This window comes from Sceloporus occidentalis, unplaced genomic scaffold, assembly GCF_023333645.1.
Source record: "Sceloporus occidentalis isolate IW3139 unplaced genomic scaffold, rSceOcc1.0.p SCAF_1, whole genome shotgun sequence".
NCBI lineage: Eukaryota > Metazoa > Chordata > Lepidosauria > Squamata > Phrynosomatidae > Sceloporus > Sceloporus occidentalis.
In genome coordinates this window covers 178,541,762-178,658,581 of record NW_028316981.1, presented here as the reverse complement: position 1 = coordinate 178,658,581, position 116,820 = coordinate 178,541,762, and the positions used below count along the sequence as shown (strand labels likewise).

General features: G+C 42.3%; 5 protein-coding genes across 6 annotated transcripts; 3 read left to right on the top strand and 2 right to left on the bottom strand.

Annotated features, from left to right (window-relative positions):
• Nucleotides 1-8,214: 8,214 nt before the first annotated feature.
• LOC149322869 (sperm acrosome membrane-associated protein 3-like) lies at nucleotides 8,215-18,204 on the top strand. 2 transcript variants are annotated; one of them, XM_089484018.1, is made up of 5 exons: nucleotides 8,215-8,229; nucleotides 9,855-9,981; nucleotides 13,342-13,500; nucleotides 16,019-16,097; nucleotides 18,119-18,204. In XM_089484018.1, the coding sequence occupies exons 1-5, from the start codon at nucleotides 8,215-8,217 to the stop codon at nucleotides 18,183-18,185; spliced, it is 447 nt and encodes a 148-aa protein (XP_089340144.1). In that variant the 3' UTR covers nucleotides 18,186-18,204. The 2 variants fall into 2 exon arrangements, with proteins under 2 accessions (XP_089340144.1, XP_089340136.1); XM_089484010.1 differs by lacking the exon at nucleotides 8,215-8,229 and having other exon boundaries at nucleotides 9,840-9,981.
• Nucleotides 18,205-27,756: 9,552 nt separating this feature from the next.
• LOC149322868 (lysozyme C, milk isozyme-like) lies at nucleotides 27,757-34,994 on the top strand. The gene is made up of 4 exons (XM_089484027.1): nucleotides 27,757-27,895; nucleotides 29,532-29,696; nucleotides 33,008-33,086; nucleotides 34,928-34,994. The coding sequence occupies exons 1-4, from the start codon at nucleotides 27,757-27,759 to the stop codon at nucleotides 34,992-34,994; spliced, it is 450 nt and encodes a 149-aa protein (XP_089340153.1).
• Nucleotides 34,995-36,086: 1,092 nt separating this feature from the next.
• LOC149322867 (immunoglobulin lambda-1 light chain-like) lies at nucleotides 36,087-46,378 on the bottom strand. Its single transcript, XM_089483913.1, has 3 exons — nucleotides 46,268-46,378; nucleotides 40,319-40,681; nucleotides 36,087-36,416 (listed from the first exon to the last, which is right to left on the bottom strand). The coding sequence occupies exons 1-3, from the start codon at nucleotides 46,317-46,319 to the stop codon at nucleotides 36,097-36,099; spliced, it is 735 nt and encodes a 244-aa protein (XP_089340039.1). The 5' UTR covers nucleotides 46,320-46,378; the 3' UTR covers nucleotides 36,087-36,096.
• Nucleotides 46,379-53,039: 6,661 nt separating this feature from the next.
• LOC149322866 (lysozyme C, milk isozyme-like) lies at nucleotides 53,040-56,840 on the bottom strand. Its single transcript, XM_089483964.1, has 4 exons — nucleotides 56,672-56,840; nucleotides 55,214-55,372; nucleotides 54,503-54,584; nucleotides 53,040-53,201 (listed from the first exon to the last, which is right to left on the bottom strand). Exons 1-4 carry the CDS (start codon nucleotides 56,811-56,813, stop codon nucleotides 53,135-53,137), a joined length of 450 nt encoding a protein of 149 aa, XP_089340090.1. The 5' UTR covers nucleotides 56,814-56,840; the 3' UTR covers nucleotides 53,040-53,134.
• Nucleotides 56,841-68,035: 11,195 nt separating this feature from the next.
• On the top strand, nucleotides 68,036-79,923 carry LOC149322865 (sperm acrosome membrane-associated protein 3-like). Its single transcript, XM_089484040.1, has 4 exons — nucleotides 68,036-68,174; nucleotides 71,605-71,763; nucleotides 74,367-74,445; nucleotides 79,683-79,923. The coding sequence occupies exons 1-4, from the start codon at nucleotides 68,036-68,038 to the stop codon at nucleotides 79,747-79,749; spliced, it is 444 nt and encodes a 147-aa protein (XP_089340166.1). The 3' UTR covers nucleotides 79,750-79,923.
• The last annotated feature ends 36,897 nt before the right edge of the window (nucleotides 79,924-116,820 follow it).

The following is a 116,820-nucleotide window of genomic DNA, read 5'->3' as shown; positions in this document are numbered from 1 at the left end:
TCTGCTCTTTTTAGCACAGAGGGCAATCTCTTCCAAACCTTGACTGCTCCATTTCTACCCATCTTCTCTTGGGTTCAGACACCCTCCTAGTGCTCCACCTGTTTGTAGGTCAGGTGTCTACAACTCACCAGCTGTGGAGCTGACCGTCTCAGGGAAGGTGTCGGTGAACCTGGAGGTCTTCCTCTTGCCTGTCTGTCCACCCTCCATCTCCTTTGATCCCTGCTATGTCCACCCTCCACAAACTTTTAAGCCAATTCTGATGTCATTATTTTCTTTTGGGTATGGGCTTGTAGGGGTGTGGCTTTACCAATCACCTCCCACCTCTTGGCCTAGAGCCCACCTTCCCAAGGCTGGAGATGGCCAGCAAGAAAGAAGGAGGGAGGGAGGGAAGAGGAAGCAGACAAGAGTGGGGAGTGGGGAATAGGAGGACATTCCAGCCCTGTGTACGTTTGCATTCTGGTGTGAGAATCTCTCCCTCTTTTCCACTGCTTTCCTAGATGCATGTCAATGACCATGCATGAGACTACATTGAGCATCTCTGTATCTGAAAGTAACAGTGGTGCACAGGCAGGACTCTGAGCAGATGTATTGTTTTGTTGGTGGAGTCTGCTTCCAAGTGTGAGAGTGTTTCTTATGGCTTTGTGACTCCCTTAGACTGGTATGTGAGCACTGAGTTCCTGAGGCATGTCAATCGCTTTTGTGAACGTGCTGGATGCCTGTCTGCCTGACTGGGCTCTGGAGGCTCTTGCTGTGTGGTGGAGGCCCAGAGTAGACCTTGGTGTTCCAGGAATCAATAAGGTTCCAGGAATCAATAGTCATCTCTATTGCCAAACCAAACCCCCCAAATAGTAGAAACCAAGAGGCCGAGAGGGAGACATTAGCCAAACTTACTGTTTTCCACTGCCCCAGTTCCTACCCCCTGCAAGCCTCATCAGCTTTCCCATTCACCTTCCACACTCAGATCCAGACCTACTTAATGAGCTTGGAAAATGTTATTGTTATGGTCTGCAACACCCATAATCCTCCAGCTAGCATAGACACTGGCTGGTCTGGTCAGCTATTCTACTTGGAGCTGGAGGGGGTTCCATCTTTCCATTGCCTCAGACAACAAGATGACTGTCAAAGTGTGTTAGTAATCCATGAACATATATCCTCAAAATGCCCAAAATGGCAGGGATAATCTTGGTTAATCTTCTGTCATCCCACTTTTTCAATTGCTTTTAAAATGTCCATTTTCTCTCTTATCCTTCCCCTTCCTCTTTCTTCCTGGCTTACCCTAGTTGCTGCAAACTGAGTTCAAAGCACAAAAATAGTTTGCACTCAGTTAACTTTGGGATTGGGAGGAGAGGAGGAGACTGAGTGTTCCCTTTCCAGCAGGCTCAAGCAAAAGCAAACTGTTGCAGCCTTTCCTCATTGGTGTGTTCCCCCTCATGAATAACCTTTGCCATCTTGACCACATTCCGATGTTGCTTGGCTTCACATATCCAGGTTTTCATATATGAAATTCTATACTTTTGCTGATCTTACAGAAAAAGCGAAGAGAGACACATTTTCTCCTTCTTTTGTAATACCAGGACTTGTGGGCCCCTCTTTGTGTGTATCACACAGGGCAGTAAGCCTGTGGCTGACCCAAGGAGAGTACACACATTGCTTAATTCAATTACAGAATGGAATCCTCCAGCATTGCTATCTGTAGCTGTTCAGATGCCCTAATGCAGGGGTAGGCAACCTGCGGCCCGCAGGCCGAATGCGGCCTGGCGAGGCCTTGGGACCGGCCCCAGCCTGGTCCTGCCGCCGATTGCCGCCGGGGCCTTTGGCCTTGCGCGCAGGGGCAAGGGGGGCAATTGTCTATAGACGCCTCAGAAACATGCATTTATATTAACATTTTTTTAAAAAATCAACAAAATTTTTTGCATGTCCTCCACTTTTTTAAAAAAAGTGTCCACCATTTGAAAATGTTGTCCTACATTTGTCCCGTTTTATTTATTTATTTAATTTTTTTAAAAATTATTTAATTATTTATTTTTTGGCTTCGGCCCCCCAGTTGTCTGAGGGACAGCAACCCGGCCCCCGGCTCAAAAAGGTTGCCTACTCCTGCCCTAACGCATGCCCTGTCCAACTAGCATGTAGCTGTTCAGATGCCCTAAAACAATTTGGTGGTGGTGGTGTGGGGGGCTGAAAATTCATAGGGTACTTGCACAGCTTCAAAAAGTTACTTTATAGACTACAATTCCCAGAATTCCCTGGCTATCCATTCATCCTATTTCTGAGTGTCAAGTGCTGGGAAATCCTAATGCTGGATTAGATGGTCTGATCCATCAGTGTAACTCTTAATATTCCTATTTATCAGTTTATTGTTTTTGTTTTGCCTTCCTTTCAGTGAGCGCTACCTCAGTGTCACCGTCTTCATTTTTATCCTGACAATGATGCCGTGTGGTCGGTTAGGCTGAGAAAGAGTGACAGACCCAACCTGTGAGTTTCATGACTCAACAAGGCTGTTGAACATGGAGCTCCCTAGTCTGAGTCCAACATATTTCTTCTATACCACAATGGCTCTCACTTTGCATCCTGTGTAACTCCCTGCTACTCCCAGTTTCTGGGAAGTTAACGGAAGCAGAATGAGCAGAATGCCCTGAAACTGTACATTGACTGGGACTTTGTACTGATTGCTTTTCGATTGTGGTTAATACAATTAGGTCCCTGTGATTGCTAAGAACTCCTTTGGGTCTTGTGGGGGGTACCTTTCTCATCATTGCTAATTGGGAATGCTACATGTAGAAGGGAGGTTGTGCCTTCAGGACATGGCACAGGTGGCAGTAAAGAATAATCTCTAGATCTCCCATTGGGCTATCTGTCAATAAGCTTTTACAGCTCATAGTTAAATCTTGGCCACATTGGTGATTCACTGAATCCAATGAAATATTCTAATTGAAGATGCCTCCAGCCAATCTTGTAGTGAAGAGAAGCTCCCAAGTATCTTGAATGCTGACTGTTTTCTCCTTCATTTGCAGTAGTAAGGGTGCAAGCCAGGTTGTCGTTTCAGCATTTAGCAGAAGAGTGTGAAGGGCAGATTTTAGTATGTATAGTCCTCTTCATGTGTTGGGCTGCGGTTCCCAGAACCTCTCAGATAGTTTGGGGATTCTGAGAATTGTAGTCTCAAAACAATTTCCCCAAGTTCTTTGTGCAGTGATGACGGACATGGCAGTGCCAGGTTCTCTTCTGGACTGATCCTGTGTTTGTTAGTGTTTCTGAAGGAATGTTTCAACCTGCTACCCTTCCCAAAATGTTAAGACATGTTCCTTGAGCCTTACTTAATGTTCTAAGAAAGCGACAGTGGAATCTGAAATTCCTTGGCAGTCTTCCACCCAAATACTAATAAATATATGCCAGTTTAATTACACAGGATTTCCCAATTGTGTAACTGCCTGCACAGTGGGCAAGATGCCAGGGCCTAGAACTCACCTGCTGTCAAATGGCCAAAGAACTTCTCATCTACCAAGCATATGCTTGTAGCCATTTGAGGGACTGGCCACCCTGCTGTACATGCAGCCCTCCAGATGTTGTTCAATTGCAACTTCCAGCATTCCTCATCACTGGCTGTGTGAGCTGGGCCTGATGGGAGTGGTAGCCCAACAAGACCTATGGGGCTACACTTCGCCCACACTTTGTGTATGTACTCACTGCCAGATTCACAGGCAGACTGAAAATACAGAGATGGATGGGATTGCCCTTTGCCTTTGCCCCTACATATACATTAGCCTTGCTATTGACTGGAGTTTGACAATGTTCCTTTTTTTGGACTACAACTGGCCAGGCTGGATGGGGGATTCTGGGAGCTACTTTGCAAAAGTAACATTTCCAATCTCTGCTTCTAATTCTCTTTGCAATATAGAATAGAAAGTTAAAACAAGTTCTAGATACATACTGTTTTGCATAGATGTAGTAAATATAGGGCAAATGAGGGCACATACCCTTGAAAATAAGAACTCTTTTATCCCAATGAAATTTTACTTCAGTTCTCAGGTTTCTAGCATTGCAGCTAAGCATTTAGAAATACAGTGTAGGCATCCAAAGAAAAGGATGTAGTGGAATCCTGCAAAACCCCAACACTTCACAATCATACTAAAACAATGTACATATATTCAAGGAAACCTTTCTAGGCATGCACTCTTTGTGTGCCACAACAAGACTCACTTTTGGTGCATAAACATTCTCAAATGTGCTAACAAACATGCTGACACCATACAGACATTCTGTGTTTCGGCAGAGAAAGGTAATTTAGTAATCTTGGCTTTTGAAAGTCATCCATAATACCTTTGCAAGTTTGCAGAGAAATCATGGCTCATTAAAGTCTATTAATAGTTTAGATCCTTATAGCACAGATGCCTTTTACAATATGCATTCACATCCTAATCATGGTCATTTAATTTACACAGCTGTTTTGCGTGTAGAAAATAAGAGTCCCCCTCTCCTGCCTGCTTTTGCTTTACATGAGAGTAGGAAGTTGAAAATAGAATTATAGATTTGATGGCTTTAGCATCACTTAGAATAGTGAAGCATAGTGGAGCAGAGGAACTCAGAAACTAATGCATATCATCCACCATTTCACAGATGAAAACTGGGACAAGCAACATCATAGAATCATAGTTGCAAGAGACTTCAAGGGCCAACTAGTCCAACCTCCTGCCAGGCAAAAAGACATAAATCAAAGTGCCCCTGGCAGATGGCCATGCAGCCTCTGTTTTAAAAAAGGAGACAACAACACTCCAAGGGAGTGTGTTTCACAGTTCAACAGCTCTTACTTTCAGGAAGTTCTTCCCGAAATTTAGGTGGAATCTCTTTTTCTGTAGTTTGATCTGTAGTTTGAATCCACTGCTCTGGGTCCTAGTCTCTGGAGCTTCAGAAAACAGAAAACTTTCTCCATTTTCAGTATGACAACCCTTGAGATATTTAAACAAGGCTATTATATCACCTCTTAACCTTCTCTTCTCCAGACTAAGAATACCCAGCTTCCTTAGTCCTTCCTCATAGGGCATGGTTTCCAGACCCTTCGCCATTTGGACATGCTCCTTCTTGAATTGTGGTGCCCAGAACTGGACTCAGTATTTCAAGTGAGGCCTGACCAAAGCAGAATAGAGTGGCATTATTACTTCCCTTGATCTAGACACTATACTTCTATTGATGCAGCCTAGAATCATGACAGTGATCAAGATGACAGCGGTTATTAATGTGGTGTAGTGGTTTGAGCATTGGACGAGGACACTGGGAGATCAGAGTTCGAATCCTGACTTGGCCATGTAAACCCACTAGATGACCTTGGACAAGTCACACTCTCTCAACCTCGGAGGATGGCAATGGCAGCCCTCCTCTGAAAAAACTTGCCAAGAAAACCCCATGATATAGAGTAACCTTATAGTCACCGTAAGTTGGAGATGAATTGAAGGCATGCAAGAACAACAACAAGAATACACAAGCCAGCAAAGGCTGCAGCAGTTTGCTTTTGCCTGAACTAATGGGAATGGCAAGACACTGTCATCACCTCTCCTCTCCCCTTTCACTCAAGTTAAAATCAAATGAAAACTATTTTTGCACTTTGAACTCAGTTTGCAGCAACTAGAGTAAGCCAAGAGGAAAGGGAAAGGGGGAAGAAGAGTGAGAAACTGGTCATTTTAAAAGCAGCTTAAAAAGTGGGACAGCAGAGGATTAATTAGGAATGTCTCTGCCAAATTAGGCCAGTATCCTAGTGTTTGAATAGTGCCCTAGCTTTGGGGGCAGGTAGTTATAGTTGTCATGCCCTGCCTTCAGGATCCTGGCATGTCCTTTGAGTCTGAAGGCTCTGATGGAGAGCCTGAGAGCTTAGGGGACATGCCAGGACTGTAGCAACTCCAGCAGTCCCAGGAGGTGAGTCTGCAGCCATTACAGGGGCTGAGTTCCAAATTCATTACAGCCACAAGCTTCAGATGAAGAGACAGACTTACCAGTGCCTATGCCTTCAGAGAGATGCCAGGAAAGAAAACAGTGCTGACATTCCCAGCATTTAAATAAGATAATGCTAACAGGGAGCAGCTGCGAGACCTGGACCTGAATATCCCAACACCTGTCTTGGTCCAGTATGGCTTACAACCATCCATCTTCTTTGGGAGAAATGCCACATTCCTAGATTGATTGCCTGTTCCTAATAGCCTGGACTCTGATGATTCTTTTGGACTTTAGACTACTTTCCTGAATTGACTACTGACTCGTGAAGGACCTGGACTGGATTAGATGACCACTGCTTCTCTATAGATGCCTTGGTGAGCCTGAACTCTCTCATGCCCTGCTTGAGATATTGAGGCTTCAGACTGGGAGTTTGGCTAGCTTCCCGAGGGTAAAACAGGACAAAAGTGAGTGTCATTGAGTCTCTGCTTCAGATAGCTGGATGTCTTGGGTTAGCTGTGAGACACAAGGCCTGATCCTCTTGTGGTAGTCACAGGCTATGACATCACAGGACGACCTTATTGCTGAAGTTCTAGAAGCTAGATATAGAGTCACCTTTGGATGGGATGTGTTGGCAGGTAAGTCTTGCTGAGCTGATTTAAAAAATTGTTTTGGTCCTGGGATTCAGGTAGGAGTTAAGGACAATGTGGGATCCTCTGTTCCACCCATAAGACCTCTGGAACTCTAGACTTGGCATACCTAAAGTAAAACCTTTGGTGTTACTTCCCAGTTATGGTGTGAATCTACCAGGTTAAGATGTAATGTATTTGAGTCTTATTTACATAAGGCAAATAATGATTGTTGTTATTAGCATTTCTTTCCTGCCTTTTCCTCAGTTTTGGTCTCAAAGTGACTTACAACAAATTGCAAAGGCATCATTACAAATTCACAAGATAAATAAAAATGAAAACAAGATTAAACAATAAAAAACAGTTTAGAACATACATCACGCACACAAACACACACCAGCACAACAATTAGTAGCACATTATTTGGGTGAGACAGACCTTATATAGGACCTGAACAGACAGGTCAAAGTAAAGCTGCTTCAGATCACTTTGGAGATATGCTGTTTAAATGACACATACATCTTAAGAGTCCAGAAGCTGTGCCAAAGCTGCACACTAGTCCTTAGGACTAGAGCGTGGCTTTGGGCTGGCTTCTGGCCTCTTAGGTCACATATAGCATTTAAACAGCATCCCTCCAAAGTGACCCGAAGCAGCTTTATTTTGGCCTTTCTGTTTGGGCCCATAGTCACTCATCAACTGTCTGTTGAGGCAGAAAAATCTGCGAAAAGAAAATAGAGAGGGTGCCAGTCTCATTTCTTTGGGAAGAGAGTTCCAGAGCGTTAAGGCCAGTCATTTCCAATCTTTGATCTGAAGTAAATGAATTTACTACAAGAGATAAACTGGTAAAATAAGAAAAGGTTCCTGCAACTCATACGCTGCAGGTGGTAATTATTTGACTGTGGTCTCTTTCACCATACACAATTATATCAGTATGATTCTATTTTAACTGTATTTTCATGAGATATTTAGAATTTGCTGCTACATAGCTGCAACAAAATACTTTTGTTGTTGTTATGTATCTTCAAGTGACCCTATGGTGACTCTATCACAGGATTTTCTGGAGCTGAGGATGTGTGACTTGCCCAAAGTCACCTAGTGGTTCTCTCTGAAATGTGGAAGATAATTTCTTAAGCAGGTGTACAATTGTGTATGGAAGAAAACTTTATATATCTGTATGCAACTGCTATGCAGCCAGCCATTCACATATCTGTAAGTACAGACATGTAGAATGGCCACAAGCACAAGTAAATCCACTATTTGTTGACCATTAGCTGATGAGAGCCAGCATGAAGGACTAGGATTCTGGTGATCAGGGTTCAATTCCCCACTTGGCCATGAAAACCCACGGGGTGACCTTGGACAAGTCACACCTTCTCAACCACAGAAAATCCCATGATAGGTTCACCTCAGGTTTACCATAAGTTAGAAATGACTTGAAGGTACACAACAACAACAACATTACTTTTGGGGGCTATAATTCCCTGAATGTCCCAGTCATTGTTGGCATTGCCTTTATTGGCTCAGAGATTCTAGGAACTGTAGTCCACAAAAGTAACATTTCCAAGCTCTTGGATCTGATATGCTCTCTCTGCCATTTTACTGACTGGGATACCATTTGAGGATTTACTTTTATCAATCATGATGATGTACTGAAAAAGTAAGTGAGTTAATGAAGTGCCTTTGTGTATGCTGGAGAGTGACAGTCATCTGACATGTGTACAGGTCAACAAACATGAGAAAACTATGTGCATAATGTAGACATTGAACAGGGCCCATATTAGGCTTAGTGGTTGCTCTCCCAGGTGCTGAAACACTTGAGTCTAGCCCTATTTCAGTTAGTACTATGCTCAGAAAGTTGTTGTTGTGCCCATGGCAACCCTGTGGATGAGACATCTCCAAGGTCCCTGTCCTCCACTGGTCTGCTTAGTTCCTGTAAATCCATGCCTGTGACTTCCTTAATAGAGTCCATCCACCTAGCATGTGGCCTTCCTCTCTTTCTACTTCTCTCCACCTTTTCTAGCATTATTGTTTTTTTCCCAATGAGTTGTATCTTCTCATGGTATATCTAAGTACAACTGCCTCTTGGCTTGTCATCTTGGCTTCCAGGGAGATTTCTGGCTTGATCTGCTCTAGGACTCATTTGTTTGTCTTTTTGGCTGTCCACAGAATCCTCAGCACTCTTCTTCAGCACCATATCACAAACAAATTAATTATCTTCATATCTTCTTTCTGCAATATTACCTGGAAATGCCATTGAGCTATTCTAGGTGAAGGTCAGTGCCTGCTACAGATCAGTCTTACTGAGATTCATTGGGTCATAGTTTGGCTGGAGAAAAGGACCTAGCTACGATGCTGGGAAGATCTGCTCTGGTTCCATATGAAGGAATAGTTGATGGCTAGCCTTTTCCAACCTGGTGCCTTCTGGATGTTTTGGACTAGAACTCTCAAAATGCCTCCCCATTGGCCATGCTTGCTAGGGCTTATGGGAGCTGTAGTCCAAAACTCTGAAAGGCCACCAGGTTAGGGAGGACTGAGTCATTTAAGTCATTTAAGTCTTTAAGTCATTTCCAATTTATGGCAGTCCTAAGGTAAATCTATATTGGGGTTTTCTGGGGCTGAAAGTGTGTGACTTGCTGACAGTCACCTGATGGGTCTCCAAGGCTGAGCGAGAAATTGAACCCTCATCTCCAAATTTGCAGCAAACTACTACACCATGCTGGCTCTTTGTTGGAGTACTAGCCTTTATTAAAAGAGAACCCCATTCTCCAGTATCTTTGCAAATATCCTCAGCAACCACATTAGGCATTTCCCACCCCAAATAACCATTCATATGAGTGTTTTGAAAAGTGAGGAAGGCAAAGTGGAATACTGATGGATGGCTGAAGGTGACACGGAGATCCTCTGTTCTCCAATAGTCTGCCTTTCCAAATAGGAAGGCAAGGGGAGCAAAGTTGAATCTAATGTTTTCTCCAACCAGGGAAAAATGGGTTTCCTCCCCACCACTGTTTGCCTTTCCAGCTGCAAAGGCTATCAGTGGTCTGGGGAATTTCCCCCACCCCAAGAATCATAATGAAGGGAGAGGCTTCAGAATGGGGGAAAGGTGTCCGTTGGATACACTGTATGACAGATTCTACCTATCTGTCAGCTAGGGTAGGCCCCTAGTTGGCCCATGGGCATTCCCCTCCCTTGCTCTTAAGAGTTTCCTTTCCTCTATGCAGACCTGGTCAGCCTGAGCAAGTGCCTTCTCCCTCCTATTTGGGACGAGGGACAGCAGGACGAAGCCACTGTGGATAGATGAAGCCGTTTCAGGTGCTGTTACCTGTGGTGGCCTGCCTGGTGGGAAAAGTCTCTGGCAAGATCTTCAGCCGTTGTGAGCTGGCATCGATACTGAAACGTTGGGGAATGGACGGGCACCAGGGCTACAGCTTGGCTGACTGTGAGTACCTCACTCATGAGTGGTATTCAGTTGGCTTGCTTCATTTTGCAGGAAATAATAAAGCTATTTGGCTATTTGGACTGGCCCACTTCTATTAGGAGAGGTTTGTTGAAAGCTCTAAGCAGGCATGTGGGTAGAAACTGAAGTGCCTCCCAGTGACCAGTCTCCTACTTTCAATTGTTGTTCTAGGCTGCGGAAAGAGATTTTCATGTATAAAGATTGTATGCAAGGCAGGTGAAACAGGACACGGTCTAAGATAGTGATTTATAAGTAGGCAAGGCTCCAATTCAGATCTTGCCTCTGTCCTGATCTCACAGAGTACCAGGGGCATAACTAGGAGGGGGTTGCAAGCCACACTATGTGACACCCTAAAGGGGAGTGATACCACTGCTCCCCAAACATCTACATTTGGGCAGAAACAGGCTGTTGCATTTATCTGCATTCCTTTAAAATGTTGGAGTGCACCAGAAGAGATAGTGTGAGGGGGATAAAGCTCAGTGGGAGCCTCCATTTTTTAAAAATACATTTAAAATTATGTATAATTATTTTTTTAATTCTTTTAAAATGTTCTTTAAAAACATCACATCTTACCAAATGTTCACTTTAGCCACATAAAACTTTGTACATGTAAATGCATTTAGGCTGTGCATATGATATTGTAACTGAATGGTATAATCTTAAGTTTCATACCATCTTAATTGTCCTGCTCCATGCTATGAAATCTTGGGATCTGTGGTTTTGTGAGACAACTTAAAATTCTCTGCCAGAGAGCCATAATGCTGGAGTTCAAGGGACTGCACTACAGAATTTTAGATTCCTCACCAGACAATAAATCTCAGGATTCCATAGGATTGAACCATGGCAATTAAGGTGGATCAAAGCACTCTAATTGTGTAAAGTCGATGAACCCTTAGTGAAGCGGGACACTTTCCTCCTCTTTCTTCTTTCTTTGCCTCTCACCTTCATCTCCTGGAATCACTAGAATCCAGGTTCATCCAATGAAGTTAAAAAGTGGGAGATGCAGTATACAAAAGCCAAGTACTTATACAATGCCCGTAAATGATCTTTAAAATTCACTGCTACAAAGTGTGGTGAAACCATTAGCTTAGATGACTTTACAAAGGGATTGGACAAATTTCTGCAGGATCTCAGTGGCTAATAGTCTTGATATGGCTATAAGCAGCTTACTCCTAAATACTAGTTACTGGAAAATGACAGCAAGAAGCAGATATTGCTCAGTGATATCCTGCCTGTGAGTTTCCTGGGTGCATTTCATTTGTGAAAAATTGATGCAGACCTAGATAAGTCTGGGTCAGATTCAGCAGAGCTGTCCTTGCATTCTTATCTGTCTTTCCAACCATCCTTTAATGGCTCCATACATTCAAGAAATACACACACACACACACACACACACACACACACACACACACACTACCAGTCATCAAAATGATTCCAGGGTAGGTTTGGATAAAAACATATAAAATGCAAAAAGCACACAGATGCATCAACCCCAAACACACAATAATTTAAAACAGCACCATGGGATCTAAAACAGCTAAAAATGAGGCCAGCTCAAAATGTTGTGCTGTCTTGAGGTGAAGTGACAAATGTTACCCAATTCTAGATATACAGTTCCTGAAGCCAGCCAAGTTGTTCAACCACATGAACAAGAAAACCCCGCAAACTCCTCTTCCCACACCTGACAGTAAAAAGAAACAACAACCAAGAAGTAGTTTTGCTGTCTTTTCATGACATGCCACCAGAAGAAGCTGCCTCACTTTGCCAAATGGTAGTGTGGCCCTACTTGAGAACCCTACAAAGCTATGAAAAAATATTTGCTAGAAAAGAAAAATAGCAGAGATCATTTCTGAGTAGGAAGATCCACAATCAAAGTGTCAGAGTTGAAAATGCCCTCCACCTGAAGAAAAGGAGATGGGTTTGACCTTCAGGAGGATTAATATCAGAATAGTTTTTTGCTTGGGTACTTGAAGATTGAAGCAATTATAGTTTTATAGATGTGTGCCAGTACTTTGAACTGGCCTATCTGCAATAGGGGGCAAATAATATTAAATGGATATACAGTATGGTTCTAAAGGTATGATTGTTGTATTACTATCATCATCATCATCATCATCATCATCATCATCATCATCATCATCATCATCCCACCTTTCCCCTCAAACCAGGGATACATTTACACTTAGAAGTAATGCTGTTTGACACCATTTTAAATGTGGTAGCTTCAGCCTATGGAATCGTGGGAGCTGTAGTTTTACAAAGTCTTTAGCTTTCCCTGCCAAACAATGTTAGTGCCTCACTAAACCACAAATCCAAGGATTCTGTAGGATGGAGCCATGGCAGTTCAAGTGGTGTCAAACTGCATTATTTCTACAGTGTAGATGTACCCCAGGACTACTGTAGATTTGAAGATGATGGCACACTTTGAATACACTAAACATGACACAGATACTCTCTCACTGCCATGCAAATGCTGGTAGCATAAAAATGCTTGCTGGGCTTTGGATGTTGAACAAGTGACTCAGAGTAGAGACAGATGGATTTGTTAGGTGTTTCCTGGACAGCTGGAATGCACAATTAAATACCGCATTGCAGGAAAATGTACAAAGTTATCTCAGAACACAGAAAAAAGCTCAATTCAGTCTTTGACAACAGCAGTGTAGCATGTAAGCCAGTCAGCACACTCCAAATTTTGAGGGTAGGGGAAAAGTGGAAGTTGGTGGCAGGGTGTCCTAGGCCAGATCTTCTGTTAGGTGCAGGGTGAGACTCCTTACTCAGTTCCTGTCCTCTATCCAGAAACACCTATTTTCTGTCTATGCATTTACCCCTTTGCTACTATCCATGTGCTCTGTCTCCAGGAAAAGGAAATTTGAGAGAAGCATTTAAAAAAAAATTAAGATGGTAAACTCATGAGGACTAGAAACTTTATATCCGAGAGAAGCTAAGAATAACAGGATGTCTTTTTCCCCCTCCTCTGTGAGAATCTGTGCTTGAATAGTGAACTTGTGGATGTGTAGAAGACATCCCACTAATGCCCTATTCCCTCTTGAAGTACAGATTCCTGTTCTAACTCCATATAGGATACATGCACACACACACACACACACACACCACTTCTTCCTGGTTTGCCCACTGAAAAGCCTCATCAATCGCAAATCTAGTCTTGGCCAAAGAGACTTCAATCTCTATTTTTGCTTCTTCCAGAACAGCAGATATTACAGAGGAGATCCACTAATGTTTCTGCAAGATGACTCTCATATGACAAGATTTTCTGTCCCTTGAGCTTCTTTCTGAAGTAAACCATCACATGCGCTTAACCTGTGGATCAATTTCTCCCCTTAGGGGTCTGCTTGGCATACTTTGCAAGTGGGTTCGACTCAGCCACTGTGACCAACAATTCAGACGGCAGCTCCGAATATGGCATCTTCCAGATCAACAGTCGCTCCTGGTGTGCTGACCAACACAGTCAAACAAAGAACCTATGCAGCATGGCTTGCCTTGGTAAGAGAGGTGCAAAGACCTAGGCTATGAGATGCAACCTCGGGGCTGGGTGTAACAAACCTGTAGGTTGCTTTGTTCTGGTAAACCCCGTGATGGAGAGACAGTGGCCAAAGAAAACATCCTACTCCAAAGTAAGGAATACTGTTGATATAAAATGCTAGTGGTTTCACTTTGTCTAGGCTTGTACAGTGGTGGTGAGGAAAGATACTCCTGTGTAAACTACAGCGCTATATAAATAAAGTATAATAATAATAATAATAATAATAATAATAATACTCCAACAAAACAGGACCATCAATAAAAAAGAAAAAAAAACAATAAATAAAATAAAAGAGAATCTGAGCCTAATAAAATAGAAAAACATCAAAATAAAGAATGTGTCAATAACCAATTATACCCGAAGAAAGAAAACCCTATGCAGAACCTAGCAAGGCTTACATGAAAAGAAAGGGGAAAGAAGTCACAGAATATATTGTACCAGGAACTGATGCAGAAATAGACATTACAAAAATGCAGTAGAACACAGTTCCTGGTTTTTTTAAAAAAACAATGATAAGTGCTTAAAGCATAAATTCAGGTTGTGGGATGGAATCTGTAATCCACACTGATGTATCAACTGCCATGCAAACTGGCTGTAATCCACATAAAAAAGGCAAATGTTAATTCTAGTCTTTGAGTAGGTTTGTTACAGAAATAGGATTCTACTGACAAGTACTCCTGGTAACTATAAAGCTGTTTCGAAAGATCTTCATCAGCAGTGTAAACATTCCCATCATCCTGTCTCCTTAAATCCTGTAGTATAGAATCACACGGAAGGCAAAGTGCCCAAATCCCATGGATAAACCAGGTTTAACTCCTGTGAATATCCCGCAAAAGCGGGATTGTTTTCAGTCATGTTGGGCGATTTTGATATTAACCCAGCTGTAAAATCACGCTGCTTTTTAACTTTGGGATTTTCCCCAAGTTAAAAAGTGGCGTGATTTTGAGGCTTTCTGCCCAGGTTAATGCTGGGATAATTGCAAATTTGTGTGACATCTGAAAACAGGGGTCTTGTTAGATATTCACAGGTTTAAATCCCGTTTATCTACGGGATTTGGGTGCTTCTCTCCCATGTGATAAGGTCCATAGAATCATGGAGTTGGAAGGTCCCACAAGGGTACTCCAGTGCAATCCCCTGATATGGAGGAATACACAATGAAAGCAGTCCTGACAGATGGCCATCCAGCTTCCATTTAAAAACCTCCAAAGGAGGAGACTTCACCACACTCCAAGGAAACATGTTTCACTGTTGAACTGATCTTACTGTCAAGAAGTTTATCTAAAGCTAAAGCCACTGGGAGTTACAGTCCAACAACATGTGGAGGGCACTGTACTACTGTAGGACCAGGTAGGATTTGCTCTGGATAGACCCAATTTTGAGTTTACAGGGATGGGGGTTCTTTCAAAATGGAGAATGAAAGATGATTGTCTTTTATTACTTTTCCTGTTCCTAGCAAGCCTATGAGCCAATAAGTTCATTGTTGTTAACTGCCTTTGACTCGACTTTGACTCATGGCGAGCCTGTGAATGAGATACCTCCAAGCCCCTCTGTCCTCAGTTGCTTTACTGAGGTCCTGCAGACTCAAGGCCATGATTTCTTTGATTGAATCTATTCATATCTCATGTAGTCTTCCTCTCTTTCTGTTGCTCTTCACCTTTCCTAGCATTATTACCTTTCCTAGTGAGCAATCCTTTCTCATGATGTGTCCAAAGTATGACAGCCTCACTTTAGTCATCTTGGCTTCCAAAGAGAGTTCAGGCTTGATCTGTTTGTCTTTTTCGGTCCATCCACAATATCCTCAACACACTTCTCTAGCACCACCTCTCAAATGTGTTTGTTGATTTTCTTTCTATAAGGTTTTTTCACTGTCCAGCTCTCACATCTGCACATAGTAATGGGAAGTATGATGTCTTGAATGATCCTAAATTTTGGCTAATAAGAATGAATCCTAATCCCTGTTGAACCCATTTTGAGAGTCTGAAATCCCTTCCTTACCTTAACCTAACATGAAGGCATGTTACACCTTTCACCTCAACTTTCCTAAAGGTATTGAAAAACTTAGTCAGATTTTTGCACTCTTTTGGCTGGCTTAACAAAGGTATCACCGCAATATAGGTATTGGATTCTTTCTCATACTCTAATTCTGGGATGGGAAACAGGTGGCCCTTCAGGTGTTTTTTTTGACTATGACTGCCATCATCCCTCATTATTGGTGATGTTGGTTATGAATATTGGCTGCTGCAGTCCAACAACTTCTGCTTCCAAATGTCTGGAGTGTTGCACCTACTCTGACTTATCTGGTTTGCTTTCTTTTGAACCACCACACTCAACTCTTTGCAGTCTGGCTTCTGTTCTTTGCATTCTTCGGAAACTGCTGTATGTTGACAAATGACTCTGTGGATTGTTAGAAATAAGAATGTTAATACATAGAATTGTACACTGTTTTACATTGCTATTGCTTTCTTCCTTCCTCACTAGATTTGCTGACTGATGAAATTATTGATGACATAATCTGTCTCAAGAGAGCTTCTGCAGGCTCAAGCGGCTTGGAAACCTGGTAAGGAGCTGGGCTTGCCTTTCATTGACTTTGTCTATCTGTTTCATCAATCCACTTACCAACCAGCCATCTACTTGTCCGATATAATCTTTCTTTCCTGATATCAGCCTATCTAACAACCTGTTTATCATCTTCTCTGAAGTAAGAGCTGAGCCAGTTCCATCTTCCAGTGATTTCAGCCCATGTGGGTGCTTGAAATTCCAGATGGGAAGTCTGAGTTCATGACAGTGATTGCTGTTTCCCAGTAATAATGTTTTGCTTCAATGAACACGATATTTCAAATGGTATACAACTGGTGATCTTTTGAGCACACTCTTCTGTATATGTACTTGTGTGAAAAGCATGTGCACACAAACTATGATCATTGGCTTGCACAAACACCTCATTTAACAAAGCCTCATACAATGAAATTCCTTTTTACACAGTCTTTTAAAATCCCACTCAGTCCTGTTTTCTCTTCATCCTATGTCTAGTTACAGGTTTATTAGCAGCATCAGCATTGGTATGATGGGGAAGGAGGGCTGGAGAAACACAGACTTTCAGTGTCATGTTTCAGCAGCTTATTTGCTGTAACACAATGAACTATAAATCCCAGTATTTTATAGGGTGGAGCCATGATAGTTAAAGTGGTGTCAGACTGCATTAATTTTTCAGTGTGGCAACAGCCTGAATCTGCTCTTGGTTTTAGTATGCCTTTAAAAGAGTTTTTCAGGGTCTTGAATGCATTTGGGGCATGAAGATCAGCACCTTGGAGACTTCCTTTAGTTCAGATTAGCAAGACACAGGCCCGTTACAAACGGGCCGTTTTGTGTGTGTGGAGCGCACACTAGGGTTAGAAAGGGGCGGTGCTTCCGCACCCCCTAACCCTAGTGTGCGCTCCGCACGCACAAAATGGCGGCGGCCATTCCACATGGCCACCGCCATGAGGACGTCACGACCGTGCCGCCTCTATATGGGGTGGCGCGGAAGTGACGTCCTCACTCCGCGCCAGGGCGCTTAGTGCGCCCTTAGCACGGAGCAGGAAGGAGCTCTGTTTTGGAGCTCCTTCCTGGTTTGGTCCAGGCGCAGCCGCGGGGTGTCCTTGGGGCTTGAAGCCTCAGGGACACCCCTTTTCAGGCTGCGGGGAAGCGGCGTTTTGCCGCTTCCCCACAGCCTGAAAAGCGGCGGATCGGGGCCTCAGCAGCTGCCATTCTAGCCACTGAGGCCCCGAAAGGGGCGGGTAAAGCCCGCTCCAAATGGGCGGTCTGTAACTCGCCATAGTATATACAGTAGGCCCTCCACATTCACTGGGGTTAAGGACATCTCTGAAGATGCCAGCCACAGATGCTGGCAAAACGTCAGGAATAAACTCTTCTAGAACATGGCCACAGAGTCTGAAAAACTCATACAAAAACTATGGATACTGGCCATGAAAGCCTTCGACTTCACATTAAAAACACATCATTTTTTTTAAACCTGAGAGGACACTTATCTAGGAATCTGTAGCTCTTCCAGCACAACTCTGTGGACCACATCTGCTGGAAACTGACCACAGAACTGTGTTGGAGAACCTAAAAATGCCTAGAGAAGTGTTTTCTCTGGGAATCTCTATGTCCTCCAGTGTGGCTAGTATCTGGCAGAGGCATACTGGAGAACATAGAGGTTCCAAGAGAGAGCATATTAATCAAAGCCACAAATATGGCGGGTCAACCGTAGTATATGTAAACATTGCACTATGCATTTCCTCACCAACATCAGTCCCCTTGGTGAAGTATCATATATTGCCCCCATGGTATACAGGTGACATCCGAGAACATTACTTCAGCTCAGAAACAACTTGATGGCACACAACAAGAAGAATAGCTTCTGCAGGCAAAACATATTCTACATTAGCAAGGGGAAGGAAGCAAAGAAACATGGAGAGATGTCATCTCTCTTTTAATTTCTAATTCTTATTTCTGCCTGTAGCTTGAATTGCTTAAAAATATCCATATGGTATGTCATGTGCTGTCTTTCTTCCTCTACCCTGTCTCTCACCTTAGGGATGGCTGGAGAAATCATTGCCATGGTCGGGATCTGAGTTACTGGGTTGCAACCTGCAATCTTTGAGTTCATAGCACCAGCAGTGGAACCTATCTCCATTCTTTTCTAGAGTTGCCTGCCATCTTTGAACATGATCTTGTAGTCTACTTGGACTAAAGTGCACAATGTAAATAAATAAATACACGAACCAGACAGTCCAGTTTCCTGGAAAAGAGTGTGAATGTGCTGTTAACATGAGGTGGAGGTAAACTGCAATAGCCTCTGAATGAACAGAAGGAAAGAATGGGAACTAGCTGCATGCGCTGAGCCCTGGAGTGGGCTGTGAAGTGCTTGGAAGGAATGCACTATAAATAGTGCTACTTTCAGCACTGTTACTGTCTGGGTAAAGAGGAGCTAATGATAACACTTCCAACATGTAACATAATGTCATTTATTACTTATTTTCACATGTTACTGGTGGGCACTTTTCAGGTATCGTATGAAAACAGAAGGTTATCTTGTCAAATTTTAAAAGCAGATTCAAAAGTAATGTATAGTTGGCTCTCTTTATCCACGGATTCAACCATCCCCAGATTCAACCATCCATGGCTTCAATTTAAAAAAAAAAAAATCCAGAAAGCAAATCTTGATTTTGCCATTTTATACAAGGGAGACCATGTTATTATGCCATTATATGTAATGGGACTTGGGCATCCATGGATTTTGGTATCCACAGGGGGGTGAGGGTGGTCCTGGAACCAAACTCCAGTGGATACCAAGAGCCCACTGTAAAAGTTTGTATGTAATTACTAACCACCCAAAACTGGTGGAGTAAGTAATAGCCATGAAGTAATTTTTAAATGTTATATGCAATGAATTACTTTTTTTTTAAAAAAAATAATGCTACAAGCTTTGGGGCTGTGCTGGATTTGTTCACATATAAGGAAATAAGTGGTATAATTTTTGAAGACTTCATTATGTTTTTGGATGACTGGCAGCATCCTTTGGAATATGGAGGTGAAGGCCCCTGATACATTAGCCACACTTTTCTAAAAGTGTGCTCAACTGGGCCACTTTTATTTGAAGGGGAAAAGAGGCATAAAACTTTGATCTGGACTGAAGCCCACATCACTCTCCTAACTAAAATTGCTGCTTTGAAAGCCTTGTCTCAGAATGGGTTCCCAATGCATATCAGAGTCTTCAGAGCCTGAAATGTTACTTTTCAAAAGTAATGTGTGGATGTTACTTCTTGCTTACTCAAAGTAATACCTTCATGGTTACTTGTGTGATGCAATACTTTATGAGGTAGTAAAATAATACCAGACAAACATGTTTTGGAATAATACATTTATTTTTAAACACACACACACAGAGAGAGAGCAGAAAATAGACCCAAATCCCAAAACAATCACTCTGTTTTAAAAGTAATCAAAATAGTTACTCATTTAAATAATGCTTCTAGTGACCATTATGTTTTTTCAAAACATTTATTATTCATTTATTAAAATATTTACAACAAAAATATTTATACTTACATAAGTTAAAGCATGTATATGTATTTATTTAAATGATATTATGTCCCCATCACTTCCAAAAGTAATACCTTGCAGATACCATTATATTTAACTTGCTTCATTCTAAAAGGAGTGTTCCAGCAAAAATCTCTCACTGTGTGCTATTTGCCTCTGAAGGTGTTATTTACTGCAAACTACACCTTTTGTAGGCACACAGCAGTGACAGGGCCCAATCTGGATCAGGAGTGCATACCAGATCGCAGCACGATTTTTCTTTCAAAGGACCAAACTTGCTTTTGTTTGCTTGTGCAAAGCAAGGGTGAAGAATGTGTGGGTTATAATATGGCCCAACTCCATTATTTCTACCCCCAAATCCTCCAGGTCACCCTCAAAATTCCCAAACCAAGCTCTCATCTTAAAGCATGCTTTTATGGATGGGAAAATTACCCCCAAATTGCCTAAGCTAGTGCTTTCCATGCCATTTGATGTGGGGTGGGGGACGAGAATTTCCACCTCTGCAATGTACCAGGGACTGGAAGCACCACTTTTGTGCCCATTGGCTTTCTTTCTTTCTTTCTTTCTTTCTTTCTTTCTTTCTTTCTCACTGTGGACCAGCAGCCCACAGGACCAGTTTATGAAGTGGCACTGCTCCACAAACCACCACTTTGAGTAGCACTGGCCTAAGCTACCCTAACACTGCTGGAAAACACAGCAGTTTGAGAAGCTCCTGCACCAATGACTCCTCAAATCTTGGAAAAAGCAGAGGAGATGATAATTTATTTAGTTATTTTAGCCAAACAGTTTGAACAAAAGTGATGCCACTTGACTTTTGCTCACCCAGGGAGCCACAGGGATGAAAAATCACACACACCTGCATTAGATACCGCCTGCCCTGGTTTCATTCCTGAATAATGGATTATGTAGTTTGGCCTTGTAAATTACCTATTTTTTTTGCTAACATGAGTCCAAGATAAATTATTGGATTTCTTTGAGAAAGCAGAGGTTTTCTTCCCAGCACTTTAATGACTATTCTTCATGTGGTCAGGGAAGTGGTAGTGGTCTGAAGCATCAGCCCTTTGACTGTGGTTCTGAATAACCTTGATCTGTCTGGGAAAAATTATGCTTCAAGTCCCATCTCTTGCAGATAATCACAATGGCCAGGGTTGCTCTCTGTGAGTGCCAATTCAATGGCAAGGACCATTATATCTCCTCTTTCCACCCTGGCTATATTTTCTTGTTCATTTTTTGCTAGCATTCCATTAATGTAATCTGCAGTTTGGAAGCACAGAAGTTTTGCAAGCTGATGTGCATTAAACGGTGTACAACTGGGAAGAAATGCATTAAAAGGATAACAAAACTATGCCAAAAAAAAAAAATGTCCTAGGGACCAGAACAGCTATCAGGGTTGCGATGGATGCCACAATCAGTAGTAGCAACAGAGATGCAGAGGAGCACTAGTGGAAGTTTTGCTGACAAAGCAAACAGTAGTTTCAGAGAAACACCATCACTATAACAAAGGAGGAAATATTTTCTGGCAGGAAATATCATCATCATCATCATTATCATCATCATCATTATTATTATTATTAAAAAAACTCAGCAGGTATTGCTATTTGTGCTTTTAAATCCTTGCATACTAAATAACCATACATGGAGCCCTGGTGGCGCAGTGGTTAAATGCCTGTACTGCAGCCATTCACTCGAAACCACAAGGTTGCAAGTTCAAGACCAGCAAAAGGGCCCAAGCTCGACTCAGGCTTGCATCCTTCCGTGGTTGCTAAAATGAGTACCCAGACTGTTGGGGGCAAATTAGCTTAATTAGATTACTTGCTAATTAGCTTACTTGCTGTTCACCGCTATGATCTTTGGAATAGCGGTATATAAATAAAACAAATTAATTAATTAGAGAGATTAACTCAGAGGTCCAAGCGGCGTTCAAGAGAGGAAGAGGAGCCAGACCACACTGCAAACATACAAAAGCTAATGGAATTCCAAAAGACTATCAGCATGTGCTATATAGACTATAGCAACCGCATAGACCATGACAGGCATAGCCAAGGGGGTGCCACTACATTTGATAGTCCTGATGTGAAATCTGTACCTAGGACACGAGGCTACTCTTAGGACAGAACATGGAGAAACAGAATGGTTCCCAGTTGTCAAAGGGGCCAGGCAATTTTGCATCCTTTCACTCTATCTTTTCAACTTGTATGCAGACCATATTATAAGAAAAGCAGGCTTGGGCACAGAATCAGGAGGAGTGAAATTAGGAGGAAGCAACATCAACAATCTGAGGTAAGCAGATGACACCATACTATTAGCAGAAAACATCACAGGCCTAGAGCAACTACTGAGGAAGTGCAAAGGCAGGCTTTCTGTTGAAGATAAAGAATCAAAATAGAATGACCTCAGAGGATCTTCAAAAGCTTAGCCTATATAAAAATAGCAAAAGTGTTCCTATACCTTGGAAATCAAAAGAAGAATAATAAGTTTATTGCATCGGACTTGGAGAACGGGAACAGAGAGGAACGGAAGGGAATAGGAAGGGAACGGAACAGAACATGAAAAAACCCATGTTATTTCACAGGAGACTGCTACCGATGCTGCTGGGAGTCCCCAATCCATTCCCCCATCTGTCCCACAGCAGCCGATTTTGAAGAAGTGTTCAGAATCATTCTTCAAAATCAGCTGCTGTGGGATGGATGGGGAACAGATTGGGGACTCCCGGTGGCATTGTCGATGTTCTCCTGTGCGATAACGTGTTTCCCCCCGTTCCGCTCCACTCCCATTCTCCAAGTTCTGTGCGATAAACTTATAGGAATGGGGAGGGCAGCTGTGAAAGAACTAGAGAAGGTCCTAAAGAGCAACTAAGCATGCAAGTTAGAATTGTACAAGTAATTGTATTCTCCATTACCATGTATGGAATCAAGAGTTGGACAGTTAAGAAAATGGTCAAAAAGAGAATAAATTCATTTGAGATGTGGTTCTGGAGAAGAGTGCTGAGATATCATGGGCAGCAAAGAAGAATAAATAAATGGATCCTGGAACAGATCAAACCTGAAGTTTCCTTTGAGGCAAAGATGATTAAATTGAGGCTGCCTTACTTTAGCCACATTATGAGAAGCATGTCTCATTGGAAAAGACAATAATGCTAGAAAAAGTGAAGGGAATTAGAATGAGAGGAAGATTACATGCTAGATGGATAGACTCAAGGAGGTCACGGGTATGAATCTGCAGGAACTTAGAATAATAGTGGAAGATAAAGAGTTTGGAGATGTTTCATCCAAGGGTCACCATGAGTTGAGATTGACTTGAGAGAGGTTAACAACAACAACAACAATAACAACAACAAGAAATGCTAAATAAGGATGCATTTGATTTACTTTGATCCATAGAGCAATTTTTTGATGAGATTAGAATAACAGGACCTTTCACTACATAAAATCATGGAAGCACTGTGAATCTTAGACGATTACTACACATGGATTTTAAACCACAAATTTCAGTCAGAAAATAGCACCTTTGGTGATAGTTATCACACAATGTTGCCTCCAGCCCATAGCTGTTCTGTCTCCAAAGTATGGTTAGGGAGTCTCTTTTCATTGATGGGGGAAACCTGTCAGTAAGCTCCCAATAGTACTGCAGTCCCATTAGTTCTCACTAAAGATTACCCTCCAACATTTCACAGATCAAAGCTGGGATGTGTGTGGCCAAGATGGCAAAAGTTATTCATGAGGAAGAATACACAAGCTAAAGAAGCTGTAGCAGTTTGCTTTGGCATGAGCCTCCTGGGAAGGACAAGACTTCTTCTCCTTTCCTCTCCCTCTCCTGAATCAATTGAGTGCAAAGTACTTTTTCAATTTGAACTCAGTTTGCCACAATGGAAGTAAGTCCAGGACAAAGAGAGAAAGTGGGAAGAGGAGTGAGAAACTGGGACATTTTAAAAGCAACTGAAAAATGTCCCAGTTTCTCAGAACTGTCCCTGCTAATCCAGGGCAACTGGAGGGTATGCTACTACTTTTTAAGGAAATATTGATCTGCTAGAGGCTAAGTGTGTATATCAGGAATACACAATTAAGTTTGAATAGCTGTCCAATATTTGCAGGACAGATGGCTTTTCTGCCCCTAGACCAGGTTTGGCCAAAATGTGGTCCATGGGCAAGTTTTTGTGGCTCCCAGACCTCAGTTCTATTTTTTTACCCCCAAATGAACCCTGTGGCTGTGGAAGAATTTCTGCCACATTTTTGCCTTCTTGGGGCCATTTTAGGAGAGGGCTTTGTCCAAATTAAAATGTGAATAGGGAGTAACTTCCAATCAATGCTGGTAGCTATAAAAAAGCTACCAGAAACGGCCTGGCAGGGTCCCCCAAAAGTGGTGGAAATGTCCCTACACCTCCTAGAGGGCCTTTGGCAGGGGCAAAAAATGAATTGTGTTGAATTGTTGTATGCAGCCTTCCAAGATGTCCAGGGGCAGCGGCGGGCTAATGTGGCCACCTGGTCTCCCACAGTTGCCCACTCATGCCCTAGACAGACCAGGAATGACACAGAAAGAGAACAGGCTGTCCCTGGTTGTAGCTGGCATGAAGTTAGTGTTGATCCTTGTCCTTTCATGGGATCTGTGTGGGAGAAAAGTTAATGTAATCTATAGGAGCCTACCAGGGAAAGTTTAAAAGCCATCAGATGAGTCACCAAGAAGGAAAGAAGAGCAAACCCCTGGAAGCTTTTCTACAGCCTTCCTTAGTTCTTTCTTAGCCTATTTGCAGAACTGATGTTCTATCAAGATTGTTGAGTGGCTTTTCCACAGAGCTTTCAGGGGCTTGTCTGAAGCATTCCTGGGATCTCCCTGGGATTTTCCCACAGTGTTCCTGACAGAATTTCTGTCCATGCAGATCAAGGCTGCAGCTTCAGCATCCTTTGGGGAGATGAAGTCACAGTTCAGCGCAGGTTCTAGAATTTCATGGAGTTTCTGAAAGGAAGGAGAAGAGGGCTGGAACCTCATGGCAGCAGTAGCCTCCATGGAAAAGCAACGGTGACCTTGGGCCCTCCAGCTCTGCTTTCCCTATTGAAACACAACCTGCTGCCCCTTGTGACCAGCCAGGCCAGATTTCGTCCTTTCCTTTTTTATAGACGGTGAGTTCACTGGAGTGATCAGGATACCCAGATGGTACTGGGTCACATCATCCACAAACTGCCATGCGCTATCTGTGCTTTTTTAAATATATATATATATTCATTATAAAAACAGGAAAAAACATATTACTCATAACATCCATAATACAAAAATCATAATATTCATAATCAAGTCTTCTAATATATATCATAGAACACATAGCACATACATAACTACTGTAATTTATTTACGGTCTTTGACCAAAATATCTCAGTTATATCTCATAGCACATATCACATCTTTTGAAAGACATACTACATACTGTAGTTTCACACTCTACAACTTAAAACTTACAAAGATTCTCATTTAATTGCTATAATCATCTCTCTTCTTTCTTTATTCCCATTTTCCTACTCCCTCTAAATCTTCCCTTTTTACCCTTTCTCTTCCTTTCTTTCCCTCCTTCTCTGTTCCCCTTTCCCTCTCTATTTCCCTTCCACTCTTCTTCTTTCATCTCCCTCTCCATCCTCTTCCTCCACACCATTTCTCCTTATTCCTTAGTCATTCATGTACTCACTCTTCCTCATTTACTCTTACCTTCATACACCTCCTTAGATTAATTTGTTCACCTGTGCTGGTTAAATTAAGGATAATTTTAAAATTTTGTAATTAAAAGTATTTTACCTCCCCCCCCCCTTTCCATGCAAATAAATTATCAAGGCAGCCTACCATCTAAACAATTCTGTATCAACAATAAAATACAAGATAGAATTCAGAGATGTTGCTGTGTTAGTCTGGAATATCCGTATGTAAAGGGATCTTGCAACACCTTTGAGAGTAACTGTGTGAAAGAAGTTATAGCATTCATTAGCTTTTGTAGACTGGGGCCCAAAGCATACTGCAGAAATAATAGAGTTTGAGACAGCTTTAACTGCCCTGGCTCAGTGCTAGGCAATCTTAGGAACTGTAGTTTATTGTCACACTAGATCTTTCTGACAGAGGAGGCTGAATCTCTCAGAAAACTACAGTTCCCAGAATTCCCAAGGATTGAGCCAGGGCAGTCTCAGACTGGTGATTTCTGCAGCATGTAATGGACCTCAGTCTCTGACCTATTCGTTCAAGACCAAATGAATGTCTGTGTTGGATGTGGGAATGTGGCTTGCCATCTAACATGTGCAAAGCAACCTGGGGAAGAATGTGATTTATACAACCCTACACAGGTGAACGGCAATTTAACTGCTAACAATAAACTCTAAAAACACTTTGTGGAAACAAAAAAAGGCACATAGCAAGTATAAGACCACAATAAACTATTTATGCACATGTAAAATATACATCAGGGATGCTGAAACAATTGATTCATGAAAAAAACTGCATACACAAACAACCAATCCATAAATTAAATTACACTGTATCTATTAATTCATAAGTAAATACATTCATAAATAATTACATGGAAGGCATCCAAAGGTGGGAGGAGAATGAAAATGCCAACAATAATTAGAGGCTTCAAAACTACATTATAGAAATAAAACCTTTATATACTTTGTCGCTGTGTGCCTTCAAGTCGTATCTGATTTATGGCAACCCTAAGGCAAACTGATCATGAGCTATTCTGGGGCTGAGAAGGTGTGACTTGCCCTAGGTCACCCAGAAGGGTTCCATGGCTGAGCAGGGAAGAGAAGCCTACTCTCCAGTATCCTAGTTCTATGTTCAAACTACTATGTCACACTGGTTCTTGCTGGATGGTTTTCTGGTTGTTGCTGGCCAATATCCTAGTGTTTACAAGAGCTTTGTTCTGTCCCCTCCATAGACATGGATTCTTTATCCACTGATTCAACTATCTATGGTTTGAAAATGTTCCAAAAATATATAAATTCCAGAAAGCAACCCCTGATTTTGCTATTTTATATAAGAGAAACCTAATATGCTAGATGCAGTTATCACATAGAGTATGTATATATAACTGTACAGTGGACCCTTGTTATACGCTGGGGTTTGGTTCCAAGATCCCCCGTGTATAACAAAATCCATGTATGCTCAAGTCCCATTAAATATAATGACATAGCAAAATGGTGTCCCTTATAAAAAATGGAAAATCAAGGTAAATTTATACTTTTTTGGAACATTTTCAAACCGTGTATGCTTGAATCCGCGTATAAAAAATCCGTGTATAAGAAGGGCCGACTGTAGTAATAGTGGTGGTAGTGGTAGTAATGTTACTACTCTTCTCAAGGCACTGAGTGTGTGTGCATCGCTTCTTTCCCGGTCTGGGATTTAATTATAGTTACAGTAACCATAGTTAAAAATTCATAGCATACAAAATTTAAAAAGGAATTTAAACTATCATAAAATTAAAACTGGTTAAACACATAAAACAAAAGCAACAAATAAAGTCCAGCACATTATACAAGGCATGTTTACCCTAAAAATTTAATCCTCAAAGGCCTAGCAGAATAAAAAGGGCTTTACCTGGCTGTGGAAATACAGTGAGGAGGAGGCCAGCCTAACCTATCTGGGAAAGAAGTTCAAGAGCTGAAAAGGCCTTCTCCTGTGTTCCCACCAAATATCTGTGAAGGTGGTGGAACTCAGAAGATCTCAAAACATAGGCAAGTAACCTGAATGAGCCACATAGGGCTTTATAGAGCATCAACAGCATTTGAATTGCACCTTGAGTAGACAGCTGGAGCTGTTGCAACAAGGGTCCCTAGAACCAGTTCACTTCTAGTTAACAATTTGGCTACAGTTCTTTGGACCAGCTGATGTTTCCAAACACTCTTCAAAGGAAGCCCCACAGGTTGAAAAGCTCTCTAGAGCTGAACCAGGAGATGATAATGTACTACTTCGACAGAGCAGAGAACCTGCTTTCAGTCCCTCCCTGACTCTTCAAAATGGCAATCGCTTTCTTAGCCCCTGGGTGAGCAAGCAGCCCACCTGTTTCTCCCATTGTCCACAAAGGAAGTTAAATGTGGCAGCCACAGATTCTCATATCGATGTGTGATTTCTTTCTCCTCCCCTGCCAGGTGGCCGAGAACATGGCTCCTTTGCTCCAGACCTTCCTCTTTGCCTGCTTTGTGGACATGACCCAAGCCAAGATCTTTGGTCGCTGTGAGCTGGCCCATGTGCTGCAGGACAATGGGCTGGATGGATATGAGGGTTATAGCTTGGCCAATTGTGAGTGCTGCTCCTCAGTGGAGAACAAAACTGAAGTGCATAGAGTATGAGAAGAGTACATGCTGGGGGTCTTTTCAAAATACAATTCTAATAGCTGTAGTAATAGTATTACGGATGGACAAAGCACCCACCTACCCACTTCGCTTCAAGTCAGGGGTGGGGAGAGTGGAGTATAGCCCCATATTCACCCCAAAGAGCATTTTTCAGGAAACAAGGCTCCATCCCACTTTTAGAAGGAAAAAAGAAAACCTTTTTGAAAAATGTTTTGTCCCAAAGGACTCCAAACCTCAGAATGCTCCCACCCTATTTTAGATCCAGGAGTGGTGTTTTTTTCCTTCTTTACATAGGAAATGTAGCGGACATTTATTGGGAGAGGAGGCTGGGTGGGCTATGTGGCCTTCCTGGATCCACTCCGAAACCAGTGTGACTCCTCAGCCCCTGAGGGTTACCCATTCTTGTTTTAGGTAAGATGATTCCTTTTGGATTTTTGGGAGGTATAGCTAGTACATGCTTAGTATGTACAATGGTTGGTCATATGAAAAAAACAGGAGGTTGGTCAGAAATTCAAGTGCTTTCGAAGAATATGCTCATGGACTGGAAAACTTCTCCCTCTGGCGTCCCAAGTGGATTTTGCAGGGGACTTGTGATTTATACTCAGAAACTAAGCAGGGCCAGCCCTAGTTAGTACCTTAGTGGGAGTCCACCAATAAATACCAGTGCTGTAGGCTATATTTCAGAGGACAGAACTGGCAGAACCACCTCCAAGTATTCCTTGCCTAGGAAAACCTAATGCAATTCATGGAATCACCATAAGTCAACAGGCAACTTGGGCTGCATTCACACTGGAGAAATAATCTAGTTTGACAAGACTTTAACTGCCATGGTTCAATGTTAAGGCTAAATGTCTCACAAAACTACAGTTCCCATTGAGCCACAGAAGTTAAAATGGTGTCAAACTGGAATATTTATGCAGTGTGGATACAGCCTCCAAAGCACATACACACAATCAGGGGTTATGCAAACATAACTACTTTTCATGACAAGGAAGTAGCTATCCAGTACCTCTTTACATAGTGCTTTATCTAGACCAGACAACAGCAGTGGTCTGGCATTGTGACACAGGTCCATCCCTTCCAATCCAAACAATTACTTTTGTGATCCGCTTTGATTCCATGTGAAAAAGCGGAATATTAATAATAATAATAATAATAATAATAATAATAATCCAGACAAATGCCAGAAGATCATCCTTGCTCTATCACCTTCCCTTATTATGCCACTGCTGGTTGTACAGGGTACCTAGGGCCTATATAGTACTGAATCTCACAAAACATATTGTCACAAAAGTGAGGCTTGGGGATGCACGTGGACTAGTCTACATCCCACATTTGCTCCATTTCTGTATTAGAGACTGTGGCTGCTGCCACACAGCGGAATTAATGCACTTTAACACCAGGATTCCATAGCATTGAACCAATAAAGCAGTGTCACGGTGCATTAATTTTGCAACGGAGATGCAGCCCATGCTTCTACCAGCTTCATAATGTGTTGTCCTTACTTAATACACTGGGGGTGGCTGGCACCATTATTAGATGGTGCACTTAATACATTGGTTCTTCCCTTCCCCTCTCTGCAGGGATCTGCATGGCATTTTATGAGACTGGTTTTGACACAGAGGCTATCGATCGGCACCGGGATGGCACCAAAGACTATGGTATCTTCCACATCAACAGTGGCTGGTGGTGCAGAGATACCTCTCGTACTATTGTGTCGCAGAACCTTTGCTCCATATCCTGCAAAGGTCAGTGTCCCCTATCACTGGTCAGCATCCTATTAGGACATACACAAGTGCCATTTGCCCTATGCATGCATGGTGATTTTGCACAACACTCCTATACTGTTGACAGTGCTGTAAGTTGCATATGTGGGGCAGTGGTTTATTTATTTATATCACACCTTTCCCCCAGTTTGGGGCTCAAAGCTGTTTACAACAGTTAAGAGACATTGCCAAAAATATATATACCAAATGCAAAAGTTAAAGATATCATTACACTATCCACAGGATTATATCCAGTTAAAACAACTGTAACCATGAGAAATGACAAATAAAACAGATAGACAGTGCAGCACAATTCATAAAGGTCCAGTTCCCTTGAGCAGCCAGTCTTCAAAGACGTCCAGAAATAATAATAACAACAAAAAAGGATTCGCCCATTTACAGAAAGAGAGTAGGGAAGGTGCCAGTTTTACCTTTCTGGAAAGGGCGTTGCAGACATTGAGAAGGACCTCTCCTAAGTTTCCTCCAAAGGTATTATTTCTTTATTTATTGCACTTACATCCCACCTTTCTCCCAAAATGGAATCCAAAGGATTTCATAATAATTTTTTAAAAGGTCCAACAAAAAACATTAATCTACAAAAGTTAAAAAAGTGTATTTAAATCAATATTATTTAAAAGACGATTAACAACAGCAAAATTATCATTATTATTATTATTACATTTATTTGTATAGCGCCATAGGCTTTACATAGCGCTTTACAGAGGAAAGAAAACAACAATCCAAAATAGAAACAAAAGCCTGCCTACAGCGCACAATCTAACACCACAAACAAGATTATAACATTAATAAAACGTTATTATAACAAAGTTAAGACGATACTATAAAAGTGTAGATTAATGCAATTTTAATACAAATAATATCTCATAATATATCAACAGTACTCAAGACACTTAAAATATATTAAAAACACAGTTTCAATAAAATATTGAAACACACACACACACACACAAAGAGCACACCACTTCACACGCTGCAACTCCATAATTAAAATTCAAAAGCCTGCCGAAACATACCAACAAACAAACAGTCTTCACCTGCCAGCAGAAAGACAGGAGGAAATGGGATCCGACCCGACCTCTTGTGGAAGGGAGTTCCACAGCCTGGGAGAAGCTGGAGAGGCACCACACATGGCTGCTGCAAGAAAGATGTCTTCTGTTGCTCTCAACACACACCCTCCTGTTTTCTATAAGGAGAGACAGAGGACCTTCTTGCATGGGGTTAAAAGAGTGGCTTACCTTTCCTGAATTCAGTGTTAATTCAGGAGGCAGCCGGTTCCTATCACACATACCACCAAATCGCTGCCAGGTCCATGCTGGATGCAGCCCGGGTCGTCTAAACCATTTTGGAAACTTCCATTTTTGAAAAGAGGCAGCAGCAGAAGCAGCTTAAACGACCGGGGCTGCATCCGGGATGGACCTGGGCACCAATTCAGTGGCAATTTATTTGTGATAGGAACCGACTACCTCCCGAATTAGCACTGAATTTGTGAAAGGTAAGCTGCTCTTTTAACCGCATGCGATAGAGTCCAAAGTCCCTTCCCCTTTTGACTGCATATCCAAGAATTTCCCAGCTGGCTTTGCCATTTAGGGGATTATTGGAAGTGCAGTCCAAAAAATAAAATAAAATAAAATGAGGAAGGAACTTTTCCAAACAGTGAGTAATGAAAACCATAAATATTCAAAGGGCTGGAAGCTGGTCTTACATAATTCTAAAGCAAGTGTTGGGCATCTTGTGCTTGCATTCCACCTCCCAAGAAACATCCCAATGTTTTTGGTTATGACAGATCTTTTTGAAACAATTGCCTGCAAGGTACCATGTGCCTTTTTAAAATAACCTCCCTTGCATCCCTGATCAGGAATGTTGCCATTCAGATGAAGAAAGTATGCTACACCAGCCCCATCTGCTGGCCATTTACATTAGTGCTCACTATCTCCTTGGTCCAAAACACACTGCAGAAATAATCCAGTTTGAGGTCGCTTTAACTACCATGGTTCAGTGTTAGGGAATTCTGGGACTTCTAGTTTATTGTGTCACTAGAACTCTCTGACAGAGAAGGATAAATGCCTCACAAACCTGCAGAATTCCCTAGCACTGAGCCAGGGCAGTTAAAGCGACCTCAAACTGGATGATTTCTGCAGTGTGTTTTGGACCCCTAAGTGGGTGACAGTCAGATTCTTCAAAGGCTTTGATCCAGACTAACACAGATATGCCTTTGCGTTCATTCCCACAGAAGCAAAGGCAATGGTTTTCTTAACCATAAATACTTTCCAAATGATCCCCCCTTCTCTACAAGGATGAGTAGTTTGTGAAGTTTTGTTATACTATTTTGGCTCATGGTCTTCTATCCTGCTCCACCTGTTTCTCCATGCGGGAGCAATAGTGGCCCCGAAACAGGCCATTACTTTCTGCTGCAGCCCAGCAGAGCCGGTCCTGAGACAATGGACTGGGGACTGGTCTCTTTTTGCCCCACTGGAAAATATAATGAACTCTATCTGGTGTTTGCTCAGTCTCCCAAAGGGGTGAAAGAAAAACCAGTCATGGCTCTTTCTACCTGTTCCTTCCCCAATCCTTACAAGATTTTATGGTGACCCTAAAGGCTATCCTATGTTTTCTTCTTGGCATCCTAATCATGTTTTTTTCTCTGCAAGATTTGTTCAGAGGAGGTTTGCCACTGCCCTCTCCTGAGGCTGAGACAGTGTGACTTATCCAAGGTCACCCAATGGGTTTTATGATTGAGATGGGAATTGAACCCTGGTCTCCAGAGTCACAGTCCAACAATCAAACACAATGCTATATCACACCAGTTCATGGATGCTGTAGGCTACCAGAGGAAGGAATTGATAACCCCCCTCAAGTATTTTGTGCCAGGAAAATCCTATGAAATTTATGGGGTTTTCATAAGTTGGCAGGTGGCCTGAAGGCATGTTTGCACACAATATAGCACGGTGCCTAAACATCCTAAAGGGACCAGATCCTATCTGACCTTATGAAGCTAAGCACAGTCTGCCCTGGAGAGGAATTAGATGGGAGAGCGCCAACAAATATCAGGTGCTGTAGGCTCTGTTTCAAAGGAAGGAACTGACAAAAAAAATTCTGACTGTTCCTTGCCTAAGAAAATCCTAGGAAATTCATGGAGTCGGCATAAAGTTGACAGGCAACTTGAAGGCACAGACAGAACCTTTGAATTCTCCCTTCCAAACAATGTTCATATTATTTATTCAGCAGGGACTAAGCCCAACATTCATATCTTGCTTTTTCCTTATTTTTTCTAGATTTTCTGGATCCAGATCTTGTGGATGATATCCGTTGTGTCAAGAGGATTGTGAAAGATCCCGAAGGCATGAGGACCTGGTATGAGAACAACCTATGTTAGCCACCCACAGATGAGTAGATTCTCATGTGCTGACCACCAAGCACCTCTTGCCCTGGATTAGCATAGCCTTCATTAGCCCATTGGGATCCCTATTCTCTTCTATGTTTTTAAAAAAGATTGTCAGTTTTTCTCTAGCCCTGTTCCTGTGTCTCTTGCAGCAGCCTGACATGTTGGTATTAAACTGCTAAAGCTGTTGCTGCTGTAAGGTCCAGACTTTGCCAAAATGCTACACCAGGACCCCTTCCACACCACACAGAGTGCTATGATTCCACTTTAACTGCCATGGCAACATCCTATGGAATCGTGGGACTTGCAGTTGAGGGAGTGGCATTTGGACTCCTCAGCCAGAGCATGCCTCTGGTGCCTCTGTCCAAACTATAAATCCCAGGATTCCATACAGTGGAGCCACGGCAGTTCAAATGGGATTATATCAGTTTGTGAAGGAAAAAACATCTGTACAAAACCCAACCCAATCCAACCAAACCCAAGCCTACTCCATGTTTTCTTCTGCAGAATAATTCACTTGGAAACTTTGGGATATTCAAACCCTGGGAGAAAACCATACAGAATCTTGCTGCTCTATTTTTCTTCACAACAGGGCCTCCCAACTATTGGGAAACTCGTTTTCTGAATGGGAAATTAGCCATCATCATCATTTTATATCATATAAAATATATATTAAACAGTTAACGAATAAAAAGGCAGATTAGGTTAAAATAATTTGAAATGCATTGAAACCATGTGTGTGGGAGGATTTTTAAAAATAAATCAATTAGACCCCCCCAAAAGTTTTCATAAGCAGCCATGTTTTTTACTTGATGCAACGTTGGTGCTAATCAGGCTTCCAAAGGGAGGATGTTCCATACCTAAGCAAGAATATTCTTTCTATCTGTGCATGCACAAAGTAGCAGCATGGGTTCCAGCATAGTGGTCAGTAGGAAGCCTGTCCATGTATGCAAAGGAGAGTGGAATTTATGGACTCTATTTAATCCATATTTAATAGCTGTGTCAAATAAATTTCCCCAGTGCATAAGGTTCCAGATCCCACCCGATCTAGGTGGCTAAGCAGGGTCATCCCCGGTTAGTACTTAGATGGGAAATCACCAATGAATCCCAGGTGCTGTAGGTTATATTTGAGAGAAAGGAATGGGCAAAACCACCTCTAAGTCTTCCTTGCCTAAGAAAACCCTATGAAATTCATGGGGTCACAGTAAGTTGACAGATGACTTGGTGTATCTGGCGACACCATTAATTTCATAGGGTTTTCTTAGGCAAGGAAGACTCAGAGGCGGTTTTTGCCAGTTCATTCTGCTGAAATATAGTCTACTGCACTTCGGATTCATTGGTGGTGATCAGAGAAACAGAATTTGCTGAAATTATCAGGTCTTCACCATTTGTAAAAGCCCATGACCCTACCTGTCAAATCTGTACCTGAAGCCAGAGGTTAGAAAGGCAACACTCATAAACTGAGCTAGGGAATGCAAATGCAAACCTGTCTGGGGCAATTCAGATCTATTATGGAAAGTACTCCACTCCAAGACAAGATCCATGTGCCATCTGATCTTGTGTGTGCTTATTCAGAAAGAACTCCCATTCATTCATTGGTACTTACTCTCTAGTAAGGATGTATTAGAAGAACTGTTTCTCTGTTCCTATTGATTTCAGTAGAGTGTGTGTCATTCCTGCTTGGATTATGGCAAATCGTTTTGTTCTATATATGGTCCTTAGAGTAGCAAAATCCCTGCATAATGTATACATTTGTCTTTGGGGAAAATGAATTGTACTGAGTCATTTTCTCTTTTTGATCTCCTTCCTGCAGGGATGAGTGGAAAAAGCACTGTGAAGATCAAGACTTATCGCACTGGGTGAAGGGGTGTAAGGTGTGAAAACGCACGTGGCTACAATCCCTCTGCCCTCTGAAATTATAAATGATTTTTTAAAAATTATTTCCAAGTGCATTTTATATTGGTTGTTATCCCTGATTATTTATTCAGTTCCATAGATTGAAGAGAAATATTCCCATTCTTCTGTATCCCCTGTGGTGCATGTTGGACCTCTGTCTACATGGCAGATTGGGTTGATAGGTGCCAATGGTGGTGGGACACTCCTTAACACAAATAGAAGCTCTGTGTGTGTGCTGGAATTTTCTTCAGGCAAAAAATCCCAGCATTTACCTTCAAATTAACTTGCCCTGCCTGTGTTTAGTAGGTGAGTCTTTCCTCAACATTGATGTGGTGGTTGTGGTGTGCCTTCAGGTCATTTCTGATTTATGGCAACCCAGAGGATGGTAATGGCAAACCCCTCTGAAGAAACTTGTCAAGAAAATGCCATGATACACTGTAGGGTCGCCATAAGTCAGAAATGACTTGAAGCCACACAATAACAAACAACAAGATGACCCTATCATGGTGTTTTCTTGGCAAGATTTGTTCAGAAGGGGGTTGCCATTGCCCTCCTCTAGAGCTGAGAGTGTGTGATTTACCCAACATGACCCAGTGGATTTCCATGGCCAAATGGAGATTTGATCCCTCGTTTCCAAGAGTCCTAGTCCAACACCCAAAGGAGTACACCATACTGGCTTTGGACTAGAGCAACATGATCATATACTGGGTAATCACAACTACTAGGTGGGCTCAAGCAGCACAGGGGTAGGAAATAATTATCCCTCCTAGAAATCTGTACATCAGCTGCTATAATCCCTTTCTGACACAGGGATTATGGGCCTTGTGGTTGAACAGCATTTAGAGGGCCAAAGATTCCCCACCATTCCCCAATATGGTAATTAGTCACTGACAAGATAGATTCTGATTGATAGAAACTGACTAGCTTCCATTCATGTCAGTGCAGAATTTGTCACCCAACAAACAACAGAGGTCAAACACAGCAGTGATATGAAGGCAACTTTATTGTGCATTACCAAAAATATGTGAGGGTATACTGTTCTGTATACGAAAAAGAAAGGTACAGGAGAGGCTCCCTTTACTCTCCTTAGCATGGGTTCAGGCTCTGCTCAGCTACAGCTCCTGAGGACTCATGGTGTATGGAGCACTTGACAGGCATTTTGGAACTGAGGAGGTCTCGAGAGATGCTCAGGACACTGCTGGTGCTGTAGGAGCCATCCTTGTTCATGATCACTTGGCCAGGTGTCACTCCCTCGGTTATATCATTTCCAGCCATGTTCCATTTGATCTCCAGAATCCCTGGGTAGAATTGTTCAACTATGCACAAGGCATGGACTGCAGAAGTGCTGGTAGTTTGGGAAATGTCAGACAAGAGAGTGACTGATGAGGGTGCCCTTACTGAATTTCCTGGGGAAATGAAAGCAAGTCAGAGTGAGTGGATCAGACAGGATCCAGGAATCTTGCCATTCTCTTCATGGGACCATAACTTGATGGCTTCCTGAGTCGTACTACTCCCAGGATTTAGTGCTGGGACCAGATTTTTTGTGTTGAGACAAATGAGGAAAGTTGACTGGTGTGGGTGATTATCCCCAATACTCATAAGTGGCTCACTGCCAATACTTCTTGACAAAGCCTCCCTCCCTCAATCACTCACACACACACACACACACACACACTATTGTTGTTATGTTCCTTTGACTACTCCAACTTATGGCAACCGTCTCCTAGGACTTTCTTGGCAAGAGTTATTTAGAGGGGCTTTGCTATTGCCTTCCTCTGATGCTGAGAGCATGTGATGTGTCCAGGATTACTCAGTAGGTTTCTATGGCTGAGCAGGTATTTGAATTCTAGTCTCCTGGCATCCTGGTACAACACTTCAATGACTATATCTTGCTGTCTGTGTACAAATACTTACCCCACTCCCCATTATTCATAGAAACACAGGGCCCGTACAGACAGGCCAAAGACTAAGGACCACAGCTTTGGCTCAGCTTCTGGCCTCTTAGGACACATGCATCATTTAAACAGCATACCTCCAAAGTGTTCCAAAGCAGCTTTATTTTGGCCTGTCTGTACGGGACCACAGCCACCCTTACAAATACATATGTGTAAAGCCACCCCACCCCCACCTCTTTCTTCATCTCCAGCAATCCCCTCTAGCCAACCCACCATCTTTGTACACCCTGCAATACTCTTTTTGCAGGTTCCACTATCCTCTAGTCCTTAGACATTTACCTACACACACACACACTGCCATTTCCAAGACAATTTTTTATCTCCACACTTTCTCTTTAACTGCAACACTAATGGGCCCCACACCCAATATCCCTCTACACCAGGATTGTTTGTTCAGTATTGCCCCAGACCCGGAGTTTTTTGGGGCCAAAACCTGAGACATAAGGACAGCCCTGGTGAAGTTAATATGCATTTAGCACTTGCCAGAGTTGCTCATAGTTTGTCATTAAAACACACACACACACACACACACACACAGAGAGAGAGAGAACAGTTGGGAAATGAAGGAATTTTGTCTCTAGTTGAAGAGGCTGTTTCCAGATTAAGGTGAATTGAAGGGATTATCGCCTATGTAAAGAGGTGGGATAAGTAACCTTTGATTTTTTTTAGGAGATTACTGCACAGTTTTAAAAAACAATTTACCGCTGCTGAATTCAATTCAAATTCGGGATATATCCAGATTTTATCACACACATTTTTGCCACCGATGCTGCTGGTGGCTCCCATCTTTGAAAAGAAGCCGGCTGAACTTGGATTTTAGCCAGATGTTACCCAGGATGCACCCATCTGGTGGTGCTGGCTGCAAGAACACATGTGATAAAATCCAGATGTATCCTGAATTCAAATTGAATTTGGCAGCAGTAAGTTGGTTTTTTAAACTGTGTGATTTTGCTTCTAGCCAGAAGGTTGATGCAGAATAGAGCTGAGAGTGACCCCTGATGCCGCTATAACTGAGGAGGAAGGAGGAAGCTATTTAAGCAAATATATAGATTATGCTGACTATTTGCCATAACAAATGAAATCAAAATGAAAATATATAGAACCCCTGGAAAGGCTTTGTACACAGCTGCAAGACATCAATTATGTTTTGCAAACCGTAGCAAGTTGCTGCTTTCCTAAACTGAGTTGGAGATTTGCACATGGGTTTTTCCTCTTGCCCAAACTAGGAAATTTCCACCCTCATCACTTATGTGGCAATGACTCAGGAAAACTGGAGATTTTGGGCCAGACCCAGGAACTGGTAATCCTACTCTACACCAAAGAAACCTTTTTACCACTCAGATTATTCTCTAGTTCCCAAGTCTCTTTCTTATTCCCCTCCAACTCTGTCCTCTATCCAGCCTCCATCTATGCCCATACGATTCTCCAGCTCCCATGTCTGCTATCCCCAACTAAAAATCAAATGTAACATTTTCTCTAGATGTAGGTATCACTGCTCCCTTCTGTTCTTGTGTTAGGAACCCTCTGCTGGCAGGAAAATAAAAAATCACTGGAAAGCAGCTTTCAACATTTTCTAAAGGTCTACACCGTTCAAGCTTCAGGTTGTTGTTGTTGTTGTTAATGATTGTAACTGGTTTAATAAATCTCTAGTAATAAATGTCTCAGACAGCCAGTGTGATATAGTGGTTTGAGCATTGGATTCTGGAAAACCAGGGTTCAAATTCCTGCTCAGTCATGGAAACCTACTGGGGCATTGCTACTCAAAGTGGTGGTCCGTGGATGGATGCCAGATGACAGGACCTCAGCTGCTAGTCTCTGTAGAGTTTCCAGTAAATGAAGAACCAAATGTAGTCAATTGTCATAAATCTGGTACCAGTCCCTGGCATCATATGAGCTGAAAATTTCTGCATCAGATAACTAAATACCCCATTAACTATATACTCTAGGATTTGATAGTATGGAGTTGTGCAGGGTTAAAGCTATGAGGGGAACTGAAACCATTGTCCCTCCCAAACAAGAATCCTCCCCCCATTAAGTTTTCTTCAGTCCCCAAATTTCTAGCACTGCAGATAGTGAAACACACATACAAAATGGTTCATACCTATTACATTTGCTGTTATTCACATTCTCTTACTAATTTTGCCTACCCCTGTTTTCTGGAAACCTAAACTGTATTTCTAAATATGCAAGTGAAGTGTTAGCATTATCATACAAGACTTTAAAACTGCAATTAAAGTTGCAGAATAGCATTTTTCCCCCAAAATACTTATTGTACGGTTTTGTCTCTGTCTTATCACTGCTGTGCCAGCGAAGGTTTTTTGAGCATTCCTTTTCATTGATGGGGAAAACCTATCAATAAGCTCCCAATTATGCTGTTTTTCCATTATTCCACAGGGGCTCTAATTTTGCCATGTAAAAATTGCCTTAGAAAAGACCAAAGAATTGAATGCTCAAGAGATAACCATGAGACAGATTTAAACGTCCCTTTTCTGAGTGTTCAGGCTTTTATGAGTTTTGTATTCAAATTTCATTGTGCCTTTGGGAAAGAGGGTGGGGAGAGAACTTAGATCAGCACAAGTGCACATGTTGCCTGTGTACAATCTCATGTTCCGCCTCAACTGAGCTCTCAATGCTAGTTTGACAAAGCATAAATAGAACATGGTATATACTAGTACAGTCGGCCCTCCACATTTGCAGCTTTGACTTTTGCGGCTTTGATTCATCACAGATTTAATATGCTCTCCCTAGGAATCTTGAGGTCCTCCAGTGTGACTATATGGCCAACTTTCACTAGACTTTGCACTGGAGGGCCTAGAGATTCCTAGGGAGAACACTTGTTAAGGCATTTGTAGGTTCTCTAGCACAGTTTTATGGTCAACATCTGGCAGATGTTGACCACAGAGTTGTGCTGAAGGACCAGAGAGGTAAAAATAACAGTGTTTTTGCAATAGCCCTAGCAAATATGGATAGCCCATTGTAATTCTTCCTGCATTCTGCTATTTCAAGGGTGCAAGCTAGCATCACCCTTGATAACTGAAATATCCCTCTCCATGGAAAGCTCTTCTCTTAGCAAGGTCATCTTGACAATAACCCTGAAAGGGTTGCAGTGCAGTTGATCGCTGCCATCATCCCCATGCTGTAGACATGGGTGAGGCTGGAGCATGGCATCTTTCTAAAGCTAACAAGCTGACCCATTGCAGACGTAAAACTGGAAATTTTTTGGGAGCAGCACTAGGATGCCATGTTGCATGAGCTCCTTGACTCCTTCCCCAAATGGATTTGGTTTTCTTTGCCACAATGCTCCAATGTTAAACCCAGGCTGTCTTATTTTGTTACATGGTATTGTTACTCACCTCCTTTGATGCTGAGCTGCGTCCCACTCCCTGAGACAGCAATGCTGAAATAGTTTGCTTCTGCCATGCACCAGTAGGTTGCACTGTCTTCTGTGCGCACCCCCTGGATCTGAAGCACATAGGCATTGGCACCAGCATCTCGGATGGGCACAAAGCGAGCATCAGACTGAGAGCTTTGTTCTATCTGACCATTGATGGCATGCTTCAGCACAAAATCTGGCCGGGCAGCTGGCTTTTGCTGGAACCAGAAGACATGGTAGTCTTGGATCTTTCCTTTTTCCAGAGAGCACTTCAGAATGGCAGTGGCTCCCTCAGCAAATGAGGCCTGTGGCGGCTGGGTGGGTACAGGTTGGAAAACTCCACCTGAGGATAAAGATGTCAGCATTTAGAGGTCATATACAAGAGGTCTTACAAGAATTGCACTGGCTCCCAATATCCTTCTGAATTCAATTCAAGGTGCTAGTTTTGATCTGCAAAAGCCAAAACAGCTTAGGTAGGGCACCCAAATGTCATAACCACAAAGGAGGACAAGACAAAATATAGAACATTCAAGAAAAATAAATGACTTAACTGACTGACTTTAAGTCAGTTATATACAGAACAAAAAGTGCAAATTGTGGTAAACGGTCAAAAAACAGAACAAATATCAGTAGAAAAAGGGACAAAACAGGGGTGCCCACTATCTCCATTACTTTTTATAATCGTACTTGAGGTTCTATGCAATGCAATCAGAAATAATGAAAAAATAAGGGGTGTTAGAGTAAAAGGGTGTGAGTATAAACTCCGCGCGTATGCGGATGATATGGTCTTGATCTTGGATGACCCCATAAAGAGTATAGGGGATACCCTAATTGAATTGAAGGAATTTGGAAAATGGTCTGGTATTAAAGTAAATAAAGAAAAAACATTAATGATTACGAAAAATATTAAAAAAGAAAGAGAAACAGAATTAACACTGAAAGCAGAAATTAAGATAGTGAGAAAAGCGAAATATTTGGGTGTTTGGTTAACAAATAAAAATATTGAACTGTTTGAAAACCACTACAAAAGATCATGGACCCAAATTAAAAAAGATTTACAGACATGGAATAACAAGGAAATTTCTTTATTGGGGAGGGTTGCAACTTTTAAAATGAATATACTCCCAAGAATAATTTTCTTATATCAAAATCTGCCAATAATTATGAAAGAAAAAGTCTTTATAGAATGGAATATGGAAATTAAAAAATTCCTGTGGAAAGGAAAAACAGCAAGGATTACGTTTCAAATATTAAAAAAGGTAATGACAAAGGTGGTTGTGCTTTACCAGACTTGAAAGTGTATTTTTGGGCCTGTGGGCTTTTGTGGATTCAGGACTGGATTAAGATAGACAATCATAAAATGTTGAATATAGAGTCGGTTAACACAAGATATGGGTTCCATGCCTATTTATGGTACCAGAAACAACAAGTTAACATAGACTTTATACATCATGAGATACGCAAACCTTTGTTGATGATATGGAATACAATTAAAAAAAGATATTATAGTAAAATCCCATTATGGGTATCCACTCAAGAGGCCTTTTTTGGCAGGTGGGAGAAAGACAGAGAATGGTTAAAATATAAAGACTTGTTAAAAGTAAATAAAAAAGGAGACTGGGAAATAAAAACTAAAGAAGAGTTGGAGGCGGAAGGAAAAGAAATACAGTGGTTTGGATACTTGCAAGTAAAAGAAAAATTTAAACAAGATTTTAAGACAGAGGGTTTTGAGAAAAAGGAGAACGAGATAGATAAAATAATTTGGAGTGAGGATAAAGGAAAAATTTCTAAATTTTATAAAGTGTTAATGAAATATGAGATAGAAAATGAGAATGTGACTGAAAATATGATTAAGTGGGCACAGGAATTGGGATGTACAATATCATTGAATAATTGGGAAAACTCATGGGAAAAGACTGCTAAATTCACTGTGGCACAAGATTTAAAAGAAAACTATTTAAAGGTATATAACAGGTGGTATTTTACCCCTGTCAGAATTGCGAAAATATATAAAGTAAGCCCTAACCAATGTTGGAAGTGCCAGAATGAAACAGGCACATATTATCACATGTGGTGGGGATGCCCAAAAATAAAAAGCTTTTGGAAAAAAATTCATGAGAGCATACAAAGAATATTCAAAATTAAATATCCGATGATTCCTGAAGTGTACCTCTTAAATATGACTTCCTTTATGGGTCATGAGAACGAGAAAAATATTGGAGAGTAGCTCTTAATTTAATAACTGCTGCTAGAATTTTACTGGCAAAAAATTGGAAAAATAAAAGGATACCAGACATGGAAGAGTGGATACAAAAAGTGTTGGACTTAAAGGAAATGGACAGATTAACTATGATAATTAAAAATAAAGAAAAAGAATATAAAGAGTGGGAAACTGTGGACAATTTCCTGAAATTAAATTGGATTACATAGAAATAGAATAGAGATAAATCATTCATGGTCATAATAAGTATGTAAAAGGATGAAGAATAAGATCATAAGAAGAAAAAGAAGAAATGTTTATTAATGAATGGAAACGTGATTTAAGCAGGAAAGCAAGGATGTATTGCATATGTGTTATAAAACACTGTAGTTACATGGAACAACAAATAATAAGATGTATATAGAATATATTGTAGATATTGCAGAATTGTAAATATGTATGTACATTAGTGTTTGTCGTAGTATGTTATTGTATGTCCTATATGTTATATGTTATTGTTATTGTTAGATAATAAAATATTAAAAAAAGAACATTCAAGAAAAATGTAGGACATTACCAAATAAAAGCTGAAAACACAAACATAAGTAGAAATTCATGTCACATGGTTTATTTACAGCTATATTGCATAAACTATATTTTATCATGTACTCAACCATATTTTTCTGCTGAACATATCTTTGTTAAACTGCCTTGTTGGCTTGTGATATACTTAATTACGAAACTCTGAGCAAAACAATACTTAACATTTAGGACTGCTTTTTAAAAGATTGCTTTTAGAAATTTTTAGAGAGCATTTTAATGTTTTTTTCAAATGTTTCCATCTTTGTATTGTTTTAATCACCTTTATTTGTTCATCACCTTGGAAGCTTCTTTGTGCTAGGAGGTGATAAACAAACAAACAAACAAATAAATAAGGAGCCCTAGTGTTCAATGGTACTGCGGCCAAAGCGTTGTGAGTTCGAACCTGCAGGGCTCCAGGATGACTCAGCCTTCCATCCATTTGTAGGTTGGCAAAAGGGGTACCCAGCTTGTTGGGGGCAACTGGCTAACTCATTGTAAACCACTTAGAGTGTGCTTAGCCCTATAAAGTGGTATAGAAATGTAAGTGCTATTGCTATTATTTATTATTATTCAATGCTATGTAGCATTATTTAGACTAAGTCATTATTAAGCATGGAACAGCAAGAGTGTGCATGGAGAAATGGACGGATGGATGGGTCTTTCCCTCTACTCTTTTGAGTTTATGCCAATCTTGACAGGTCTTCATATCATCTTACCTTTTCTAAACTGTAAATGTTCCTGTTGACTCGTTTCCAAATAAAGAGACTAGAAACATCCAGATTCTACAAAACATCCTTACAGCCTTGTTCTCTCTAGCCTAGGAAAATGTTTTGGCTGGGTTTTTTCCCCTTGTTTTAGAGGCTCTTTAACCGCAGATCCTACATCAGCTAATCATTCTATAAACACAGAGATCCATCTCACTCTCTCATTTTTGAGCTATTAGGCCCTCAAGCAATGGGTGAGTCCAAGCATTTAGTGCAGTTGTTGCTAACCTTTTCAATGCCCCACATTCCTAGGAGATAAACTCATACAAACTAACATTATATTGGAGTTCAATTGCTAATTTTTGAACCTCAAATTGAGCTATATACAAGACTGCAGGCGATCAAACTGAATTGTAAAAAAGCTTTCAACTCAGTGCAAATCTAAATTGAGCAATTTGATTCTAATTTATTCAGAGAAAATTGAGTGATGACTCGTCACTCAGGGACACAAGTGACTCTTTGTCACACACTCCTAAAATCACATCTCTCACCCCTTGACGTTGTGGGTACCCAGGTTGGGGACCCCTGCCTTAGTGTCTGTCGATCAATCAATTGCACAGCTGTAAAATCCAGCATTACTGTCCTGGCATATGTTTATGAGACACTAAACATTTTCTATGTATCGTATGTATCGAAAGCTTTATTTTAATTTAATGTTTTCTTAAAAAAACAGGGAACAAAGAAACAAAGAAAATAGTCATGCTAACATTTCATAACCAATATAGTCCAATACTTCTTCCCTTCCCATTTCCAAATAAAGCCCCCACCCCCTCTCCCCCGATATATGTATTCCCTGCAAGGTTGACATCTTCTTACAGCAGAGCTACTAACTGAATGTATATTCTTCTCTGTAATTGCATAGCATTTGGTGTACATTCCACTCCTCATATCAAACCATTTAACTGCAAATTCATATATAGGCTATGCTTTTTATAAAATATATAACTCAGTATTGTTATAATTATTTTCCTTCATAATACCTATCCATCTCATAAACCTAATTTTTTAGCTTATACCATTATTACATCCATATATAATCTAAAACCTATTTATCATAAAGTTTCCCCGTCCTATCTCATTACCAGGATATTCTTATTTAATTCTTCTTTTGTTCTCTAAAATATATTATTGTATATATTATCTATGGCGTGCTTCTCTATCTGTTACAAGGTATATTTTCCATTTAATGGGTCCATGTCTTCTCACAAAATTTTATTAATGATTTTGAGTCTTCTTTCCATGTCTGAATAGATTTCCCATTGATAAAAGCAGTTAGACATCTCCATCAAGTCTAAACATTTTGTTAACCAGTCATCCATTGCTGGTATTTCTTTATCTTTCCATCTCTGGGCAATGCTATTCTTGTGGCCGTTATCAGATATAAAATGCATTTTAGATGTTTTCTCTGCTCTCTTCCTTCTACCATGTTCAAGAGGAAACATTCCAGGTCCGTTTCAATTGTTATTTGTAATATTACTTGCAAAAGCTTATGAACCTCTATCCAAAATTTTCTTCTTATTGGGCATGTCCACCAAATATGGTAAGAAGTTCCATCATTTTGGCCACATTTCCAACATGTACCTTTCTCTTTCTTGTATAGTTTTGCTAGTTTTTTGGAGTTAGGTACCAGCGATGGGTCATCTTGTAAAAGTTTTCTTTAATGTCTATACTAAGCGTGAACTTCAGATCTTGACCCCCAACTTTCCCCCATTTTTCCAAAGCTGGTGAATTTTTAGTGGAGTTACTGGGAGAGTAACTTCACTGGGCAGTGAAGAAAGCTGACAGGAAGAGAAATGCTGCAAATGTCATGGGCTGCCAAAAATGGGTCTGAGAACAAATCAAGCCTGAACTCTCATTAAAAGTCATAATGAACAAATTGAGGCTATTGTACTTTGAGCATGTCATGACTCACTGGAAAAGATGCTAATGCTGGGTAATGTGGAAGGCAGTAGGAAAAGAGGAAAAGAGGACAGCCATGATATAGAGTGTATCAAGGAAACCATGTCCAGGAGTTTGAAAGACTGTAGATGACCAAGACTCCTGGAGGTCTCCCATTCATAGGGTTGCCATAAGTCAACCTTGGCTTGATGACAGTTAACAGTAACAGCAAACACTAAAAGTGTATAACAGGGTTGGGAAATGTGGCCCCACTGTATCAACCTATCTCAACCATTTCCATGGAGTGGGCATTCTTGGCACTACAGGAATTCAACTGAGGGTGCCAGAGGCAGAAAATTAGTCTCCACACCTGTTATAGTTGTCTACCATTGCATAGGGCTCTTGGACATCAACTCTTCTTTTCCCAGTCATTTTTAGTGGTCCAAGGCATATTCTTAGTCTTCCTAGCTTGGCATCTAATTATGCATTATAGTACTGTACTCACCATGGATGGATAAAGCCAATGAGAGACAGAGCAAGATCATGCGGGACCTCATCCTTCTCAGCTTCGGTGTGGGCTATGTCACGAAACAGCATCGCAGTTCAACAGAGAGCACTTTTCATGCACCCTTCACACACACACACACACAGAGCACACCTTGCTTTATGACTACCGTGGCCATTTGCAAGCATTTGCTTACCGGCCCATTACTGTTTTGGAGTTCTGGCAAAATAGCTCAATGATTGGCTAAAGTTGGGTATCTGGAAAAAGATAGGCAATTTCATACTATGCATATATATATATATATATATATATATATATATATAAACTGTCCAGCGCAAGGGTGATTATAGCTCCCTGGGCGAATTTTGTCAATAATGCTGAGGCTAATATATCCATTTAAAAAAACCACCATCACCCCAAAACATACTGGGATTAGATAACTGGGTGCGGCTGTAATAATATAACTGTAATAATCTGTTTTATTCTGTTTTGAGAGTTTATTTCTGGGGTATGGGGAAATGTGATAGGTTTAATCAGCTATATATTCAGTGGGTCCATTTTAACTGAACTAGCAATTGAATTTAAGCCATCAATCTTGCAGATAATGTTCTTACACAAATAAACCTCTAAGGAGTTTATTGCATTGGCTTCACTCCCATGATAGACGCAGGATGTAACTTTGCAAAGGTGGATCTTATTGCATTTCCCCATTGCCATGGAGTACGCAGCCCGTTTGCAACCCAGGCTTCTCCAAGCTCCTTCTGCATCTTTTCAAGAATGTTTTTCCCCCCTGTTCTTGAAAAGATGCAGCAGAAGCCCGGGTTGTAAACAGGCTACATACTCCCCAGCAATGGGGAAATGTGAGAAGATCCGCTTTCTTAAAGTTACATCCCATGTTTATCACGGGAGCAAAGCCAATGCGATAAACTCCTATGCCAGATGGTAAAACGAAATGATTGAATTACATTTCACCAGGAAGTTGAGCTCCATGGATGCTTCCAAATGGAGGACTCCTAATAGTTTGTTGTTGTGTGCCATCAAGCAATTTCTGACTTATGGTGACCAGGGGCATCACTGCAGGCCACACCAGAAGGCACCACTGCTCCCCAAACATCTGCCTTTTTGAGCAGAAAAGAGCTCTGGTGTTTGTCTGTGTCCCTTTAAAATGCTGAAGAGACGGTGTGAGTGGGGCTCAATGAGAGGAGAAAGACGAGGCTCTAGGTTTTTTTAAAATGTAAAATGTTAAGAGGTTTTTTTTTAAATCAATTCCTTTAAAAATATTCTTTTTATATATTCTTTTAAAAACATCACATCTTACCAAATGTTGACTTTAACCACATGAAACTATATGCATGTACATACATTTAGGCTGTGTTTATGATGTTGTATTTTAAAGGTATACTTTTAATTTTGCTAGTTGTTTATGTCATAACTATTACCACTACTTTCAGTGATATACAGGATTTACTATTTATGACTACTATTAGTACAAAATTTTTTACTAAGGATTCTGTATGGGTATGGTATGGGGGGAAGTCATTGTTAACGGTATATCATGAGTTGCCACACCATGTGATACCCAACCCTACTGATGCCACTGATGGTGACCTTATCACCAAATTTTCCTCGCAAGATTTTTTCAGAGGGGATTTGCTTTTGCCTTCCTCTGAGCCTGAGAAAATGTGATTTGCACATGGTTACCCAGTGGGCTTCCATGGCTGAGCATAGATTTAAACTGTGGTCCTAGTCCAACACTGAAACCACTAAACCACGCTGGCTCCTGCAGAGTCAAACAGCAGAAGTCCAAAGACATCTTGCAGCTGTTCTGACTTTTTCTCCTTAACTGTTTTTTAAAAAGAAGAAGATAGAAATGTTGAGGGAAGGATTGATACAAGCAAAAGTTGATATCATATGGACCCCTGAAAAATTGCACCAGTGAGTCAAGAGAACTGCTAAAAGGTAGCTTGAAAATGCCTCTCTCTTGTGGATTGAATGGGACAATGGGTCCCCCCCCCCCCCCGCCCCACAGAGATAATACTACAGTGATGATCTGTTTTCTGAAGCAAGGATTTCTCTGTTATCATTCCTTGGAAGATGTTGTGTGAATGACTGCTGTTAAGAAGGTAATTGTCACTGTCTGTACTTTCAGCCTTTCATTTCCTTCTGGCCTCAAAGACACACACAAAAAGAGAAAATGTGTGTATAGTGCAATCCAGGATAACACTTAACACATCTGATTGTGTAGGCTGTAATCACATCACAGAACCTTACATCATAACACACATGGTAGCTTTTCAGTTTTATTGTCTGAAACTATTTTTCCTGCTGAGATTCCCTCTAGAGGTGCTGAACTACACCTCCCAGCCAGTGTCATCATCTGGGATCTGGCAAGACAACTTACTCATTCCTGTGCTTGTCTGTCTACATAGAATCAGGTTGTTTATCTTCTCATTGTGTCTTATATTCCAAAGAGACGATTTCCAAAGCAGTATTTAACTAAGTTTTAAATAAGTTCATCAAGCAGGGAAGGGAAAATGCAACTTATCACATCCATCCCATTCATTGAGCATAACAAAATCCCTGCAACAACACCAGGGGTTAAGAGCTCATTCTCCACTCTTCATTCACAAACCCATCACAGAAGCTGGGCAAGAAGATTCAGTAGGTTTGGTTTCACATTTCCAGAGATATAGGCATATTGGCACTGGCTTCACTAGGGCCTGCTTGCCCGCTATGTCTTGTATGTGTTGGAAAGAAGGCTGTTTCTGCAGAAACAAAGTTTCCTTGATATTGGAGATACAGTTTGTTCAGGTTATCTTCTAGTGTCCAGAAACACTGTTCTCCTTGCCAGAGAGGTGCTAACTTGAGAAGCTGTAATTTCCTTGGAAATGAATGAATTTAGAAGTTGCTGCTAATAGGATTACTAGAATTAAGACAAATTTAAGAACAGGTGATTTTCAGCTTTTGTGTTTATTTTGTCCATAAACATTGGTCAAAGATTGTTTGGTCAATACAAGATAATGTCTGCATGTATCACTCAAGAGCATTTTTTAATTATTGTTCTCTGGAGCCAAACCACAGTGGACAACAAGTAACCCCGGTACTGTATCAAGAGTCAGCATGGTTGATTGTTGGACTATGACTCTGGAGACCAGGATTTGAATCCTGACTCAGTCATGGAAATCCACTGGGTGACCTTAGGCAAATCACACTCTCTCAGCTTTAGAGGATGGCAATGGCAAACCCCCTCTGAAAGACCTTGCCAAGAAAACCCTGTGATAGGTTTGCCTTTGAGTCACCATAAGTTGGGTACGACTTGAAGGGACACAACAACAACAACACTGTATCACTAAAAATTGTTGATGATACATTGCTTTTTAGAGGAAAAGCTTTCCACATAACAATGAATTGCAAACACTAACTGACATGTAACAAATGACTCAGTGATCATGTGGACATGGTGCCAGACTTTACTGTGGACTGTGAGTTTGCAATCCACAATATTGGGCTTTTTGATGTTGTCTCATTTGATGTGCTGAATACATTTAACGCAGTCGGATTAACACTTGTAATTCATTACATTGTTACCTGAAGTCTCATAGATGCAGTTATCTAACACTCTCTTGAGAAGATGACTGAAGCTATTACTAAAACACGTCTTGGGCTTGTCTACATCTTCCAGAATACTCTGGAGTGTCCTTGGAGTAGTCTGGCCCTGAATTTGCCTCTTAACTGCTTTGTCTTGACATCATTTGGGAATGGAAAGAGAGTGGGTGCCCAGATTTTAAAGCCATCTCACATTGTTAAAACCAGACTGTCCTCCTCTTCTGGTGCTTCTTGTGTTGAGATTTATTTCCCTGCCTGGAGACTCAGAGTTCCATGAGACTACAGCTGGTGCCTTGAGGTCCAACAACCCTCTATGGCACACAATACTGTCCCTTGGAATTTGTTACTAAAGGCGACCACCTCACTCTGTCTAGTGTTAGAGTCAGCCTTGCACACTTAAAACAAGATTTAGCAAAATTCTACAGAGGGTGTCTCACGTGCAGAAATCAAAGGCCAGGTTTTTCTTCCTGGTTGAAACTGTAGAGCAATACTGAAGGAGGAAACACTTTGGATATTTGAAGACACACTCCTTGGCTTCAAAGGTTGATGCTTTTATACTTCAGACCATTGAGCTGCTTATGATGAGTTGCTTAGCTGTGAAAGTTCCACCACATTAGCTTTAAAAGAAGGTGTGTAATAGAAATGAATCAAAATATGTGCAGGAGGCCTTCCTTGCGGTCACAATTGGCGAGCCAACGCTAGGGCTAGCAGATGTCAAAATGGAGTCTGACAGAGCAGATCTTTTATGAAATGAGGATCTTGTTTAGCCTATATGGCAAGATGGAGCTATAGCAGGACCTCTGGTCTAGTGACACGTCACCTACTACCCTAGTTTCTCCAAACTGACAAACAACATAACAGCTGAGCAGGTGATGGAGATTTTGGAACCTCAGCTGCTTTTCGGTTCCTCTAACCCAATGAATTGAGATCACTCTGGAAGGTATCTGAGCTAATTATAGGCCAGCGATGGGTGATTCTTACACACCTGGTCCCTGTTTTTCTCAACTTGTTTTGCTCAACAGCTTAAAAACACCTAACCGCAAACCACTGGTACACTTGTGGGCCTGTCCTTATGGCTTCCAGGGACAGTAAGGCTGCCAGTGGTAAGGTACTAAATGCTTTGCTGTTCTGAAACATGGAGCTGGTATGTATGCAAGTATGTGGTGTAGTGGTTTGAGTCTTGGACTACAACTCTGAAGATCAAGGTTTGACCTCCCCCCCCCCCCCCCAGCTTGGCCATGAAATGCACTGGGTGATCTTGGGCAAATCACATGCTCTCAACCACAGAGAACGGCAATGGCAAACCTCGTCAAAACTAATCTTGCCAACAAAACTCCATTATAGATGCCTTCGAGTTGTCATAGATTGTAAATGACTTGAAGGCATACAACAACAACAACAACAACAACAAATATATGGCTTCTACTCAACTGGAATTAATGAGGATAGATTCCCAGTTAGTGTTGCAGGCCATACCTTAACTGACCTTTAAGGCATAGGAGATTAGGCTTCTTTGGTCTTCTCCCTTCTCTCATGTTTGCCTTTGCCCCATACTTACCTTAGCTTAGCATGTTGAAAAAACTGAAGAAAGAAGTAAAGGAGACATGGGGGAGAAGTCATACCTCCCCTCTTCACCAATTCAGGAGTAAATTGAAAGAATCTCAGGGCTGCAACCTGGGGATCTTCAATTAATACCTTGTTTTAAGTCAACCTTATTACAATGGGCCTAATCCAGCACTTCACAAGATGAAAACATCCTCCAACATTCAGGCCTGCTGTATTCTGACGTCTTTAGGGTGACCTCTTTAGGGTGAAGGTTGGAAGAAGGCTTCCATGGGCGTTTGGGTGAATGTGATTAAAGGCCACAAATTCTTGACTACAAATTCTTCTCAATGAGGGGTCCTTATTGCTCACTGAGGAGGTTTATGTGCAAGCATGGCCAGGTCAAAATGTTTTGCTGCCTGGGGCAGAGCAGCAAATGCTTCCAGTTCCCTAGTTCCAACACTCACTTAAGTCAAGGTGTAGTGGTACTCATTAGCAGCCAAATTATTTGGCATACAAAGTAAAAAATGATAATCCTACAAACACTTCTCCCCATCCCTGATATTAAAAATACAACAATAACAAAGAAAATAATGAATGCAGTTGGCCCTTTGTAGCCATAGATTCTTCATCCACGGATTGACCCATCCATGGTATGAAAATATATATTTTAAATATTCCCAAAAGCAAACCTTGGTTTTGCCATTTTATATAAGGGACACCATTTTACTATGCTATTCATGGATGCTGGTATCCATGTGTGTGTGCATGAATCCGGGAACCAAACCCTAGCAGATACCAAGGATCCACTGTAATGTATTGCCTTTTCATGAGACTATGGGAGAAGCAATTGGGAGTGGGACATCATGTGAACTCTGCAGAAAAGGAAACAATTCCTTCAGATTAAATAAAATGGGCATGACTTCATACACACAGTATCAGTTTGCTAATGGGATTGGGTTAATGGGATTGTGTTTCTTCCTTCAGTGTCACACAAACCTGCTATTCTCCATTATTTGGAAAGATAAGGAAGAGTTGAGAGCCCCCCATCTTGACACCATTGTTGTCAGGCTAACCAATGTCAGTTCCATATCCTCCAACTGTCCTGATTTGGCAGAAACGGTCCCAATTATTCCTCTTCTGTCCCTTGTTCCCAGCGGCTTTTAAAATGTTCCAGTTTATTTTTCCTCCCACCATTCCCCTTTGCCTCTAGCTTCTTCCCACACTGTTCAGTTCAGTATGTGGCAAGGGAGAAAGGAGGCAGAATCTTGTTCTTGCTACAAGGCCCTGGCAAGAGCAAAATGCTGCAGCCTCTCTTGGTTTGTGTTTTTTTGCTCATTAATAACTTTTGCCCTCTTGGCCATGCTCTGATGTTGCTTGACCATACATGTCCAACGTTTTCTTTGTGAAATGCTGGAGGCTGTGTAGTACTAGGTTACTTCAAAAGTTAGGCTTCACATCTGTTCTGTACAAGAGGACAAAGCCAGAGCATTTGCTGTAAATACCACAAACATGTTCCTGTCTAGAGTTTAGAAAAACACTATTGCTTTCAGAATCCTTCAGCCTGCATGGCCTCCAGTGCAAATGTAGGAACTGAAATAACACTGACAGACAGACCGTTTTATTTAATGCATTTATTATGAGTTTAAGTAGAGCTGTTTCTTACAGATGATAATGATGAGAGAGCCATGTTTCCACAATCTTCAGAGGATGGTTTCTCTACAGATTGCATCCCGCAATATAACCAGAGAGATCCTGGCCCTGGCAATATGTGCTCCATGCCACCCTGGGAAAAGAAAACAGATGAGAATGTCTTGCTTATTGTTTTCTTAATGAACTGCGTGGATTTAGATGATAAAAATCAGATGATAAAAATTGCCGGAATTAAGCTATGGGCTGCCTAAAAAATATTAACAGCTGTAATTGTCTGGGGGGGGGGAGACCATTGTTTTAAAGAGAGTTGAATATGGTATGAACAATGTATTGTTTTCTGTGGTGAGAGTTAGCGTGGTGTAGTGGTTTGAGTGTTGACTTATTACTCTGGGAGACTAAGGTTTGAATCTCTGCTCAGCCACCGAAAACCACTGGCTGACCATGGGCACATCACATTTTTTTTTGACCTGAGATGTAAGCAATCAAAAAACTTCTAACAAATCTTGCAAAGGAAACACTAGAAGAGGGTTGCCATAAATTAGGGTTGACTTGAAGGCATATAGCGGTAGAAGCAAAGAGCAAATCAATTCCAAACTTTCACTAGAAGCCAACATAACTAAAGGAAAGCTATTCTACTTTTGATGCTTTTGATAAGATGATTTGATTCATTAGGAAAGCAATAATGTATGGTTAAATTAACTGCAGCAGGAAAAGAGGAAGACAATATTACAGGTGCTGCCATGCTGCAGAATTAAAGTAATTCACCTCCACAGCTCGGTGCTATGAAATTTTGGGATTTGTTGTTTGGTGGGGCACCAGAACTCTGACAAGGAAGGCTAAATATCTCACAAAACTACAGATCCCAGAACTCCATAGCACTTAATCTTGGCAGTTAAAGTGGTATCAAATGGTTTAATTTCTGCAGTGGAGCAGAAGCACAATTCAAAGTAAGCCACAATTCTGATTCTGCAAGATTTGACCAAGGATGCTGGTGACTGGGCTTTTCTTGAAGGTCCCTCATTTATAGAGTCACTATAAGTTGAAGCCAACCCACAAAATGTTGGAGGTTTTGCTATGGTAAATCCCACAGAACCAGTTGTTGAATGTTGAGTCAACATGTAGGTAAATCTAAAGGTCTTCTCTAGTTGTCATTAACAATAGGATTCAGGCCCATGCATTTAATTTGGGGTGTAGCTATCTTGGGTTTGTTTTGAATAATGGTTGAAGTATTTCTTGTGACACACTGGCAATTCTCTTTTCTGACACCTGAGTACACAGCTTAGAAATCATTCTTGTTAAAAGTTATTCTGCTTTTTCAGCACCTGCATGAGGTGCTCTCTGCAGTCTTCTGTTTATTGCAAGGGAATGAGTCAAGTAGAAGCTTGACAGCTTGAAACCGAACCCCCAAACCCACAACAGTCAATGCTCCCTTACCAGGCACCCATTCCATTCCATGAATCTGTGACTATGGTCTTAGCACAAGCCACATCTACAGCGATGTTATTTGTCAGCAGTTCTGCAAGGGAAGAAGGTAAAATGTTAAGCAGAAAAGTTCCTTGTCGAAATGTTTTAGGGTTGGAATCAGGGGCGTCATAAAGGAGGTATGGGGGAGTGTACAATATTTTAATTTTAAAGGTATAATTTTAATTTTGCTAGTTGTTTACGCACAGCTATTACCGTTACATTTGGTGATATATGGGAATTACAATTTATGAGTAACTTTAGTACAAAAACATTACTAAGGATTCTGTATGGTGTGGTATGGGAGGAGGTCAATGGGGGGGGGTTGACATCATGAGTTACTGCACTAGATGATGCCATCCTTAGTGACACCACTGGCTGGAACAGTTTCAGGGTGATGAAGGAGACTTGTGAGTTTCCCACAGTTTAACTTTTGGTAGAGTAACCATTGTGCCTCCAAAGAGCACTGGCAAGAGTCTTCCAGCATGAGAAGAGCCTCCCCAGAAAAGGTGAGCATAAAGTTTAGGCTAATTCTATAGATGTTGTTGGACTGCAACTCCCATCAGCCCTTGGCAGTGTGAGTGATTGCCTTGGATGGTGGGAGCTGCAGGAATCTCTGGAGAGCCATGTGGTCCCTCCTCCCTGATTTAGACAAAGTATCCTCCATGAGAAGGCAATTCTTACGGGAGCATTGAATTCCACAGATGTTGGAGCTATACTCATCACCGTTCTGGCACCAGTAACGACTGTTGATCTGGAAGATGCCGAAGTCAGCACTACCATTGCTGTCATAGTTTATGGCATCAGTGTTGAAGCTGCTCTCGTGGTACGCCATGCAGACCCCTGAGACAGGAAACATGGGAGGTTGGAGGTAAACATGATAGGCTCTCAGTGGGGAATTCATCCTGTTAAAACCATATGAGGCGTCCAACCGTCTTGCCTTCCTAGTATCTGCCCAGTGTGAAGACACTATTAGGCCCTTTTAGCTGGATTTATATGCATATTATATTAACATGGGTTTTCAAATAGATCAGAAGATACAGGGAGAACTAGGGTGCTGTCCAGCAAAGGATCAGCCATTGCACAACGAAATCAGGTGTTGTCTCAGCACAAACCAGGCCCCAGTGGAGCAGCTTTATAATGCCCCAGCCCTTTCTAGCATGTCCTCAGGTCCTTGACCTGGGACAGGTGTGGGAAATGTGTGTCCCTCCAGATGTTGCTGGATTGCAACCTACTGTCAATCCAAGCTAGCATAACAGTTTATCACACAGGAGGAATTTCTCTTAATTCCGAATGAAAAGAAAGTGGGGCCAGAACGCATTCACGTGAATTTGCTAGTTCGAACTGACTTCCCATTGCCCAAAAATAGCTTGCCATTGCCCAAAATTACATGTGATCACCTCTCACACAATAACGTGAAACCCCATGATTGCATTCAGACTGACTTCCCATTGCCCGAAATTGGGTGTTGTAGTCTATCACGCAATAACGTTAAACCCCATGATTGCAATTGGATTGCCATTGAATTATACTTCCAATTTCCCTTGTGTGATAAACTCCATAGTTGATGTTGAGGGACTAATTTCTTTTAAAATTTTCTTGAAAAACATCTCACCTTATCAAATTTTCACTTTAACCACTTGAAACAATGCACATGTAAATACCTCAAGGCTGTACATATGATATTGGAATTGAAAGGAATACATTTTAATTTTGCTAGTTGTTTATGTCATTATGTATGGCCATTACATTCAGTGATATAAGGGAATTACGATTTATGAGTAACATTAGTACAAAAACATGACTAAGGATTCTGTATGATGTGGTGTGGGAGGTCAATGGGGGGTTGGTGACACCAACCCTCCACTGGTGAGGAAGAGAAGGAAAGCTAGATATACTGCCTTTGTTGGAGGAAAGATTGGTTATAAGCTAACTAATAGACAAACATTAATATGCTCTTAGATTCACTCTGCTCCCAATTCAATATAACTAGAATGGCAGAGCCCACCATCCTCCATAACTTTGGCTGGATACTTGGGGAGATAGATATGGAAGATCAACACTATGTCACTTAACATAATACACAGTCTTGCCCATTCCCAAGCAGTCTGCCATTTCCATATATGCTTGCCAACCACTTACAATTGGCCAGACTGTAGCCAGCGTATCCATCCAGTCCCAACTGCTGGAGCTGCTGGGCCACATCACATTGTGAGAGGTACTCTGCCTGTCCTGTGGCCAGGACGCAGGCGAGGAGGACGAGTGAGCAGAGAGTCTTCATCATGGCTGTTCAAGCGAAGTCAAGTTGGGAAGAGAGTGCAGTGGCTGCTTTTTATAACAGAATTTTTGGCACACCTCTGGAAAGGTCACTCCATGATAGACATGACTTTGAGAGGACCTTTAGGAGACAAACCCTCTCCTTGCCTAGTGTGTCAACAGAACGTGGAGTCAAAGCCAACACAAAGAAGGGACTGAGGGCGGTTTCAAACTACACACTATGTAGCACTATGATCCCACTTGAGCTGCCAAGTCTGCATCCTGTTGACTCCTGGGGGTTATAGTTTTGTCAGAGGCACCAGATGATTTCCCTGGCTGAGAAGTCTACGTAACACTCCTCAAACTGCAAATCCCAGGCTTCCACAGGATGGAACCACAGGATTGAAGGTATAATCACAATGCTATCGTTGGGAGTGTCAGTGTGAGGGGGTAGGATACAGTCTCGCACCCAGGAATCTGTGAGCCTAACCCTAGAATCGGTCCTGGTATGCCGCTTATTGGCGGTATGTACCAGGCCAATATAAAATGGCTTTTCCATGCAAGTCAAAAGGAGAGGAGAATGAGGGTCAACCTAGTCTGCATCCACACTGCAGAAATAATCCAGTTTGACACCACTTTAACTGCCATGGCTCAATGCTATGGAAGTCTGGGAAGTGTAGATTGTTGAGCAGATGGTACCACAACAAACAACACTTCCCAGAATTCCATAGCACTAACCCATGGCAATTAAAGTGGTGTCAAACCAGATTATTTCTGCAGTGTGGATGCAGCCCTAGTCTCCCATGGAAGGGAGTTCCTCAGCTACTCAGAAGTCTCTCTTTCATCAGACATGTCTAGGGGGGTGGTGGGGTTGAGAGGACATCATTCCTCAAGATCTCTAAACTCAGGCAGAACTATATAGGGAGATAGTTTTTTACACTTCATATTGGCCAGCATTTCACAGATATGTGTGGTCAAGTAACATCAGAGTGTTCTCAAGATGGCTAAAGTTATTAATGGGGTAAAACATGCAAGCTAGGAAAGGCTGCAGCTGTTTGCTTTTTCCTGAGCCTACAGGGGAGATTTTCCCATCTTCTTTTCTCTCCCACCTGCTGAGTTAGCTGAGCAGAAACTACTTTTGCACTTTGAAGTCAGTTTGCAGCAAATGAAGTAAATTGAATACAAAGGGAGAAACTAGGAAGAGGAGAGAGCAACTGGAACATTTTAAAAGCAGTCCAAAATGTGGGATGACAGAAGATAAATAAGGGTGGCCCCTGCCAAATCAGGGCAATGGGGGGGGGGGGTTATGAGATTGGAAGCATGGGTAAATTTGGAAAGAAAACCAGTTTGGTGGGGGAGATTTACTCTTTAGCCCAGCTGCACACAGTGGTCCCAAGTGGACTGCCTGCCTTATTTGAATATTAACAAAGAAAGAGATCCTAAGCCAAGAGTTGTGTGTATTCAAGGTAGCATGTAATTGATCTTTGCAAACTCGGGATTTCCCCTCTGTAACTTTCACTGCCAAATCTGAAGGACTCTAATATGTCTTGCTGCCTGACTTTCACCATTTTATCTAATTTAATCTAATCTAATGTAATCTTCTGAACCAAGAATAAACAGTGGGATATGTGGTGCCCACACGTCCCTGCTTTTTATTCCCAAACCAATGGAAAATGGAGCGTAGGGTTATTTCTTAAGGCATTCACTGAGCTTTCTGTGGCTCACGTACACTTGGTTCAAGGTCCATCTTCATTACTGAGAAGGGCACCAATTTGTTTTGCACCAATGTGTTGCTGTAAATGCATCCTTCAAATACAAAAACCTCAACTTCCCAAAGTTATTTTATCCCAATTCAGACAACTCCCAAGTTTTAAAGCTGCAATCTGATACTAAGGCCTGGTCCAGACGGGCCAAATGCACCATGCTGGCGGCATACTAGGGTTAAGGGACCGTGCAGCAACTGCACGGTCCCTAACCCTAGTACGTGTATACGGGTGCCGCCATTGTGACATGACGGATGCATAGCATCTGCACATTGCACCGTACCAGTTACATCACGAGTGCGCCATTGGTGCGCTTGGGCATAACTGGCATGGCACAAAAAGAACCCGGTTTTTGTGGGTTCTTTTTTTCTCCGCAGGGAAGCCGCGTTGTTTGACGACTGCAGCTTCCCTGCGAGGGAAAAAAAGGCACCGGCAGGCCTTCCTTTTTGGGAGGTCTGTACCGGGCCTAAATTTCCTGGAAGTAATTCTGGTTGAACTTTGTGGGATTTATTTACTAAGGGTGTATTCACATTGCAGAAATAAAGCAGTTTGACAGCACTTTAACTGCCATCACTCTGTCCTGGAGAATCCTGGGGTTTGTACTTTGGTGAGGCACTCTCTGGTAGACCTGGTTGAGTACCTCTCCAAACTACAAACCCCAGGATTCTACAAGACTGAGTCATAACAGTTAATGTGGTGTCAAACTGCTCTATTTCTGCAGCGTGGAAGTGCTGAAAGTAATATACAGGAGCCAAAGTGGTTAGTGATTTCAGTGCTGGACTAGGCCTCTGGAAGACAAGAGATCAAATTCCTGCTCTGCCATGGAATCCCACTGAGTGACCTTGGGCAATTCACACTCTCTCAGCCTCAGAGGGGGAGGAATGGCAACCCCCTCTGAAGGTTGTCAAGAAAACCCTGTACTAGTGTCACCATATGTCAGAAATGACTTGACGGTATACAACAACAAAATAGTAAGTTAGGCCCTATCTGCCTGAAAGGCTGGCTGGGAGGTGGAGTCAGGGCGTCATGTCCACTTGGTGCACAGCCCATCCCCATCCCAGGGTGTCATGATGCCACGTGTTGTTCCACATGGTGCATAGTGTTATGGTGTTTCTCCGGTGCTGCGTCCATACAATGCAGTGCCGAAGGAGTGCTGTATAGCTGTGGGGCTGTGGCTATTGCACCCTTTCTAGGGCGCAAAAAGGAGCCACTTTTCGTGGCTCCTTTTTGCACGCTAGAAATGCAGTTGCCACAGCCCCAATCCAGGACAAAAAGGGGCAGCTGCAGGCCACCCCTTAGGGGTGGTCTGTAGAGCCCCATACTAAATGGCATTGAAAGGATGCTTCTTGACAGGTTTTTATTTTCAAATCTCTTGTCTCAAACACAGATTTTGTGGGTGAAAGGGATGTCCAAATGAGATTGTCTTTCATTGCTGTACTTTGTCACCACTTCTTCCATCAATTATCTTAACAGGAAAAAAATTACATTATGGAGGGGGGAAAGGGAATAGGTGTACAATGCTTTGGGGCTGATTGTGTCTACAGGATCCCTATTTCTTGTTGATTTAGCTCTCCCACTGAAATTTAGCTCTCCCACTGAAAGGGAGTGGAATGTGCTGAGTTTTGCTTGATTCATTCTCCTTGTTTCTGGGCCTATCCATAACCAGACAAGTAAAATCTTTCAATTGCTCGGTGCGCTCCATTATTATTATTATTATTATTATTATTATTATTATTAACCTTTATTTATGAAGCGCTGTAATTAGCCATTGTATGTTTGCAATGTGGTCCCTAGTACCTCATCTTTTCCTGAACCCTGCTTGGACCTCTGAGATTTCTCTTTCCATTTATGGCTGGAGTGTATGTTGCAAAATTGTGAGCATGATTTTGCTTGTGTGGGAGATTAGTGCTATGGTCTTGTTGTTGCTGCAGCTTAGCACTAGAGTTGACTCTGTCAGTGTGGATTGCAATAGTTCGATTGGAATATCATCTGTTTCTGGAGACTTGTTTTTTGCCATTTTCTTATTGCAGATTCCACCTCGCTTTTTAGAATTTGAAGTTCATCTTCATGTGGCTCTTCATTCTGTGTGTCCTTCATATTGTCATCTCTTTTATATAACTCTTCTGTGTATTGCATCCAACTTGCAGGGCTAGCCAGTTGATTTCAAACTATAAATTTTAAATTGGTATATTTTTAATTTTATATTGGGTGGTTTTAATATGTCCTATGTGTTTTATCCTATGTGTTTAAATGATTTTATGTGTTTTAATCTTGCACTGTACCTTGAGAAGGTAAGAAATAAAATTTATTACTATTGTTTCTGTTACTGTTAGATAAATGCTTAGTTTGTGTCTGCCCTCATGTGGCAAGAAGAGGAATTTATCACAGGGAAGGAATCCATTGCCTAAACTAGCTAAAATCAACCCAAGCTGCGGTGATCACATTTGCACCGTCACCTCCATTTTAATCTGAAACAATGGCATGTGTGAATAATGTTGCGTTAAAATGACTCAAACACATCTGAAATCACAAAAATAAATGGGGGCAACAAACCCGATATACATCAGTGCAGTGATGCACATCTTCTCACAACAAAAACAAGCATGTGAATGACCCTTCCATTGATCCTAGTGGAGCCACAGTTGGACCAGGCCAATAGTGCAGCTGGTTGAGTCTGGGAGGAACCAAACAGCAGAAGAGGAATTCTAAACCAAATTTGGAGAAATGAGTCAGGGTCAAAGCCAAAGTTTTCCTCACAGAGCAAGACAGGCATTGTGTGGCCCTCCAGTTGTTGTTGGACTGCAACTCCCAGAGTTCCTCACCATAGCCTATGCTGGCTAGAACTGATGTGAGATGTAGTCCAACAACATCTGGAGGGCTGCATGAGCCCCATCCCTGTCACAGAAGGTGGCAGCCATGGAGTCCAGGAGAGGAAGGAAAGAGGGTCAGATTTTGGAAGGGCAGCCCCAAGTCAGAATTAGGAAAAAGGATATCTTTCAATAAGAGCACACCCACACTCCAGTCCAAAAAGTAACATTTTCAGGCTCTGTCCAAGCTAAGTGGTCAAGTGTCCTAAATTACAGAAGAGGACAGTTCCCTAAGTGAAGGTGCCCCCTCTTTGAAGGGCCGTCCAAACCAAGAAGAGAGCTGGAAATCTAAAGCTGCTTGTTGACAGAAGACCCTGGGAAAGCTGAACTCTGCAAGCATCCAGGTGAAACTGTTATATTCCTCTTATAAATTATAGTCATTGCTTTGAAAATTTGCATCCACCTTTTAATTAGCAGGTGTATGTTATAATATATACCGCATTATATGATATTACACACACATATAAATTACCATATGAATACTATAACATATTCATCGGCGTCTACAATTTCATAGTGCAACAAATGCCCTCTTTCACCTTCTCCTTTGGAAATATTGCAACAGTAAAGAAAAGTAAAGGCCAGCACCTAAGCAGAAGTAGAATTCCAATGTCTTCTTTCTGTTTTCCCTTTAGTCCACAAGGAAGTGAAACAGTAGTGTGCCATATCTCCCTTTTCTTCACTATCAGATTAATTTCAGATTATCATAACATTCTGACCTATATTACCAACACAGTTATTTTTGAAGGCCAGGTTTCCTATGTCCTTTACTTGAGTAAGAACAGTAAGCAATCAGAAGGAGGTGTGGATTAGACAAGAGTAGAGTCTTGTGCCTTATCTTTATAGGCCAGGCTTGGCCAATCCAGTGGCTTCCTATTGCTATCACTTGATCTCAGGCTTCCCACCATGGTGAGACTATTCTATTCCTATATAAATTATAGCCATTGCTTTTAAATTCACATTTATATATATTAATCAGTGCATGTACAAAGGGGTGCTGAAAAGTTCTTGGCCCGAGCAAGAAGGCAGTGACCAGCTATGAAACTTACATGCTATTCCACATATTGACTGCAGAGTTTGATGCACTTGGCACATCATTTCTCAAGTTTCTTTAACTCTTCCAAAAAAAATCTTTTTAAATAATTCTGATGTCTGCTCATTGAAATGTTGCTCTGTTGGTGCTATCACCTCTGAGCCATTTAAATTAAAAATTCCTTCCTTTCAAACGCTTTCTTAAGTTTGGAAACAAAATTGTCAGATGGAGAAAGATCTGGTGAGTAGGATGGGTGATCTATGCACTCAAGCCCCAAATTCTTCAAAACATCCATCTTCTTACCAGCCATGTGGACAGATGCATTGTCCTGCAAAAAGAGAACACATTTCTACATCTTCCTTTCTCATTTTCTTTCAATGCTTCCTTTAATCAGCACAGCCAGTTAGAATAGTGTTTTGCATCAACTGTTTGGCCCTTCTGAAGATAGTCAGTCATCAAAATACCTTTCTTCTCCCAAAAACCTGCAGCCATGACTTTTCCTGCTATCCTTTGAGAATTTCTTCAACTGTGGAGAACCTGAGTGCCACCACTGCAAAGACTGTGGCTTGGTATCTGAATCATGGTGATGTGTCCATGTTCCATCAACAGTGAGAAGTCAGTCTAAAAAAATATCGCTGGATCACTCAAAATGCACCAAAATCAGCTTGGAGGTATCTACTCAGTTTCATTTCTGGTTGGCACCCACTTGGGTAACAGCTTCTGCATAGCCATGAATTATAAATCCACTGTGTTACAGGGATATCTCTAGTGTCTCAGCAATTATTTTATCTGAGATGTGCAGTCTGCCAAAATCAGGTCATAAACATGCTCAACCATTTCAGGAGTTGACACTTTGAAGACCTCCTGGACCTTCCATATTTGATCTCAAAATCTTCCATGCTGAAAGTTGGCACACCACTTCTTTACAGTTGAGTATGACAAGCACTTTTCACTCAATATTTGCATCATATACTTATGGATTTCATTTGGAGTTTTCTTCAAAAGGAACAGGAATTTCTTGATAGTCAACCTGTATATAATTATACCACACGTCTTACATATGATATACACCTTTAGGGAAATATATCTATTGCAATTAATATCTATTGATATTAATTTTATGTAAATGTGTCTCCTCCTTTGCCTTCTCTTTTGGACATGCTGTCTCAGGGTCAGACCGGAGAGTATTTGAGACCAGAATTTCACCTCTTTGGCTTTCCATTTAACCCATGGGGAACCACAGAGTACTGTGCCAAATCTTCCTTTTCCTTACTGTCAGATTAACATTAACATTCTGACAAATTATTAACAATGATTTTTCAAGGCTTTTTTTTTTCTACATCCTCCACTGGAGCAAGAGGATGATTGATTGACTGATTGACTGATTGATTGATTGATGTACTCCATAATGCCTCCAGATGCACTCTAGAGGGTTTTGAGGGCATTGCCATCACATCTGGAGGCTGCCTGGACCCCCAGGGTTCAAAGACAATTTTTGCAAAATTTCCCCATAAACTTGATAAGTCTCGAAATGCCTGAAAATGTCCACTTGAGGAAGTGAGGAGCATGTTACCACCACATTTTATGGCCTCCCTGGGCCAAATAGGAAGTGGACAGGAAATGACTTCTGCTCACTTTCTTTTGTTAAAAAGGCCTTTCTAGGACCTAAAATGATTCAGGAAGCTCCCTCTAAAATGGTGAAAAATTCCTCCATATTCCCCCAGAGGGCATCCTGAAATAAAAGCTTCTTTTTTTGGCACAAACAGGTGAGGAGTCAACCACCTCCATCCTTACAACAATCAGGAAATTACTCTGGTGAACCTGTCCTCTCAACTGGACACTGGAGCATACATAGACCCAGTCCAGGTTGCAGCTACAACTTAATGGGGTTGGTAATGGAAACCTCTCATATCACAACACACCCTTATTTTCAGATTATATTTAAGATGAACTCAGTATAGAAGGCTTTATCAAAGGAAAGTAGGAAAATTTAGATGGTGCAAGACTCTTTAATGCCTCAAACAAAAGCAAAAGGCCTACCAAATAATGAGCATTAAGCAAAGCAAGGTCAGCCCTGGTTAGTGTCTGGACTGGAGACCGCCAATGAATACCAGGTGCTATGGGCAATATTTCATAAGAAGGACCTGTGATGTACCATTTTAGTATGCTTTTAACCACATTGTTTTTTTAATATTGTAAGCTGCCCTGAGTCCCAGTTTTGGGAAGAGAGCAGGATATAAATAAATATAACAAAAACAACACTAATAAATAACTGGCGAGACCACCTCTAAGTATTCTTTGCCTAAAAAAAAAAAAACCCTACGAAAATCACGAGGTCTCCATAAATGGAAAGGTGACTTGAAGCCACATACTCACATACGAGACTGGATGGGGTTTTTTTGGAAACAGGGTGGATTTTTTGCTCTTGGTTTTTGTTTTGGACATTCATCTGCGCCAGTGATTTCTAAAGTGGGTGATATGCTCCCAGGGGTGGTGGTGGAAAGGTCCAGGGAGACGGTGAGGGAAAAGAGGGTGGCTGGGGGATCTTCAGTCAAAGTATTGGCACACAAGAAAGAAAAAGGGAACCAGAGGCCTTTAGGACCACGGTGGGGATGAGGAGTTAGCGCAGGTGACAGTGGGCAAGAAGCAGTGGCAAAAGGGAGCTTTTACATTTGGGACCCAGCTTAAGCTTTGTGAATTTTGCCAGGACTTGGCTGGCAGGTTGGAGCTGCACCGCTGCTCCTATTTTCATCAGGCAGGCCAGAGAAGAGGTAGCAGAAGAAACAGTAAAAAATCCTTCGCCTCTCTTGGATTGAGAGTCCTTTCTTGATGGAGAGAAAAGTGGAAAGCTGGCTGTGCCTCTTTCTGACTCAGTGAAGAAAGATTGAGAGTCCTTTCTCAACAGGAAGAAGTTTCCACCTTTGCACCCAGTCACCTTGGGAGCAGCAACCGAGCAGCTGGTCAAGCAGCAACTGAGAAGCCTCTTGCCCCTTTGCTGTCTGGCTGCTGCATAAACAGTAAACCTAATGTCAAGAATAGGCATTGGAGGACAATAGGGTTGTTGCCCAAGAGGAAAAGGGAGAGTAGCCCAAAAAAGTTTGGGAATCACTGATCTACACAATATCCAAGCCAAGAGAGAATGCCCTTCAAGATGCCCTAGCTGATCTTATCAGCTATGGAGCCTATTGAACTATTTGCACAAGTGATAACACATGACCAGTCCTCCCACCCCTGGGAAGGGGCACCAAGTTAGAGAAGTTGGAAGTTAGAGAGGATGGAATGGCACAATGTCCTTGGCAGCACATCTCTGCCCTCCAAGGGCTAAGGGGATCTACAGCAGCACTGCTTGGAGGAGGGTGAATGAGGTTGGCATGCTGTATGCATCCAGAGGATGAAGGCCAGGATAGAAACAGGGACTGTTCTAGAAGTCATGTTGCCATGATGTCACAGGAACTTTGCTGGATTCCAGAAGCCCCTTTGTCTCATGAGCCTCTGTCTCTAATCCCGGAGGGATCCTAGTGCTCCTCTAATGTATCCCATGCCTGTTCCGTAAGTGAGCCTTCAGGAGGGTGGGAACAGAGAAGCCAGGCTGAGTGAGAGACAGGACTCACCCACGGCTTTGGGATGGAAATTTGGTCTTCTGAGATAAAGAGAGAACAGGTGCTTAAGGCTAGATTCCTGAGTTCTGGTTAGTCTGGGAGGGATGTGGGCCCTATCTGTTTTGTCCTATGTATGAAGCAGAGCTTTGAAAAGCTACTTTTTTTTTTTTTGGACAATACTTCCACAAACTGCCCAACCATCCTGGTTGCTGGAGCACTGAGGTTCTTTCTCAAACCTTACAAGGAAAGCTGAGTCTAGTACAGTGTTCCATGGACTTATGACAAACTCAGACATAATTCCTTTGTTGTTTGAACTAAAATTAGAGGCACCCTTCACTTTCATTGCACTGTGGAGTGACAGCAGTTGGGTCACAACTGAAGAATTTGAGAAATTTGGATTGCTGTGTCATATATTTGCCTTCCCAAGCACTGGAGTGGGAGAGATAACAGCTGGTGTCTTTTTAAATTGAGTTGGCAGTATGGCTGAGACCAAGCCTCCAAGTTGCCCCTTTAATGACTAACCTGGAGTTGTGATCCTGTATCACCAACAAAGTTAAGGTGGGCATGGATAGGACCATTGCTTGGATGGGAGGCAATTTGAGTAGGGTAGCCAGGTCTCAGGGACTGGCCCTGAATCGTATGGCTTGGGGAGTAGCCACACTGCCAAATTAAAGCAGTTTTACACCACTTTAACTGCCATGACTCTTTCCTACAGAATTCTTGGATATGTAGGTTACTTTAGCATCGCAATAAATTGGAAACTACTTGGAGGCACACAACAGCAACAAATTATCGGGGACTAGAGAAGAGGAGGAAGGAGAATCTTGTCCTTCCCAGGCTCTCCTAGCATGTGCATTCTTCCTCATTAATTACTTTTGTCATTTTGATCACAGCCTAATTATGATATAATTACAAAATGTTACTTAAAGAAAAGAAACAAAGATTATGAGTCACAATGGAAAGAATTAGGAGAGGCAGCAATCCAAAAGGACTATCATTTTAATCATATTCTTGTGTTGTGTGGCCACATGTGTCCCAGTTTTCATTTGTGAAAGGTTGGAGGGTATGACAGACAGACAGACAGACAGACAGACAGACAGACAGACAGACAGACATGCCAGTACTGCAGCCATAAGGTTGGGAGTTCAATCCCAGGGTTTCAAGGTTGACTCAGACTTCTATCTTTTTATAGGTTGGTATAAAGACTCCCATCTTTTTGTAGGTTGGTAAAACAGCGGTGGTGGCTATTCTATGCTCCTTCAGTGCAGTGTGTGTAAATGCTGTGTCGAACATGCGTCATGGTACCACCCGTCATCTGGTCAGGCAGGCGGTGTGGGAGCAGAGTCCGGCCAGCCGGTGTGTGGTCACTGCACCCCCACTCTGCCCCTATGCCAGCTCTTTATGCCAGTCTGTAGAGGCCCTCAATCTCTCTTTCTTACCCTGACCTTCCCCACAGGGTTGTTGTCTAGATAAAGTAGGGAGATGATTGCTATAGCTTACCCTACAACATTTCACAAATGAAAAACAAGGTATATATGACCAAGTAACATCAAAGCATGGTCAAGATGGGTGAGATATTGAGGAAGACACACAGGCTAGGAGGGCATGCAGCAGTTTGCTTTTGCCTGAGCCTATAGGGAAGGGTGAGATTCTGGACCTTACTAGCTCTCCTTTCTCCTGAGTTAATTGAGTCGAAATGGGAGTGGAAGAGAGAAACTTGGGCCTTTTAAAAGCAGCTGGAAATCTGGGACAATAGATGATTAACTGAGACTGTCCCTGTCAAATTGGGGCAGTTGGAGGGTATGCAAGTATACCACAAACTCACTGGAGAAAAAGTGGGATATACAGCTAATAAATAAATAGAGGATGAAAGTATCTCCCAATGTTTTTCTCTTTCTATGAAGGTCACTTCGTCGCTTCCTGTCTCCACCCCAGTTGTGCTTCACCTGGGATAGTGTTCCCCACCTTCTCCCATCACCCTTTTAGGGATGAAGTTTCTTCTTCTGCTGCAGCTCCTCGTGTGCCTTGCATCCAGAGTTGGGGGAAAGATCTTTGGACGCTGTGAGCTGGCCCAGGTGTTGAAGCGAGCTGGCTTGGAGGGATATCGCGGACACACCATACCTGACTGTGAGTCTTCTCTGACCCTCCTCCTCCCTATTCTCCTACCCTGAGTGAGGCCAGTCTTTCTATAAGGAGCTGGCTCTGCAGAGCTGTGGTGATCCCATTTGAGGCAGAACTGTACTGCAATTTTATATAAACTGAGAAAAAAAATCACATGAAATATATAAATCCAAATGCTGGGAAAACAAAAGTGTTTTTCCTGTGTTTGAAGAAAGATAGTGTCCAGGTCTCAGTGGGGAGTCTGCAGCTCTTTGGATGTTGTTGGATTTTATCTTCCATCAGCCCCAGCAAGCAGGGTGTCACCTGGTGCAGGGGGGGCATTGTTGGTGGGGCCAAAAGGGCACACTCTCATCTTCTTGCCACACACTGCTTTACTCACAAGTAAAGCAGTGCATGGCAGGGAGGTGGAGGGGGTCAGGCAGCCAGGTGTCACCCCTCTTTTGGGTGTCGCTCAGTGCAGCCCAAACCCTCTGCACTTAGTGCTGCCTCTGCCAGCAAGCATGGTTGGTGTGTGTTCAAAGAGGTTGTAGTCCAACAACATGGGGAGTACTGTAAATTTCCAAACCCGATCTAACAGTTTTTAGCAACTGACTGAAATGGGCTTTTAATGGTGCATTGTTTTGATGATTTATATCTTTGTATTTTAATGGGTTTTTTTTAGAGAATGGTTTTAATCCTAGATATTGTTTAATATAGGTAGTCTCTGAATGGGCCAGGATTCTCTGGGAGCAGCTTGGAGTATCCTAGCCCCAGAGCTGCCTCAAATTCCCCTCTGTTACTGTTCCGAAGCCAGGTGAATTCACACTGTTCACACAGCCACTATTTCATCTGGTGGCAAGTCACTGGCTCCGAGGTCAAAATAGGCACCCAGCATTGATCACATAGCTGGGTGTCTTACCTCAGAGGGATTGACTTGCTGCCATGGCCACTGTGCTGGGCAGCACAGTGGGACATGTTTTACACAGCTTCCAGGCTTTGGAACAGAGAGCTGCGGCCCCAATTTGGTGTGAAAAAGGGCAGTCTGTAGAGCCCCTAAGCCACCTTGAGTTCCACTGCAGATTGAGTCTCCCTTACCTGGAATTCTGAATTAAAAATATTCTAAAATCTAAAATTGTTCAGATGGGTGGGTGGCTGAGAAGGTGATACCTTGCCTTTCTGCTGGTTCAAAAAGAAAAGAATAAAGAATAATTCAGCACATTTTTGACTTTTCAATTCAGTTGTAAAAATGTTACACTTGATTCAGCTCCATCAGATGGTGAAACTCATTTTAAAGTCCTGTCCTACCTGGAAAGTCCCTATTCTTTTGCAGATACTCCTTCTCCTCTCTTATGTGCTGCCTCTTAGTGGTCATTTGGAAAGCTTAGTACATTGAGTCTCCTTATTTGGAATTCCAAAATCCAAAATACTCCAAAATCCGGAATTGTCGATATAGCTGGCTGAAATAGTGCCACCTTTGCTTTCTGATAGTTCAGTGTGCACAAACTTTGTTTCATGCACAACATTTTAAAAATATTATGTATAAAATTAGCTTCAGGCTATCCATATAAGATATATATGAAAGATGAATGAACTTCATGTATGGACTTGAGTCCCCTCCCCAAGATATCTTGTTATGTATATGTAAATATTCCAAAATCCAAAAAATCTGAAATCCCAAACACTTCTGGTCCCAAACATTTTGGATAAGGGAGACTCAACTTGTAGAGCTTCTACCCACACAACGGAGAGAGAATTTGAATTTCAGTATTTAAACCTAATGATTTTAATAGCTATAGTTCAAATAACTCAATTGTTTTTCCTAACTGTTTATTATTTTCCCCAAATTAATATCATCATTATCATTTTGGAAATGTATTACTGATTGAGTCTCCCTTATTTGGAATACCAAATTCCAAAATACTCAAAAATCCAAAATTGTCCACATTGCTTTCTAATGTTTCTCTGTGAATAAACGTTGTTTATTGCACAACATTATTTAAATATGTTCTGTATAAAATTACCTTCAGGGTATGTGTATAAGGTGTATATGAAACATAAATGAATTTCATGTTTAGGCTTGGGTCTCATCTTCAAGATACTGAATGTATGTGCAAATGTTCCAGAATCCAAAATAAATAAATAAATAAATAATCCCAAAGCCAAAACATTTCTGGGTCTAAATATTTCAGATAAGGAAGACTCAACCTGTATTGGGAAAAGGTGGGATATTGTTGTAAAAACAAGAACAGCAGCAGCATGTCCAGTGCCATTTATAGAACTTGTGTGTAAGAGTGTGTGTGTGTGTGTGTGTGTGTGTGTGTGTGGTTGCCAGGTATTCCTTGTTATAACCCTATTTGAAGGTTAAATTACTTTTCCTTTTATATAAACTGAACAAGATGGCAAAAATTTCTGAAATTTGGGGTGAGGGCTCCTTATAAAGGCAGGAATCTGAGCATCATGTAGTTTCTCAATGTGGATAATAACAGTAATTTCACAAAGAAATGTGTGGCAAATGAATTGAATACTTTCAGTTGGTACTTAGATGTCTCCTGCTTGACAACCCTGCTGCTGTCCCTCCTTTTATTAAAATAAATATCTGGCAACACTGGTGTGGCTGTGCTTCTGTGCGTGTGTGTGTGCGTGCATGCACACACATACATACACATGCACAGCCTAGCTCCCTGCAGCCTGAGGTATTTTGCTGCCAGAGGCCAAGGGCAGAATGGTCTCCCCTCCTCCATTCCACATATAGAAATTCCTGACTGCCTGTTCATTCCTTGAGCTGTACGCTGAAACTGGTGATGGGATATGCTCTCCTCCATGCATAGCTGGCACAACCTATCATCCTCAAGCCCACCAGTTTAAGGGAGAATGAGGTTGTGTTGCCTGCCCTATTAAGTGCCATTTTTTCACAGAGGAAAGGTCCTGGGAGGTCCAGGAAAAACAGCCAGGAGGTTGCTATTGCTACCCTCCAGACATTGCTGCCTAAAGTGGTCATTTACTCTGCCTAAGGATAGGGACAGAGAGCCAGCATGGTGTAGTGGTTTGAGTGTTGGGCTATGACTCTAGAAATCAGGGTTCAAATCCCAGCTCAGCTGTGTAAACCCACATGGGTGGCCTTGGGCAAGTCACACACTCTCAGCCTCAGAGGATGGCCATGGCAAAATCCAATCAGAAGAAACTTGTCAAGTTTCTTACGTTTGCCTTAGAGTTGCCATAAGTCAGAAAGGACTTGAAGGCACACAACAAAAGCAGCAAAACAAAGGATAGGGACGGGCCTGCTCCTTACTCATCCTTGTGTCCCTTGTGAATAGAAGAAACAAAGCAAGTTAGGAAACTCCTCCAAGGACTTGTTTTCCTATGTGCTTGATATGCATCACTCAGACAAGGGCAGTGGCAAAGCCTGCTGTAGAGCACAGTTGAATTCCTGGATCCTTCTCCATCTTCTCATTGACAGGGATCTGCATGGCTTTCTACGAGAGCCGCTTTGACACAGCCATGGTGGACCATGAAGCTGATGGCAGCACCAGCAACGGTATCTTCCAGATCAACAGCCATCTCTGGTGTGAAGATTACAAGCACTTTAAGCCCAACGTGTGCCGTATGCACTGCAGCGGTGAGCGCTCTGAAGTGGGTTGGCTTCTCTTCTACACTGTGACACTAGGGGGCACTGCATTGCAACTGGATGAGAAAAGATGTCCAGGGTAGATGAGTTGGCCCTATAGCAAACTACAATAGGATCCAAAATCCACAAAGCAACAATACCTTTATGGGAACAACCAAAATGCACAAAATAAATAACAAGCTTTTGAAGCTCCACTTGCTTCTTCATCAGGCAAAGGTGTTAAAAATCAAACCTGAATCTCAAAGGAGCCTTCTTTTTTTGTTGCTAATGGATCTTAAATTTTATTTCCTGGACTTTATAACTCTTTGTCTCCCAGAGTCTGCATGATCAAGAAGGAGATATAGCCTTTGCCTACTTGGATAGCCCGCTGTAGATCTTAACTGAGAACAACTATTACAACATCTTAATAAAATGTAGGCATATGACTCCAACATTGTCATTTTTCTCTCTTTCTCCTGTTGATTTTTAACATCTTGGCCAGTGGAGCTTCAAAAGCTTGTATTGGCCTAATGAAAATATTGCTGTTTTGTGGATTTTGGATGTTATTGTACTTGGATGAGAAAAGGTAACAGTGGGTGGATGGGATGAAGATGAAGAGGGTAGACTTTTGCTGGTGTTGTGCAATGTAGCTCTTACCTTAGCACTAAGAATGCAAATGTAAGGATACAAATTATCCTCTGTTTGGAGCTCGCTTCTGTTCCTACACTCTGTATTATTGATCTGGACATACTATCTTCTGATTGGAAGGAAGTGAAGCTCTCTCCATAGGTTAGACATAATCTGTCCTCCAAAAAGCCTGATTTGGCCAATACAGTTGCTGTTAATGCTCCGTTGTCTCAATTTTTGTATCTGCTTGCTCCCACTTTCCCCCTTTGTCCTAAGTTTACTTCAGTTGCTGGAAACAGAGTTCAAAGTGCAAAAGGAGTTTGCACTCAGTTAATGGTTCATCTGAGGGTGTGAAGGGGACAGGATAGGAGAAGGCAGAATCTTGTCCTTCCCAGGAAGCTCAAGCAAATGCAAACTGCAGCAGCCTGTGTGATCTTGTCAGTTCTTTCTCATTTATAACTCTTACCCTCTTGATCACACTCTGATGGTGCTTCATCACATTGTCCCTGTTTTCGTCTATGAAATGTTGGAGGGTATGACATAGCAGAAAGCCCACATGGTATAGTGGTTGGTGTGCTGGATTATAACTCTGGATATCAAGGTTTGATTCTCTGCTCAGCCATGGAAATCCACTGGCTGGCCTTGAGTGAGTCACACACTCTCTGGTCCAGAAAATCTCATGATATGGTCCCCTCAGGATATGGTCCCCTCAGGATAAATAGGAAATGACTTGAGGCACCCAACGACAGCAACAACAAGAACATGACATAGCAGCAGTTTCCTCCTCTCCCCACTCCCTGGTTGGACTCAACTTTTGATGAAATGGCTCAAGCACACTCTATGTAGAGATACAGATCTCTTTGACATAGCACTTTGATACCACTTCAAGTGATGTAGCTCCATCCTATGGACTCTTGGGAGGTGTAGTTTGGCCAAAACACTATAGCTCCCCATCTGACAAGTCTAAATAAATGTCCCTAAATTACAAATCCCAAGATTACATAGACAGGAACCATGAAGGAGCGATCATAGGTCTATAAATGTATCATGTGAAAGAGACCCTAGTAGCATTACCACTCCTTGCTTCTGCTGCTATCAGAAGCTGATGGAAGGAGGCACTGTAAATCATGCAGGGAAACATATCAGCTTCCTATATAATTTGGCACTTTGGGAGGTTTGACTCATACAGGTCTTGCATGGCGTGCTAGAATGCTCTAGACAGAGCATAGAAGAACGTTTTTTGCACTACAGATTCCAGAATCTCTTACTCATCAAATGATCTTGTTCTTTTCTGGAGGCCAAGAAAAGGGTGGTGGTAATGGCTGGTTTTGATGTATCTATTCAGTGGCCAGAAGTGACCGGCTTGGTGATCAACTTGTCATCACCCATGGCTACTCCAGTAGCTGGGGAGACAACGAGAACTCCTATTTGGAACATGGAAATGTTATTTATTGGACTAGAGCTGGCAGGATTCCTCCAGACAGCATGGTCAGGGACCATGTTGGCTGGAGGAATTGGAGTTTGAAGAAGTAGTTTCTGGAGCAATGTCACAGTTTGGGAATCTATCATGCTGGGAGGAGGGAGGGATATGCTGATGCACAGGGACCAGGTGAGAGGGCTTGAGAAGCAGTGGTCATTTGGCCAGAAAAGATGAAGTAAAGCCTCTGAGGTTGAAGGGGACAATGCAATAACAGTAGTTCCCAAACATTGGTCCTCCAGGTGTTTTGAGCTTCAACTCCGAGAAGGTCCAGCCACCTTAGCCAACAGTCAGGGATTCTGGGAGCTGATGTCTCAAAAAAAAAAAAGAAAGAAAGAAAGAAAGAAAGAAAGAAAGAAAGAAAGAAAGAAAGGGCTCTGAGGGATTGAAGTAAAAGGCCCGAGATTGAAGAAGTTCAGCAGGGGTGGTGTAATATGTGGGTTACTTCCACAGCAGCAGGAATACAGAGTGTTGGCTCACCCCTCATGCCCTTCTTCCTCTTTCCTGACAGATCTCCTGACCAGTAACATCAATGATGACATTGTCTGTGCCATGAAAATTGCGCGAGGACCCAGAAGCCTTGGGGCCTGGTAAAAAAATCTGTAAGGGGTATGGGGCCTGGATGCGCGTGTGGAAGGCAGGGATTTAATCTATGCCCCTTGAATTTGCCCATTCCAGCAAAGCTCAGACACCATAAGGAATTTTGCTGGAAGGAGAAGGAGTGATACATAACCAGTGCTGTTAGTTTCTATCCTCTGAACTTCTGTAAGACAAAAGCATATTTTATTTATTTAATTATTATATTTATTTCCCATTAAAATTTTCTCCTATGTACTCGAGAGAGTACATGACTAGGGTTGTCAGATCAGGATTGTATCAGGCCCTGAGGTTTCTGGGCCAAAGGCCCGGGAATGGCCTCTGGTGAAGTCATTAAACATTATGCATTAAAGAACTGGTCACATTTGCTTGCAGCTAGTCATCAAAACACACATGCATGTGCGCACGCATGCACACACACACACACACAGAACACACATTTTTTTCTCTTTGGAAATTAAGACAGAAATCTTAGCTAAAGGCACAGTTCCCAGATCAAAGTGGAATGAGGTAATTATTTCTCCTCACTTAATTTGGAAGTCAGAATAAAGAATATTTAATGTAGTCTACTTGCTTTTGGTCAGTAGATGGAGGCAAAACAGAGTGGAGGGTGACCCCTGGCACCATGGCTAGGAGGGAAGGAGGAAATAAATACATAGACCTCCTGAAGAGTCTTTGCAAATTGCAGCAACCAGTCAATTAGTAAGTGTTGCAAAATTGTAGTACTAGCAGAGCTGGAGGTTTACACACAATCCTTTCCTTTTTCCTGGAGCTGAACAACCCCAAAACCTTCATCTCTCTCCTAGAGATGACCTATGAAAACTGAAGAATCAAGGCTCTGCTATCTGGCAACCCTATATTTGACTCTACTGTTCCTTCTTTTACTTTCTTCCTCTTCACAACAAGAACGGTGAGCGGAAGGTCAGATGTAGACTGCATCCACACTGCAGAAACAATCCAGGTTGATAGTACTTTAATGACCATGGCTCAATGCTGTGGCATTCTGGGAACTGTAGTTTGGAGAGACATTCAGTCTTCTCTGTCAGAGAGTTTTGGTGCCACAACAGACTACAGTTCCCACAATTTCATTAGCATTGAGCCATATCAGTTAAAGTGGTGTCAAAATATATTATTTCTGCAATCAAAGAGGGAAAAGAACTGGTTGAAGTTCATCCTGTGAATTGCCCTTTGAGGACTGGAACCTGGATCTTCCATAATTCACAGTTCAACATTCTTAGCCACTACACTACATAATGATCCAAAAGGTGAAAAACATCAATCCAGGGAAAAATTAATGGAATTCAGGTGCAGGATAAATGATTGATTGATTTACTTTATATTGTAACATACCTTCCAGCTCTCTCAATCTGGCAGGGACAGCCCAGTTAATCATATGTTGTCTTGTTTTTCCCCCAGCTGATTTTAAAATGTCTCTGCTTCTCTCCTCCTCCTTCCACTATCTCCCTTTGCCCTTAGTATACTTCAGCAAATTGAGTTCAAAGTGCAAGAGTAGTTTGTACTCTATTCATTCTGCAGGGGAAGGAAGGAGAGGAAGGGGTGGAATCTTGCCCTTCCCAGGAGACTTAGGCAAAAGTAAACTGCTGCAGCCTCTCCTAGTTTGTATATTCTTCCTCATTAATACCTTTTGCCATCTAGAGCACATTCTTATGTTGCTTGGTGGTGGCACACATGTCCCAGCTTCCATCTTTGAAATTTTGGAGGGCATGCTGTACTATTCCTCCTAAGAGTTCAGAGTGACTTCAGAGACTTTGATTGTTTTTCAAAGTCATAAAAATCACCAAATGAAAATCATTAGTTACCTTGATACATTTCAAAATAGCAAGATAGATCCAATAGTCAGCATGAATCAGTGGAGATATAAATCCATCCTGGCTTGATAGTAGCCAGTCACTGGAACCATTTCCCCTAAAGTTGTCATGTTAAATTCATCCTGAGTATCCTAGAGAAATTCTTTGTATATTTATTCTCAATTGTGTAGCAAATATAGTAACATTCACACAGTTTCTTTACACAGTCTGGAATGTGTGGAATAATCTAGCACAATATTTTGACTTCCCAATTCAATTCCAAAAATGATATAGCTGATTCAGCTCCATTAGATGGTGATGGCTCTTATTTTAGTCTTATCCTGTCTGGAAAATCCCTATTCTTCTACCAATACTTCTCTTCATCTCTCATATGTGCTGCCACTTAGTGGTCATTTTGAAAACTTAGTACAGGCCGAGTCTCCTTATTTGGAATTCCAAAATCCCAAATACTCCAAAATCCACATGGGTGGCGGAGATAGTGACAGCTTTGCTTTCTGATAGTTCAGTGTACAAAAACTTTGTTTCGTGCATAACATTATTTAAAATATAAAATTACCTTCAGCCTATGCATGTAAGATGTATACGAAACTTGAATGAATTTAATGTATGGACTTGAGACCCCTCCCCAAGATACCTTGTTGTGTGTATGCAAATATTCCAAAATCCATAAAATCTGAAATCCAAAACACTTCTGGTCCCAAGCATTTTGAATAAGGGAGACTCATCCTGTATAGCTTAACTCACACAACTGAGAGAGAATTTGAATTTTATCATTGAAACCTAATGGTTCCAATAGCCATGGTTCAAATAACTCTGTTGTTTTTCCTAATTGTTTATTATTTTCCCCAAATTAATGCCATCATTATCATCATGATCAATTATTATCATAGCAATATGTCAAACAGAGTAATAATCAGATCAAAATGCTTCTAAATAAATATGTGCCCACACATATATAATGTGTATCATTAGTTACTTTTTTTGATTAACATATTAATGTCTTCGGTGTCAAAGAGCCAATTGGTTAGTTGGAGAGTTTACCATTCAGTTCTTGAATGGTAAAAACAGGTACCAAGTTGCTACAAAGTTGTCAGCCTTTATTCCTCCTGTCATCATGTAATGCAAATTACTGATTCTAATAATGTTAGAATTTTGGCTGATCCTCCCTCCCACTAAAGAGCTTGGGGCAGTATGAATGTTTTTCCAATCCCATTTTATCCCCATGAGCATCATGGAGAACAGGCTAGGTTCAAAGGGAATGTCTGGCCCAAAGTCTCCTAGCCAATGCCACGGTTAATTGGGAGCGTTCAGTCTGTATGATTATGGTTGTCTGGAGGAAAAAAGCAAGGCTACAATCTCTGGCTTTATTGTCACATCCTAGGCCTAATGCTATCTGCATGGGTGGGTATGTGTAAAGAGTCTGTGTGTGTATGGGCATCTACTTTCCATGTTTAGGGCCTCTGCTTTATATGGACCCTCCTGAAATCAGAATTACACATCTCCAGTGAAGCCAGTATGATGGTTGTGACATTACAGTGGGGAAGAGGGCTCTATATGCCCCCTTAAGCTCAATGGTCAATGGAGGATGTCATGGGATTGAAATGGCAACTGATAAACAGTAATAATCAGATCATAGGAAGAGTCAGAGAGCTAGTGTGGCATAGTGATTTGATATAGTGTTGGACTATGGTTCAGGAGACCAGAGTTCAATTCCTAGCTCAGCCATGAAACCCTCTGGGTCACCTTGGGCAAGATGCATGCTCTCAGCCTCAGGGGAAGGCAATCACAACCCTTCTCTGAACAAACTTTGCCAAGAAAACCCCATGATAAGTTCACCTTAGGGTGACCATAAGTCAGAAACTACTTGAAAGCACACAATGACAGGAAAGAGTCTACAGTGAGTATAGAATGTATGTGTCTGTCTGCCTGTATACATGCTTTCAAGTTGCCAAGCCCACCCTCCAGCCCATCTGCCTTGGTCCAGGCCTCGGAGGTAGAGAGTAACTGCTGGACCTCATCCCCTTTCCCTCCACCACTCCCTTCTCCTTTTGTGTCATGTCTTTTTAGATTGTAAGCCCGAGGGCAGGGAACTGTCTAATTAAAAAGATTGTATGTACAGCGCTGTGTAAATATACAGCGCTTCATAAATAAAGGTTAATAATAATAATAATAAAGTTGCCTTTTGATTTTTGGTGACTTCATGAATTTCATAGTTTTCTTAGGCAAGGAACACCCAGAGTTGAGTTTTGCCAGGCACTCCCTCTGAAATGTAGCCTACAGCACATAATATTCATTAGTGGTCTCCCATGCAAATACTAGCCAGGGCTGACTATGCTTAGCTTCAAAGATCAGATAGGATCTGGTGTCTTAGGCCCTTATGTATAGTGTGTGTGTGCTTCTGTTTGAGAGAGAGAATGAGAGAGAGTACCCTCAATTTGCCTATTGATGTATAGGGTGAATTCCATAGGGTTTTCTTAGGTAAAGAGTACTCACAGGTGGTTTTGCCAGTTACCCACCAACAGTTCTTAGATGAAAACTGGAACATGTTAGCAAGCAACATCAATGTGGTTAAATTGGCAAAAACTGTTAATGAGGAAAAACAACTAGGAGAGACTGTGGCTGTTTGCTTTTGCTTGAGTCTACTGGGAAAGGCAAAATTCTGGGCACTCCTTTCCTCTCCGTTCATCTGAGTTATCTGAGTGCAGGCTACTTTTGCACTTTGCAAACGTATGAAAGAATTGAAGCAAGCTGAAAACAAAAAAGGAAAGTGGGAGGCCGAGAGAGAAACTAAGACATTTTAAAAGCAACTGAAAAGTGGGACTAATTGGGGAGTGTCTCTGCCAAATCAGGGCAGATTGAAGGTATGTACTGTCCCTAAGTCTCAGGTTTTGGCCATGAAGTCTCAGGGCCTAGGATACTCCTGACCTGGCAAACCTTATATTCAGTGCAACTGGAAAACCATTATGACTCTGAGGCAGTGGAGCCTCTTCTCCTGGAAGCTTGGTGATTCTTGCAATACCAAAGCTTTAGTTGTACTCTGAACCAGACCTACCTTTAGGTAAAATTAAGCCATTGCCTTGGACAGCAGATTGCTGGAGGCAGCAGCAAGAGGTTTTGGGAGAGCTGTGTGCCATATGGCTTGTTTTCTGCCCCCTACGTTAGCATTGAAGAGCAATTCAACTCCCAATCCAGTTGGCTTTTCCATATAGAACAACAGAAGGAGATGTGTCAAAATTTTGCTCATTGCTTCTGTTAACTAAATGCCTTAGGCCAGCTCTGGCTGAATTCTCATCCCTCTTTTATCTGTTTCAGTGGGGGACTGCAGTGTTAAGATGGATTGCATCCTTTGAATATGTGTCTTCAGGAAATCTCTTTCTTTCGCTTTGACTCTTCTCTTTCAGGATGGGTTGGAAGAGGAATTGTGAAGGCCGTGACTTGTCTATCTGGTTGAAAGGATGTCAGCTGTAAGAAGAAAAAGAAACCTCAAACACCAAAAAAGAAGGAAAAAGAAGGCTGTTGAAATGCTTGACACCGATAACACAGAGAGTGCCCAGGACTGTTGCTTTTTCTGGAGCAAAGCAGCACTAGCTGAATAAATCCCTTTGCTGCTCTTGAGATGGCCCTGGGAGCTAGAAGAGAGACTGTAACTTGGACCTGAGACCCATTATTATTATTATTTTGTGGTATAAAAACATTTGTTCAGATTTTGTCACTGATATACTGTGTACATCACAAATCCAACTCGTGTGTGCTGATCTATGATGCCTGCAGTGTTCGAATGGTTATATTCTATGATGTCTCTCAGAGAGATGTCAGAGCTTCCTCCATGTGAAGGTCAGTATTGCTCTGGCACAAAAGCTTTCTTGAAAGACAACTTTTTAGGATAATGTGCAGCTTGGGGATGGGGGAATGGAGTGTGGGATTACTCTAAGCTATGGACATACTGGTTTAGGAGTTTGGGGAGTAGTGGTCCACACTTTTCCAAGCTGTGTCTCCTGGGGTTACTCTCCATTCAAACCAGGGCAACAGTGAAGCCTTGTGAGCCAAGCCTCTGCTCTGCATGAATTAAATGAAATGCATAAATATAGGATAAATTTGTCGGCTTGAAAGCAGTGCATGTGAAAAAGGATCTTGGGATCTTAGTAGACCACAGACTAAACATGAATCAACAGTGTGATGTGGCATCCAAAAAAGCCAATGTAATTCTAGGCCGTATCCACAGGGCCATAGTGTCCAGATCAAGGGAAGTTGTAGTGCCAGTCTGTTCTTCATTAGTTAGACCTCACTGGGAATATTGTGTCCGGTTCTGGGCAACACAGTTGAAGAAAGATATCAACAAGCTTTAGTGTGTCCAGAGAAGGGTGGCCAAAAGGATCAAAGGTCAGGAGCCATGCGTTATGAGGAACACCTGAGAGAGCTGGATACATTTAAGCTTGAGAGGTGACATATTGGCTATCTGTAAATATCTGAAGGGGTATCATGTAGAAGATGGAGTCAGCTTGTTTCTTGCTGCTCCAGAGACTGGAACACAAAGCAATGGACTCCAATTACAAGAAAGGAGATTCCACTTAAACATTAGGAGAAATGTGTTGTTTAAGATCTGTTCACAGCTTTTTTTAAAGATTCAAGGTCTGCAGCTAAACCATGTCCCAGAAACCTCTTGAACTCCATCATAAGATCCAGTGGCCCACATTAGGTAAGGAAATATAGAAAGTCTTCCCTGAGAGGAACATGGTTTTAGTGAAAACTGGTGTGCTGGCTTTCAGGGAGTTACTGCAGATGGACTCTGAAGGGGATTCCAGTCTGTTTATTTGAATCCTATGGGACTAAAAGCCCATATTGTTCAGAATCCTGTGCTCAACTAACCAACCAGGTACAGATCATGGAGAACAGACAAACCCACCTCGTAGGATTCTTTGCCTAAGAAACCCCTATGAAATTCATGGGGTTGCCACAAGTTGACAGGCGATTTGAAGATTGGTTTAATAAAGGTATCACTGTTTTGTGGATTCTGGATGTTGCTGTGCATACAATATTGTAAGTCATCAAGCTCCTTTAAGACCTATTCTCAGCCGATGGTTGTCACCACCCATGGCAAATCCTATAAGCCAATGGCATGTCGTGTGATAGAGATCCTTCAGTTATCTTTCTGCCTCACAGCCACTATCATCAGTCCATGTAATCAAGATCTGCTATTATCACAAGGAGGGGGATGTACAGTAGCTGAACACTCCCTCCAGTGGTTAAATATAGCATTGCTTGTCCTGAATCCTGCCACAATCTCATCATTCAATAAGCAGTGCAGAAACGCCCCTCAGATTGTCTTGGTGTGTATCCACACTATTGCAATCCTGGAATGTTTTGTTTAAGTACTTAAAATTTTGTGCTAGAGAGCTCTGGTCCTCTATCCCATGAACTACTTTCCCTCTTGTAATCCTAGCAGGGCAGTGTGATGTAGTGGTTTGAGCACTGGGCTGCGGCACCGGAGACCAGTGTTCAAATCTCTGCTTCACCAAGGAAAGCCACTGACTGACCTTGGGCAAAGCACACTCTCTCAGCCTCAAAGACAACCTACCCCCTTAATTATTCTTGCTAAGAAACTCCATGACAGGTTCACCTTAAGTTGGAAATGACTTGAAGGCACACAGCAACAATAATCCTTGATGAGTCTCTTTTCAGTATACCTTGGGAACTGTAGTTTGAGGGACTGGATGAGAGCTGTTTAACAGAGAATTCTAAGTCCTTCACCAGAGTAGAGAGCCAGGATTTGATTTCATAGGACAGACATGGCAGTTAATGTATCAAACTACTATATTTGTCTAGTTTTGATGCACCTTTGGACTCCATGTCCCTTGACCCCTTACTATAATGACTGGGCCTTTTGGGAAGTTAATAGTCTAAATGAGCGTCTGCATCACTCCCCTGTTGCTGTCATTATATTTATTTGCAGGGGAATGAATTTGTCAAACCTTTACATCTATCCCTGCCTCTTGAGATTCAAGCTCTTTTCATGGATCATAAGTGGGGAGGCACAGATATACAGCTGGACACACCCATGGCCCAGTTCTTGGCATTTCTAAGCTAGAAAAGGGGAAGTGATTCTGGGACTTGCCTGTAAGAGACCTTGGACAGCTGTTGCCACACAAGAGAATCAGCCTAGAGAGTAGCTCCAAACTTCTTGCCTTTCAAAGGAGACCAATCAGTTGAAGGAAGTCCCAGCTATCTACCGGAGATACCTGCCAAGGTATCTCATGCCTGCCTAACAAAATAGGCAAGCCTTGAACCTTTGTCTCCTCTCCCCCAAACTGAGAACATGATACAGCTTCCCGTTTGATTGTATCTTTGACCACCTGCCTGTACTGCTTTGGGGATAGAAGCTGTAGTCCAAGACCGAGAGTTGTGTTGCTCACCAGACTACAACTCCCACCAATATTGGCTGTGCTGCTGGGGGCTGATGAGGGTTGCAATCAACATCTAGAGGCTGGAGGGTGCCGGACTGGGTGAGAGGGGAAAACATGGGTGAAGAATCTGTCCCAGTCCCATCAATAGGGATCAATAGCAGCAAGCATCCAGACTGGTGTTCTGCAGTGGCTGGAAATGTTTTACCAGTTTGCCATTGCCTTCCTCTTGCATCCAAGGTCACTGACTTGGGTTTGTTGTATGCCTTGAAATTGCTTTTAAGGTGCTTGGGAAACCTACTGGGTTCCCTTGGGCAAGTCCCACTCTACAGCTTCAAAGGAAGGCAAAGGCAAACAAGTTCAATGGGGATGAGCACCCAGTTGTGAGATGGGAAAAGGTGAATGTCAGCTTTATTAGCAGGTGGAATGAGTAGATTTAAATCTCTCTGCCCACATCTTGCAAGATTCCAAGACTTGGGCAGTTGATCAAATGCTATTAATCCAATGGCATCACTATTTCCAGAAAAATGGCCAATAAATTTTATTGACAATTAAATTATTTGTTGCATATAGTGCAAGTTTCCCAATCTCCCAGCACATCTAAAAGGCACCAGTTTGGGGGATAATGTTCTGTAAGAGTGCATTATTAATGTCTAAAGGGAACAAGAAGACTGAAGCCAATGTGCCTCTGTGGGTGGATAAAGATAGACCCAAGTGTCAGAAATGTTAATTTAAAGTATACTTCAGAATTAAGCTAGAGCCTTTTCCCAGTCTTAAATTTACTATAGGTGGGAAATGGGTTATATTGGACTGCAAGACCCTTTAGTCTTAACCATTATAGCTAATGGGACCAAAGTGGGGCTAGTGGAATAGCAACTGTTTCTTTCATGCAGTGACTACAAACATGAATTAGTAGCAGCTGATTTTGTTTTCATTTTTCAAAAATACACACAAGGTCAAATGCAACATTGGAAAAGCGATACATGTTTCTTTTACACGTTTAATTATACAGTAAAGCTATATGTATATATTTGTTATGTGTACAGAAACTTAAAAAGGATAGTTATTACATTAAAGGAGGCTTTATACATCCAAAAATAACCAAGAAACACTTAAATGGGGAAACTGGTAGGGGTGCTGAGAAATTCTGGCTGGAAAGTACCCAAACAATATAGCACTTTCCCAAGGTATCATAAGAGGAAAATGCTAGTGTTTGAGCAGCATCAAGCCAGGAAAAAAACCCAAACCTAAGTTTTTGGACTGGAGAAGAGTCGAGGAGCCCTCCCAGAAGTCACTTCATCACAGAGCACTTGGGATCATTACAGAAACAGAAGGGCTCTTGTGGTGAAGTCGCCTCCAGAAGGATGGCTACATGCTTGGAAAATAAAAAGGATCAGTACAATACATTCGCATGCATTTTCAAGACCCATTTCCCAAAAATGTGAGCTGATATCTGAGCCAGATATCACCCAAAACAACGAAGCACTTTCTTGGTTAGACATACAAAGCAGAAAGTGCCAAGTTCTGGGCAACATTCAGTCAGGGTGAAGTCAAAAATCCACATTTCAGTCTTTTGTGCACAATACAGTGGCATAAATGCACATTGTAAGCATTATGGGGCAGGCTCCTAATGCCTTGCAGCATATATGACAAAGCAAAGGCAAAAGATTTTTTCCCCATGCAAAGTGAAGATTTCTCAGGTCTGGTCAAAAGCTGTAGTAGTTTTCAGTTAGTGGATGGCTTCATTTCCAGGTGAATCTGGAACATTTGCCCGCTTTACCTGGCAAAGACACAAGACAAAGAGAAACCCAAGTTAAGAGGATTTTGTAGTATAGCATTTCTTGCCATCAGTTTGGATTCAAAATGAAAATGATGCAGCATTAAGACTCACTCAACATGTTCTCTTTAAGAGCTGAGAAGTTTATTTTTGGAGACTACAGTGCCCAAACTCCACCTAGCCAGCATAGTCACTGGCCATGCGAGCCAGGGGATTCTGGGAACCATAGTCCAACCCCTCCAAGATCTTCTTTTCCTGTTGCTCAGCCAGACCTGAACTCCACACAAACAATATAGCACTTAATTGAATCCATTCCAACAAGAAAGTGCCACTGTCTGTGTGGGCTTCAAGAGGCAGTTTTCCAAACCTGTGGAAGGAAGGATTTACATTCTACAAAGTATATAAACATTTCTTAAAAACCAGCCAAAAGTAAGGGACAAAATGAAGAGATCCAAGCAGATTTAGGCACATCTGTATGAAGCTATATAGGCAGTGTTGTCCCCCCCAAACCAGACACCAGTGCTAAACTTGCAAAAGTTAGAAGAACACAGACAAAACCCTAGGAAGCAAAGCAAGGCATTTCCTTGTCCTTTCCAATGCCGTGAAAGCGTCGCAATGGGCAAATGTTCAGCCTGTTTACGGTTGGGATCATGCACTGAACTCTTTGCAAACTTTGTAGGAAAGGGTGGCAGGGCGGGAAAAAGGGGTGAAAATGCAATCTTTAAAAAAATCTATTGCTAGCTCAAACAGTAGCTTGTCAGAATACGGCTGTGTTAAAAACCTAATGAGAAAAATATTATACATGTGAGAAAAATTAGGAAATAAAGTTTAAAAGGCCTGCAGTACTGGTCTCCGCCGCTAGAGGCGCTGCGTGGAAAGAGGACCGCTCGGCGCAGTGCCCCCTAGCGTCCATCCTGGAAACCGATGCCCATCCCTTCACCTGGTCAGGCATTTTTTTGGACGAAAGAGGAAGAGTAAGGAAACTTTTTCAGCCTGTGAAATGAAAAGACCTCCCTCCCTCCCTTCCCCAGGACTAGGCCAGAGATCAGATCAAGGCAGCTTGGGTTCATCAGGATGCCCTTTTTCTTCCCCTCCAAAAAACCTGACCAAGACGTCGCCAATACAAGGAAGCACTTTCTCACTGTTTCATATCCACAAGGCAGTGCCAACGTATTGGTGGCCTCAAGGCAGCAGTGGGGGGGGGCTTCTTCCAGGGTGCCAGGGCAATAAACTGGGGATCCCCCCTTCCAGGGAGAGGATACAGGACAAAGATCAACTCATCTCCCCACCTGCAGATGCTCTGGGGATGCTGGACCACCGCCACCACCCCCAAAAATCTCACCCATCCACCCACCCCCTTACTCTTCCCAAGTCCTTAAAACTGGGTCCTAGCCACGTGGTGCTTTCTAGGCTTCCTCCCAAATTTCCAGAACAGCAACCATTGGGACCAGAGAACCCTCCACCAGCCCAAGACCCCCATCCCTTCCCTCCAGCACCAGACAGCCACATCTAAAACACATTTTGGAACCCCCAAAAGTCCTCTCCCACTTCCACCCTGAATGGAGGATCTCTGGAAGCCCCCCCCCCCAGGTGTCAGCCAAGTGTCCTTCAAGTTGCAGGCCCCTTTTCTCCCCAGAAAAGGAAGGGCCAGGCAAGGCAAGGCCACCAATTCCTGCTCCCGAGGACCAATGCCCGCCTCCAAAAAGACAAACCCATAAATAGTTTTGGAAGGTCAGGAGATAGAGAGAAAGAGGCCAACCTGGAAGGTCTCACGTGCCTTAGGAGATCGGGGCTTTGGGAGAGGAAGGAGGGGAGGGATTAAAATGGGGGGGAAATCCCAACAACTTCCCCAGAGTCGAGATCTCCTCCAAGTTCTCCCCAGAAACCTCCAAGAATGCCAAGCATTTGAACCTCCCGGGAGGCAAGGAAGAGAGACCCTCCACGTGGGCTTCCCAAGAGCCAGCCCCTCTTCCTCCCATGCACCACAAAAAGAGGCTCATCTTCGTTTCTTACCTTGGCAAAGGGAGCCCCTTCCTCCCAGCAGTGCTCACCAGCTGGTGCTGGTCTTCTCGGTGGTCTTGGTGGTGGTCTTCCATGCTCTACCTCTGGAGAGGCTCTGCTGCCTGTCCCCACGCTGGGCCGCCCCTTTATAAAGCCAATGGCCTCTGGGTGTCATTGGCTCGCCCATTGGCTCGGCTCCTCCAATCAAGTTCAAGAGCTGGGGGCTTTTTCCCCACCCACTCTTGGCCCCCTCCCCTCCCCTGGCCCTGGTCTTGGTGAGAGGCTCAAGGAGGTGGGCAAGGATGGGAGAAAGGTGGGTCAAGCCAGGAGGCTGAGGAAGAGCAGGGAGCTCCTCAAGACCTGGGCTGGAGACAATAGGGCCATGGCCCCCAACCCACCCCCGCCCAGGAAGGTCTGGAGGAGAGGGCTTCAGCCAGACAAATGTCTGCCCATTCGCCTCTCATGGGCCAGCCCTTTGTTGTAGAGGCATGGAGAGATGGCCATCAGGCCAAATCCAACCATTTCTTATCTATCAGGCAAGAGGACTCTTCCTCCATCAAAGATGTGGAATCATAACTTTTCTATTTCATAGAATCATAGAGTTGGAAGAGACCCCAAGGGCCATCCAGTCCAACCCCATTCTGCCATGCAGGAAATCACAATCAAAGCATCCCCAACAGAGGGCTATCCAGACTCTTATTCACATGGAAGTCGTTTTAACCTTCCTTGAGCAGAACTGTTTTTTTCTCCCATCCCACACTCATAAAGTTGTGGAATAAGATTTCTCCCATGATTTTGATTCAACAATTTGGATCCAAGAAATCCAATAACTTTTGTTATCAGCCGAGGAAGGAAAATCTCCAACAAAGTTGTGGGATCAAACTTTCCCCATGATTTTGACTCAATCATTTGGATCCAAAATCCCCAATGCAGTTGTGAGACTTCAGACTGGAAGGCTGTTCTATTATTATTATTATTATTATTATTATTAAATTATTGTAAAAAATGGACTGGCAATTTTCATCTTAATCTTCCCTGGGCAAAACCTGTTTTATCTCCCACCTTATACTTGCAAAGTTGTGGGATAAGACTTCTATTATTTTGACCTCTTCAGATTGAAGGGTTGATCTATGTTCATTTTTAAAAAGATATTCTTGCAAACAAGAAAATGCACCAACAATCTTCATTTTCACCTTCCCTCTGCAAAATTGTTTTGTCTCCCTCCTCATACTCACAAAGTTGTGGAATAAGACTTCTCCCATGATTTTGATCCCATCATTCAAATCCAAGAAATCCAATCATTTCTTATCAGTCGGGGATAAAGTCCTTGAGAAAGCTGTGAAATCAGACTTCTCCCATGGTTTTGACCTATTCCGATTGAAGGGCTGATTCCATGGTCTTTTTATTTGAATTTTATTTTTGCAAAAAATAAAAAACGATGGACTAACAATCTTTATTTTAACTTTTCCTGTGCAAAACTGTTTTCTCTCCCACCCCACACTCCCCAATCTCCTAGTAGACCCTTTATATTTCTTCAATTGCACTAAGGGATTGTTTTATTGGTTTCCCACATAACAAAAGCTTCTTTCTTACCAAAGCAGTTTTAGAAACGCTTAAAGTGTGGAATCCATTTGAAAATGACAACAGTGAGTAACTATAACACAATGGATGAAACTGTATCTATGCTAAGGTTTGCATACTGATATTCCAGACTTTGTCTCTCAAGTTTACAGCAAATAGTTCTGTCTGTCTATCTATCTATCTATCTATCTATCTATCTATCTATCTATCATCTATCTAATCTTCCACACACTCAGATTTTATCTCTGTCTGTCTGTCTATCTGAATAAATCATCCACACACACAGAAATTATCTGCTAGATATTTCCACTGAATTTCAAGCAATTTGAGAAAGATAGCATTCTTTCATTTAGTCTCAAAGGTGCTAAAAAATCTCTCCACATACTCATTCTACAGAATGACGTGACTATATCTTAGAATTCTACCATGCGGAGACCTGTTTGCCACATGGATGAATCAAAAGTAGTCAAGTGAGCCTGCCCAAACAACCAGGCAGCTTTACTCCAGGATCATTCCAAGGGATAGAATGAATTCTACTCCCAAATAATTTCTTCTACCCTGTTTACTCTCCCTTGGTATATTTATCAATCAGAGGTGTTTATCACACTATACTCTTAAAGTGCTACTATTCCACTTTGACTCCTCTAGCTGCCTCCTGTTGCATTCTGGGATTGGCAGTTTTAAGGAGGAGTATTTAGAATTCTCAGGCAGAGAAGTTCCCCTCCTTAAAACTGCCAATCCCAGAATGCAACAGGAGGCAGCTAGAGCAGTTAAAGTGGAATAGTAGCACTATAAGAGTATAGTGTGATAAACACCAGAGTCATCCAGTGATCATCATGGATGAATGGAGATGGTCTCCCCAGTCAGTCTTAGCCCTATACTCTCAGTCTCACTACTGTGTCAATGGGCCAAACTGATAGCATTATTTAAAACTGGCAGTGATAACAGCTGGCATCATATTCTTCTGGTGATCATCACTTTGACCAAGACAGAGTATATATGATCCCTCAAATGTTATTACACCAGAATTCTCATCTGCCTAACCCTAGACAGCATGCTCAACAGTGATCACTCAAGATAATACTTTTGGCTAGAGCTAGCAAGGTGTAGTGGTTTGAGTGTTGGATTATGACTCCAACATTTGATTCTCTGCTTGGCCCACTCTGTGGACAAATCACACTCTCTCAGCCTCAGAGCAAGGCAATGGCAAGCCTCCTCTGAACACATTTTGCGAAGATAAACACTATGATAAAGGCCCTAGGGTTGCCATAAGTTGGAAATGACTTGAAGGGACCCAACAACAACACAACAATTGATTGCTGTGCCTGTGTTTCTTCCATACTATGCAGACTGTCTGGAGAGAAGAGTGTCTCTGAGTTTGTAAAGAGTACCTCTCCCTCCACATACACTCCCAACTACAGCTTCCACAGCTCAGATCAATAAAGTTGAGGTCTGTAGGAAGCACTGGAGTCCTCTGATGTTCCAGGTAAAATACCATCCAGTCTTTTCTATAGAACCAAAACCTTGGCTAAACATTCATCAGAGGGACAATTATTGAAAGTACAGAAGCCAGTGGGATTTCCCCCATAGATGTAATAGACTATTTCTCATCTAACCGATCTGCAGTTAAGTTCTAAGCTGCATTCAAGTTAGTGACCTATGGGAGACTGGCTCTTCACATTGACTTAAATGACAGCCAAGGGCAAGTTAGACTGGAACCAACCTTGGCGTGCTTTTTTTAACCTGTGTTGCATATTTGGATATTTCATAACTCCTTATATGCTTGGTATCTTCGCAGGTGTACAAATCACTGTGACATCAGTTTCCTGGTGACTGCCCTGTGAAGTGGACCAGTTTATTCCAAATCATGGTTTGAGGATGCAATTGAGGATTACTTGGGTGTTCTCAGTCAGTGATTTTATGGTTCATGTTTGCAACTCTTCCAAATAGCCCCACTTCTGCTGGCTCCTCAAACTGTACTCCCAACATTAATGGGAGTACTGAAGTGTCTATTGACATTTTACAAAATGTAATAAACTGAAATCCATTCCACTGAGGTTCTCTTGAGGTCCTTTTACCTTTGAAAGAATTTGTTTCACAGATCCTCATGGTCTCAGTTAGTCTTCCACAGGAGTTACTTCCTAGTGGATTGGGTCCCCTTTTTGTCTGCTTCCATATTGGGTAGGAAAACAAGGCTAGGCTATACTAGTCTGTAGTTGCACACTGATACACACTTCTCTCTCTCTCTCTCTCTCTCTCTCTTGCTCTCTCTCTCTCTCTCTCTCTCTCTCTCTGTGTGTGTGTGTGTGAGAGAGAGAGATTACTTCTTTCATTTTGTGTTTCCTATTGTTTGAATGTAAACTTGACATTGGAAGAGAGATCTCCTTCCACGTTGTTACAGTGTGCCATTTTGGGTCCTAGATCTAGTGGGTGGGGGGTGGGGACTTGGCCATGAAAACTACTGGGTGACTTTGGGGGAGTCACACTCTCTCAGCCTCAGAGGATGGAGATGGCAAACCCCTCTGAAGAAACTTGCCAAGAAAACCCCATGATAGGGTCACTTTAGTGTCACTTTAAGTCAGAAATGACCTGAAGGCACAACTGCAACAAATGTGCTGTGAAGGTGTGGGAAAGGGACATTTTTCTCTGCAACTTATTCATTCAATTTTATTCAGTTCAGTTCAGCTTGATTTGTTTCACCCATTCTTGAGTTCCTTGAAAAGCTCAAACTTACAAAAGATGCACAAAGCCCAAGGCATGTTTGTCGGCATATTTAATAAACAGATTTGGGAATGGCTTGATGGCAGACAAAAACAACAACCTTGCAAAGAAACTGGACATTGTTGAAATTGGACTTGCTTTTCCATTTCCATACACAAAGGATTTTGAATTTGAATTGACATCCTCACATACCAATGGCATATATATGTCTGTCCCTGGTTTCCATTCCACTAAATGCATCTGAGGAAGTAGACTGAAGTCTACAAAAGCTCATGCTGCCAACTTCTTTCTTTCAACTAGTCTCAAAGGTGCTACAAAATCTCTCTACATACTGATTTTACAGACTATCATGGCTATATCTTTGAATCTTGCAAAGAATCAGACTAAAGATAATACCCACCCTCAACTCCACATTCTCTAGATGTGTTTCTACAACTGCTATTGTCCCCTAAACTGGCATGACCTGAAGGCTGGGAATGACTATGGCAATGTGAGCAACCACACCCGGCTTTTCCAGTGTCCTAGACTGGCATTTTCAGAACAGGACATTAAAACAAATGAAGGGCCCATCACTCATTTCTCTTTTTCTCTCATGCAGACATGCACACTCACATACATGTGCAAGGGCAGCTGAATGAGATGGAAGGCCCCCCTCCAAAGTGGAGGCTGGCTGACAACATGTTCAACTAAGCAAGATAATCAAAGTTATAGCAATATTAGTCTGGAACATCACTGTGTAAAGGGATCTTGTAGCAAGCAGCTTTCAGACCAAATGAAAGAAAGAACCTTGCAGTGTAAGCTTTCATAGACTTCAGCCTACTTTCTCAGGCTCAAGTCTACCAAAGCTCTTGCTACCAACTTCTTTCTGATTTTCCAGTGTCCTACACTTAAACCACTACTCCATGCTGCTCATTTTGCAAGGCTTCTTGGAAGCAATGTATTGAATGTTAACATGTACTAATATGTATTATATTTAATTATTTTTGTAGAATGTACGCCACAGGCAGGATCATTTTATCTATTTTAATTGATTGTATGTACTGCACAGTGTAAATTTACAGCACTATATAAATAAAGCTTAATAATAATAATAATAATAGAACCAGCGCTAAGTTTAGTGTGCCTGGTATTGTGGTGTCTGAGGCAGAATTGGGGACCTGCCTTGAATCTCATCTAATTCAGATGGAATATATGTATATTATATAGAAAGGCAGCTAGAAAATGAATGCAGGTATATGCGATTTCTCTTTGGTTTTCCCCCAGATTTCCTGTAGTTTCAGACCACGTGGAAAGGGAAGTACCCACAAGACACGACCCAGCCATTGGTACACAAAGTTGATCCACATCAATGCTGAACGTAGTGGAGGAGTTAGGCATGTTTAATTTTACTTATTACATTTTTACCCCATGCTCTCTTCAAGCAATTCTGGTTCAGTGTGAAGTTGAAGGCTTTCATGGCTGGCATCCATAGTTTTTTGTGGGTTTTTTGGGCTATGTGGCCATGTTCTAGAAGAGTTTCTTCCTGACGTTTTGTCAGCATCCGTGGCTCGCATCTTCGGAAAATTTTTGCCTGGAAATGTCACACAATATAATATACCCAAGTCCTTTCCAGGCAAACATTCTCTGGAGATGCCAGCCACAGATGCTGGCGAAACGTCAGAAATAAACTCTTCTAGAACATGGCCACATACCCCGAAAAACCCACAAAAAACTAATTCTGGTTCAGTATATGGATTAGATCCCTTCCTCTTCCCATTTTATCCTTTACGCAAACCCTGTGAGGCTGGTTAAGCTGAGAGACAGGGTCATCTAGTGAGCTTCATAGCTGAATGAGGACACAAAACCCTGGGCTCTGCAATCTTAGCCCTGCATCCAAAGGCTGCACCATGTCCACCATCACATTTTTAAATGTTTAGATCCTTAAATAAAAGCATACACATGATGTTCAAGAATGGAAGAATTATCTCATGTACATTCAACCTTTGTGTTGCATTTCATTCCTTTCCCTTTTCCAAAAATGCTAATGTTTTGAAAGTAACAAAGTTGAAGTCTACTTTCTATCAATGAGTTGAAACTAGGTTGCTGTACACACACACACACACACACCACTCCTTTTCAAAAGAAAACAGAATGGTTTATCATCCAAAATATGCAGGTAACAACACTGATCTCCATTACAGAGAGGCTGTAAAGAATTACATGATAATGTTTTTTTTGAACTGCAATAAACTATTCAAAATGCTAAACAACTTTCTTTTAACACAGGCACACACACACACACACACACACACACACACACACACACACACCGAAAATATATTCCTCTTGATTTACTGCTGGTGTTATCTGTGCAAGCAAACCTGCCATTACTAGAAATTTTAGATTGCATCTACACAGCAGAATTAATGCAGTTTGACACCACTTTAACTGCCATGGCTCAGTGCTATGGAATTCTTGGATTTGCAGTTTTGTGAGAGATTTAGCCCTTTCTGTCAGAGAGCTCTGGTGCAACAACAAACTACAAATCCAATGATTCCATAGCATGGAGCCTTAACATTTAAGGCAGTGTCAAACTGCATGAATTCTGCAGTGGGGCAGCAGTTTTAGTTGCATTCAGGCCATTCCTGTGTTTTCAAACCACCGGGAAACAGCATTAAAGTATTAAAAAGAAAACCTAGGATTCAGAATAAACTGCTCTCTTCCCCAAGCCAGGAATTCATGCTCCAACTCTGGAGACCAGGTTTCGATTCCCAGCTTGGCCTGAAAACCATTGGGGAATTTTGGGCAAGTCACACTCTCTCAGCCTCAGAGGATGGCAATGGCAAACCCCCTCTGAAGAAACTTGCCAAGAAAACCCCATGATAGGGTCACCTTAAGGTCACTTTAAGTCAGAAATGACCTGAAGGCACAAATGCAACAAATGTGCTGTGAAGGTGTGGGAAAGGGACATTTTTCTCTGCAAACTTATTCATTCAGTTTCATTCAGTTCAATTCAGTTTGATTTGATTCACCCATTCTTGAGTTCCTTGCAAAGCTGAAATAACATACAAAATTTTCAAACATTTCTTACTGTGATGCTTCAATCCTTTTAGTTTGTGCAGGGGGAGGGAAAATATATGGAAAGAGGAACTAAGTGTGAAAATAGGTGTGAAAATAGGAAATTAGTGGAGAATGTGCTTTTCCTGTCTGCAAAACTGTTAGTTGCAATTTAATGGGTATTTATGGGACTCCCTGCCTCAACCTGGATGGAAAAACCAAACTGCTCAAGTTTACAAAGGTTATACAGATTAAACAAATTTTAAAAAGTTTTAAAAGGAAAAAGAGGTCATGTTTATTAAATTCAGAGTCCTTTCCTTGTCTGGGGCTGAACTAACTGTATTGTTTGGTGACTTATATTCACTATGAACCTTGCACTGGAAATGGAGGCCGTAATTTCAGCCAGCAGTTAAGCACATGGAGCCTCACAATCTGATATCTTTCTACCTGTGAGCAATCTGCATTGAACTCATTGGGAGGTTTAGACTGATGGCGATTAGCAATTGCTGAAGTCTACCAGACTTTCAAGGCCTAAATCCAATTTCTAGTCCCAAACCAGAGTACAGCCTTTGAATTGGTTGTAGAACAGCAAGTCAAGGGCTATGGAAATCCTACTGATTTATTTAGTCTGTTCCAAATGGGACTCTCAGCTGGATTTAGAGAAGCAAATGATTAAAAACAGGATTCACCTTGTAATTATTATTATTATTATTATTATTATTATTATTTTGGAAGAGGTGTCTTCATTTACTGGACAAAGTTAATAAAATAAGTTAATGGAGAACAACTGCAAGAGGAGGCACTCCCTTCTTTTTATTGAATCCAAAAAATGAGAGGTGTTTCCTGGGGATGAGGAAGGAGGGCATTTCAAAAGGTGATCAGCATCTTCACTCCAGTAGTGAAGCAGTTAACTGTTATCAGTAGGACATTGTTGGTGTGTGTGTGTGTGTGTGTGTGTGACTTTTGGGATCCGGCTTCCACTTCTGATGGTTGATGATGGCTTGAAGCAAAGAGTTGGGGTGGGGGTGGGTCTGGGGCTAGGGAAAGACCATTTGACCCTCCCTTAGTGAAGATTCCTGCATATCAATAGTTTTAGGGAAGAGTCTCTGGAGGAGGGATGAGGCAGGAAATCTGTGGCCCATAGGGGGTTGGTGCATGTGTGTGTTGGTGTGAGTGTTGGGAATGGCTTGCATTTGAATGCCAGTTGAATAGACAGAGGGGCTTTGTGATGGGAAGATTAAGCGCCTTGCCACCAAGGTTCTCAAAAACAAAACCAAAAAAACCCTTTCCCTCACCAGATCTCTCTTCTCTGGCCCAGTCCAAAGCATCTTCTTGGCTTCTTTTCAGAAACCTGGAGATGAGGTTGACTTGCAAAGACATTTTGACCCTCAGCCTTCCATTGGAATGGGAAAGGGATCCAAAGACACCAAAGGGAAAGGGTGCCTTCAAGTTGTTTCCATCGTATAGCAACCCCAAGGAGAGCCTACTATGGGGCTTTTTGTTTGTTTGTTTGCAAGATTTATTCAGAGGGGTTTTTCCTTTTACTTCCTCTGAGGCTGAGAGAGTGTGACTTGCCCAAGGTTACTTGGTGGGTTTCCATACCTGAGTGGGGATTTGATCTCCCAAGTTACCGGCTTAACACTCAAACAGTGGTAGTTGTACAGTCGGCCCTTCTTATATACAGATTTTTTATACACGGATTTAAGCATACACGGTTTGAAAATGTTCCAAAAAAGTATAAATTTACCTTGATGTTCCATTTTTTATTAGGGACACCATTTTGCTACGTCATTATACTTAATGGGACTTGAGCATACACGGATTTTGTTATACACGGGAGATCTTGGAACCAAACCCCAGCGTATAACAAGGGTCCACTGTAGTTCTCTTCAAAAGAAACATTTCTAAGTGCTGGTTAGAGGAGATGTTTCAGGAATGCAACCTGCCCCTGTGTCTACCAGACCAGAGGACAGCTTCAGATCTGTGAAGCCAGTTGTCAGCATGTCTTCCATCATCCTTCCATGGGCAATGAGGATCACGGTCCAGAATGCCGGACTCAACAGACCTTTACTCTAGTGTTGTGCAACTCTTCTTGTCTTGTTTTCTGATATTTGAAATAGGTAAACCCATTTATGGGGGGCAGGCCTCTCTGTCTACAAGATTACAGTGGCAAATCGATGTTTCATTTTAAAACTTCAAACACAGATCCACCTTTCTGTCCTCTGTTCGTAGTACCTTTCTTGCCATTGTTATCTAACACATATGGATGGTCCATGTTTTTGGACAGCTGTTGAATTTATGATTTGATTTATGAACCAAATACCTATGAGGGCTTCCCTCTTGAATTGGGCATTCTTGGAGAAGCAATGCTACTCAAATGGAGAAATTTACCAACTAATAGTGCATTCACACTGAAAAATCAAAGCAGTTTGGCACCACTTTAAACTTTTAACCTACAGAATTCTAGAATTCTATGTAGTTTGATGAGCCACCCAAACTCTCTGCCAGACCAAGCTAACCATCTCACTAAATCCAAATCTCAGGATTCCAGAGGATAGAGTAATAGCAATTATAGTGTTCTCAAACTGCTTTAATTTCTGCAGTGTGGATATACAGTACCTTGAGTCAACCAGGGGATGAAACCAGTACTCCCACTTTCAAGGAATGTCTCACTACTCAGACAACATCACCTCCCTCCTCTCACATCTGTGATACTACAGAATAAATTTCAAGTGAGATGATGTGGGTAGACTAGGGCTTGGTAGACCTCATTTAAATTGCTGCTCAAGCATGTAGGTCGCAGGGTGATCTTGGGCAATCACAATTTCTCCATCAAACCTATCCCAAAGGATTTTGGAAAGATAAAATGGGTTGTGTGGTGAGAACCTTGCATATGGCCTTCACTGCTTTCAGGAAAGGCTAGATCTGGGTGTCTGATGGCTGATTGTCTGATGAGTATTGGATAGCCCCACGGTTACCCACTGGGATTTGTGGAGGAAGTATAGAAACAGAATTTATCATCACTGCTATTGTCATCATCATCAACAACATCATTTAAAGAAGAGTTAGGACAGTGCACCTCTGGGGCCACATGGAGACCCCCAAGGAATAAAAGTGGTTCCAGAGGGGCACAAAAGTAGCCTTTAAACCTGCCACAGTTGCCCATCCCTGATTTAAAGCTATTTGTTTATCTATAGCGACCAGTGCTTTTGAAGCAATGCACAACAAAATGCACAACAACACAAAAGATAAAACATCAGATATGCTTTTCGGTGTATGGATGGGAAGGAGGGAGACAGGGAGAGAGAGAGAGAGAGAGAATATCAGTAGCGGAAGGGAAGCCCTGATCCATTAAAGTTCACGTTGCCAATTATGCCACCATCTTTCAAAGCCAGTAGATATATTTTGGAACTGTGGATTGATAATCAAACTTGGGAAAAAAGCTTATTTTTTCAATAACTGCTCCTAGAATCTGCCAGCAGCCAAAGGTCAGGGTGGGTAGGGGATTCTGGGAGTTGTAGTCTAAAACAGCTATTTCTTTCATGACCTTCATTGAAATATCTTATGTGTGGGGTGTGTATGCATATGTGTCTGTGTAACAGTGGTGGTGGAGGAGGAGAATTGCAACTTGCTGGGATTCTGTCAGAGAACCCCTGCATAAGAAAGGTGAGGAGAACAGAGAAAAGGGGACACAACAGACACAAAAATCTTCTTTATTCTTGCTCTTCATTCTTTCTTTTCTGGAGGAGTAGGACACTGATAGTGGCCTAAATTCTATTGGTTATCCTGACTAGAGTAGAGCCACTGAATAAACAGGATGTACCTGTGCTTTGACTCATAATTCAATGTGAGGTTCAATGGGTCTACTCCAGTTAGGACAAACCAAACAGATCCAGCCAGTGTAAAAGGCTGAGATGGTGTTACAGTAATAAAAACATAACTATTGCCATGATGGGTGAGACCAAAGTCTGACTGGCCCAGCCGAGTGCTTTCTTCCTCAGTGGTTGACCAGTTGCCTGAGTTGGAGAGCAAGCCACAGGACATGAGCAAAATCACATCCTCCCACTCATGTTCCCCAGCAACTTTTACTACATTCTGGAGGTTGTTGTTGTTGTTGTTGTGTGCCTTCAAGTCATTTCTGATTTATGTAGACCTTATGGCAAACCTATCATGGCATTTTCTTGGCAAGTTTCTTCAGAGGTGGTTTGTTATTGCCATGCTCTGAGGCTGAGAGTGTGTGACTTGTCTAAAGTCACTTGAATGGGTTTACATGGTCAAGCCAAGATTTGAATCCTGGTCTCCAGAGTCATAGTCCAAAACTCAAAGCACTACACCATGCTGTATGTTGTTATCCTGAAGATATAGAAGGACATAAAGGAATCCAGTGGCACCTTTGAGACTCACTGGGTTTCTTTCCCCCAGAAACAGTGGGCCCTTGTTATCTGCTGGGGTTTGGTTCCAAGACCCCAGTGGATAACAAAATGTGTGGATGCTCAAGTCCCATTCAATGCAATGGCATAAAAAAATGGAAAAATCAAGGTTTTATATTTGGTATTTATACTTGTTTTGTAATATGTTCAAGTAGTGGATGCTTGAATCCATGGATTAAAAAGTCTGTGGATAAGGAGGGCTGACTGAAGTCTCAAAGATGCCACTGGATTCCTTTACATCTCTTTATTGTAAAACACACCAATATGGCTCTTTTAAAAACACCAGTAACAACAACACTAATACAATGAGGACTAGTAGGTATTCATAGCCTCCGCCTGCATGAATCTGTCAAACTTCTTTTAAATGTAGTCTGACTTGTTTGCCATCACCCCAGAAGATAAAGGTAATGGCACAAGGTAGAGTTTAGCATACCCCTCAGCATTTCACAGATGAAAACCAGGACATGTGTGGCCAAACAAACATTAGAGTGTGGTTAAGATGGCAAAAAAATTATTAATGAGGAAGAACAGAGAAGGTAGGAGAGGCTGCAGCAGTTTCCTTTTGACTGAGCCTCCTGGGAAGGTCAAGATTCCACCTTCTCCTTTCCTCCCTCCCCAGCTGAGTATGCAAATTACTTTTGCACTTTGAATACAGTTTGCAATTGAAGGAAGCTGAGGACAAAGGGAGGAAAGTGGAATGAAACTGAAACATTTTAAAGGCAGTGGAAAAAATGGGATGTCAGAGGATTAATTGGCACTACCTGTACAAAACCGGGACAGTTCGGGCATATAAAATACATGGATTTTTTATTCAAGCATCCATGGCTTGAAAATCTTTAAAATATATGACTTTCAAAAAGCTAACCTTGATTTTGCTGTTTTATACAAGGGACATCATTTTACTGTGCCATTATATTCAATGCGATTTGAACATCCATATAGATTTTGGTATCCATGGGGGTCCTGGAACCAAAACCCAGGAGATACCAAGGGCCTGTTGTAGAAGGCAGGGCTTAGGCCATGGGCTCCATTTAGCAACAACCATTTAGCAACAACAACATAACTCAACAACCTGGCAGTCTGGGAGATGCACATGATCCCACACAGGGGAAAGGGAAGATCACCAGTGGCCCATAATGGAAGAGCAGAGGTGCCCTTCACCCTGATGTGGTGGAATGAGTGGTTTCCCCCTGCCTCCCACATGGACGACAGCTGGCTGCTAGAGGGCAGCATATGAAGGAAACAAATAGTTTTAAAATGTTGGAAAACACTCTCTGAGACATATCCAGGGATAGCCATGTTGGCCATATAGCAGAGTACAGTATCATTCACTACAAACATGTATAATGTGCATTTTGGCTGGTCCGATAAAGGTATCAGTGCTTTGTGGATTTTGAATTATGTTGTTTGAGAATCATTTGAAAGGGCCTGGGGATAGTCTGTATTTTCAACTGCCAATTATTTTGTAGTAGTTATTATCATGTGCCTCCAAGTCATTTTTTATTTATAGCATGGTTATTTACAAGGTTTTCTTCAGAGTGGGTTTACCTTTGCCTTCCTCTGAGGCTGAGAGAGTGTGATTTGTCTAGGGCCACACAGTGGGTTTTCATGGCTGAGCAGGGGTTTAGACTCTGATCTCCAGAGACACAGTCCAATGCTCAATCCACCACACCATGCTGGTTCTCAGAAAGTTGGTAGCCATGTACTTTGCACCAATCAAACCACAGTACAATGAGCTTTTCGTATCCGCTGAGGTTTGGTTCCAGGAATCCCTGTGGATATCCAAATCCATGGATGCTGACATCCCATTAAATACAATGGCATAGTAAAGTGGTTCTCTTCTATAAAATAACAAAATCAAGGTTCGCTTTTTGGGAATTTTTAGATTTTGGGGGAATATTTTCCATCAGTGGATACTTGACTCCGTGGATAAAAAAAATCCATGGATATGGAGGGCTGGCTGTATATTCAATGCTTTGCCATTTATTTACTCAATGCTTAAAAAGATTTATCCTAGATGCCTTCTCTCATCCCTCAACTTTGGGAAGAGTTCTTTGTTCTGAGTGCCTGAGTGGGATGGGCTGATTCCCTGAGAGATGGAATTTCCTCAGTCTTTGGATAGATAGGACATGACTTAAACTGTTGGCCCAAGGTGGCACCTGAGAAGCTCCAGGGAGTGACTCAATCTTTTATCAGCCATCCTTTGTGTAAATGCTATCACAGTCCCAGGCAAAGGTGGTGGTGACTCACACAATCAAATTATCTTCAGAGGGGCTTTTGGTTTCCCCCCCTCGGCTTGTGAAGTGACTTCAGAAAACTCCAGGAGAAGCACATGACCCTAGCCACACTTGTCTTACCATGGTGCATTGTGTGTGCGGTAACCTTGGGGGATGTGCTTGGAGAAAGTTTCCAGGTTGGGATGGGTTTGGGGGACTGATTTTTGTGTGGCCTCCAGTCTACAAAAAAGCTTGTTGTTGTGTGCCTTCAAATCATTTCTGAGTTATAACAACACTAAGGCAAACCTATCACAAGGCTTTCTTAGCAGAATTTGTTCGGGTGGGGGGGCGGTTCTCACTCTTGCTTTCCTCTGAGGCTGAGAGAGTGTGAGTTGCCCAAGGTCACCCAGTGGAAATCCATGGCAAGTGGGAATTCAGCCCCCGGTCTCCCAGTGACCTAGTCTCACACTCAAACCACTACACCACAACTAGCTCTCCTACAAAAAAGGAGGAGCTTATATCAGTGATGGCGAACCTATGGCATGCGTGCCAGAGGTGGCACTCAGAGCCCTCCCTGTGGGCACATGTGCCATCGTCCCAGCACAGAGTTTGCCAGAGTTTGTTACTAGAAAGCTTTAGGGACATGGCACTTTGCAATAAATAAGTGGGTTTTGGGTTGCAGTTTGGGCATTCGGTCTCGAAAAGGTTCACCATCACTGGCTTATATCATTATGGTGACTCAGAGCTGCTGTCTATTGAGCATTGCCACCAGCGGTCAATGCTAGGAGCAGGGCTGTGGCTCATTTTGCAGTGCTGGACATCAGGTGCTCTATGTCACACTTCACTTGGCCTATGGGCCACTAATACTACTCTAATAAAAAAGTAATTAATGATTCCCTATCTCTCTCTTTTTGTACCCCTCCCTCTCCCCCTTCTGATTTTGCTGCCTGAGGTGGGCTCATTCCCACCCAGCATCCTAGGATAGATTGCCATACCTTGGAGTCCTCTGGAAGACACACAGCAACAATAACAACAACTACTACTATAACACTGAAAAAGGAGATGACCTGCTGAGTTGTTAGCAGTTACTAGAAGTGTGAGCTCCATGTTGAGGAGACTGTACCAAGTCCCTCCACACACTGAAAATGGTTGTCAGCCTTCCATACAAGTTATTCATGATACTAACAGCTCTGCCATCTCCCTTAAGCCAACATCTATGTTAATTTGTGGCATTTTTATTCTACCTTTCTTCCAAGGAACTCAGTACACTATATATGGTTATCTGTCTCCTTTCCTGCTTTGTCCTTACAGCAACACTGTGAGTTAAGTTAAGCCAGTACATGGTCAAGGTGGGAATTAGGGCTAAAAGGGAATAATATGAGACTGGTTCCTAATCTTATACTGTAACTACTACACCAGGGCTTGGAGAATTCTACTACTATTCCCATTATCCCTGACCATGGATCTTACTGGCAAAGAGCTGATAGGACGTAGAATCCAAAATGATCTGGAGGCTGATAGGTTTCCCCAGATCAGCATTACACCATGCTGATAAGCCTCAGGATTCTCAGATCTCCTCTTGGTGTTTATGAAGGGTTACTTATGGAAATGTCATCAGGAAGTGGAATGGAACCCATCGAAGCTTATACTAGAAAACTATCTTTCTCAATTAGTCTCACAGGTTCTACAGGATTCCTGTATATCTTTTTATGGGTGTGTCAGTTATAAAGAAAGTCTCATAGGATCCCAATTGCATCTGGATAAAGCACGGTGTAGTGGTTTCAGCATTGGACTATGACTCCGGAGACCAGGATTTTCTTCCCCACTCAGCCATGGGTGACCTTGGGCGAGTCACACACTCAGGAAAATCCAGAAAGTCTTGTGTTAGATTTGTCTTACGGTCACCATAAGTCAGAAACAACTTGAAGCCACACCAACACAACCATCACAATGATGTTATTATTAAGAGAGTCTGTGTGGTATAATGCTTTGAGTGTTGGGCTATGACTGTGAAGACCAGGGTTTGACTCCCCACTCAGCCAAGAAGGAAACCTACTTGGTGACCTTGGGCAAGTCATGTTCTCTCAGCCTCAGATGAAGGCAAGGGCAAACTACTTCTGATTTTTTTTTTTTTTAACCAAGAAAACACTGTGATAGGTTCATTTTAGGATTGCCATAAATCAGAAATTACTTGAAAGTACACAACAATTAAAAAATAGCTACTGTTGAGAACCAGGGCAGGGTGGACACAACTGTGAACTCTGATGGGAGAATCTCACTTCCAGCCCTTTGTTGGTTGTGGAATCTCTGGTTAGCCTTCATCACTTCTGTCTTCAGTCCAGCTTTCCTACTGCTAGCTGTGTTTGGGATTGCAACTTTTATAACATCTGATTTCAATGTAACTACTGAATCAATCTGGAGAAGGCTTTGGGGATCTCAGCTTCTGGCTTCAAGATGTACATGGATCTCTTTGTATGGTGGTATTTTTGTATTGCAGCTTTTCAACTGTTAGCAGCCATTTTCTAATTGCTTTTTCGATATTTGTGAATGACACAATAGTTGTGAATGACATTCTCTCCAGGAATAAAAAGCACCCCAAAAGTGTGAAATAAAATAAAGTGAAGCTTAGCATGGTGTAAATGTTTGACTCCTGCACCAGGACTCAGAGAGGCCAGGGTTCAAATCCCTGCTCAGCTATGGAAACCCATTAGGTGACTTTGGGAAAGCACCACTGTCTCAGCCTCAGAGAAAGATAATGGAGGCTGGTTCCAATGGAGGCTGGCTCTGGCTATGTTCCCTCAAGTCTAGCCAGAGAAAGAAGAAAGGTTCTCCTTCCAGTACTCCTGCCATGGCCTAAGCCTCAGAGGAAGAGAAGAACCACTGGACTTGATCCCTTTCCCCACTGCCATTCTGTTCTCCTTTTGTGTCCTGTCTTTCTAAAATTGTAAACCTGAGGACAGGGAACTGTCTAATTAATAATTTGTAAGCTGCTCTAGCAGAAGGGCAGGGTATAGAAACTCAGAATGAATGAATGAATGAATGAATGAATGAATGAATGGCAAACCTCCCTGGAGACATTTTGCCAAGAAAACACTAAGACATGGTTACCGTAAGTCAAAGTTGACTTGGACTGCATCTACACTGCAGAATTAATGCAGTATGACACTGCTTTAACTGCCATGGCTCAATATTAAAGAATTCTGAGATCTGTAGTTTTGTGATATATTTAGCCTTCTCTGTCGGAGTGCCTTGGTACCACAACAAACTACAAATCCCAGGATTCCAGAGGATTGAGCATTGATAGTTAAAGTGATGTCATACTGCACTAAACCTGCAGTGTGACAGCAGTCTTGAGGGCACTAAAACAAATTAGTCAGTAATAATCTATGCATTTCCTGGACTGAAGTAATCAGAAGAAATATTGTGAAGTCGAAGGCTTTCATGGCTGGCATCCATAGTTTTTTGTGGGTTTTTTCGGGCACAAAAAACTATAGAAGAAATATATAATTCAAGCAAAACTGAACAAATATTTCCAAGAAAACCCCATGATAGGTTTACCTTAGGGTTTCCATAAATCAGAAATGACTTGAAGGCACACCACCACAAGCAACAACAGTTACCTCTCACTTCAATGTGTAGCCTTTTGGGAACAGGCAGAGGGTAATTTCCCTGGTTCGGGCGGGGCTCCTATTGGAGTAGTGTGGGGCAGGGGGAGGTATGGCGGTAGGAGAGTGGATCAGCATTTCAGGGGAAGGCGAGATCGATGCTTAATATCTATCTCCCCTTCCCATCCCTCTCCTAACCAAAGAGATCTGAGGGTCATTCCAACCATACCACAAACCCTGTCTCTGCTCCTGTGCAATGCCAGGTCCATCAAAAATAAGACCCACATCATCTACAACCTGCTCAAGGACAACAACTGTGACCTGGCTTGCATTACTGAGACCTGGTTAGGGCCTGAAGGGGAAGCTGTGTGGGCTCAGGCCCTACCTGCCGGGTACTCAGTGAAGGACCAGACCAGGTTAGGTGGGCGGGGGGGGGGGGTGTTGCCTTGGTGCATAAGAACACCTTGTCTCTGACCAGAAACCATGTCCGTCAAACCTCCTATATCGAGTGTATTTACTTGACCCTGAAGGCCAGGGACAGTCTAGGGATTCTGTTGGTCTATCGGCCACCCCGTGCGCTAACAGACTCCCTTAACGAGCTGACACAGTTGGTCTCGTAGCTGATGCTGGAGTCCCCCAGGCTTTTGGTCCTGGAAGACTTCAACATCTCCCTCGCGGCCAACTATATTCCATCCGGTGCGGCTCGGGAATTCATGGATACCATGACATCCATGGGCCTGTCACAACTGGTCCTGGGGCCTACGCATTCTGCGGGTAATACACTTGATATGGTCTTTTGTTCGGACATGGAAATTCCGTGGGCGGAAATATCTAATATTTCCCCCCTGTCATGGATGGAACATTTTCTGGTAGAGGCAAAAATCAAGGCATCTACCCAGATCCCTCCCGGGGGTGGCGGACCTATTCGAATGGTCCACCCTCGAAGGCTGATGGAACCCAGAAGGTTCCAGGAAGCCCTAGAGGGATATATGGTTGGAAATGACAGCGATTCTGTTGATGCCCTGACTAACATCTGGGACACTGATCTCTCCAGGGCTATAGACAGTATCACTCCCAAGCGTCCTCTCAGGCCTGCTTCCAAAAAGAAGCCCTAGTATACGGAAGATCTCCGGGCAAGGAAGCGGGTGCTGCGACGACTAGAGCGTGTCTGGCGGAAACACCAGCTCTTATCCGACAAGGCTCTCCTAGACCGTCTCTTTGACGACTATGGAGAGGCGATAGATGCGGCGAAGGAATTGTTCTTTGACACACGTATCGCGTCCGCGGAGTCGCATCCAGCAGAGCTGTTCAGGGTGGTGAGGGAACTAACTCAGCTCCCTCCTGCCCCGAACCCAATCCTTGAACCAACTAAGGCCTGCTGTGACCAATTTAACAACTTCTTCGCGGATAAAACCTCTCGGATAAGGGAAGGTCTCGATGCCAGCGTTAGAGCAGAAACCAGAATAGAAGTGTCCAGAGCCTCCGTGGACTCGGTTATACTGGATCATTTTGAGTCTGGAGTACCGAGGATGTGGACAAGATCCTTAGAAGTGTTAGGAAGACAACCTGCTCCCTCAATCCCTGTCCCTCATGGCTAGCGGCTCAGGGGGGACCGGCTGTATCTTTAATGTTACACCGGATTATTAATACATCTCTGAGGGATGGGCAATTTCCATCGAGCTTAAAATTGGCCATGGTAAAACCTCTGCTCATAAAGCCCTCCCTTGACCCCCTGATGCATAACAATTATCGGCCAGTTTCGCTACTGCCATTTTTAGGGAAGGTGATCGAGAGGGCGGTTGCAATCCAGCTTCAATCGATCTTGGATGAAACGGATTATCTAGACCCATTTCAAACCGGCTTTCGGGCAGGTTACGGGGTTGAGACTGCTATGGTCGCCTTGGTCGATGATCTCCGTCTGGGCATGGACAGGGGTAGCATGTCCCTGTTAGTGCTCTTGGACATCTCAGCGGCTTTCGATACCATAGACCATGGTATCCTTCTGGAGCGCCTGGGAGAGTTGGGAATTGGGGGCACTGCGCTCCAGTGGTTCTGATCCTACCTCTCTGGGAGGTTCCAGATGGTGCAGCTGGGGGACGTGTGCTCCGATAAGAGGGTGCTTACATCTGGTGTCCCTCAAGGAGCCATTCTGTCTCCCATGCTATTCAACATTTACATGAAACCGCTGGGAGAGATCATCCGGAAACATGGGGCACGGGGTTATCAGTACGCTGATGACAACCAAATAGTCTTCTCTATGTCTCCAACTGATGCAGTGACCGGGGATGGCATCTCTCCTCTCGTGGCCTGTCTGGAGTCGGTAATGGGCTGGATGAGGGAAAACAGACTCAGCCTGAATCCAGAGAAAACGGAAGTACTCGTGATAGGTTCCCCTGGTCCAGGAATGGTGGTGGTTCCACCTGTCCTAAACGGGATCACGCTTCCTGTGAAGGACTCGATACGCAGTTTGGGGGTGCTCCTTGACTTGTCGCTTCACCTTTCATCTCAGGTGAGTGCAACAGTCAGGAGCACCTGTTATCAGCTTCGGCTGATACGCCAACTGCGTCCCTACCTGGGCCGGAGGGACCTTGAAACTGTAGTACATGCTCTGGTGACCTCTCGTTTGGATTTCTGCAATGCGCTCTACATGGGGCAGCGCTTGTATCATACCTGGAAGTTGCAATTAGTGCAGAATATGGCAGCACGACTGGTCACTGGTACAGCCAGGGCCAGTCATATAACACCGGTCCTTAAAGACCTACACTGGCTGCCTATTCGCTTCCGGGCGCAATACAAGGTGTTGGTTGTTACTTATAAAGCCCTAAATGGCTTGGGTCCAGGGTACTTAGAGGACCGCCTCTCTCCATACAATCCGCCCCGCACACTCAGATCAACCGGGCAGCAATTGCTAAGGGTTCCAGAAGCTAGATTAGTTGCCACTACTAAGAGGGCCTTCTCCATCTCGGCCCCCAGCCTCTGGAACGCACTGCCCTTTGAGCTCTGCTCGGCCGCCTCCCTCACTCAGTTTAGGAAGGGGTTAAAAACATTCTTATTTGAGCAGGCTTACCCCTGACTCTCTGACCCCTGAAGTACTCTCTCCTCGCCCCCTTCGTCAGCATGTTAGGCTGGCATGAGTGGTGGTTTTTATTGTATAAGGTTTTAATGTTATGTTTTTTGTGATTTTATATTGTTATGTGGAATGTTGGAAACCGCCTTGGTCTGAAAAAGGCGGTATATAAATAAAATTTTACTTACTTACTTACTTACAGGGGAGACATGCCGAGTGGATTTGGGTACCAGTGGGAGCAGTGGTTCCCATTTGGGTTTTAGTATGAACTTTAAATGAATGAACCAAGGTGTTGATACCTACCCCTAGAACAGATTCTGCACCTTTAAATTCAGATTAGAACCCACAGCAGAATTACTGTTCCTTGGACACAGGGGTCCAAAACACACTGCAGAAATAATCCATCTTGAAACCACTTTAACTGCCCTGGCTGAGTGCTAAAGAATCCTGGGAATTGTAGTTTATTGTGGCCGCGGAGCTCTCTGACAGAGAAGGCTCAATGCCTCACAAAAATACAGTTTCCACAATGCCCTAGCATTGAGCCAGGGCAATTAAAGCGGTCTCAAACTGGATTATTTCTGCAGTGTGTTTTGGCCCGGGGTGTACCAGCACCCACTAGGGACACTTGGACGCCACTGGTAGTGTTTAGATCAGGGGTAGGCAACCTGCGGCCCGTGGGCCGGATGCGGCCCGGCAAGGCCTTGGGACCGGCCCCAGCCCGGTCCTGCCGCCGATTGCTGCCGGGGCCTTTGGGGGGCAATTGTCTATAGAAGCCTCAGAAACATGCATTTATATTAACATTTTTTTAAAAATCAGCAAATTTTTTCACGTGTCCTCCATTTTTTTAAAAAAAAAGTGTCTTCCATTTGAAAATTTTGTCCTACATTTGTCCTGGTTTATTTATAGATTTAGTTTTTTTTAAAAAAAATATTTAATTATTTATTTTTTGGCTTCGGCCCCCCAGTTGTCTGAGGGACAGCAACCTGGCCCCCGGCTCAAAAAGATTGCCTACCTCTGGTTTAGATTATGCAGAAGGGTTCATGAAAGCAAAGAGCATAGCCATTTTACAGCGCAAAGTAAAAGCTAACCTTTCTTGACCGCGACTGACCCAAACACTAAACTATCTCTTAGCTGGAGCACTACAGAAACAAGCTGAGGAACTATCATTTATCCATGGAAAGATCTAATAAAACCCAAAATCCACAAAGATATGTGCATATTTGATGATGTGTCCTGAGGCACCGGATCTTTGACCAGGAAGCCAGTGAAGACAGGATAATTGCAAATGAAACCAGTTTTACAATTTGGTATGCTAAGAATTAAGGGGGGAAATGAATCTAGGGCACCTTGCACTCAGACCTTGACCCTTCCCCAGATTTGGAGAGCCCTTCATGGAATTCTGTGTTTCAGGAGATGATGCATACCTTGAAGGGAGATATTTCAGCAAGTTTCACAGAATGGATACAACCATTAAGCAAAGGATAGGCCTTGACAATAAAAAGATCTTTGGCCTGATATTGTACTTTCCTTAGTTTCCTCTTCCTTGTATGGAGGCTTAAGGAGAGGTACTCCAAGGAAATTCCACAAAACAATAGGGGTGTGAATGATGAGAAAACCCACATTGTAACATTTAAAAGGAAGCATCAATTGCAGTGGTTATCAGGACATTGTTTTGTTAGTGATTCAAAATGGTCTTAATTGTTAATTTTAAAGGACCATTAATATAACCCATCCTATGGACAATATTCTAAAGTGATTCAAGAGGAGACTACATTTTATTTTATTCTGTTTTAATGAGTGTGTCTACCACATTGTAATCACTTTTGGCCAAATACTCATGCATCTAAGGATGTAGACTCAAGCCTGTGAAAGTTCATGCTGCCAACTTCTCTGTCAGTTAGTCTCAAAGGTGCCACAAGATTCCATTTTCATACACTAAAGATTAAAACTGAAAGGCCAGCAGATACTCTGCTTCAGAGGTGTGGGACCTGTGGTCTTGCGTTCCTTCAAATCATTTCCGACTTGTGGCAACTTTAAAGCAAACCTGTCATGAGTTTTTCTTGGCATGATTTGTTCAAAAAGAACATGGCCACATAGCCCGAAAAACCCACAAAAACTATGTTTAAAAAGAGTTTGCCTTCTTTTGTGGCAGACACAACATGATTTGAAGGTCTCCCAGTGGGTTTCCAGGGCTGAGCAGAGATTGGAACTTTGGTACCAGTCTTAGCCCAAAATTCAAACTATCACATCATGCTGGTTTTTGCAAATATCCAGTAAAACTACTTTCTCAGTATGCAAAGGGATCTTGTAGCACCTTTGAGAAGTTGGTAGCATAAGCTTTTGAAGACTTCAGTCTACTTGCTCAAATGCAACTACTGTACTTTCTCAGTTTACGGGGGAGCAGAGCAGGAATAGAAGTGAAATTGTCATTGCTGTAGGGTGCCTTCATGTCACTTCTGACATATGGCAACCCTATTGTGCGGTTTTCTTGGCAAATTTCTTTAGAGGGGGAGTTGCCATTGCCATCTTCTGAGGCTGAGAGAGTATTATTATTATTGTTGTTGTTTATTTCTAAAGCACTGTAAATGTACAGTATGACTTGCTCAAGATCACCCAATGGGTTTACATGGCTGAACCATAGGTCTCCAGAGTCCTACCTTAGCATTCAAACCACTACACTATGCTGGTTCCCACAGTACTTTTTTAAAAGCCTACTCCTAGATTTATCCTAGGAAGACCCTTGTGGCTCACTCCCAGGTTGATGAGAGTGGGACTGCAGCTTTCAACCTAGATACCTTCGCCCCTTTCTCATATTCCATCCCCCCAGAAACTGACTGGTGAGCACAGCAGGGAGTGGGTGAGAATGGGATGTTGTCTGCATGCAAGGAGATATTTTCTTTCTCACATCCCTCAGCCTCTCCCATCTGATATGCAGGAATTTGGCCTTCAAGGCTGAAATTCATTTGCAAATTGAGGAAGGAAGGGAAGGAGGGAAGCAAACAGAGACAAAGGGGCTGTTGGGGGGGGAGTAATAAGGAAGGATGAGATGGGGCTCTGTACCCAAAAGCCGAGCCGCCTCTTTGCTCCAATGGCTGCCCATAAGCATACCTCTTTGCTCCTCACCCTGCACTTTAAGGGGTGCAGATTCCTACAAAGCACCTCCTTGTAGGAAAAGTGAAATCACCCCACTAGTCAGATAGGGAAGGGGTAGCTTGTAGGGGGAGGGTGGCACAAGCAAAGGGCTGGGTGGCAAATGATTTACAGCTGGAGTTTTGGCTTGTTTACTCTTTAGTAACTCTTATGAAAGCCGTAGTGTAAACTCAATCAACTAAACTCACATGCTGAACCTGGGGAAACAACAAGTTTCTTGTCAGCCAGTAGATAACAATTCCAAATAACCATCTGCAAAAGGAATAAATAAGGACAGTGCCTTATTTTGGGATAGTTCAATCTTCATTGTATTAATTCAGAAGTAAGCACCACTGCAGTTTTAATAAGAAGAAGAAAGTAGCCATGCTGTAGGGAGAGACTCACAGTTGGGCAGTACCTATTTTTTCTTAATCAAGATTATTTTTAAATATTAATTTTTAACAAGAATCTGATTTACAATCAAAATAATATACAATCAACGCTAAAGAAGCTAGAGGGGATGGGAAAGAAGAAAAGAAAAAGGAGAAAAAAACATACAACTAATACACAGTGTGGTATTACACACTACTACACACACACCCATCCTGACTGTAATGGAAAGAAAAAAAGAAACGATAAAAAAAAACCAGTCTACCATTACAGACCCAATTAAATCATTTTATTAAAATTACTAATAAGCAAAGCCAGAGATTTTTACATATTTAACTCTTTTATAGCTCAAAAAGTCCATTAACACTTTCCAGTCTTTCAAAAAAGACTTTAGCAGGCTTAACTCAGCAGTTTTAACAATCTATGCTTCCATCACTGATGCTTCAGTTTCCAGTTTAAGCAAACAACATTCTTACTGTCACTGTCATTTACTGAGGAAGTGAGTCATATTTACAATCCAATTCTTTATTCATAATGCCCAATAAAAATGGTAATATTACAAAATTTAGCTTTAATTTTTTAAATTAACATATACATCCTAAACCAGTAACTTTTTGCCTTCTTACAAGTTCACCACACATGAAAAAAGAAGCTTTCCTTATCTTGACATCCCCAACATTGATCTGAAACATTCTGGGTCATTTTCAGCAACTTATTTGAGTTTAGATATGTCTATATAGCATCTTAATATAGGCTTTAAGTGACTTCTGAATTACTGCACAAAGTAAATTTTATATCTTTGGACCACATTTCCCCCCATACACCCATAAGGATGGGCAATATCTTTAATGAAGATTAATGTCACAATAGTCCAGTAAGTTCTGGGTAGCCCAAAACTCTTGGTCATGATAGATGTGATATATATTAAAAAGTAGGGCATGGACAAAGAAAGAGAAAAGACCACAGATAAGGCCAAATGTTGTAACCGTCAGATTGGCAGTGAAACTGCATGCCAAGATGGAGATTGCAAACTGAACAAATCATTCAGGGGTGAGTGCATGGGTATCATGCTAAATTTGGCAATGCATAGTAGGACAAAAAAGACTGCAACAACTAGTCTCCATTTCTGAAGCCACATTCCAAGGTATTGCTTGTCCCATGTAGAGCCCAGACCAAAGGACTGTGGTGTGAGCAATCTTGTCCTGGGGTGTTTTGGTCAGCTGTCTCATTCTACCAAGGATATAGTAAAATAGCCCTTTGTAAGGTCCTGTCTGAAGTTTTCCCATTCTAAAATAGGGAAAGCGGAGGAATCACCCCAGGATTATACAAAGCGGAAATCCAGAAATGTCTAAGCATCTTTCTGTGAATGTGTACAACACACAATGGAAGAAACTCTGAAACCGTGTGTGGGTACTTTGACTTTGGCTTCATCATGTCTAGATCAGGGTGACCAGACGTCCTCCTTTTCCTGGACTTGTTCTACAGTTCAACCTCCTTTCCAGGAGGAATTTCAAAATGTTTTCCATTTTGAGCATGTCTAAGATGCATGAATTTACATTTATATTAGTGTTTTGAGCTTTTATTTTGCAATGTCTGGACATTTTTAAATGCTCTACATTTTTGCAGTGCTTTGTCCTCCTTTGCCCTTAGGACATTTGGTCACTCTGACCTAGGCCTAGAAGCAGATGAAGGATCCCCCCTCCATCCCAATTGTCACTTACTTTACAGGGGAAGAAGAACCAGTAGTATCCTTTGGACTTCTTCTTGTGTGTCCTGTTTTTAGAATGAAAACCTGAGGACAGGGAACTGTCAAATTAACAATTATAAGCTGCTACACCATGCTGGCCCCTCATGGCTCTAGCACATCCTTATAATCCATTTTTATAATCCAATCAACCCTGGGACTTAGTTATGAGGGGCAGGGATTTGTCTCCCAATAAGAGTTCTGCCCTCCAAATGAAATATTACTTCAGTCCCCAGATTTCTAGCAGAGAGTGAGATGTTGAAAACAATTCACATTTAAAAGTCTTATATAGTGGGCCCTGGGTATCCACTGGGGTTTGATTCCTGGACACCCCACCCCCTGTGGATACCAAAATCTGTGGATGGTCAAGTTCAGTTAAATACAATGGCATAGTAAAATGATGTCCCTTATATAAAATGGAAAAATCAAGCTTTGCTTTTTTGTAATTATAGAGAGAGAGAGAGAGAGAGGGAGGGAGGGAGGGAGAGGGAGAGAATGAATATTTGCAAGCTGTGGATAGCTGAATTTGTGGATAAAGAATACATGGATATGGAGGACTGACTGTATTTGCTGTGTTTGCATTCCCTTGGTCACTTTGCCTACCCTTTTTCTTTGGATGCCTAAACTGTATTTCCAAATGCTGAAATGAAGTTTTAAATTAGTGCCCTGCTAGAAATGTGAGTACCAAAAGAGAATTCCATGGGTGGCTCCATTCATATTTTTTGGGGGGCAGTGCCCTCATTTCCTCCCATCCTACCTCTTTGGGGTAGGTAGGGACTCAACAGAATTAACTGCCTATTCTTTCAAGATGCTATTAGCAGGTCATTGAAAGGATTCTTAGTTTCTCTGAGTAATTTCTATTTCACATTTGGAGACACACACAGCCCCTGCCCAAGATGCTCAATGTATGAATAATATTGCAACTTACTAAGGGAAATCTGCTTTGGTAAAGTGACCCACTTGGCTTCTCTATCAGCTGAGGTGGATCTGGTACTGGATTTCCAATATCCAGGCTCAACATGAGATCTCATGAAGGATCTGGGCTGTTTTCACACACACTCATAAATTTTATGGCCATTACAGAGTCCATAGAATGACACTTTTGAAGGTTTGATTCAACCTGAGTGGGACAGAACCATTTCCAGGTGAATAGTGTTTCAGATTTCAGGTTGTTGTTTTGTTGCTGGATTGAAACTCCCAGCAATTCTCACCATTGACTGGGCTGGTTAGGACTGCTGGGATTTACACTCAAAAAATGTCTGGAGGACCACATATTCTCCCTGCTGCTTTAGAAGTTGTATTGAATGAACCCTTTTCATCTGTCCCAGCCAACTGACTCTGGATAACAGAGGTCCAAAGATGTACCATAGAGCTCTGCTGCTGAAACTAAGCAGATGTGGCTTTTAAATTCCCTGAATGCGAAGGAAACAGAAACAACAAAGAGTCCCACAGGGATACCTGAAAGATTTATTATAGCACAAGCTTTTGTGGATTATTGCCCACTTATTCAGACAGGCTCTCAACCACAAAAGTTCAAGCAATAATAAATTTGTTAGTCTGGAAGTTTGCTCCAGGAGTCTTTGTTGCTCATCTTCTGCAACAGACTAACCCTTTCAGGAAACAGAACTAATCCACCCTAAGCTCTTGGTAGGAAGAAGAGGGTAGAAATAAATAAATAAGTCTGAGATGTTTGTTGTCATATTCCTGGCGGCTCTCATCCTGGTAATTATCATGACAGTTCAACCAGGCATGTTGGTTTCCAAGGGCCACATGGCCCCAAATCTCCTATACTCTCCCCCACCTTACTTCTCATAGACTTACTGGAAGTGTGTGTGTAGATGTGCCTTCAAGTTGCCTGGGGACTTAAGGGGATTCCATGAATTTCATAGGGCTTACTTCCACAAGGAATATTCAGAGGTGGTTTTGACAGTTCCTTCAACTGGAATGTAGCCTACAGCACCTGGTATTCATTGGCTGTCTCTCAACCAAGTGCTAACTAGGGCTGACCTAACTTAGGCCCGGTATATACTGCCAAGAAGCAGTGTCCAGGTAGCAACACTAGGGTTTGGGACCATGCACCAACCGCACGCTCCCTAAGCCTAGGACGTCACGGTGGCGGTGTAATGCCAGCCTCCCATCCATACAGGGGCCACCATTGTGACATAAACAATGTGCAGCATATAGACGTCGCTGTGTGTTGCTTACATCACAAGTGCACCAATGGCGCACTCATGATGTGCGTGTGGCGTCCCAAGAAGAACCCATTTTTTCCGGGGGGGGGTGTTTGGGGCAGAGGGACACTGCACAGTTTGGCTGCTGTGGCATCCCTCCGCAGGAAAACCAGCCGCCTCGACTGCCCTTTCAGGGTGGTATGTACCGGGGCCTTAGTTTCCAAAATCAGATGGGATCTGATGCCTTCCCCCCCCCCCCCCAATATACAAGTTGTATATTGAGGGTGCATCTAAACTGTAGAAATAATGCAGTTTGACACCACTTTTAACTGCCATGGCTCCAGTTTTGTGATGCACCAGCACTCTTTGGCAAAGGATGCCATAGGATGGAGCAACAGCACTTAAAGTGGTGTCAAACTGCATTATCTTTACAGTGTAGATGCACCCATGATCCTAAACACTAATGGAATTTACTTATTTGCTCAATTGTTGCTTACCTTTGGTATTTTAAGGTTGTTAACCACTCATGTATCATGGTACAGAAATATTTTAAATGAAATACACTGAATGAATTATTACATTTAACTCCTTTATGGAAGACACACAGCTTTTAAATTCTTTCCAGGTGCTATTTTCTTTATTCTTTAGGACTGCATGGACACAGCTAAAAGGCAAATAAGAAATTGTCACCTTCGTGGCATTGTATCATTTTACTCTTAAATCTGAAAGCACCATTACTTGTTCCTTTAACGCCAGAGGAAAGATAAGAACTTATAGATCAGCAGTTCTTTCCAGTGTGATCTCCTTATTAGCTTCCACAGTTAAGACTAGGCTACTGTGGTAAGCAAGAGACTGGAAGAAGAACCTATAGTAGGGGTGGACAACTCTAGGAAGCTGCATTAGCCCTCCAGGAGGTCTTGGGGGGGGGCACACAGACCCATTAATAAAACCTCTTTTTTGGCCATAAATGCTCCCCAACACCCTCCAGGGCGTTCCTGCCATGTCTTCTGCCTCCTCCTGCAAGACCATTCCAGGCCCCAAAGAGGCCACCTTATCAAACCTACAAATGACCAAAGTCATTTGTAGCTTACTACTAGTCTCAAAAAGGCTTCCCCTGGGCCACACTGGCCCAGAGTGAGTCCAAAACATGGGGGAAATGCCCCTCATAACTCCCAAAAGGCATTTGGGGGCAATTTCTTTTTTTGAGCCCAGGGGTCTGCATATGACCTACCCTTTCCCAACTTTCAGCTGGGAGACCTGCTTTCACTTATGAGCTAACAGCAGCATTCTCGCCATATTTGGCAGGGGGGCAGTCCCCATTAATCCTCCATCACTCCACTTTTCCAGTTGCTTTTAAAATGTCCCGGTTTCTTTCTCCTCCCCCCCCCCCCACTTTCCCCCTTTGTTCTCAGTTTACTTCATTTGTTGCAAACTGGGTCCAAAGTGCAAAAGTAGTGGGGAAAGGAGAGTTGGTCTAGGAAGGTTTATGACTCAGATGCATGAGAGGTGTTTGTAAGGCTTGCTCACTCAAGACAAACACCCCAAGATACTTTGGTTTATATAACAAGGATAGCCGATATTATGTTGTTACAGGCAAATCCACTTCTTCTCCAGCCACTCTGCAGATTGAAGCTAAACTTGGAGAAGACAGAGAAGCACTAAACGGTGTAAGGGGTGCTACTCCAAAGAAAGAGTGGAAGCCAGTGTGGTATGGTGGTCTGAGCTTTTGATTATGATTGATCAGGATTTGAACCTGCTCAGCCATGGAAACTCACTGGGTGACCTTGGGCAAGTCACATTCTCTCAGCCTCAGAGGAAGGTAAAGGAAAATGCTCTCTGAACAAACCCTGCAAAGAAATCTCAATGATAGTAAATCCAATAACATCCAAACAATGGTACCATTATTGGGCCAACCAAAATGCACAATTACATGTTGCAAGCTTTTGAAGTCACACACACTGGCTTCTTCATCAAGAGAAAGAATTTGAAGATGTTAGTCATAAGCCTGTTACCCCTAGAGATTTTTTAAAAACTCAATGATAGGTTTGCCTTAGGGCTGCATAAGTAGGGAAGGAAAGTACACAATAACAACAATAAACAAAATCCTGGGGCATTGACCCTCTGAAGCCCTGATTCCACTGCATCAATAATGGCAAGTCTCAAGGTGTTCACTGGGACATATTCCCAGGTAAGTGGGCAGGAAGTAAAACCTTGTCAGCAATTTTTTTTTTGTTTTTTAAACGAATTTATAGTTGCTGGCTGAATGGGTGCTA

What these genes read in the sequence shown, in the direction of transcription:
- LOC149322869 (XM_089484018.1), top strand. An exon ending in ATGCAGCATGGCTTGCCTTG is followed by an intron (nt 13,501 to 16,018) that starts GTAAGAGAGGTG and finishes CTTCCTCACTAG; the next exon opens with ATTTGCTGACTGATGAAATT. An exon ending in TCAAGCGGCTTGGAAACCTG is followed by an intron (nt 16,098 to 18,118) that starts GTAAGGAGCTGG and finishes CTCTCACCTTAG; the next exon opens with GGATGGCTGGAGAAATCATT.
- LOC149322868 (XM_089484027.1), top strand. Translation starts at nt 27,757, where the DNA reads ATGGCTCCTTTGCTCCAGACCTTCCTCTTTGCCTGCTTTGTGGACATG. An exon ending in TTGCTCCATATCCTGCAAAG is followed by an intron (nt 29,697 to 33,007) that starts GTCAGTGTCCCC and finishes TATTTTTTCTAG; the next exon opens with ATTTTCTGGATCCAGATCTT. An exon ending in CCCGAAGGCATGAGGACCTG is followed by an intron (nt 33,087 to 34,927) that starts GTATGAGAACAA and finishes TCCTTCCTGCAG; the next exon opens with GGATGAGTGGAAAAAGCACT.
- LOC149322867 (XM_089483913.1), bottom strand. Translation starts at nt 46,319, where the DNA reads ATGAGGTCCCGCATGATCTTGCTCTGTCTCTCATTGGCTTTATCCATC. An exon ending in ATTGGCTTTATCCATCCATG is followed by an intron (nt 40,682 to 46,267) that starts GTGAGTACAGTA and finishes CTTTATCCTCAG; the next exon opens with GTGGAGTTTTCCAACCTGTA. An exon ending in GCAGCTCAGCATCAAAGGAG is followed by an intron (nt 36,417 to 40,318) that starts GTGAGTAACAAT and finishes TCATTTCCCCAG; the next exon opens with GAAATTCAGTAAGGGCACCC.
- LOC149322866 (XM_089483964.1), bottom strand. Translation starts at nt 56,813, where the DNA reads ATGATGAAGACTCTCTGCTCACTCGTCCTCCTCGCCTGCGTCCTGGCC. An exon ending in TGGCTACAGTCTGGCCAATT is followed by an intron (nt 55,373 to 56,671) that starts GTAAGTGGTTGG and finishes TTCCTGTCTCAG; the next exon opens with GGGTCTGCATGGCGTACCAC. An exon ending in CTGTGGAATTCAATGCTCCC is followed by an intron (nt 54,585 to 55,213) that starts GTAAGAATTGCC and finishes CTTCCCTTGCAG; the next exon opens with AACTGCTGACAAATAACATC.
- LOC149322865 (XM_089484040.1), top strand. Translation starts at nt 68,036, where the DNA reads ATGAAGTTTCTTCTTCTGCTGCAGCTCCTCGTGTGCCTTGCATCCAGA. An exon ending in CGGACACACCATACCTGACT is followed by an intron (nt 68,175 to 71,604) that starts GTGAGTCTTCTC and finishes TCTCATTGACAG; the next exon opens with GGATCTGCATGGCTTTCTAC. An exon ending in GTGCCGTATGCACTGCAGCG is followed by an intron (nt 71,764 to 74,366) that starts GTGAGCGCTCTG and finishes CTTTCCTGACAG; the next exon opens with ATCTCCTGACCAGTAACATC.